Source organism: Lathamus discolor, chromosome 3, assembly GCF_037157495.1.
Source record: "Lathamus discolor isolate bLatDis1 chromosome 3, bLatDis1.hap1, whole genome shotgun sequence".
Lineage (NCBI taxonomy): Eukaryota > Metazoa > Chordata > Aves > Psittaciformes > Psittacidae > Lathamus > Lathamus discolor.
The window spans coordinates 128,972,956-129,086,695 of NC_088886.1; the positions used below are offsets into that span (position 1 = coordinate 128,972,956).

Below are 113,740 nucleotides of genomic sequence, written 5' to 3' on the forward strand. Positions count from 1 at the left end.
GGGAAAGCACATGCTGGCAGCAACCCTGCCTGCACTTACAACTGCCGGCTTTCCCTCTTTATCAAAAGCCCTGATTTCCCTGAACTTGGCTAGAAAAGCCAAAGCTGCTCACACCCTCTGGAGGGGCTCGGCACTGTCTTAGGCTGTCACCCGAGGCACTGGGTGCATGCAAAGCCCTCCATCTCCCTGCCCGTTCCTCCTTAAGCAGAGCAGCTTCTCTCGCCTTAGCTTGCAGCCGGAACTGTGTCCTGCTCTGCGGCTGGCAGAGCTGCTCCTGCGGGACAGGCAGCGAGGCACCGCTGGCCCCTGCCCAACGAAAGCCCAGTGTCGAAAGGGCACTGCACTTCCCCCGGCTCTGCGGCCCTCTCCTGGCACGGCCCTGCTTCCTTCATCCTCCCAGAGGTCAGCTACGGAGGTGATTAACATTGCCAGGGCTTGAGCAACTCTGCCGCAGGGTTTAGTGCAGCCAGAAGTGACCCAAGGAGGGCTAGAGAAGCAGGTTTTGCCTTCCTCACTCGCACTGCTGCATTTGCAGAGAGGCACCTGCATGACTGCGCACAGGAACAAACTTGAGAGGTGGGGCATTACAGCACAGCAGCAGCTTGGGTTTTCCCCAGTTTAAGACTTTTTGCTTGACATGGTGCAGGAAGAAGAGGGGTGCAGGCATCCGCTGAGCTCCAGCACGCCCAGCCTGCCCTCTTGTACTTCAGGGTGCTTGCTCTGAGCTGGACCTTCACACCCTCTTCCAAAAAACCCACAGGTTGTATGGCAGTATTGGTCAGACCCGACCAAGGATTGCAGAACATCCCTGTCTGCTCAGCCACCCACATTAGTCCCCTATCTCTTTTAACACTGTCCTGGTCCAGTGCCCTGCCTGTGCCTGCCAAACCTGCGCAAGCAGGAGGAGGGCACAGCATGATTGTGCCCATGTCCCCATCATCACAGGTCTCTGCCATTGCCCAGTGAGCCCCTATGCTTCACCCAGGCACAGGAAGGTTGTTCTGAGCCCTAGCCAAGCAGGTCAGCCTGCTCCTACCACCAAACCTCTTCACAAAGATTTTCACATCCTTCCCCTGGGTTTTGGCATGTTTTGGAATTGCAGATAACCTGGCAAACACCAAAGCGGCTTCAAACCCTGCCAGCTTCTTTTGAAAGGCAGCAATAACGGTGCTGCAAGTGCCACAAGCACTGTCATTTGCTCCTGTGTACGTTGGAGGAGGGGATGTTAAGTATGCAAATGCTCTAACTCAGCCTGGGCAAACAGCAACGACGAGGCAAAAGCAACTCCATCTAGACCATCTTGCAACAATTAAATACAATTCTGGGTTTCTTTCTGCAGCCAACTTGATTTGAAGCTGTTTTATTATCATTTGGATACTCTTCTAACGTCTAATCACATCCAACTCCTAGGCCTGCTTCTCAGAAGAGAAATGTATCTGCAATCCACCTGCATCCACCTCGCTCCCTCTGTCCCAGATTCGCATTTAAAGGGAATTAAGGATGCATTTGGGGGAGATCAAAAATAGAAACACTTGGAGCAAGGTAACGGTTATCGCCTGAAATATAATAAAATTATATTTAAGCATACACGCTCCTACTCCGTGGACATGAAGACTGGAGCAGGAATCTATGAATGAGATGTCTTCAGGGAAGGCATGCCCCACAGCCCAGGGGCTTTCCATGAATTTCACCGAGCACTAACAGCCTTGCTAACTAACAGCAAGTAGGTTCAGTTAATCTTCTTGGGGACGTCTCTTTGATACGTGTATTTCTCAAACAAGCAAAACGTGACAACCAAAGGGCTGGAAGGAAGAGCATGCAGAGCCATGAAAATCATGCCTGGAGCAGGCAGCATGGGCAGGGACATACTCCCCATCCTTGCAATGCAAATAGTAGTGGTAGGTGGTGAAACAGTGTGGGCAGGACCATGGTGCTCTGCCTGACCCAAAACTGGAAACCACAAGATGCTGAGAAGCCCTGAGATCCAAAACTGGTGAAGCTGACGCACAAAGGTCAGGTCCAACCCTAACAATTCAACATAGTGCTCAGATGTGGTTTCTAGTTCAAGAGTTTCCTTCATAGCTGAACTCAAATGCTTGAGGGCAGAGCTCACTCTATTTGGGCACCCAACCCCAATGGAGGATGCCTGCTCTGATATGGGCCAGGCATCCCCATCACTCACACGCAACCCCCAAAGGCTGTTATGGTGACAGCACATATGGGAGGACACACAACTGCCTTAGCCCTTCACTGCGGCACTTTTCCACCTGCAGCTGGGGCTGAGGAGGGCTGGAAACCTGGTCAGTGGGACCATGAATTTATGGCACCAGAAAGACACTGCACTGCCAAGAGCTCAGCACATGGGCACTGGGGCTTCCCATGGCAAAGGGCTCAGCATCCTGCTGCAGTGACTGGTAGCAGGTAGTGACAGCCTCAGGGACTTTGGGCATCAGAGGAGGTGCAGGATTCCTGCTGCGAGCTCCTAGGGGTTCAAGCTGTCTGGTTGACCTAGTGCCTGCCAACCTGTACATAAGCAGAAGGGCTTCCCCTGGCCTCACTAAGGAAAGGCAGTTATGTCCCATCTCAGGCAGAGAATGCTGCAAGTGGGTTGTGGAAAGCAGCATCCCTGCACAAAAGTGGTCTGGCCAGCTGCAGCCGCATTTTGTACAAGCAGTCAGCACCAAACACCACACAGCAGGACACCCAGAAGAGCTGTAGGGAAGAATCAGCTGGACCAAATCGTTAATCTCTCTGTTTTATTAGTGTAAATGCATCCCTCCCCCCTTCTCTCCCCACTATTAAATACAAACCAGGAGGAGACAGTGGCTCCTCAGTCGCTTTCTCCTTAGGAGATGCGCAGCCAAGCCCTCTGCTGTGCCCACGAGCGCCGGGCACTGTGTTCCCCGACCCAACAGGCAGCCCCACGGTGGGGAGGGCTCCCACCTCTGTCGGGAAGCTCTTGTCCAAGGGCTGCGACCTCCGACGTCCTATTGATACTGCGAAGGCCGAGACGGCCTGGGTCATGGTTCCCATGGGGAGCAGCTCACAGTATGTGAATACAGCAGGATCCCCTCCGGCATCCCCTGCACCCACTGGCCCTGGGGGCCAAGTACTCCCCACCCTCACCAGCTGGGAGTGCTCCGGCTTGTTGCCAAGTGGCAAAACCCCAAGACCAATCTCCTTATTGCTCTTTTGGGGTGCGGTGTGCCCCATCCCACTGTCCAAGCCTGTGGCAGGTGCAAGGACATGTCCCTCCCTGCACTATGAGGCTGATGCTCTGAGGGAGCAAAGGGCACAGCCCTGTCCAACGACGCTGGGAAAACCATGAGGGATCACCCCATCCCTATAGCAGTCATGGTCCTGCAGCAGGGGGGCCTTAGGCTCTGTGTGACCCTGTCAACAGGGGACAGCAAGGGACAGGGCAGCCCATCACCACCCCGCTGAGCAGCAGGAGCAAGACAGAGGGATGGGGCTGGTGGACAGCAGCTCTGGGGTGAGAAGCCAGGCATGACAACTCACAGCTCAGCAATGCTGACCCCACCTCGCCCCGGGGTCTGCACAGCCATGGCCACTCCAGAAGGACCCCAGACTGGCAGACCCCGGCCTGGGCAGCACCAGGGGGGCTAGTCATGAGCTCGGGCACCAACAATCCCTGCAGCCACTGGGAAGAGGAAGACAGATTTGAGCAGCAGAAGAGGTTGGTGGGCACTGCAGGACAGGGCCAGTTCCTCTGCACCATGGGGTTCAGGTGCTGTTCCCCTGCTCCTGCTCGAAGAGCACCATGGCCAGCTGGGAGCGAGAGCCTATGCCCTCCAGGCTGCTCTGCACACAGCGGTGGTAGATCTCCTCGCTGAGCCGGGGGTTGCAGGCCTGGTGTCGGTAGTGCTGCAGCAGGGCAGGCTCCACAGCCCGGAAGACGTGGAGGTTGGAGTACTTGATGAACATGTCATAAATGTCCAGGGTCTCCAGGATGTCCTCGTTCTCTTGCACATCACCCGCCATGCGGGTGCGTGCTGCCATGTAGTCAGCGTTGTAGAAGCAGGCTTCATGGAAGACATCACGGTCAAAGCGCCCTGTCTCCCGCTGCAGGTCCAGCGTGGCAGGCGGTACCTGGTTGTGGTAAGCGATGGCAGGGTTGTAGCCCTGGAAGTGGATGGGGAAGAAGACCTGCCAGTTGTTGATGGTGTTCATCCGGCAGCGGTTCAGGAAGTCAACAGTGACCTCTGTCCCCACGCCAGCCACAAAGAAAAGCGTGTCCACAGGATGCTTCTTGGAGATGATATCCATGACCTTGATTTGGGAGGGTGCATCTGTCTTAACACTGATCCATGGGATCTTCACCTCTGCATACTTGCGCTCATACTCTGTGATCTGTGCTTTCACAGGTGCAAAGATGTCATTCTGGGTGACCTGCTGGGCCTCGAAGGGGTCATAGATAAAGAGGAAGGTGAGCACCGCATTCTCACTGCTCTCAAAGGCAGCCGCTGCATATGTCTCCAGAAAGCGGGCAGCATAGTCCCGGTCGTGGGCTGTCAGCGGCAGGATGACATTGATGCGGCTGGCCTCCGTCACATAGGGCATGGGGATGATCTCCACTTCGCTTAGGGGCCGCACCAGGTGCACACGCTTGGTGACAGAGCGGCTGTGCCCCTTCTGAGTGACGACCTCCACCTGGAGGTCCAGCGTGTACTCCATGCCGCGCGTGGGGTCAAAGCGCCGGTACCCGTTCACCAGCTGCTGCTTGCGGACATGGAGCACCGGCTGGTACTTGCGGTTCAGCTCATCCATGGCCGTGGCCACCACATCAGCCACGTCTGCCAGATCTACACCGTGCAGCTCGCACTTGGGGGAGCCGTCCACGCAGGCGAACACCTGCTCCTCTGTGAAGTAGTCCCAGCGCAGCACCTCAAAGCGGGTTTTGGGCTGGAAAGGGGGTGGGATGCCAACAGGCCACGTGGCAATGTGGTCCCCATCAGCAGACAGGCTGCTGGCATTCTGGATCTCCAGCTGCAAGAGGAGAGAAGGAGGAGTGAGAGCCAAGGTGGGTGCAAGTAGTCTCCCAGCTCTGGCTGCAGGCAAGGTGACTTCTGATACTCAAATCAGCCACTCCTGGCCCAAAAAGCAGTGCCAGAACTACTCTGCCTTCAGCCTGACTCCTGTCCAGCACCTCAGGTTTGCTCTGAACAGCACCCTAAATATGGCACACCACCTCCACTGGTAGGATCTGTGCCCTCTCTCACCCTGCCTGGCTTTTGCTAGCAGACCTCAGCACCCTGCTGGCTCCGTTGACCCTGAACCATCACTGTAGCTCCAGGACCCATCCCGGTCCAAGGCTTCCCTCCAGTCAGCACCACTGCGCCTGCAACCACACAGGCTCACAGCTGATCCCATCCTACAGCAGGTCCAGGTGAGAAAAACCTCAGAGGAGAGAGGTGACACAGAGCAACCATAAAGCCCACAGGGATGACCAGAAATGCCCAGACCCTCCCAGCCAAGCCAGGTCTCACCTGGAGCTGCTGGATCTCCTGGTATGTCCTCTCAAGCTCCACCTGAGCAAAATACTTGTGCAGCCGGTACATCTGGAGGGGATCCAGCACAGGGTGGACAGTGAAGGCGCTCTGGAAACGGAGGTCGGTCTCCCGCTCGGGGTCTGCATTCTTCCCCAGCTCAAAATAGTGGTAACGCAGGCCCTGCAGCCGGGAGAGATGGGTCATGGCCAGCTGCCAGTACAGCAAGCTCAAAGGACAAAAGGGTGCAAAGGCTGGTACCCCCAGGACCTCGGAGCCCACAGAGAGGCAGGTAAACACACTGGGCCAGAACCAGGCTCTCAAAGGCCATCTCCACTGCAGGACCTACCTCGTGCTCATCGGCACAGTTGATGGCTGTGTAGTCGATGATGCAGCGGCCAAGCCACTCATCTGGCCGAGCGCTTAGGATGTCATTGCGGCAGCTCTCCAGATGCTGCTGCAAGAGCAGGAGGAGGCTGCGGGACAGCAGGTAGCCAAAGCCCCCATAGCAGTAGCGTCCCTCAGTGTCCCCACCAATGAACTCCTCGGGGCGGCCCAGGTAGAGGTGGGTGTCGATGCTGAGGTGGGCGACCAAGTGGCTGATGCGATGTGCCTCCGTGTAGGTGTCATCCTGCACCAGGAAGAACCAGTCGAAGTCATTCACGTAGTGGTCCAGAAGGTACCTGATGGTCTGGTACATGTTCCAGATGGGCCGCTCGTCACTGTGCGTCACCACTGTCATGCCGTGGGGCACCTTGCGGCCTCGTGTGCCAGTGAAGTACACTAGGCGCTCCAGGCGGTGGGCCAGCGTGCGATTGACAGCCACCCCGAGTGTGTTCAGCGTGCTCTTGGAGGTCAGCACACCCACGAAGAGCCGCTGCCGCATCCCCAGCTCTGTGCTGATATACCTGGTCCTGCAGGAGGGAGAGCATATCTGGCCCCATAGTACTGCACCCCACCTCAGCCTGCACCTCCCCATCCTCCCCAGCAGTACTGACCTTGGCTACCCTGCAGGAACCCTCTAGGCTTCAGCCACACTCACAAGACATCACCTCAACAGTGCTGGCTGCAACTATGCCTGGGCCAGGGGCACAGCAGAGCGCTCTGCTGAGGTTCCCCCCAACCTGAGGCCATGGGGGACCCTCCCTTCCTGCGAGCTGGCCAGCCCAGCTCAAACCAGAGGCTTGCAAAAGGCTGATCACAGCTAAAAAGGGAAACAGGGCTGCACACCCCAGCTCTAACAGCGATAGCGCTGATGTCTGCATGGGGCCAGCTGTGCCCCTCCGCACCACGGCCCCCAGCTGCCCCACTCACAATGACTTTCAGGTTCAATTCTCCCAGCTCGGCACAGCGGCAGGAAGCGACCCCCCCACCCCGGGCCCCAGCCTCCGCCTGGCACACACTGGCCCCATTCAGCCCCCCGCATCCGTCCACCCACCGCCTCGCCGGGACAACGAGGCCCTTTCACTGCCTGCTCCCTGCCATCCCGGGAGTGCCAGGGCAGGCTGCAGCCGGCCCCAGAGAACGCTGGGGTTTGCAGTGCTGGCTGGGGATATGCCACCGCGGTTGGGGACCCTGCTAGGGCTGGGCATGATTGGGGCACGAACTCTGCACAGCAGAGGCAACCTCTCCACAACAGACAGCAGTGGAGGCATGAAGCTCTTCCAGACAGGGATGGAAGGGATAAGAAGGGGGAAGTGGAGGGGAGAAAGAGAAGCAGCAAGGAAAAGTGCTTGCAAGGGGGAAAATCAACCCGCAGCCCTGGGTGGCTGCAGGGTGTGGGGAAGCACACCCCCGGGTCATAGTCAAAGCTCCCCAGCAGGCAGGCGGACAAGCCCCCCAGCACCGGCCCGGCCAGCACACGCCCGCACCTTGGCAGCCCGGGCTCGGCCGCAGCTACTCCCACCTAAACCCGACAGGCGCCGGCGGCCCAGCTCCCCCAGCCCGGCCCGGCTCCCCGCACCTGACGGCCTTCTTGGCGGCCCTGCCGGGGCTGGGCGGGCGGTAGGGCACGACGCGGGGCTCCCAGCTGTCGGCGCCCAGCCCGGCGGGCACGGCGTTGGGCCTGCGCGCCGCGTTGCCGTTGGTGTTGCCGGGGCCGGGAGGCGGCGCGGGGCCGCCGTCGGGGCGCGGGTAGTCGGCGGTGCGTGGCGGCGGCCCGCAGGGCTCCTCCACCCAGGTGACGCTGAGGAGGCTGAGGGTGAAGCCCAGCGAGACGCCGATGGCCACGGGCCCGGCGGGCCGCAGCACCGACAGCACGAGCGACAGCCGCATGGCAGGGACACGACGGGACCGGGGGCGGCTCCGGCTGCCGCTCCCGCTGGCGGCGCCGCCGTCCGACGTGTCACCCCCTGGCCACACCCCGCCGCGCGTCACCGCGGGCGGCACAGCCCCGACCAATGGTCCGCGCTCTCACCGCCACGTCACGGGGCGGGGAGCGGGGGGCGGTGTGAGGGTTGCTAGGAGACCGCGCGGCCCTCCTACCCCCCCCCCGCCCCCCCGGCACCCTTCGCCGCCCTCCCCTACGGGCCCGGGCGGGGGTGCGGGACCCTCGGGCAGGGGCTGCCCTGCAAGGCCCAGGAGGCTTCGCGACGGGGCTGCTGTGTGCCCGGCACCGGCCTGGCTGCCCGCTCAAAGAGCAGCCTCCCGCTCGGGAGGCACAAGGCACGTCCGCCGGCCGAGACATGGCGCCTGAGCCGGCTTAAAGGCGGATTTACGCGGGCGGGTGCTGTCGGGCAGGAGCATTCGTGGTGGTCTTGAAGCGCCCCGTTCCCCTTCTCAAATCGCTGCCCCGGGGGTCTTCCAAAAAGCGCAGACGGGAGCTGGGTGTCCCCAGGAGACCACCGGTGGTCGTTGGTGGGGGGGGGTAGGTGGCTGTCTCTGACGCTCCGAGTGGCAAAGCGCAGCCACGGGCTGCTGAAGGTAGCGGGGCACGCCGGGTGCCCGGGAAGCGGGCGTGCAGGGGGGCGAGGGGTGGCTGGGAAACCTCTGGGTGCAGAGCGGTGCACTGTGGCAGAGCAGCAGGAGATCCCTTAACCTGCAACCCAAAACAGGGCTAATGAGGTGGGCTCAGACAGATGGGGCCGGGTCACTGTCCCACTGTGAGCTGTCTGCAGCACGCAGCCACTGTCCCGCCAGCCGCCTAAGAGCCCCAGGCAGACATAGCTGGAGAAACCGGCTCCGTGCGGAGTTTTCCACGCACAAAGAGCACTGGAATGATCCAGTCCAGAAGCTGCAAGGCCAGCAGCCTTACATGGCTGCCCGGCGCCAGGCATTACTGAATAAGGACAAGGAAGAGGACCCGGCCTTTCTGCCCATTCGCAGCTCGTGGCTCCATTTCTAGCAGCCTCGCAGCCGTTGGGGGCTCTCAAGTGCTCTGGATATTCTCTGGCTTCTGGGGAGCCCATCCCACCCTCTCCATGAAACACAGCCTGCCTTCCCCAGCAGCGGCGGCTACAGAGCAGGGCCGGGCACTGAGGGCAGGCGGAAGCCCGCTTGGCTCCAGGGTCTCTTTCATTTTCTGGAACAACACAGCCTGTTTTCATCAGGAAGTGGTTGGCAGCATCCCACCCCCCAGAGATACAGGACCATCATCCAAGCTCGGCTTGTTTTCATAGGCCTTTTTCTCCTGAATAGACCAAGACAAGCAATAGGCAAAGGCAGTCACGTGGATGGCAGCTTAATGAAGGACATATAAAAACTAGAAACAGAGGGAACACAGTGGGATGAGTTGATGCCAGAAGGGAAAGGATGCAGAAGAAATAAATGAGCAGAGATTTTCTGTGAACAAAAGCAAGCACAATCATAAACAACCAAAGTTGCCTGTTTTCTGTGTGCAGACAAACGTGTTAGAAATACTTATTTTTTTTTTTTTACGGGTTGGAACACTGAATATTAGTCACCTTATACAAACCCACATGATTTTACACTAGTGATAAGAGAGGTTTCATTCGGCAACAGCTCTCTTGATCTGAGCTTGTATTTAGGTAGAGGTGCAGGTCAAAGAAAGTACTTAGGTCTTCAGAAATAAGCCTCTGCGCCCAAGGGAACTGCATGGAGATGGAGCTGAATGCAAAGCCAACACCTCCCCCACGGCCCCCGTGGCGTCCTCAGGAGATCCCGCGGGGAAGCAGCAGTGCCGTTCCTCCGGCAGCTCCTTCTCAGTCCCCCGCCAGCTGCAGCTCCTGCCTTTGTCTCCCCGGCAGCACTGGCGTGGGGCTGGGAAGGGGCTGCCAGGGGAACGGTCGCTGCTGCCAAGAGACTTCTCCCTGCCAGGATTTCCGGGGGGTCCGGGAGGTGCCAGCTCTAGGCAGCCCTGCAGAGGAAGAGCCCCACACCGCCCCACCTACCCGCCGTGCCTGCACCTCCAGCCCTCTCGCAGAGGAGGGGCAGCCCCTTTATGTGCCCCGGCCACACTGCACGGCCGCTGCGCCCCGGCACCGCCACCGGCTCCTGCGCCCCGCACGGCACGTGCGCCGCACAACCCGCCTCACGCCCCGCCCCCGGCAAAGCCCCGCCCCCCGGGCCTGCGTGGTGACGCTACGCGGTGACGTGAGACGGAGCTGTCCGCTCAGCACCGCGCGGCGGGCCGCGCCGCCAGCATGCCCGGGGACCGGGACCGGGGCCGGGAGCGCCGGGTGCAGCGGGGCCGCCGCCGCTGCGGGGCCGCGAGTGCAGGTGGGAGCGGGCGGGGCGGGGCCGCAGGCGGTGGAGCAGCACGGGGGGGTGCGGCAGGCGGGGGGCGCGCCGGGCCCCCTCTGCGGAGAGGCTCGAGCCCCGGGCTCCCGGCTTCCCCCCGGCCCCGCGGCTTGGGGAGAGGGCGCGGGGCCCGGGGTGGGCGTGCGGGGCCCGGCGGAGCGCCCCCGGGACCCCCGCCCCGAACAAAGAGAGGGGCGGAGCGGCCCCGCGCCCCGGCGGCCCTTGCGGCCGTCGCTTAGCAACGCCGCGCCCGCCCCGCCGGCCCGGGGCCCGGCATCCCGGCGGGGAACGGCGGGGCTGGCCGGGGGGCGGTGGCGCCGGGGAGGGGAGAAGAGTGGAAGGGAGAGGAGGGGAGGGGAGCGGAGGGAAGGGAAGCATCGCTGCGGTGCCGTGCCCCGGGCGCAGCTTCCGGGTCCCCGCCGCGCTGGGCCCTTCGGAGTACGGAGGGGAAAGGAGGGAAGGGCGGGGTACCCGGGCGGGCCGCGGCTGGAGCCCGGGGCTGCGGGGAGAGCGGCAGCAGGTGGGCAAGTCCCGGCGCCAATGAGCAGGCGCTGGGCTCCCCTAGCAACAGTGCCCGCGCCAATGGGCGCCGCGAGCTGCCGCCAGCGCTGCCCGCAGCCCTGCCCGAGACGGGTCTTCCCAGGCGACCCTTCCCTGCTGCCGTGGCCCCGGCCTGGCGGGGGTTGAGGGGCAGGGACCAGCACTCGCTGCCCTCTCGCTGCCCTGCTGGTGTGCCGAGCTGAGCCGTTCCATGCTGTGCCGAGCCATTCCGTGCCCGCACTGGCCAACCAGCCGTATGATGCCCCGTCCTGGCCTGCTGGGCACAGCTGGCCAGCAGAACCCCGCCTTCACCCCACAGCATCACCCCTCCCCAAGGCAGCTGGGGCTGGTGCGGCGCTCCTGGGCTCCGTGGTTAAAGTCCAATCCTGCTTAGCGTCCCTCTGGGGGCTCAGGCGGGGGCCCAGAGCTCAGCTGCCCGCTCCCTGCCCGCCTGCTTCCCTGGGATTAGGCACTGCTCTTCAGGGGGATTTGCCCTGGCTGGTGTGTCCTTCCCAGCCAGAGGGAGGGAGGAGGCCAGTGGTGGGAATAGAGGTGGCGGTGGAGCCTGGCCTGCGTGGCATTGAGGTGCTGGGCAATAGGGAGTCATGACTGATGCCTCAGCCCTCTTCCCTGATTTTGTGAGCCGTCCTGAGCCAGCTGTTTTAATGTGGCACTCGCAAGGACTGCCGCTAGCTCCAAGACAACCAGTGACAATAAATCCATCCTAAGTCAGCTGAACCTGGAGAGGGATCGCGGGAGCAAAGAGATGCCGGAACTGGCTCCAGGTGGGAGCAGGCAGACAGTCACTGTAATTAGGTTTGAACTGGAGCTGGATCAGTCTTTGCAGAGGATTATGACCCCTCCGTCTGCATAGGCACTGTGGGGGACGCGGTGACCGCCTGCTCAGAGTTCTGGTACAGCCAGGGTGGTATGGGTGAGCCTGTGGGTTAGGGGCAGCGACAGCCAGGGCTGGTACCCCTCTTTCCCTGTGGTTTGGCATGGCAGTGCTGGATCCAGTGTGGGGGCCTGCTTTGTTTTTACAAGGACGCTAGGAGGCTGGCGTGGGGATGAAAAATAGCCAGAAATATGATTAGAGGATTGGAGAAAATGCCTTGGAGTACAAGCTTTAAGAGCTCAATCTGTTTAGCCTATAAAAATAGAAGACTGAGGGGTGACTTAATTACCAAGCATAATTACTTCACAGGCAGAAAATACTAGGTAGTGTAAGTCTCCTTTTAATCGAGCAGCGAAAGGGCACTGGGGAGCCAGGGGCAGGAAATTGAAGCCGCACACAAATTATAAATTGCTGCGTCCTGGCAGCGAAGCTCCCCGAGGGTGTGGGCTCCCTGGGGACGGAGCATCCCTGCAGCCACCCATTGGGTGACATCTGTATCACCACAGCCCATACAGATCAGGCTGTTCCCCCATTACCTTCCTTCCCAGCCTGATAGCAAGGGGCCGGAGCAGGTTTTCTGGTGGCTAGGTGCTGAATGGTGGGTATCACTGTTGTGCACTTGCCAGCAGTGCCTCTAATTCCCTTCTCCCTCTCTCTCATCAGCTGGGGCAGGTGCTGGGGTGCAGTTTTGCTGGCGAGCCATGGGGCAGGAGTGGAGACTTTGATGCCTCTCCCAGGAGTCCCCAGAGCCATGACTGCAACTGTGCAGACGCTGCGGTTCAAGCTGCTGCCACATGAGCCGGGCCAGGAGTGGGGGCACAGCTGCCAGCAGGAAATCGAGCGTCGCTACCAGGTGGTGCCCTCTGTGGTGTGTGCCATGTGCTGCCTCTTCGGCATCATCTACTGCTTCTTCGGTGAGCTGGGCTAGCCTGGCGGTTAGTGGGTCAAATGGGGAGAAGGGCAGGAGGGAGTTGGGGGGGTGCTGGATGTCCACCCCCTGACTATAATGGTCTCTCCACAGGCTACCGCTGCTTCAAGGCTGTCATGTTCCTGACGGGGCTGATGTTTGGCTCCATCATCATCTTCATGCTGTGCTACAAGGAGCGGGTGCTGGACACACAACTGAGTGTGGAGGCCTCAGTGGGCATTGGGCTGGGCATTGGGGTCCTGTGCGGGCTGGTCACCATGCTGGTGCGCAGTGTTGGCCTCTTCATGGTGGGGCTGCTCCTGGGGCTGCTGCTGGCAGTGGCCACACTGGTAGTAATGGAGCAGTTCTACCACCCACCAACAGTGTGGATCCCCATCGCACTGCTCCTGGGTGTGGGGATGCTCTTTGCCGTCCTCACTCTGCAGTGGCAACGCTTCTTCACCACCCTCTCCACCGCCGTCTTCGGCAGTGCCATCATGACTGTCACTGTTGACTACTTCATCGAGCTCTTCCTCCTGGTGCAATACATCTACGAACGCATCAAGGTGGCTCCTGCTCGCCCTGTGTGCTGGTACAGCTGGGTCATCCTGGGCATCTGGCCGCTCCTCACCACGCTGGGCGTCCTGGTCCAGTGGAAGGTCACAGCTGAGGGCTATTCCCACACAGAAGGTGTGTGGGGGCTGGGGGAGATGGATGTAGCATGGGGAGGGTGCAGGAGCTGGGGGCCTGGGGACCAAGGTGGAGGTTTCCAGTACCTGGTTTGCATGCACAGGTAAGAGGTTTGGGACTCTACAGAAGCCTAGCACTCAATGGAATTGAAAAGCTGGGGCTGGTTTGGGCGTGAGGCTGGCTGGGGTGCACTCCCCAGTGCTCATAGGCCCCTCTGCCCTCAGTGATCATCAGCCGGCAGCAGCGCCGCGTGCAGCTGATGCGCATCAAGCAACGAGAGGACCGAAAGGAAAAGAAGAAGAAGCGGAGACCTCACCACCCACCGCCGCACCAGCACAAAGCCCACCCGCCTGAGCCTGCCTACCGCCGCAAGCCCAACCCTGTGCGCCGCTTCGATGGGGACGTGCTCTCCCCCGTGAGTCCCGCATCCAGGGTAGAGATCTCCCCCGGCCTCTGCGGCCCTTCCTTCTCCCTGTGGGTGGGCTGGGGCATGGAGAGGGGAGAAGTGTCCTGGCATCAGCTGGCATCTGAGCTCCTTGAGGGACAAGACCATCCCTGGAGTGTCCCAGGGACTGGGCAGCTCTGGAGGGGCTGAGCTGGGATGTGCCTGCCACAGAGCAATTCACCCTTTGCAAGCAAATGTAAACTGATGGCCAAAAGCCCTGCAGCACAGTAGAAACAGGCAGTGGGTGAGCTGCAAAGTGTGCACCCAGGGAAGGGATGGGTCTGTGTACTCTGCTGTGGCCCGTTCCTGGAGGGCCTTAGTGCTGGGTGGGATCACACAGGGCTGGTTTGGGGGGGTGCAGAACTTAGGGGGCGTGGATGGAGTGGGGCAGGAGCAGAGCCCCCTTCACTATCTGTCTCCTATCTCAAGCAGAGCTACATCCAGAGTTTCCGAGAGCGACAGACGGGGCCATCCCTGAACAGCCTCATCACCAGCTCCCACGCCGTGGTGGACCTGGACTATGACTGCAGTTCCACCGTGCCCCTCACCACAGGCTCTGGCCCAGCTGTGAGGGTATAAGCCAACCCAGTGACCTCGAGCAACACCAGCACCCCAGCCTGCTCCGACAGACCACTGGGACAGGTGGGGCTGTGCCCTCGGCCCCAGGCGGCCACATGCAGCTTGGGGCTGCAGATGGAGACCCTTCCTGGGGACACGTGGGACTTGGCTGGGCAAACTCTGGCTGCCTGCAGGGCCTGGAGGTGCTGGGGGAGCCCGCCGGCAGGAAATCAGCCCAAGGACTGGGGACACGAGCATCTATGGATGAGCGGTGTGAGTGGCTCTACAGGGGCAGGGAGTCCTTGAGCCCCTGCTGCTTTGTGTTTCCTCACAGCCTGGGCCCAATCATCCAGCATCCCAACATTGCCCTCCCCATATTTGAGCCCCCCCTCTCCTAGAGCAGCTCCCCATGCCTGCCCCTACCCCATTGCACCCCCCAGCAACTCCCCAAGTGCCTGTGCCCCACGTCCCTTCTTCAAAGAGCAGGTCCCTCAGCCCTTTCCTGCAGAGACTCCCCTGAGCATGTGCGCCTATCCCACCTTGTCCCTGAGTGCAGCTCCCAGGCAGTGCTTCCTAAAACCTGCCTCCTCAGAAAGTCTCCCTGCCCTAACCATGCTCCCTGCCCAACAGAGCAGCTTGCCTACCCCACTTTTCCCGAGCTGGACCGGGGTGGTCCTGGGCAGAGCCTGCATCCTAGGGTGATGCTGGCAAGTGATGCCTGTTCAACAGGAGCTGTGCTGGCGGGGTACACAGCGTGCATCCCCCCCGGAAATATTTTGATGGGAGGACAAGAGACTGGATCCAGCCTTTGGCAGAGGCTGGGCTGCCTCAGGGATGTGGGGACCCCTGCAGCATCAGAGGCCGTCGCTGTTTTGCTGGCGACTGGATTTTATAGTGGTCGGGGGGCCCTGGGGTTGGGCCAAGCCTCAGGCCGGGGCAGAGCAGGGTAGGAGCCCATGCCCAGACCATCGCTGCGGGCAGAGGCTCCCTCCTTGTATATATTTCTCTTGCTGTGATTTGTATTAATTTATTACGGAGTGAGCCAGGACTTCCCCAAGGCCAGGCAGGCAGGATGGGGGCGAGACTGGACTGGGGTGCCCCTCTGCTTTGGGAGCCCCCGCAGCCCAGCCCAGCCAGTCCCGCTGCCCTGGGAACTGCATGTTTCTGCCAGGCACCCCTGTTCCTGCAGCACTGTGCTGCTGTCCCCCTTTTCAGTCTCTTTTGTAAATGTGCCAAACGCTGCTGAGGCCATGGCCGCACAGTAAAGAGCCTTTCAGAGCCTGGTGTGCTGGGCTGGGGACAGGAGCAAGGGGACCCCAAAGGCTGGGCTACCCAGGGATTCTGGGTGGGATGCAATGCCATCACCCCTTATCCTAACAGAACCCAAGCTTGATGGGGTGGAAGAAGCCATGTCAGAAAAAAAAAATGCTGTTTAATGCAGAGCCCTGAGGCCAGAGTGGGCTGGGGATGGTGTCCGTTTGTCTGTACGTCCTGGGGGAAGCATGACCCCATCTCCCAGCAGTGGCATCTGTCTGTCTGTGTGCAGCATCCTGGCTCCTAGCTCCCTGTTGGGACAGTGGGAGTCAGAGCTGCAGCATGCCCGGAGCTGGTAGGGCACGCAAAAGGGGTGTCTCATACAAGGGGAGCACAGACTCCCGTTCCCATATCCAGCTTGCTCCCCCCACCCCAGTGCTCAGACCGTTGGAAGCAGTGGGCTGTGGGGACATGACCCCTGGTGCCCCCTCACCCTCCACAAGGAGCTGGGCGGTGGAGCGGTCATCAAAGGCGTCACAGGTGTAGGAGTCCTCGTCCTCAGGGCCCACGTGGTGGATGATAAGCGTGCGGTAGCAGTCCAGATTGCAGATCTCGTACTTGTCACCGGCAAAGATCTCGGTGTCCCCGCGGAGCCAGCGCACTCGGCCCCGGGCATGGGACACAGTGCACTCCAGTGTCGCCTTGTGCCGCGCCAGCACCGTCTTGTCCCGCAGCGGCTTCACGATCCGGATGGGCAGTGCTGGCAGGTGGGGGGAAGCCACTGGCATTTAGGTAGGCTCCCGTGGGAACCCCATGAGCTGAGCCTTGTGCACCCCAGCCTTGATGGTGGAGCCCAGCAAGCCCTTGCACCGCACACTGGTACCTTCCACCCACAGGTTGGCCTCTGAGACAGCTGTCCCAGCCACGAAGCGGATGAGTCCCTTGTCCTCAGGGCGTACACTGCAGAACAGCAGGAAATGACGGGCCCCTGGGGAGGGAGAGGCAGGCTCAAGGTGATGAAGATGGGTGCCCATAACAGGCAGGGGGCAGAAAACCCCACTCCACACAAACTCTCCTTGCTTGAGCCTCAAACCAGGTGTGGTGCCACCTGCACCCCCACCTTCTTGCCGTATCTTCACCGTGCTGGAGACCTTGATTTTCTCCCCGTCCCGGAACCACTCGCCCTTCACGTCCCCATGAGATGCCTCGCAGTTGAAGACAGCATTGTCACCCTCCTGCACCTGCGTGTCCTGCAGGTCCTGCACGATGCGGACCTGGCGCTCTGCAGGCAAAGAGCAGGGTGCCAAGGCAGCCAAGGGCAAGAGGGGGTGGGTGACGCAGGGCTGGGGGTGCGCATGCCCCTGGGAGCTGGGTGGCTGTACCCTGGACGTGCAGTGTGGCAGAGGCACGGCAGTCACCCACATCACAGGTGTAGGTGCCGGCATCGGCCAGCTCGCAGTGGCTCAGCTGCAGGATGCGGCGCCGACCCGCGGAGTAGATGCGGCAGTTGGGCCCTGGCCGCAGCTCTTGCCCATCCTGCTCAGGGACAGCACATTCAGGATTGCAGGCAGGGAGCATCCCACTGCTTTGCTCTCCTCCCCTGCCCACAGGCCCCACAGGGAGTGGGGTGAAGCAGGGAGGACACGGCCACGCACTGCTGGAGACGATTAGGGTGAGCCCTCACCTTGAACCACTTCACCTCCGCGCTGGGGCGAGATAGCTCACACTCAAAGCTGGCAACCCCTGTCTCCGGGACTCCCAGGTCCCGTGGGACCCTCACCATAGTGACTGGAGGCTCTAAGAGGGGAAAACACAGGACAGAAAGGTTTGGTAAGGCAAAGGAATGGGCAGGGATGGGGAGCTGTGCCTGGGGCACCCCAGCATAGGACAAGGGTGGCACTTCCTGTGGCACCACCATGAGCCAGCACTCCTCACTGGTGTCCCAGCTGGCTCTGGACCCAGGCCCTGCTCAGGTCACATCTCCTCCCTGGGGACAGGGCGACACCTGCCAGGATGTGCCTGAAGTGGCCAGCTCAGCCCTGGCATCTCTCCCAGGACAGAATGGCTGCAGGACAGGCAGTGCTGGTGCCACACGCCCCCCCCAAGCCTGCCGAGGTGCCATACCCCGCACAAGCAGGCGAGCACTGCAGCGCAGGGCATCAGCAGTGAAGGTGACGGTGCCCGAGTCCTCCAGCGACAGCCTCTCCAACGTCAGGCTGTGCTCACAGCCTGTGGTGCTGATCCGGCATGTGCTGCTGGGCTTCACCCGGATGCCATCCCTTGTCCAGACCCCGGGCACGCCGGGGTGGGACAGCTCCAGGTGGAAGGTGGCTGCCTCCTTCTCAAAGGTCTCCACGTCTGCCAGCGGTGTCTGGATTGACACCTTCCGAGCTGCAAAGGACCCATGTCTGCGAGCCGAGGATGCACGCTCCACCTCAGAGCCTCCAGCTCCCCAGTCTGTGCTTGGTGTAGTGATCCTCTAAATCCAGCCCTTTTTACCAGGCTCCCACCCTTGCCCATCCCTAACGCCCACACTCACCTCTTTGTTCAATCAAAATACTGTCTGATACTTGCTTCCAGCCAAGTACCAGATCTGCCCCTCCAGCCTGCAGTGAAGTTGCAGTGGGCGGGTGCCCTCCCCATTACCATCCTTATCCCCATCCCCATCGAGTACTGTCCCCAGCATGGTACTCACGCTCCACGCAGAGCTTGGCCTGCGTGCGGTCATGCAGGGTCTCGCAGCGGTAGGTGCCGCGGTCAGCAAGGCCAAGGCAGCGGATGGTGAGGGTGCGCTGGCACCCCACCTCCTGCAGCTGGTACTTGCTGCCCGGCTGGAGGAGGACACCGTGCTTCAGCCACTGCACTTCGGCAGCCTCATGGCTCACTTCCACCTCCAGGCACACGTCCCCCTGCTCCTCCGCCACCACGTCCTGCAGCTTCCGCACAAACAGCACCTGCGCCTCTGCACGGCCCATGCACCGGGTCAGCAGCGGGTCCCGGGGCTGTGCCCTGGGCTGTGCTGCAGCCGGCTCCTTCCCCCTCACCTTGCACACTTAGCCGGGCTGTGCTCACCAGCCCCTCGGCGTTGGCAGTCACAGTGCCTGCGTCACCCAGCTGGCACTGCCGGAGGTGGAGGCTGTGGCACAGCCCACTCCTTGTCACCAGCAGCCGCTCACCAGGGACCACAGGCTGGCCATTCAGCTGCCAGACCACAGACACATCCTCGGGGGACACCAGGCACTTGAAGGTGGCGTCCTCCCCTTCCAGCACCATCAGGCTCTGCAGCTCTGTGATTATCTCCACCACCCTGGGGACTACAGCCAGGGCATTGCAGCACAGCAGTGGGGACCCTTCATCCTGCAGAACTGCTGAGCATCCCCGCACCCTCCCTGCCATCACTGTGCTTCCCCATCACCCCCATAGCACAGGGGTGCCCCGGGTGGTAGCCAAGCCTCACGCACAGCTCACCCTGCACCGTCAGTGTTGCCAGTGTCTGGTCATCGTTGGACTCGCAGCAGTACTCGCCAGCATCCGCAGGCTCCACGTGGCTCAGCACCAGTGAGCGCTCTCGTCCCTCTGCCAGTACCTGCCGGCGGGGGCTGGGTGCCAGCACCTGCCCATCCTTCCTCCACACCACATCTCCCCGTGCCTTGCAGAGCTCACACCACAGCACAGCGCGCTCGCCCTGCCGCACCCGCACGTCCGACAGCCCGCGCAGGAACTTCACCAGCAGCTCTGCACAGCCAACCCCCCCGTGTCAGCTCCCGCTGTCACCTGGGGGGCCGTGCCGGGGTACCCCCACTGCCCCGCCACCGCTCACCTCGGACGCTCACATCAAACTGCATCTGGTCATGGGAGGAGAGGCAGGTGTAGACGCCAGCGTCCTCCTTGGCCATGTTGTGGAGGATGAGGCTGTGCACTCGGCCGTCCCGCCGCAGCTCACAGCGCTCACCGGCCACTGCTGCCCGGTGCGGGCCCAGCCAGGTGACATCGGCTCGCTCCATGGAGGTGACAGCGGAGAGCACGGCGCTGCCGCCCTCCAGCACCAGTAGCTTCTCCCGCTCCTCCCGCTTGTTCACAAATAGCACGGGTGCCTCTGTGCCAGGGAAGCAACAGGCTCGGCTGTGACCCCGCTGGCAGCACCAATGTGGGATGGTTGCACAAAGCATCCTGGTGTGGGGCAGGGACTGTTCCTGCCCCCCGGCATGGGTGAGGAACACCTCCAGTCTAACCTTTCACGCGCAGCATGAAATGCACCTCGTCATCACCGGCATCGCAGAGGAAGATGCCGCCATCGCCCAGTTCCGCTTGCTTGATGGTGAGGCTGCGTGCAGGGCCCTCACTGCACACCAGCAGCCGCCCGCCTGATAGCAGTGTCTGTCCGTCCTTCTGCCACCGCACTGCTGCCGTCTCCGGGGACAGCCGGGCCACCAGTGTCACACTGTCCCCCTCCAGCACCTCCAGTGGGCTCTGTGCCTCCTCCTTGTTGACAATACGCACGGGCTGGGCTGGGGGGCACAGGGGCAAGGCAGGGCTCAGGGGTGTCCCTGTGGTGCAGGGCAGTGCAGGGATGGGACTGCTGCAAGCGGAGAGGTGGCAATGTCCACAGTGAGTCATTATGGGGCAGGAGGGCTGTGGGGCTGATGGGGGTCATGGTGGGGCAGGTGTGCAGGCTGTTGGGGGCTGTCAACTCAGGGGCTCCAGGCAGGGATATGGCAGAGCCCATCACTCCTACATCCCTCCCTGCAGAGGCAGCTCAGCTGCCAAGCTGGGTCCATTAATTTTGGTATGTTCCCCATCCTGAGCGCCTTGCTGGGGAGCTGGGACACCCGCCTGTGCCAGGCTCTCTCCCACTATCCCAGCCCTCCATCTCCAGCTGATAAGAGTCCGGGCTGAGCTCAGCCGCTGGCAGTCGAAGCAGGAGAAGCGGCGCCTGGGAACTGGCCAAGGTTAATTTTAACCAGTCCCTGGCTGGGGGAGGAGGGAGAGATGTGTCTCGCCATGACCCTGACATGTCCCTTCCTGATCAGCGGCTCCTGCGGGGTTGCGGACAGGACTCTCACCCTCCCCTGCCACACTGCTGCCCTGGCCTCTGCCATCAGTGGGGTCACAGAGGTGTCTCTTCCCTTGCTGTGGCACAATCCCACCATGCTAAATGTCCCCAAGGAGCTGAGCTTCCGCTGGCTCACCTGACACCTCCACGTTCATCACCATGCGGTCGCTGGCAGCATCGCAGATGTAGCACCCCGAGTCACAAGGCTGTGCCCCACAGATGGTGAGCTGCCGCAGCACCCCACGGGCCTTGACCTGCACCCGCTCACCCGTCTGCACCTCCTGGCCATCCCGAAGCCAGCGCACAGTGGCATCAGGCTGGGAGAGCTTACAAGACAGCACCAGGTCCTCCCCGGCCACCAGGCAGTGATGCTCCACAGCACCTGTGCTGCCCACAATGGTCACCGGTGGCTCTGGGACTGGAAAGACAGGCTGTCACCACAGGAGCAACAGCCTGTGCTGGGTGCTGCTATCTCTGGATCCTGTCCGGGTGTCCTCTGGCTGCAGCTGGGCAGCACAAAGGTTTCTAGAGCCCCCGCTCCCTGTGTTCCCCCCACCAGCCTCCCTGTGCTCACTGCCACCCAGCCCAGCCCCACACCAGCCTGGTAGCAGCCAGGAACTCACCTTGGGTCCCTGCCACACTGGCCACCCCCATGGGACCTCCTGCTCACCTTCCACAGTGACATAGAAGATGATACTGTCATCGCCGGTGTCGCAGAGATACTCCCCTGCATCCCTGCCCGTGGCGCCCAGGACAATGAGGGAACGCCGTGCCCCGTCCTCCTCCAGCCGCACACGTCCTGTGTCCTGCAGCTTCTCCCCATCCTTGTACCACTTCACCTCCCCATGGGCGTGTGAGAGGCGCACCTCCAGCACCAGGTCCTCCATGGCCCGGCAATGCCGCTGGGTTGGTAGTGCATCCCTCTCCAGGATCCTCACCAGCGGGTCTGCAGTGCCCAACATCAACAAAGCAGAGGGCTCCAGAGTCTGTGCACCCAGCACCCTCCACCAGGCTCTCCCCCAGCCTCTTGCTCACCTAACACTTGGACAGTGAAGGTCACTGTGTCATCAGTGGCATCACAGATGTATTTTCCAGAGTGCTCAGCCTGAGCCACAGGAATGAGCAGGCGGCGATGGGCACCTTCCTCCTCCAGGACCAGGCTGCCTCCAGCCTCCAGCCTGACGCCCTCCTTGGCCCAGTGCACATGTGCATCCGCGCGGGACAGCTCACAGCCCAGTGTCACTGTCTCTCCCTGGGACACCGTCATGACCGGAATGGGTCTCTGGGGCTGCAGGATTCTCACTGGTGGCTCTGCAAAGATGGCGTGGCTGTGATGCAAAGCAGGGTGGGGACAACGTGGCCCTAGGGACACTTCTGCTGCCACCCCCAGGCAAGCATTCATGCTGGGTGGCCTAGGGGGTGGGCACCCACTAGCTTCATCACCATAGAGGAGCCAGTCCTCCTCTGCCAGGCTGGGAAAGACCCTGCGGCCAGAGTCTTATCAGTGCCTCCCTGCTCCCAGGTCCCCACTGACCTGACACTTTGACATCAAAGGAGATGGCCTCATCCTTGCTCTCACAGATGTACTCTCCCATGTCCTCCACGCTGCTCCTGGGGATGAAGAGGCAGCGCCAGGCCCCCTCCACCACCAGCAGCAGGTTATCAGTCTCGTCCACCTCCAGCCCATCCTTGAACCATCGCACTGGAGCATCTGGCACAGAAAGCTCACACCGCAGCTCCACACACTCCGGTGGCTGAACCAGCAGCTCCTGTGAGCGCTGCAGGGGGTGCAGGATCCTCACTGGTGGCTCTGCCGGGGATGTGGAGGGAGGGTGTGAGACCTGCTCACTGGCTCTGTTGTCCCTACTTACCGTCACTCGTGTCTCTGTAGGGCTGAGGGTGTGCTACAGCCTCCCACCCCGGTGCAAAGGGGCAGGAGCTCTCTGAGGACACAGTGGGCCCACAGTGTGTCCATCACAGCTGAAGGGGGGCACCCACCAGTCCCTGGGTAGAGCAACCGCACCCCATTCTCTGCGATGCTGAGGGCAGGGAGCAGGGCTGCGACCCCACAGCACAGAGCCAGGGCAGTGCTGCCCTCCCCAGGACATCCCCGCTGTGCCACCAACCTGCCACTGAGACGTGGTAGGAAACAGACGCATCCCCAGCATCGCAGACGAATTCCCCCGTGTCCTGTGGCCGGGCACTGGGCAGCACAAGCCGGCACAGCGGCCCCTGCTGCTCCAGCACCAGGTTCTCGCCTGCCTCCACCTCCTCCCCGTCCTTGTACCAGTGCACCGGGGCCGCCGGGCGGGAGAGCTGGCACCACAGCTCCACACGCTGCCCGGCCATGCAGGCATGGGGGGCACCCCTGTTGGAGTCAACGATCCTCACTGGTGCTTCTGCTGGGAGACACATGGAGGGGCTCAGCCCCAGTGCTGGGTGAGCCCCACATGAGGACAGGCACTCCCCAGGCAGCTCACCTCTCACAGTCACCCTGAAGCTGGCGGCATCATCCCCAGCATTGCAGGTGTACATCCCTGAGTCGGATGGCACGGCTGTGGAGATGCGCAGCCTCTGTGAGCATCCCTCTGAGTGGATGGCCAGGACGTCGGTTGGGAGCACAGCCTTGCCATCCTTCAGCCAGTGGACAGGGGCATCTGGGGGGGACACCTGGCATTCCAGCAGCACAGGCAGCCCTGCCAGCACCTCCTGCAGCTGCTGTGCCTCAGGCACCGGGGCAATGCAAACCTGCGGGGCTAAGAGGACCAAGACCCTGTGCCACATGGCCTCCATCCTACCTGCCCCAGGGCCAGCAGCTGGTGTGATCCCAGCCCAGCAGCACTGGTAGCTGAAAGGTGAGGGAGCAGCAGGGCTGGGGTGTGAAGTGGCATAACCCATGGGCAGGCAGTGTGGCTGTGCCCTGGCATGGGGATAGGCAGGGTTCCAGCAGACAGAGCAGCTGACCAGCCCCTTGACCATATCCCACTCCAGCCCAAGGGCACCGGCAAGGAGCTGCTCAAAGAGGTGAGGGACAGATAAGATGCTGCAGCCACTGGAGGGACAGTAGTGTGAGCAGAGGGAGCTGGGGCAGAAGGAGAAGGGGGAAAAGGCCATAGCTGTGCATGACACCCACCTGCTACAGTGATGGTGTAGAAGACAGAGTCCCCGCCGGCATCACAGACGAACTCCCCCGTGTCCTGTGGCCGGGCACTGGGCAGCACAAGCCGGCACAGCGGCCCCTCCTGCTCCAGCACCAGGTTCTCGCCTGCATCCACCTCCTCCCCGTCCTTGTACCAGTGCACCGGGGCTGTCGGGCGGGAGAGCTGGCACCACAGCTCCACACGCTGCCCGGCCATGTAGGCATGGGGGGCCTCCTCGTTGGAGCTGATGATCTTCACTGGTGCTTCTGCCAGGGAGAGACGCGGGGCTCAGCCAGGATGTAAAGGCCAGAGCCAGTAGTGCTGGCAGTCCCAGCCCTGTGTGGTGATGCCTTTACCAGCTCATTGCCTTTAAAGCCAGAAGGCACCCCCTCATTCATGTCCCGTATAGCACAAGCAGATGGGCTGCCCTGACTGGGGCTCCCGCTTCACCCATCACGGCCAAGAGGAGCACAGAGCTTTCAGCTGGCTGTAAATCTTTGCCATGCCTTCACTGTCATGGTACCTGAACTGCTCTGCCCTGGGACAGAGCTGAGGGATGTGAAGAGAGGATACAGGTAGGGAAACACCTTGTTAGCAAGCCCCAACACTGCTACTTGCAATCTGTGGTGCTAGCACCAGCCCCTGTGGTACCATACCGGGGGGGCCATCCCTCTGCCTGTTTCCCTGTTTTGGAGGCTAACAGATTCCGGCTTCTGTCTCAGCTCAGCCTTGGCATTTGCTGACACTGCGGCACCGACATGTGGCTTGCTTGCAGCCAGCAGCCCCATCCCTCCACCTCACTGGGACACAGGCCCCCATGCCAGATCACAGTGCTCACTAAATGCCACCATTATTGGGTTACACACAAAATGTGTGTCACTGCTCACATCTCCAAGCAGATTTGAGCTGGATCTCTAAAGGCAGAGGGGTTCCCAGCACAAGTTCTAGGTGACCAGCCCTCTTCTTTCCTGGGAGATGGCGAGGATGTGGCCCCTGCCTGCAGCAGCCAACACGTGTTTTGCGGGCTGTAGCTGTCCTGGACTCTGCTGTGGGCGCTCAGCCAGCCTGTGACCCAGGGCTGGCACAGGGCAGACTCGGCGCACAGCAGACAAATTGGTTGAGCACCACAAATTGGTTGAGCATCAATTGGTTGAGCACCAATTTGCCCTTCTCAAGGCCCACAGCTGCCCCCCGTGCTGGGTGTCCAGGCTGCAAACTTCCCAGCCAGCTTCCAGCAGCGATGCCCAGGCTCAGCAGAGCACTGCAGCCCTGCAGCTCACAACCGGCACAGCGCCAGTGTGCAGCATTCAACCTGCACCACGCTGAGCCTGCATCCGCCCGGCTCCCTGATCAAACACTCGGCAGTTGCTTGTCCCCCTGGGCCTGCTAAAAGCAATCACACCACTGAAGTGCTGCTGGAGATGTTGGACGGCACCAAAGCAAGGAAGGGGCAACATGCTAGCCCTCAGCGGGCAGTGCCGCTCCAGTCCCACCGCCGGCTCTGAGGCAGCCCCAGTGCTTCGGCAGCTGCTGGAAAACCCGGAGGCACACAGGGATAGCCAGGCTGGAGGCAGCAGCCGTCGGAGAATAGCTGGGATGCCTCGGGGAAACCCAAGCGTGCCACAGCAGCGCTGACTGCAGCAGCCAACCCAGCGCACGTGCCAGAGAGTTGCCAGCCTGAGCCTCCTGGCCCCCCAGCCCTGCCAGTGACACTGATGGGCAAATCCTGATCGAACCAAGCCAGCCTCTCTAAGACCCTTCTGCCCAAGTAATACAAGGCTGCTCAGCCAAAAGGCTGAGCTTCAGCAGATGGTGCTCCCTCCTCTCAGATGAGGGAAGCTAAGCTCTCCATGACACGCACCACCACAGGGCAGACGATGCCTCCTGCCTCTGCGCAAAGCCCACACTGCCTGTCTGGCAGCAGTGATTTTGCCTTTATCACAATAAATGACATCCCTTCTTCACCCTCCCACCAGTCACCACTTCACTGACTCTTCCAGAATCTCTTATCGGTCATCCTATCTTCATGCCATCCTCTGATATCAGCTTTGGCCCTTTGCCACATATTAGCACCGTGGAGAGGCTTTACCACCATGGTCACGGAAGCTTTTAACTGGGCTTGAAGTCCGCCCTGGTTGCCTTCCTGTGGTTGTGGGACTGTGGGTTTCGGGGCCAGAGACGGGAAGTCTTTCACTCACTTTCAGCTTTCATTATCCTCTGCCTCCCTGCTGCTCTGTGGCCGGGGCAGCCACTGCTGGAACCATCCCCTGTTTGCACCCAGCAACCACCACCCAACGTTCAGTATCCAGGCAACCGCTGATTTTCAGGTCAGCAATTAACACTGTCCGTCAGAGAGATTTCAGACCACAAGTCACCCCATGCCAAGTGCCAATCCCATGATATTTAGGACCTCAAAGGAGGACTTGGTTACTGGCTGTGGCAGAAGTCCAGCAAACACACTGGCATGGGGGTGCCAGTGCCCTTGGGTGCTTGAGAACTTCTGACTGTCAGAGTGAGCTGTCCCCTTTGACAGTCAGTCTGTGTGGCTTTATGCATCAGAGCTGCTGCAAAGACCCTGACTGACCTGGAGCTGAGAACCTGGCAAGAGCATCCCTGATGAGACTCCCCAGAGCAGCAAATGACAGGAGCACTAAGAGGAACACATGCTGTGGCACCCTGCAACGCCAAAGAAAGCACCCCAAGATGTGACCCTGCCAGCCTTCCTGCATCACACCCACCTGCCACGGTGACGGTGTAGAAGACGGAGTCCCCGCCGGCATCACAGACGAACTCCCCCGTGTCCTGTGGCCGGGCACTGGGCAGCACAAGCCGGCACAGCGGCCCCTGCTGCTCCAGCACCAGGTTCTCGCCTGCCTCCACCTCCTCCCCGTCCTTGTACCAGTGCACCGGGGCCGCCGGGCGGGACAGCTGGCACCACAGCTCCACACGCTGCCCGGCCATGTAGGCATGGGGGGCCTCCTCGTTGGAGCTGACAATCCTCACTGGTGCTTCTGCCAGGGATAATGCAGAGCTCAGCGTGGGCACCTGACAGCAGCTTTCAGCTCCATCATGGGGGCAAGATGAGGGGCAGGAGCGCTGTCAGGAGGTGGAGTCCAGGCTCCCGCACACAGCCCCCAGCTCACCGGTCACGGTCACCACAAAGCTCATGGCATCGTCCCCAGCATCACAGGTGTACACGCCGGTGTCGGAGGGACCGGCTGAGCGGAGCAGCAGCCTCCGCACACAGCCCTCTGCCTGTACTGCAATAATGTCATCCAGGGGCACGGCCTCACCGTCCTTCAGCCAGCCAACGGGAGCATCAGGGGGGGACACCTGGCACTCCAGCAGCACTGGCAGCCCCGTCAGCACCTCCCGGAGCCGCTCAGCCTCGGGCACCGGCGCGATGCGGACCTGCGGGGCTGAGAGACAAGGCAAACGGGTAAGAAGCATCCTCACATCCTCCAGCATGAGAGCTGCTGGTGCTCTTCTCCCAGCAGGACCCCAGGGTGAGCGCCCTGCTCACCTTGCACATGCAATGTGGCCGAGTCCCGCACACTGCCGGACACAAAGGTGACCTGAGCCCCGCTGTCAGCCTGCTGCACTCCCCGGATCAGCAGCGAGTGCTCCATCCCGTGGCACTGCACTGTGCACCGGCCGCCTGCCTCCTCCTTCTCCTCACCCAGCCTGGCACCGTTGAGGAACCAGGTGCCATGTACTGCAGCTGACAGCTCCAGGGAGAACCACGCATCCTCACCGTCCCTCACCCGTGCATCCTGCAGACCCCTCTCCAGGAGAGCTGCTGGGGCTGAGCACAGCCAGACTCAGCACTGGCCAGCAGTATGCCATGGCACAACATCCTGGCTGGCCTTTAGGGAAAGCTAGCTCCCAGGTGGGAGTCCTTGGCTTGGCATCCTCACCGAGATGCACGGAGCCAGGGAACTCCACAGGGCTGCTCCTGCCATGCTCGTTGGCAGCGCAGATGCGGAAGCAGTAGTCGGCCTCGCGGGGTACGCTGTCGCCCAGCACCCGCACGCGGCTGGGCAGGTCGGTGGAGAGGCACTGCACCCACTCGCCTCCCGACGCCTCCCGACGCTCCAGCAGGTAGCGGCTGGGGGCACGGAGGTGGGCATCGGGTGCGGGGCACCAAGACAGCAGGGCCGCATTGCTCTCCACCACGCTCATCTCAGCTGCCACTGGCGCGCTCGGGGGGTCACGCTTCACACCTGCAAGTCACAGTCCTCGTTGCCCGCTTGGGGACAGCAGTAAGGCTCGGGGGGGGTGTCAGAAGGGCTGAGTGGGGCTATACAGCATGTTTCTCTGGAGATCCTCTCTCTGATGGAGAGAATGGTCTTGCTCCCATGTGGCATAGTGCCGGTTACAGGGGTTCGTGAGTGCCCTGAAGGGTTGGGGCCTTGCAGCCCTGCTAAAAGACCATTTCCCCAAAATCCATCACTGTGTCACATCCCCACCATACTGGGTGCCCATACCCGCCTCTCCTCCACATCAACCCCTTCCATGAATGGGCAGGATGGTGCATGTAGGACCCCTCCAAGCCTGGCGCTTACACTTGACCCGGAGCTGGGAGGACGTCTGTGACTCCCCGACAGAGAAGGAGATGATGCCCGCATCCTGGCGGGTGACGTGCACCAGCACCAGGAGGTGCGTCCTGCCGAAGCTCTTCAGCACAGTGCAGGGGGACTCCCGCAGCTGCAGCCCATCCCGGCTCCAGCAGGTCCCCTCCACTGCCTCCCGTGTCTCCACGCAGAAAACTGCATTCTCCCCCTCCATCACGTCCAGCTTCCGTGGCAGCCGCTTCACAATCACCCCTACGGGAAGAGATGCATAAGGGCTTCGGGAGGGATGCTGGAGCATCCCTGGGGAGGAAGGGCTCCACAGGGTGGGAGAGAGGTGGAGGTTGAGGGGCGGCAGCAGCAGCAGGCACCATGGCCAAATGGAGGGAAGGCAGAAGCAAGGGGCAGCAGGGACCCTGGCAAGGAGACAGGAAAACAAAGCCATGCCAGAGGCAAGCTGACCCCCACCTCGGACAGAGACCTCAGCAATGCTGCGCCCCTTGTCCTTCATCTGGCAGAGGTAGATGCCATCGTCATCGGTGCGGGCATCACGGATGGTCAGACGCCGCACCACGCCTTGCTCCTCCATCACATACTTGTGGCTGGGCTGCAGCTCCCTGTCCTCCAGGTACCAGGCGGTGGGGATGGTCTCCAGCGGCACCTGGCACTCCAGCACAGCGTCCTCCCGCTCTGCCACCTCTACATCCGCCAGCTGCACCTGGAACCGCAGCCGGTGCTCTGCCACCAGGAGAGATGGGTGCTGAGGGTGCGCAGGGTACAGCACCCACCAGCAGCCCTGGGCTCAGTGTTTTCCAGCTCACACAGAGCACCAAGCCCTTGGCCCTTCTCTGCTCTCCTCCTTTTTGGCCTGTATGGGATGGACACTGGCCCAAGAAGCACATCCCCCAGAGAGAGGGGAATGAGGGTATGGACTGGGGAAACCCAGTGGTGCCACCAGCATCTCAGCAGGGACTTTCTGGGGACACAGGAGCATGTATGCCAGCATACTGTGGCAGGCGTCTCAGTGGAGGGCAGCAGTGGGGATGGCAGGGGATGCACCAGGAGCCGGGTCACCCCAGCCATGGGCTGTCCCCAGCTGCTAGGGCAGCTCCAGGGGCTGGGGCTGCCGCCAGCTCAGACACTTGGAGCTGTGCCCTGCAGGGCTGCCCGCCAAAACCACTCAGCACTTCCAGGGGAATTTGTCACCAAGGCACTGTCCCCACCTCCCCGCTTGTGGCTGCACAGCCACAGCCCTCCAGAGATGCCACCTCTCTGCTTGCAAGGAGATAGGCACAAAGGGAACACATCCCATGGGAGACCGGCATCCACTGCTTCCAGCCTACAGCTCCCTTGGGAGGAGCCTGGGGTGACCCCGGCTGCACGGGGCAGGAGGGAGCCCAGGGTTGTTGGGCCCACACTCAGGTGCATCCCTGCCAGGTGAAAAGCCCCGGACCACCCCAGAACTCAGCAGCTCTTGGGTGATGTCCTACCTTTCACCTGGAGCTGCACTGCGCTGAGGGTCTGGCCGGCAGTGTTGGATGCGGTGCAAACATACAGCCCCTGGTCCTGGGGTTTGCAGTACAGCACCTTGAGGATGAAGTAGCCCTCCCGGTCCTCATAGATGAGGTGCCTTCGGCCAGGGGTGAGGGGCTCACCATCCTTCTGCCAGATGATCTCCGGCTTGGGCTTGCCAGTAACGTAGCAGCGAAACTTTGCATGCTTCCCTGCGCTCACAGTGAATGCCTTAGCCCCCGGCACCCTGGCTGGGACCGTGCCATTGGGCACCCATGTCTCTGGTCTCATGCGCTGTCCTGCTGCGTGCCGCCGCCACTGCTGCCGCTCTCCCAGCGGCTCAGGGCCATCATCAGGAGAGCCACTGGGGAGCCTGTCTGGCAGTGCCTGGGCCTCCACCAGGAGCACAGCAGCTGCCAGGGCCTCCCGGGATCCGCTGCGTGCCCGGCACACGTACACCCCCCCATCTGGGGGCCGCGCACCAAACAGCTTCAAGAAGTGCCAGTCCTGGGGCTCCTGCCCCACTGCAAAGTGGCTGCTCTCAAAGAGGTCAGACAGCTTGCGACCGTCCTTCTCCCACTGCACCACTGGGCATGGCTGCCCAGACACCCTGCAGGCGAACATCACGTCCTCTCCCCGGCACACACGTATGGATGAGGGGGCAACAAGGAAGGCAGGTGCTTCGCTGTCCAAGCATCCCTTCTCCTCTCGGGGCTCTCCCACCTCCACCTTGAGTGTGGCAGCAGCATAGGTCTCGCCAACGCTGTTCTTGGCCTTGCACACATAAAGCCCACTGTCCTGGGGGGTGGCACGGGACACCAGCAGACTGTACAGGTCCCCCTTGGCCTCCACATGGAAGCGGCCTGAGGGCTCAATTGGGATCTTGTCCTTCTCCCAGAGAATGCTCGGCCGGGGGTCACCCGTGATCTGGCAGCTCAGGACTGCATCGGTGCCGCTTTGCACCATGAAGGCACGTGGGTAAGCCAAGAACCTGGGGGCTCCCTTGAACCCCTCCATCACCACCTCCCCAGTGTCACTGCAGGCAGCTGGTTGGAGCAGCAGTGTGGATCGTTAGCCTGGGGGGATGCACAGACCGACCATGGTGAGGGGTGAGGGGTTCAGGCTTCAGAATCAGAGCACTGCAGAGCACCAGCAGGAAGGACCCGTGTCTGGCTGCATGAGCATGACGCTCTCGCTGAGCACCCCAGCCCCACTGGATATCCTCTTGTCTCAGCCCAAATCGCCCATCCCCCAGCCCGGTCCAATGGAAGAGGTGGCAAAAGGCAGATCCTAGCACCCTGGGGGGCCAGGGCACCCCCAGCCTGTCCTAGGGTGGCGGAAGAGACCCCAGCTCCGGACGCAGGCAGCTGCTTGCGGGTGCTGGGGAGGGGGAACGGCGGAGGCAGGACGGCTCCAGCCCGCCCCTTCCCCACCCGCGGGGCATTCCTGCAGTATCGGGTGGTGGCAGAGCCGCATTCCTGCAGCATCTGGGCTGGCTCCGCAGCCAGGTGCTGATACGGGGCTGCCGCGGGCGGGCGGGGGGCACCCGGCCGGACCTGGACTCGGAGGGGTCACCCCGCAGGGCCCTGCCGGCGGGGCAAAGTGAAGCTCCTCCTGGAGCAGGTCCCCCTCCAGATCCTGTAGGATCCTGCTCTTGGGTATGGAAGGGCACGGCTGGAGATCATCAGCCCCAGGGTGACAGGGAAGGCTGGGGAGCACCACCCCAGCACTGCGGGTAACCGCTCAGCGTCGCGGGCAGGGGCAGGCAGGGTGCTCCGTGCCTCCCTTGGGCGAGTGCACCCGGCCTCTGCCCGCAGCAGGGCCCGGGCTGGGGCAGGGGCGTCTCTGCCTCCCTCAGGCAGGGTGAAGAGAGACTAAAATACTCCCCGAATGAGCCAGAGGGGACGGTGGCACGGGACTGATTCCTAAGGAGTGGCAAGGACCAGGGCCATCCCCTGGCACACGGTCCCTGACCCCACGGCAGCTCATGCAGACACAGCCCTGATGGCTCAGCCACCCCACTTTACTTGGTCCCTTCCCTGATTACCCTGTCCCACACAGCCCCACAGCCCAGTCCCCTGCCCCACACACGCACCTCACTTTGCTGCTTTTCCCAGTGTCTCCCAGTGCCAGCACCGAGCTCCTGCTGCTTCCTCCAGCTCTGCTCCCGGGTGTCAGCACACAGGGACCAAACGTTACAAATGCCTGCAGCTGCTGTCCCCAAAAATACTCTCTGATGACATGCTGGGTTGATAAGACTGAGCCTGCTCCATTCAGAGCCTCGCTGGGGCAGGGCTGGCCTACCTATGTATAGCAGCCCAGCAGGAGCACCCGGCCTCCAGAGATCAGGGGTGCCATAAACACAGCAGTGCCTCGGTGCTGGCTCAGTCTGAGGCAGGAGGCAATGTTCTGTGTGGGTGCGTGGCATGGTGTGGGGCGCATGGCATAGGACACCAGGCTGCAGTGGGATGGAAGATGCCATGCAGGACACGCTGCATGGGGTGGGTGGGGCGTACCACACTGGATGCTGCCCGAGATGCCAGGCTGCAGGGGAGGAATGTGCCTTACAAGCCGCGCTGTGCGGGATGCAGGGTTGCAGGAGGAGTGGAGGGGGTGCAGAGGATGCCCACCACCTCACAGGGCAGGAAGGGATGCTGGATGTGGGATGCACCACAGGCAGCAGCGGGAGGAAGGGCAGGACTTGCTGGGTCCTCTTACATCCTGTGCCCCTCCTGCAGCTCCCACCCCAGGAGCATGGCCAGCCAGCCCAAACAGCACTCCAGGGTCCTTCTCTTGGCGCTGCTGTGGGGTCTCCAGCAGGCCTGGCTCTGCCTCATCTCCTCCTCCTCCCCATGAAGCTGTTGCGCCCTTCTCCAGGCAGTGTGGGGACCTCTTGCCATCCCTCCTGCTTCATGCCCCCAGGAACTTGCCTGCCTTCAGGCTGCCCTGTAGATGCCACAGCCCCTCCCCCACACCCTCCTTAGCGCCCTATCCTCACGTCCCCACTGCCCTGTGAGCCTGGGGTGTCCCAGCCGTCCCCAGCAGGGGTTGCCCAGCCTGCCACCCCTAACATGCCCTCCCTGGCCAGGGCCTCGCAGGGCTCTGTACCCCACCAAGCCCTTGCCCAGATATCCTTGCTGGGTACAAACACTGCTACCTCCCACTCTTGCCTAAGAAGCTCCAAATCTGCAGCTCCTCCACCATGGGCAGCACCCAGCACCAGCAATGCTTGCCCAGGGTGCCCCCTCCACCCATACCAGTACAGGAAAGCCTTCCCTGCAGCACCCAGCCCACAACCTGGACTCCCCAGCCCCACACACCCGCCACCCCCCGGCAGCATCCACCCCCATCCCAGGCGCCGTCCTCCCCCAGACCACACTGTCCTTGCAGTCCTCGCATTCCAGACATCTCAGCACTTTCGCTGCCCAGAGATAATACTGGGAGCAGACGTTTGCGTCAGTGTCAGATAGGTCTCAATGCCACCCTGCCCCGGGGGGAGCACAGCGAGCAGACGGGCTGGGCAGGCAGGCAGGAGCCCGCAGCAGAGCCCCCGAGCCACCGGCCTGCCGTGCACCCCACGGTCATGCTGCTCCTCCTGCACCTGCTGCCTGCCATGCTGCCCACCGCCGCCCTGGCCAGCTGCACTGGGGCTGGTGCCGACCGGCAGCTCATCCTGGCCAAGGTGCGGGCTCGGGTGCTGGAGCATCTGAGCCCCCCGATTCTCCAGGAGGAGCCCCAGAAGGAAGCAAGGAGAGTGCACCGGAGAGATATCCTTGAAAACACCGAAGTTGAGCCAGAGGAGCTGGAGGACACCTCCCAGGTTATCCTGTTCCCTTCCACAGGTGAGAACATCTGGGTGGGATGCAGAGGGAAGAGGGGTAAAGCAGGGTGGGGGCTTGGGGCAACACAGATGCAGCAGGATGGAAGGGGTGCTGTGGTGGTCTGTGGGAGAAGAGGGCATGCCAGGCTGGGGCACCGGCATGGGTGAGGTTTGGTAAAGAGCCAGGGGGGGGCATGGAATGGCAGGTGGGACAGGCAGAGCAGCCCAGGACACTGGCAGAGAGGGGCAGGCAGCACGAGAGGGTGCTGAAAAGCTGGCGGATGGCTGGTCCAGGCAGCATGTGGAGATATGGGGAGGGATGAGAAGCAGGCAGGGTGGGGTGCTAGGAAATGGGGCAAGATGCTGTGAAATGGGATTTAATACTAAGGGACAGGGCAGAATGCTGTGGGACAGGGCAGGATGCTGGGGGATGGGGGCAGCAGCAATAGACTAGCCCAGGTCACAGCAGGGCTCAGCTTGCAGGGCTCAGTGCAGTGGCTGCTGCATAGCCCTAGGCATCAGCCCCCCTGCACCCTGCCACAGCCCATGCCAACAGCTGGATGCCTTGCCAGCACCCCAGCGAAGCTCTGCAACATCCCACCTCCCACCCAACATCAGGGACCCACCCCAGGTTTGGGTGCACATCCTGAGCATCTTTCTTCTCTCCCCCTCCCTTTTCCCCCCCAACTAGATGTGCCCTGCGAGCCCTCACAGCCAGACAAGCTGCTGGAGGAAGAAGGCATTTTCACCTACCTCTTCCAGCCCTCGGCACACACCCTGAGCCGTGCAATGACCTCGGCCCAGCTCTGGTTTTACACTGGCCCCTCGGCGGCTCCCAACCACTCAGCCCCCGATGTGCTGACCCTGTCACCGCACGGCCGTGTGCCACTGGCGGCCATGGTGGTGCAGACACCCGAGCACTGGACCGTGTTCCACTTCGCCCCAGCGCTGCTGCCCCAGCTCTCGCAGCCACTTTTTGTGCTCCTGGTGCGCTGCCCCGGCTGCCCCTGCCTGGCCGAGGAGGACAAGATGCCCTTCTTGGTGGCCACCACCCGTGCCAAGGGAAGTAAGAGGGTTCGTCGCTCCACCGTGCCCTGGTCCCCAGCTGCCCTGAGCCTGCTGCAGCGCCCATCCGAGGACCTGGCCGCCCATACCAACTGCCGCCGGGCTTCCCTCAACATCTCCTTCGAGGAGCTGGGCTGGGACAATTGGATCGTGCACCCCAGCAGCTTTGTTTTCCACTACTGCCATGGGAGCTGCGCTGCGGGCCATGGGCTGAGCCACCGCCTGGGTGTGCAGCTCTGCTGCGCCGCCCTGCCCGGCACCATGCGCTCCCTGCGTGTCCGCACCACCTCCGACGGTGGGTACTCCTTCAAGTACGAGACAGTGCCCAACATCCTGGCCCAGGACTGCACCTGTGTCTAGGGCATCCCGCAGCCCAGCCCCAGACTGACATACTGCCTGGGAGGAGACAAGTGCTCAGGGGACCCCTGCCTCATGCCACAGGGACCAGAGGGACAGTGGGGCTTGGGCTGTGCCACCCTCCCCTGCACAAGCCACAGCAGTTTTGGGCTGCTCTGGGTATACTCGTGCTGCCAGACCGCCCCAGGGCTGGTCCCGACCTGGAGCAAGCTAGGGCACGGTGGGGCAGGGACAGGGACAGGCACAGCCTCTGCCAGAAGCCACCATGCTGTCTGCAATCAGCTCAGACTCTTTCTCCCCACCTTTTTCTCCTCACCCAACTGCCCCCCCACTCTCCAGGCTGTGGTCCCACTCCTCCTGCAGAGTGCCTCCCTGTGCTCCCAGGCAGGGCCAGGCTGCTGCAGCATGGTTTGGGATGTGTCTGGGTGAGCCCGTGCCACAGCCTTGAACTCGCAGCAGGGCTGGTGGCACATGTGGCATTACAAGCAAGCCTTCTTCCTGGCAGCAGAGCCTGTTGGAAAGCTTAACAGAACGAATTAAATAAACCTGTTCCCTTTATCAAAACAGCCTGGAAATGCCAGCTTCCATCACAGGCAAACACAGAGGCAATGCATGTACAGTGGGATGTGAGCTCCCTGAGGGCTTTTGGCTGGAGGAGGGAGGGGATGGGCAAGCACTGCAAGAGGTGTCCAGCTCCTTCCAGGAGGCCCCAAGAGGGAACTGGGATGTGCTGGCCAAAACTGGCATAGGATGGCATGGCTGGGATTGATCTAGCCCCAGGGCAGGGCAACATCCCTTCTGCTCCTGGCTGCAGCAGGATGGGAAGGAATGGGGAATCCCATCACCAGGCGTCTTGCTGGGGACAGGATGACGCAGGACCCCAGCCGGAGCAATCCCGCTCAGCCAGGCCAATGGAGGCTGCCCCGGCTGTGGCTGCCTCTGCATGCATGGCAGGAACGACTGAGTCACCCCGGGCGAGCGGGGAGGTCCCAGCCCAGCTGTGCAGGATTCCCTTCCCACCCCTTCCTCCTGAAGGACCGGATGCAGCAGTTCAGTACAAAACGTCTCCAGCCTTTACTAATATAGATATAAAAAGAAAAGAAGAAAAAACAGAGTGACAATCATTGCTTAGTAAAAAACAACGCTACAAAAATCCTTGTGTGACCCAGGCTGAGATGATGAGAAATGCCCGCTGGCTCCCAGCCGAGCCCAGCTCCGGACATGGCAACCGCCCACAATGGGACCAGGGTCTGGCCCCACACAGAGGGTCCTGGCCCAACAGTCAGAGCAGGAGGGCATGGGCTTTGGTCCAAGAGCAGCCGGCCGAGTGGGGAGCGAGGCGGAGGCAGCAGGAAGGACAGCCCCTGCCCTCTGCACACACATTTCTGAACTGGCCAGCCCCGCAGCTCGCAGCCCTGTGCAGGATGCTGTGCAGCACGGCCCCCCTGGCTGCACCAGTGCTTTCCAGCAGCGGTGCCACCAGGACCCTTCTGTCTCCTATGCTTCAAGCAGAATGCCAGCCCAGTGTCCTGTCCCATGGCTCGGCCCAGCCAGCCGGACCCACAGGCTTGGTCCCCCAAGTCCCCATGCTGCCAGCATGGCCTGACAGGCACAGCCCCGGCCCGCAGCAGGCAAGGCAGGGCACAGGGTGTGAGGGGAACATGCTGCAGGAAATGGGGTTGGGAGCAGGAAAAGGGGGTGAAACAGGAGACAGGGAGGGGGGCACAGGCCCAGAGAGAGACCATGGGCAGAGTATAAAAATGCCAGGGTGCACACGCTGACAAGCTTATAAAAATGTACAAAAATAAGATATTCCCTTTTTGAAAATGGAGTAGGAATGTCCCCCAAGGCCCCATCCCTTCCACTGCCCACCGGCACAGGGCTGCCCGGCCAGCCCCGCCGGGCAGGCACACAGCATCCTCCACCCCGTGCTCCTGGCAGGCCGTCTGTCCTGTGCTGGCAGCAGCAGCCACTCCAGCAGATACCGCCGCCATCCCTGGTGGCACTCACAGCCCTGTGGGGAGCAAGAGGCAAGTTAGCACCCGCCCCGGGGGAAATGGCATCCTCTCCCCAGGGACCCTGGTGGCAGCCCCTATGCCCCTCACCCCAGTCGGCCGCATGGATCCCCATCCCTGGCTCACCCGTGGTCCTGTCGCAGGCGCCGGTCCCCTTCTCATGGGCGAGGTTGAGGCGGTTCTGCTCGGCGGCGATGCCATTGGCCTCAGGGCTGCTGCTGCGGGCAGGGCTGGGGGGCCGCGGTGGTGGCTGGAGGTGGAAGGCAACCTCCAAGTGCTCCTGTGCCAGGCGCAGGTGCTCACGCAGCCGGTCCAGCTCGTGCGCCGGCGGAGCCCCGGCCAGGGCGAAGCGCCCGGTCCCCAGGCTCTCCCGGTAGTCCAGCTTGCCGTCAGGCAGCGGTGCTCGCGGCGGCTCCTTCTTCAGCGAGTGATAGGTGGGGGGGGCGCCGGGGGCCTTCTTGGAGTACTGCGGAGCAGGGCTGTCGCCAGCCGGGAGCGGGGGGCCATTAGGCTGGCTCAGGGCATCACGGATGCGCCCCACACCCAGGTGCACGAGCTCGCAGAGGTTGAGGAAGAGGCAGAGCCCGCTGACGGCGTACATGATGAGGAGGAAGATGGTCTTCTCCGTGGGGCGGGAGACAAAGCAGTCAACGGTGTGCGGGCAGGGGCTGCGGCTGCAGATGTAGGAGGGGCTCACCTCGAAGCGGTACAGCAGATACTGGCCAAAGAGGAAAGCCATCTCCAGCAGCGAGCGGCACAGCAAGTGCAAGACGTAAGCACGCATCAGCCCATCCTGCTTGATGCGGCGCCGGCCATCATGCTTCTCTCCACCTTCTGGGGTCTTCTCCTTCTCCACCTCAATCTCCTCAAAGATCATAGGGTCTTCTTCGTTATCATCCTCTGCCTCCTCATAGTCCCGCCCGGCTCCCCGGCGCACCACCGGCATGCGTGCCCGCCGGGCGGCCGGTGCCCGGCGCCGTGAGGACTCAGGCATGCGGGCGATGCGGTGCATAGCAAAGCCCAGGTAGAGCACCGATGGCGTGGCCACCATGATGATCTGGAAGACCCAGAAGCGGACATGGGAGAGGGGAGCAAAGGCATCGTAGCAGACGTTCTCGCAGCCCGGCTGCTGCGTGTTGCACACAAACTTGCTCTGCTCATCATAGTAGATTGACTCGCCCCCCACGGCCGTCAGCACAATGCGGAAGACGATGAGGACGGTCAGCCAGATCTTGCCCACGAAGGTCGAGTGATTGTTGATCTCCTCCAAGAGCCGCGTCAGGAAACTCCAGCTCATCCTGGCCAGGCAGTTGTCTCAAACCCTGCGGGTAAGGCAGGCAAACAGGCGCTGAGCAAATATGTGTGCATTGCACCAGGCTCCCCCGAAACACCAGCCACCACCCCTGCTCTGTCCCTCTCCCACCACTGGTGTCCCCTCCCTCACCCACACATCCACGAACACAGCCTTGCATAAGCAGCCGTAGAATCACAGAATGGTTTGGGTCGGAAGGGACTTTAAGATCATCTAGTCCCAACCCCTGATATGGGCAGGGACACCTCACCCTATAATATGTCACCCAAGGTTCTGTCTCCCCAAAATCATACCGCCTGCTCAGCACTGCCTCCCTGTGCTCCCACCTACATCCTGCTCCTGCCCTGCCGCCAGCCGGGTGGGTGGAGATGCGGGGAGCAGAGGAAAGGCTGGGACACTCTGTCCCTGCAGGGCACACCTGTGGGAAGAGTCAGCGCAGCCACAGCCAGGGTAAACACGCAGCACGGGGCAGCGCCAGCTGGGCACTGAGAGGGGACAGCCAGGGGACGGAACCACCTCCTCCACCCTGGGTCTGCAGCGCCCGTTTGCCACCTGGTCCTGGGCAGGTCCCCAGCCAGTACCGCACCCCGTGCCAGCACCCACATGCTCCCTTGGGGGTCCTCCTGGTCCCCAGAGGAAAGCAGCAAGTGGCAGCCCCTCTGAGCAGCATCCCTTACCACGTCAGGTCTTCAGCCTGCGGCGCTCTCCCTCAAGGACTGGCATCAGTCTGGCCCACCAAACCTCCATGCTGTGCCCTCCCTCATGCCAGACCTGCAGCGCAAATCCTTACAAGCCCCCAAAGCCCGTGGTGGAGCACCCTGCAGCCTGATGGCAAGGGCTGCTGGTGAGGAGTAGCAGACAGGAGAGCAAATGGCAAGGGCAGTGTGGGGCAACTGAGGAATTGCACAAAGTCCCAGCAAAGGAGCTGACACCAGAGGCTGGGGAGGAAATTACGAGGACCGCATCACAGTTCCCGGAGAAAGGAGAAGACACAAGAGGAGACACCCCACTGTCACGCCAGGTTTTGGCAGCCTGTGTATGAGCTAGTGCAAGGGCAGCAGGTGGCAGGGCTGCCCAGGGCGAGCAGAGGGGACATGTCCCCACAGAGCCACCAGCTCCCCCATGCCTTGCCTGCCCTCTGGCCTGCCCTGACCCGTTACCTCTGAGGCACACCCCCGAGGACGATGGTTCCTGCTGCACTCACGCCACTATTGTCCAGAACAAGAAGATCTTTCTGGCTTAGGTCAGTCGCCTCCCAAGCAACCTTGCCCAAACGGAAAAGCCTTTCCAGCAAAAGCACCCATGCAAGTGACATGCTCTCGTTGATAGTCTGGCACTCAGCAGAACCTGAGCTGGCACCAGGGCCACCATCCTCGTGTGGTCAAGCACAATGCAAGGTCTCCCCGGTGTGAGGCCCTCTCCCCTACCACCTCGCTGAATCGGGGATGCTTTGTGTCTGCCTTTAGCTCTTACCTGGCAGCACCACACCGCCCTGGCCCCATGGTGATGGCTGGGACAGGGGACAAGGCAAGGGGATCAGGCAGGAGGGCAACCCCTGGAGCTGGTAAGTCCAGGGGAAGTGAAAGCACACACGTGGTCACTGCGTGGTAGCCAAGGAAGAGTGACACAGGAACAGACCGCAGCATGGGTCAGGAGCTGCAGTGGGCACGGTCGGGCACAAGGGAGCTCCTTGGGGCTGGCAGCCAGAGCCCAGCTCCCTGCCAAGGGGCCCAAACACGAACCGCCTCCGGGCCGCGCTGTGAGTCAGGACCAGCTCCACGTGCCGCGGCTGGGCCTTCACATACACCCCAGGTCCCCCTGCCTGGGGCCCCCAACCCCTCCGCCCCAGCCTGCCCTGCCCAGGGACCCCAATCTCCTCCACCCAAATCAGGGCCCCTGTGCCACAGCACCGGGCAGCCCACCCGGGGCTCATCAGTCCCTGCGCGCCCAGGTACCTCCGTCCCACCGACCACGGCCAGCCCACGCTGGGGCCCGCAGACCCCAGCCCACCCTTCCCGGGGTCCCCAGCCCCACTGAGTCCAGCCCACCGAGGGCCTCCAGCCCTGCCCGGGATCTCAGCCCTCCCGACCCACCCCGCTTGCGCCCCAGCCCCGCCGGGCGCAGCCCACGCCCGGGGCTCCCGCCCCCCGTCCTGGGGCACCGCCGCCCACCTGCCTGCCCCTGCCCCTGCCCCTGCCCCTGTCCCTGCCCCACCGACCCGCGCCCTCCCGCAGCCCCCGCTCCCCGGCCCCACTCACGGCGCGCCGGGACAAGCGGCTCCCGCCGACAGCGGCGGACAAAGCGGAGAGGCGGCGCGCCGCCGCCTCCCGCCGAACAAAGGGGCCCGGGGCCGCCCCGCCCCGCGCCCGCCCGCCGGTGCGCACCGACCGCCCCGCACCGACCGGCCCCGGCCCCGGCCCCGCGGGTGACTTGGCCGCCGGGCGGGACGTTGCCGCCCCCAGTGCCGTCCCCGCCCGTGGCTCGGGCCGTGGAGGAGCCGGCCCCGGCCGAAGCTCGCACGGCGTCTGCCGGCGACATCAACCGCAACAAACGGCGCTTTCCAGGCAGCCGCCGAAATGCCTCCGCCCCCGAGGTGCCGGGCCCCCAGCCCCGGCGGTGCGGGCCGGTCCGTGCCCGGCGGGCCGGCGTTCCCCCGCCGCCTTTTGCTCCCGGGGAGCTCGCTGGCTCCCTGAACGCCGGTCCCGACGAGTGCGGAGCTGAGGCTTCCAGCTCGCTGGAGCGAAACGCTCTAAACCGTTAGTGCGGACGGAGGCTCGGGGCCCTGGCTCAGCCCGCGGGGTGTTCAGGCATGAGCAATACCTTCCGAAGGAGCACCGGTGAGCCTGGGCCCGGGGGAACGCAGGGATCCTGCGCTCCTGCCCACTAACCCCCTGTTCTCCTAACACCAAATCCTCTCCCAGTGAAGAGAGACGGTGGAAGAGGGAGAGACCTGGTGACACCATAGGAGAAGCGGCCCCTGCCAGAGCACGAACATGGAAGAAAATGTGCCTGCGTGGTGGGAATGTGCTTCAAATCTTTCAAAGCCTGTGCTGCACCTCGCGTCCCCTGGCCACGGCCCTGCGCTGGGAGCAGGGAGCACCCGGCACCTCCACACGTGCCCTTACAGTTACCGCTGCCCATCCTGTGAAGCAGCACCGCTCGCCCGGGCACTGGGGGCTTTGAGTCACCGCCCTGAAGCCGCGGGCTCTCCGTCCCGCTGCCAGGCAGCCCGGCCACTCACTTTCTGCACTGCTAAAACTGGCTCTGGGGTGTTTTGTCAGGGCTGCTTCCCTAGTGCCAACCACAGCCATGACGTGCTGGGCAGAGCACCCTGTGCTCGTACCACGGTATGGTGACAGGGGAGGGACACTGGGCTGCCTTGTGCTGGTTTCTGCATAGGCTTCTCCCCACAGACACATGCTCCCTCCTGCAGAAGGGTTTCCACCAGCAGGCACTGGTGGATGCAGCACCTCCACCCTAGCACTGGGGGGCTGGCTGCAAGAGGGATGAGGCAGGGTGGCTCGGGCAAGGAGAGGGGTGGGAAGTGCAGCAGCCACATCCACTGTGGGGTTTGGTTATTCTGGGCCCACTGCGTATCAGCAGCCCTGCTGCTTCCCCAGGTCAGCAAGAGCCACCATGGTACTGCCACAGTGCTTGCACAGCTGGGGCACAGGCTTGGACAGTACAGCACAGTGCACCCTTGAGCACAGTCTCCCTCCCCGGCCAGGAGCAAAAGGTGGAGGTGGATGCAGGGAGACAGCAAGCTGAGCACAGAAACTCAAGCTTTTGGAAGGATGCAGCGAAGTGTTCAGGGCCAGGGAGGGAACCTGAGGCCGCAGCCAGGTGGCACCTGTAGCATAGCATGGAGAGCTGGGAGCAGAGCAGGGAGCTGCCAGCACGAGGGCTAAGTCCCGGTGGGACGGAGCAGGCAAGCCCCACACATCCTGTGTTGAATCTCCTGGTCTTGCCAGGCATTAAAGCAGCTTTGGGTTTTCTGTCCCCACAGTCACCATTAGTTTTTGAGGAATCCCAGGTCTTACCTCCAGCCCGGCTGAGCAGTTGGGTAGGGACCTACATGAAGCTTTGACTCTGGTGCTCAGCATGTGAAGAACAAGCCCCCGTAGCATTGGCCTCACGTTAAACAGTGGAGTGTGACCCGCGGAGGCACTGCAAACCGAGGCCGTTGCACCCAGAACAAAGCTGCTTCTTGGGCGGGGGCCAAGTACCGCTGCTGCAGCCGCAGCAGTTTTATGCCTGTGCTGTGGGACAGAGCGTGGCTGGGGAGGCCAGGCCCAGAGGCTGGTGTTGGACACCCTGTGGACAGCCATTACTGTACTTGCCAGCATCCAGCCATTCACACCAGAGTCCTCCCACTTCCCCTGCAGTGGTGCCCTGTGTGTTCCCAGGCTCTATCCTCATCTTGAGCTTGGAACACCCAAGCACCTGCAGAGGCATTAATCTTCCAGCCTGTGGCAGAGGGCAAACCCACAGCACCCAGGAAAGAAAGGCGGTAGGTGAAGGGTGTTGCCCACCCTCATGCCTTCCCACATCAGCTGTCACTGACAGAGCCTGGGCCCACCCTGGCAGGAAGAATGTGCAAGACCAGCAGCATTGTGGGGTCCAGCTCAGAGAGCAGCACTACAGAGGAAACGGGATCATCACCAACCACAAAACCCAGGATCGGCCCCAAGCCACAAAGTCTGTGAGGGAAAGCCCAGAGTGAAGCAAGTGTGTGGAGAATGACAGGGTGGCTGCACAGCCTGGCAAGAGTAAAGGGAGCCGGTAAACAAGGAGACAGTGGCTGAGGGGGAGCGTAAGTGCAGGGATAAAGAGAACATCCACTTCTGGGGCAAGTGCTACAGCTCAGCCTTGACACTGCAGGAGCTCCCGCAAGCAGTCTTTCCTCATTGCTCAGCCACAATGCTGCGATGGAGACACCCTTTGAGACTCCACCACCAGATCCTGCCTCTGCTGCCAGACACAGCATGACAGGGAGGGCACGGGGCCCAGTCTGGCTGTTGATAGCAGCCTCAGTTCCTGGTCTGATCGATTGGGCAGGACGGGCTGGGCCTGGCTATGACTACCTCTGCTTCTGGGGACAGTGGCAGATGGCAGAGCCAGGCACCCCAAGCATGTTTGCTGTGGGGTGGCATGGAAAAGGGGTGAGAAAGCCACCTCCACCCTCCCCAAGCAGGGCCACAGGCGGGCAGCGCTGTGGGCAGCACACTTTCTCAGCAGCAAACATGGTCTTTCTAGATTAAACTCATCTGGTACTGGGACAGGGAGCAGACAGCTCTATTAGGGACTGTTTGTCCTGATACAAAGCTCTATAACTAGCTTAATAACCTCCTGATAGCAGGCAGAGGCATGTTCCATGGTAGGAGCACAAAGGGCAATGATCATCCCCTATACCACAGGCTGAGATGGCTTCCAAAAAAAGTCCCTTTCTCTATTCCCCTCTTCCCCCCTGCTTGGTTATGCAGCACAGTGAGGGGTACCTGGCACTCTCCTGCGCAGGTGGGTCTCCTTCCCAGTGCCTGGGTGCTGACCTGCCACCACCTCAGCACCTAGTGTGGCGCTTGAGCCCAGTCTCCACTGTCTGTTCTTCCCCTGCCAGCCGAGTCGGAGGGCAGCCCACAGGGAAGGGGCTTGCACGGCCCTGGGCCATTGCTCTGTAAGCTGGCTAAGGAGCATTGGCACCCACGGGAGGGAGGAAGCGGGCCAGGCAGGCCCATGAGCTGCAGGAAACATGTGCCCTTTGCTGCTGCTTCTTGAGTCCCCTGGAGATGAGGCCAGCAGGGATATCCTGCTACAGTAAATGACCAGTCCCTCCAGTCACACAGTTTGATTAGAAATAAGGCTTTGTTTGTTAGATATAGTGCAAGGGGGCAGACAGCTAACCCACAAGCTATGTATGCTCAAGGCAGTACTGCTTTAGAGGTCAGGGGAAGAGAGTAGGAAGCACTGAAATAGCCAAACCCATGACTGAGGCATCATTTTCGTTGATGAGTTCAAAAGCAAAGTAAGGCAAGGCTAGAATGTGCCTGTCAAAAAGTGGTGGTAACTTCCATGGCTGGGCTTAAGCTTGTGGCCCGTCTCCATACCCCTATGACCACCCCAGGCCTGGGCATCCCTCCAGCTACACACACTTCAACAGGAGCCTGCTTCAGGCAGATGCAGGCAGGGAAGCACTGACATTCAGACCAGCCTTGCTCTGAAATAGCAGTAAAGCTCTGGAGCCAAGAAAATGAGAAGAGGAGGAAAATCCAGACTGTCTTAAAGAGCAGAGCTGCAGAACTGCATACATAAACTGTGACAAGCAAAAGACATTTGTAGCTGGTTCAACAGATGTCACAGCTTTCTGCAAACCCCAGCGCTCCTACACAGCCCCTGTTCTTGCACAGCCATGGGTTGGGGCTGCCTGGAGTGTGTTGGAGAAGCCCTTGAACACACCCAGCTGATGCAATGAAGCCAGATATGAGGTCATCTACTACAAGGAGCCCCACAGCAGTGTCCACGACCATAGAGCAACCACAAAGGGGTTAAACTGGTAACAACCAGGAAAAAAAAAAAAACTAAGGAAAAACAAAGCAAATGTTTCATGAAGAGGCAGGAGAGGGGTTGTGGCAGCACTGTGTGAGCTTTCTTGTCAGGGAAGTAGCTAGAGGAATGCAGAAAAGCAGGGAGCTGTTAACAGGACCAAGAGACTAGCACTGACCTGAGAGCACAGACCTGCAGAGACATGGCAAGGAGCAGAAGCAAATGAGTAATCCCTTCTGCAGTAAAACCAGTGAAGAGCTATGGACAGGCACACAGCTTAAAGCCTTGGTTCTGGCAGTCCACACTTTGTCAGGCTCCTGAACACACAACCAGGCACTGGTGTGGCAGAATAAAGGTGCAGCTCTGCTAAGATGGGAAAAGTAAGGTACAGGGATGGGCTTTCTCAGAAGAGTCATCAACAAGCTGGTCCAATAACTCCAATTTTGACTCTTGCCTTTGTGAAAAATGCAGTTACAGCTGAAGGCAGAACTTAGACAAGCTCCTTAAATGGCAAGATGAAGACAAAAACCTTGCTGGTCTTTACAGGCTCAGCTCTCTCAAGCTCCTTTCCCTAGCCAAAATGCTAGGTGCTGGCCATGCATCCACTGAGCTCACTCCCACTTGTGATCTGAGATCGCTCCAAAGGAATGGAGAGCAGCAGCCATATGCCCATTTAGGAAGAGGGGAGAAAGTGGAATGCGTTATGACATCTGCCTCGAGACAGTACAGTTCGTGTCAATCAAGTCTATAGAAGGCTAGATAAAAATATCAGCCAGTGCAGGCCTTCAGCAACTCAACTGCTTCTAGAAATGACAGGAGAAAGTCTAATAGTACAGCAATTCCAAAAAAGCACCCAACAGTGTATACTTCAGACCACTGCAAACTGAACTTGCCACTCTTCTAAGGCTATGAGGATGGCATAGCTGGGTTTGAGAAGGGAGGGAAACTTTATCTCATCTGTCCAGCAGAGACTGGAGCAGCAGGATGCTGCGGGAACCAGTCACTGCTGTTTTCTAGATGACAGAAGCTGAAGCCACAAACACCAGCTGTGGGTAGGTAGAAAGTTTGGATATTGTAGAGACTGTTGCAAAGAGCTGCAGCATCCAAAGAAAACAGGCATGAGGTCACTGATGATGAATACGTCTGTAAAGAAATCAAGTTCACTTCAACATAAAATAGAAGTTTTGTCGCTAAGAATTCAGTGGTCAGAAAACTTGCCCTGAAACTGTGGATTGAACATTCTTAACAACACAGAAGTCGCCACCAGGAAAGGTGCCTGCTTGGTGTATCATATCCCACCTGGCAGCACCTTAATGCACATTCACCCCCACAGACAGCTTTAACTGTATCAAAACCCCACAGACAGTATCTCCAGTATTTCTCACTGGGGAGGCTGCAGAAGAGCCTGCAACAAGCACATCCAGGCAAGGCAGCATTTTCTGAGCTGCACTTAACTCTCTGCAGGAGAGGTTGAGACAAGGCAAAGCCTGGTACAGGGAAGAACCATAGGGCAGTTACTCCCACTTCTACAGCCACAACAGCTCCTGTGAGAGGCATGCCTCTGAGGGCCAGCAAGCAACTTGCTGCAGCTGGAAGCCCACCAGATGCTTACCTGAGGCCAGCTGTCACAAGAGAGCACAACTAGTGCCTGCTGTCAGCCTAATTCTGTTTGGGCTTTGTTCCTTGGTTTGTTGCTTGTTTGGGAGCCAGGCAGGTAGAAGAGATTAGTCTAGCAGCCCATCAGCACTCACCTGGAACAGGAGAGACAGGATGGCTTGAACCCTGCAAGATGTTGGGGAACCCTCGAGGCTGCTGCAAAGCAGCGAGACCTTACAAAGACATTACAGCAGTGCAAGAGGATGAAACAAGGAAAATGTGACAATTCAATAAATATAAGTTTTATTAAGATAGAAAATAGTAAAACTCATGTTAAAATAGACTCCTGCTTTTGGACTGCTCAGAAAAGCCTAAGCCTCACTTTTACCTGCCAGTGCTCACCCAGGGTCCTGACCCCTAAGCAACGAGCAACACATTTCTGTGCTAACAGCCTCATAGCTCCCTCCTCCCCAGTGACAGTGAAAAACTACAGTAGCAGATGGAGCTGTGCCCTGGCAGGCAGGCAGGTAAGGACTCTGTGGAGTTATTAGGACAACATGGCTCATGCCCTTGTGCAATCAAGGATCCTGTTTGAAGCCAGCAGTTTTAGGGAAGCAGTGGACAAGGGGGGTGAGGGTAGGCAGGAGGAAAAAAAATACCAGCAGCAGATAATGGCAGCTGTTCCAAGACAGCTAGGAAGGCAGCAAGTAAACCTGCTAAAAAGGCCACAGGCCCCAACTGCCTCTGACCTACTCTTTGCCAAACACCACTTCATGTCCCACTGAACATGCTCTGGCCTTGCTCCCCTCTTCCTTCAGTGACACACCATATGATCCTGAAGGAGACTAGCAGACACTGCCAAGTTACAACTCTGTGTATGCAGTATTATAGGCAACACCCTCCACCTCTTCCTTCCATGGCCAGCCCAGTGCGAGTGAGTGACTGTGCAGTCTGGACCATCATGTGCTCCCCTTCTCCTCACCAGAAAGGGCCAGGGGCAAGATTAAAGTAGAAAGCAGAGGCCACAGGACAGCAAAGTCAGATGGGAGACACGTGTGCACCATTGCTAGCACAGCAGCACTCTGGACTCCCAAGTCTTGCCTGCCTATAGCAAGCAAGCTCACTCCAGTCCCTCATACACAGCCTTCCGTAGCTCAATCGAGAACATCTCCTCCCAGGGCCTGCGGATCCACTCCACCAGGTCTGCCAGCAGCTCAGGGCACTCTGTGCGGATGTGCCAAGTGCTCTCCACCTTCAGCACCTAGGAGAGATGAAAGAGAGGGAGGAGAATGAGCAAGGCCTAGCCTGAAAGGCACTCATCAGCCCTGAGCTGCTATTCCCCAGTGCAGCTGCCAGCTCCTCCAAAGTGACATTCTCCATCTCTGCCACCAGCCATGGAAATGTCCCTGCATGACTTTTGTACACAGCAGTTCGCTGTGCTCCCTTGCCTCTGTGGTGCAAGGCCCTAGGTTAGGATGGAAGATTAACAGCCCCAAGTTACTTTTGGCAGGAACAGGACTGGAGCACAATCCAGCCCCCAGCATCTTGTGTGCCCCATGATCCCCTCCCAGTTACCTCATCGTAAAGCATCAGCTTGATGTCGCAAGGACAGAGACGATAGGTTATGACATTGCTAATACTGCTGATAGGCTGCTTCTCCTTCAACTGAATGTTGCTCCTAGGAGATGTTTCTGCCCTGTGGTCTTCATCCAAGCAGGGCTGCACCTGCCACTGGTGATTCTCCTCCAGCAGAAAAAGCATGCTTCGGGTGCTCAGCAGAGTCACAGGGAAAGCAGATGCCCCTAAAAGGTTATGAGGGAATAGGAGATACTTTGCTGAGAGCCTGAGTCACCACAAAACCAGCTTTGCTTTCCATTCCTCCCCTAGGGAAATCCTTTTCAGCAACAGTAATTGGGTGAACAGCCTTATCCAGCTTCCTGACTGAAGAGGGGGAGAAGGGCAGCTAAACGTGGCTGGGTTTGACCAGCTTACCCAAGGAGCTGCTTGGGCTTATCCAAGCTCATTGCAGGAGCATGCATGTGAAAGACCATCACCCAGCAAGCCTTGTCCAGCCTATGTCCTCATGTTAAGGCAGGAAAAGACACTGGAGTCTTTTGACCTCTTAAATGATACTTTATTACTCCTTAGAAGTCAGCAGTTCTAGGCAGCTAAAAGGCTGCCTTTTTTTTTGTCCTGAATTTGTCTGGCTGCAGATATGTGAGGGCTGGAACAGAGAGCACACACATGAAGTGTAACACCAAGCTGGGATGCGCCATAAGCAGGACAGGAAGCAACGCGGGTTTGTTGGGAGTATAAATATTGAGTTGATTTCAGTGGATGCAAATGAAGGCACTAGAACTGGGGAATAAGTCAGATGCACACAAATAGGGAACCACTAGCAGAACTGGCTGAGGTCACAGAGGATCACAACCTGCTACAGCAACACATAGCTTTTCTCATCACATCTCACTTTTGGGAATTAGTAGGAATACTGCAGGAGTGCTGCATCCCAACTAGAAGGAAGTGCGGCAGGAGGGCCAGGAGACCTCCTTGGATGGATAAGGAGCTGCTGAGGAAAACTCAAAGGAAAAAAGAGGCTTATAAAAAGTGGAAGCAAGGACAGGCGGCCTGGGAAGAGTACAGGGATGTTGTCCAGGAAGCTAGGGACCAGGTTAGGAAGGCTAAGGCCCAGTTAGAATTAAACCTGGCCAGGGATGTTAAGGATAACAGGAAGAGATTCTACAGGTATGTAGCAAACAAAAAACAGACTAGGGACAACATAGGCCCCCTGAGGAAGCTTTCAGCAGAACTGGCTACACAGGATTTGGAGAAGGCTGAGTTCTGAATGACTTCTTCGCCTCGGTCTTCACTGGCAAAGGCTCTGACCGCACCACCCAAGTCTTAGAAGGTAGACGCAGGGACTGTGAGAATGAAGACCTTGGGCCCACTGTAGGGGAGGATCTGGTTCGAGACCATCTTCAAAATCTGAACGCGCACAAGTCCGTGGGACCTGATGGAATCCATCCGCGGGTCCTGAAGGAGCTGGCGAATGAAGTTGCTAAGCCACTGGCCACCGTATTTGAAAAATCATGGCAGTCAGGGGAAGTTCCCGACGACTGGAAAATGGGAAATATAACCCCCATTTTCAAGAAGGGGAAAATGGATGACGCGGGGAATTACAGAGCAGTCAGTCTCACCTCTGTGCCTGACAAAATCTTGGAGCACATTCTCCTGGAAGGCATGCTAAGGCACATGAAAAACAAGGTGCTTGGTGACAGCCAGCATGGCTTCACTAAGGGGAAATCCTGCCTGACCAATTTGGTGGCCTTCTATGATGGGGCTATGGAATTGATGGACAAGGGTAAAGCAGTTGATGTCATCTACCTGGACTTGTGTAAAGCGTTTGACACTGTCCCACACAACATCCTTGTCTCTAAATTGGAGAGACATCAATTTGATGGATGGACCACTCGGTGGATAAAGAACTGGCTGGATGGCCGCACGCAAGGAGTTGTGGTCAATGGCTCGATGTCCGGCTGGAGACCGGTAACGAGCGGTGTCCCTCAGGGATCGGTGTTGGGACCGGTCTTGTTTAACATCTTTGTCGCTGACATGGACAGTGGGATTGAGTGCGCCCTCAGCAAGTTTGCCGATGACACCAAGCTGTGTGGTCCAGTTGATATGCTGGAGGGAAGGGATGCCATCCAGAGGGACCTTGACACGCTTGTAAGGTGGGCTGATGCCAACCTTATGAAGTTCAACCATGACAAGTGCAAGGTCCTACACCTGGGTCGGAGCAATCCCAGGCACAGCTACAGACTGGGCAAAGAAGAGACTCAGAGCGGCCCTGCAGAGAAGGACTTGGGGGTGCTGGTCGATGAGAAAATGAACATGAGCCGGCAGTGTGCGCTCGCAGCCCAGAAAGCCAACCGTATCCTGGGCTGCATCAAAAGGAGCGTGGCCAGCAGGTCGAAAGAGGTGATCCTGCCCCTCTGCTCTGCTCTTGTGAGACCTCACCTGGAGTATTGTGTGCAGTTCTGGTGTCCTCAACATAAAAAGGACATGGAACTGCTGGAACAAGTCCAGAGGAGGGCCACGAGGATGATCAGGGGACTGGAGCAGCTCCCATATGAAGACAGGCTGAGGAAGTTGGGGCTGTTCAGCCTGGAGAAGAGAAGGCTGCATGGAGATCTCATAGGAGCCTTCCAGTATCTGAAGGGGGCCTGTAGGGATGCTGGGGAGGGTCTCTTCGTCAGGGACTGTAGTGACAGGACAAGGGGTAAGGGGTTAAAACTTAAACAGGGGAAGTTTAGATTGGATATAAGGAGGAAATTCTTTCCTGTTAGGGTGGTGAGGCACTGGAATGGGTTGCCCAGGGAGGTTGTGAGTGCTCCATCCCTGGCAGTGTTCAAGGCCAGGTTGGATGAAGCCTTGTGTGGGATGGTTTAGTGTGAGGTGTCCCTGCCCATGGCAGGGGGGTTGGAACTAGATGATCTTGAGGTCCTTTCCAACCCTAACTATTCTATGATTCTATGATTCTATGAATATCAGAAATCAAATGTTTAACTAGTTCTGTCTGCTTGGCAATGAGGCATCAGCTGGAACTGTATGTGGTGTTGGGCACCATACTCAAAAAAAGAAGAAAACTGTAGAGGAATTAAAACACACTAAGCTCTTCCAAAGGCTCTTTGTTCAGCTTCAGAAGAGAAATAAACATACTTCCCACACATTCCCTCTGGTTCTCATTCTCTGGTTCTCATTCTCTGGTACCTCCCCAATAGCCAATGGCAAACAAGGGTGCAAGAGCAATAACAAACTGGTCAGAATGTGATTAACAGCTAGTTTTTTTTTCAGTCTCCCAGGCTAAGAGGACACTGGAATTGTTCACTGAATACTCAATCCCAGGTTTAACACATCTGGCCCTCAGCAAGCCCTGGAACAGAACTTGATGGGTTCCAGCAGGCTGCTGCTGTCCTACTTCCTTGGGTTCTGGACACCTGCTTCTCTTTTTCCAAACAGAGAAGCCTTTCAGCTCCCCACACAAGCCAGCTGTGTGTATGACTCTTCAAGCTTTCCCTCAGCTGAGGGCAACGATCCAGCCCTAAGATAATCTTGAGCTTCTCAGAAGCTGTTCTGAGCTGTCACCAAACCTGGTGTGCAAAACCAGCTGCTCCCTAGAGCCAGGACTTCCATGCAGAAAAGGGCTGGGAGACTCACCAGATATGCAGGAAGAAGCATGCTGCTACCCTAACACATCACAGCACTATAAAGAGCCCTCACCCATACCCATGCCCCTGCCCCATCTCGCTGCTGGACCAATGTCCCAGCTCTTTTCCAACAGACTGTACACTAAAAAAGCAAGCATGTAAGCAGACAGCACAAAGTGTGGGACACCTGAACACTGAGATCTCCTGTACCTTGGATCAGGTAGGCCAGCAGGTAGAAGAAACAAGTGTCATCTGCAGCTGCAGAATTTGTGGTCTTGGAGTCCAGCAGAGGCCTGGAGGAAATACAACAGTGGGCCAGTCAAGGGAGCACTCTGTTTCCAGTCTAGGTTTGCTGTAAGCTAGCTACTGTTCCTTGTCCCCTTAGGGAAGAGAGGGACCCATCTCTTCCAGATGTTGTACAACTCCTTTCTCCTACTCTTCCTACCACCTTGACAGCTAGGAACCAAATGCTTCCTGCAAGGCAAGAAAGAAAAGCTTCCCCCTTTCCCTCCCTCCATTATATTACGCTCAGGCTCCTCCAGGAGAGCTGAAGTTGCCCTGCTTGGCTCAGTCCATGACACCCCTTTGTTTGCTCACCCCCTGAGCTGCAGGCACCTGAGCCAGCTGCCTTAAATCTGTACTGTAGGCTTGCTGCCTCCTCCTGTGCTGCCCTGTTTTGAATACTATGCTTCCCAGGCACTGCTGGACAAGCAGACGTTCTCTTCTGTCCAAAACCACAACCTCTCAAAGGCTGTTCTTACCATAGCAAATGATGTGGATTCATTTCCACAGTGGGGATTTCCTTCACCTTACTCCTGCACTTAGCAGGCATCTCTTGCAGGAGATCTAAAGAGGGGGAGAAGGTAGACATCTTTTATTGCAAGCCCAAGGGCAGTACATTATAGCTCAGGCTGGTTCTCTAGTTTATGGGGAGGCACTGGAAGTTATGATGCCAGTGGGGTTCTCCCCCAACATTTTTCTGAGCTGGCAAGAAGTAAATTTACAACACAAACTACAGCTCTCCTAGCAGCTCTCCCATGAGCAAATCTTCCAAATTCCATTACCACTCTGTGCCCCCGCTATAGCTTTGCTCTTACATGTCAGGGTCTGCAGGAACTGGTCACAGCAGCTTTGGCTCCGTATCAGCAGATTGTAGGAGGCTTTTGGGTTCTCAAACTCCATTCGCAAGCTCTGGTGGCAGAGTCCCACTTCCAGATGGGAAATATCAGACAGGTAGTGAGAATCATTCTTCTTCAGCCAGTCTGCAGGTTGTCCCCTAATCACAGAGCACAGTCCTCAGCTGCAGCAGGCTATCCTATCTCCTCTCCCACATCAGCTTGCAGCAGGTTTGCCAGAAGAGCCTTTGCATGTCCCCACACCTCCAAGGTAAGGCTAGCACAGGCTGGCACTACCCAACACTCACAGCCTTGCTGCAGGGTCTCACTTGCCACCATTTGTCTCACCTGATAGCCCCAGTGACTTCCAGCACATAAATCTTGATATCAGAGGCAACCAGGATTGAGAGGAACTCTTCTTGTCGGCCAAACTTCACCATGACCACCTAGAGTACGGAGAGGGTGGGTCACAGCACTGGCCTGCCCCTTGCCAGCCCACCCTTGGAAAGGACTGACTCAAACACACTTCATCTCCGTTCACACCCCACAGTCTCTGGGATGCCACCCCAGTACAGAACTTGCAGGGTGGCATAAAGGACAGACAAGGAGCTGTAGGAGCCGTGCTCCAGGAGCTCACCTTAAGGAAGCACTGGAACTCCTCGGAGTTCTCCTCAAAAATCTCCATATCCAAGTACAACTTCAGGCGATGATCCACTGAACGGAAGTCCCTCATGTTCAGGATGCCATTTACAGCTGAGGAGGGCAAAGGGTAGGACTGACACTCCACCCACTGACCAGATGCTGCCCCAGCACGCAGACCAGCACCAGGGCAGCAGTGTCACCCCCTCTGCACACCTATTTCCATTAATCTCTCCTCTATAAAAAGGCCCAAAGCCAGGGCTTTCCAGACACCAGATCTAAATGTGGGGACATGAGGGGACCCTATCACTCCAAAACCTGCTTTTACAGATATACAAAGCTTTGTTCTAACCCCTGTTCAACCTTCGCTCAACTGTTCAGTCATAAGAGGACATCACTGCTGTCAGATTTGGCAGGCAGGCAATTCTTAATCACAAAGCCAAAAAAACATTTCTAAGTTCAACTGGTGTCAGCTCAGGTCAGCATTTTAAACTCTGACTTTGACTGGGGTAAAGATGAAGGAGACTAAGGAAGAGAGCAATAAAAGTGATTAAGAACACAATTAAGTTTGTCATGCAATTGTATGATCAAATAATTTATGCAATAGCCACAATCCTGCCTGAGAGCACGTACTTCCCAGGGGAGCCTGTTCCCCACCAACTACACTCATCCAACTTCTCAGCAGGAACCTTTACATGGACTCAGTTTTTAACTGGAATCTTGTAATTTGTCCTGAAACAAGAGACTGCTTTATTTCTCACACTTCAAGTGTATGAGACTGAACATGGCAGACCTAACCACTGATCCTATACCAACTCCTCTTCAGAGGCACAGCAGTCTTGAAAGGCTGGGGGAGATCTCTACAGATCAAGAAGCTGATGGGTTTGCAAATCAGGACTAGAGTGCAGTTGCAGTAGAGTCAGTTGGTGAGCTAGACCAGATAAATTGGAAAGGAGCTACGGAGATTAAGTATTCTATAAAGCCCAAGTTGATGCCCAAGCAAAGGCAGTCTGACACATCAGAAATCCGAGGTCCTTCACAAAATGCATTTGCGGACCCCCTACTAACTGCTATCTTGCACAACAGTCTCACACAGCCAGCACACAATCTCTGCTTTGGAAAGGCTTTACCATCTGAAGCTCACAAAGACCACTGAGGAAAGTACAAGTAACCACAGATCCACTAACCATCCCCCCCTATAAAAACACCAGCCTCACAATGTGCTTAGGCCAGAGAATAAATGCAGAGGAATTCTGCGTATTATTCTCCAAAGGTAATGCTCCAGTTGGCAGCTCACTGGTGCCACAGGACGCCAGTGTATTTATAAGTGAGCAGTGCAGCTCCTGGAACAAGACCTTATTACTCAGAGTCTGAGCAATACTAGGAATTTGGAGCTGAGTCAGTTTTCTCTACCTTCAGGCATGAAGAAGGAACAGAATTGGGAATAAAAAGCTCTGCTCACAAGACCCATGGTCAGTGCTGCTCATGCTTGATGACCACCACCCTCCCCCCTTCCCATTAAACTGGAGGCAGTGCACCCTGCAAGCACCAGTTGTAAAGCCTAACACCAAACTGTGCACACCCCTAAACCCGGCACAGTTACATACTCACAGGGACTGAGATTCCATGTTTCCTCAGACTCAGACTTCAAAGAGAGCTGGGAAGGAGTAGGCCCACGAGAAAAACCGTAACGGTAGCTCCCCATCAAGCTGCCCCCATTGGTGTCTGTGTGGCTGAAGGACAAGTACTGGCTCTTCATGCCCAGCTCCTTCTTCCCACAGGCACCATCTGAAGTGCGGGAGCTGGAATGGACAGCGCCGTCATGCTCGCTTCTCAGCTCTGCGGTTCTGGTGCTGTTGTCGGTGTCAATCTCTGAGCTGTCCTCCCCGCCGATGTAGAACTTCCCACTCTCACTGGCCAGGGCAGGTGCTTCCTCTGGGCCATCCTGCTGGCTGCCTCCCTCCAGGACAGAGTCTGACAGGTCCTCACTCATGCTGTCGGGACCAGGTGGCAAAGGTGTGCTGGAGCATACCTCTGAAGGCAGGATGACCACGTGGTCACTGGAACAACTGGGACAGACTATGGACGCACCAGCTGCTGCAGCATCTGTGGGAGGTGGTCAGGGACAAACTAAAACTAGAACAAGTCTCCCAGCAAGATTTTACTTTTTAATATATATATATATTTAATCTGCCAACCAGAAACCATCCCTTTGAAAGCAGACAATAGTTACAGTCCAGCTTGAGCAGCTGGTTGAGCAACAATGTTTAGAATCATATCCTACCCACATTCCCTCACAGATCAATGAGAAATTCTGGCTCAGTACCAACATCCACCTGAAACAGCTTTGGTCAGTTTTAGGGTAACCGGCATTTGCTGTACTTGCAATCAAAACTACATCAGGGCTTTGGCTCATGACTTTCCTCCACTTCATGTGCACAAGTGCTCACATAGCCCTTGAAGCCCAAGCTCATGACCAGCCTTCCTCAGCCACCTTACACCAGCTTATTTTATCCTTCAGCCAGCCAAACCACAAGCTTGTCATGCCCCTTCTCCAGATGTTCTCATTTTCCTGACCCCAATTTCTTTAACTACATCACAGCAGACTCCCAGCTAGATTTTGGGACTCCCACTACGCTGGTGCAGGGGGAGAAAGTGTCCCAGGTTGGAAGAAAGTGCTGCAGCAAGGACAACACTTCTGCTCTAACTGCAGTACTTTAATCCCAGGATACTTTGTCAAACGAGCAGCATGTTCTGAGCTAAGACTGGGCACTCTCCACTCCAAATATAAACTGAACTTTGAAAAAATTCAGCAATCAGGTGATGTCTATTCAGCACTAACCACGTCTCAGCTAAAATAACCACATTTAGTTTCAGAAAAATGGAAAGAGTACAAAGGAGACCAGCAATAAAAGCTGGACTGTATGAGATACTGACAAGCAAATAATCTAGGGAGTTGAATTTATTTAGTCTGGAGGACAGAAGACAGGACTAGTCGTGGGGGGAGAACAATGGCCCCCAAGTACAAAGAAAAACAACCAACACACCACCAAAAAAAAAAAAAAAGAAAAAAGAGGAGTAAATCATTCCCTATAAAGAAAGCAAGAGTGGGCTTAAGATTACAGCCAGGGAGACTTAGGTTAGGGTTCCAGTTGCTTTTCTGATGTCCAACAGCTAAAGTTTTACTTGAAATACTGGAGCTGATTTCCCTAGAAGGCTCTGTTAGCAAAAGCCCTTTAGAACAAATTAGTCTCTTTGGCAGAACTGGCCACAGTTTCAACAGGACAAGAGACAACATGATGCTTAAAGCTTCTCCCAGACTTCAGGTTTCTGTGGACCACCTTGCATTTTCCAGTACCCCTATGTTCTCCCAGACCGCAAGACACGTGCAACAGACAAGCTGTTTGCTTAACGTTAAAACAGTGGCTTATTCCTGCAAGTGAACAAGGGAGGCTCTTCCGTGTTCAAGTGGGCCAAGTGAGAGTACATCTATAACAAGTTTTAATTCCAGTACAGCCAAGTTATCACCCTGTTCTATAAATTCTGTGCTCTACACCACAGCTGCCATCCTCACAGTCTGCCTGGACATCAGCAAGCATTCTTTTTCTGGGCACTACATCCTACCTTGATGTGAGGCAGCTAGGGTCTCCAGGATTTTAGCATCTTCAACATCTGAAGGACAGGAACCTTGATGCCAGGAAACCAGGGACTGCAAAAACTCCTGCTTGCATTTTAGGCACTGGAGCTTCGTGGATCCCTTCTCCTGGTCTTGATTTCGCTGGTTCTCTTCAACAGCTGGGGACAACACTTCAAGGACACACTAAAAGTAAATGCACAGAGATAAGAGTGCTAGCAGGCAGCTATAACCATCCTAATAAAAGCAAGCCTTTGACATCAGCAAGTCTCCTCACATGCCTCATTACAGCATTTTAGAGTGCAAAGGGCACAGGGCAATTTCCCAGCTAACAGAGTACAACAGCCAGTCTGTGCAAGACTTGCCAAGGGTACAGAGCTTCACTGCAGAAGACCAAGATAAACTGTTTTTGCAGGTCTATGCCTTGTAGCTACATAGTGATGGGCTCTCCCTGGAACTCTGGTTTCAAAGGTCCCATCTATTTGTGCTTTCTCTCTAACAACTTGTTTAAATATACTTAAACAACAGTGCCTTGAGAAGGCACACAGGCTAGTGTATCACCCAGCACTCAGGAAACATGCACATGCACAACAAGCAACGATCACTAAATTCACTACTAATTTTTCTCCCCAAGAGCATCATTTATGCTCCAGGAGCTCCACGGCTCATGGACTTACTCACAGGGCCTTCTTCAGGTTATACATGCAACAGAAGAAATCCTGAGCTAACAAGCCAGACATGAGCTGCCACAGGGCAGTGGATGCACACATTCTCAGAACAGGGGCCCTGCGCTGGCTGGAAGAATTCAGTGTCTTCTAGTAACACTGCTGCCCTCCCCAGGCTTCCCCCTCTACCTTCCCTACCTGCAGGCATTGCTCTGGGCAGTCCTCAAGCACCACATACTTGCGCTTCTGCCGGTCCTTGCGAATGTAGCTGAAATGCAATGTGAGGATAGGGAAAACTCGCTCCAGGTCCTGCAGGAGACAGCAAACACCAGCTCTAGAAAGAGGTTGTAGTTCCGGTATACAGACATTTGTTTACAACTGGCTGAAACATAGCCAGACCTGCACCTAATTTAGTAAGCCCTGAGTAGCCCACCATAGCTTATAGCATTTGGGAGATTGGTAAAATGGACACAAACAAACCAACAAATAAATAAATAAGCAATAAAGTTTACTAGTGCTGAGAATAAAGCATTTCAATCAAAGCCCCCTTTTCACAGAGGTATTTCAGAAGATCATCAAGCCACAAACATTCAAGACATACGAAGGCAGGAAGAAAAAAAATGAACTGGAAGCTTTTGAGGAAAACAGTATTAAAGAGGCATGTGAACATGTCCATGCGCACATTGAATATTACAATCCTACCACAAGGAAGAAGAGATTTCTCCTTTCATAGGAACCACAAAAGCTAAATAAATGCTAAAGAATGCACCTAGAGCAAATGGAAAACTGTCCAGTGAGCTACCAGTAGCTTTCTAAACATTACACTAGGCTCAGTGCTGTATTGTCTAAGAAAAAGGGCAATCCACAGTCCTCCAGGACTAGTGTGATATCCCAATGATGAATAAATGGTAAGGAGGTCTACATTTCATTTAGACTCTTGATAAGCTTCTCAATCCTGCACACTGGAACAAGTCCAGACACTGTCTTTTTTTAATCCACCTTTGGAACAGAATTGATGCTGGCTTATGCTGCATGATCACAGGTACTTTAAACAATACAGATGCATTGGGTAGAAGAGACAATCAATCAGGCTTTGCACAAGCCCGGAAAAGACTTGCAGGGTACTCTGACAGAAGCCCCAGTCCATAATGCTGGCCTGCACAGGGAGTAAAATGCCAAAGGCTCACACAGAGACAGAACTCACCATCCTCTTCCAGCTTATCTCAGAGGTCTCTACCTTCTGCAGGCATTTCAGCTCCAGCTTGTGGAGGACTCTGGCAGCCTTCAGTTCCACCTCAATCACATGCTTAGCTGTAACTCGCAGGAAGATCCACTCTGGCTCTGGGTCCCCTTCACCTTCTATCTGGCTCACCAGCACTGGCTGGCAAAGGCCCACTGTCAAACAAGACACAGTACAGGTTAGTACATACAGCAGGCTTCACGACTGCTTGGCCCAAGCCCTTAGAGTTCCCACTGTGCACCATGATAAAGCTTCAGGGATGTCACATTTGATCCATCTATTCTGTCATCACCCAAGCCCTCAAACATAGCAGTGAAAGGACCTGTTTACCTTCTGGCTTATCCTCTTCTTCCTCCCCAAGCATTAGGTCATCTGCCTCCTCTTCTCTCTGTTCTCCTTCCACAGGCTCATCTAGCTGTTCTTCAGGCTCTTCTTCCTTCTCAGTACCACCCAAAGAGGGAGAAGATTCTTTCTGGGATACTTGGGATTTTCCTTGCTCTGGGTCAGAGCTCTCATTCTGCAAGTCCATTTCAGGAGGTCTGCCTGTGATCTCATCTGCAGAACGACTACGGCAGATGACAGGAACTTGGTCATGCTCCTCCAGATGTCTCTTGTACTGCAGCCAGTCAACACCAAAGCGATCTCTGAAGCTGTCCAAACGCTTCATCTCCTTCTGATGCTGCAGAACCAGGCCTGCAGAGAAAAAAATTGGGAAGTATGAAAACAGCCACCACACCAGAGCACTCCTCTATGGGCAGCTCAACTGCTGTGTTACTGAGGAAGAAGCCAAGCCTCACCAGCAGAGAGAGATAAAGCCTGAGGCTCATGTTCTGTGTCACTGGGCTCCGAAATGCTTGCTCTGCGCACTTTGACTTTTCCCTGGAACAAACGGGATAAGAATAGTTGGAGGCTCCAGAACAACCAAAATGGCATCTGATGAGGGGCTCTGCCAAGGGTTCATAGCTGTTACAGTGCAGAAGTACACCATGAAACATTTATCACAGTACAACAGGACTGACATTAAGCCCAGCCCAATCCTAACACACAACACTACTGGAGTCAGAACAAGACCACAGCTCACTGCACTGGGCTCCCACATCAAGGCAGCCCCTTCACCCAACATGCCAACTGCATGGTTAAGAAGCTGTCTCAGTCCCAGACCTTGCTTTTCTTCCGAGGGAGCCTCACAGCCACATTCTCTGCTGGGGACTGACTGTCACTGAAGTCTGCAGCACAGGAACTGTCCAGAGCACTGCGGTCCAGTGTGGTCTTCTCTGAGGTAGAAGTGTGGATGGACTGTGACACACTTCGCACAAGTCTTGGAAGGTGCTAAAGCCAAAAGAAGAGAATGCTGCCTGCTGAGTGCAAATGGAAGACACGGTAACCAAGCCACAACTCAGGCTGACAGCATTCCTGCCCCTCACCCCAAACTTTCCTCATTAACTGGATTGTTTATCATGACCACTCTAATTTAACTCAATCTCAGCGTTTCTTAAAAACAGCAGATGGAAAACTAATAACAGTTTGTTTTGCTGACATGTAATTCAAGTGTCAAGTACCAGATAGTACCTAAAGAGGAAACAGGCAAGGCTCCAAGTTCTGCAAGGCTACATAGGAAAAATAAGTTACCATGGCCAGTCCTAACAATTATAAGCAATCAGCATGGACTGAGCCAAAATGGACTACGTCAAAGAGTCAAGGCAACCCATACAAATTTAATGGGGCACATAACAGTGCAAAAACCTGTCAGAGTTCCCACTCCCAAAGCCAGTAAGATCAGTTTACAGCAATTGTACTTACCATTAGGTCCGAGGAAGAGAGTGGCTCCCCATCCAAGAGGAACTGTAATTAGAGACGCACTTGCAGTCAGATTCCTTTGGTTGGCACATACTCAGGACAACATCTGCTGACTCATATTCCCCTTCAGGCCACCCTAGGGTTGAGATCCCTGGCACAAAACTGCAAAGACTACCAGAAACAATCCTGTTCCCTCCTATCAGTCACTTCTTTAGTTGTAGCTACTTGATCTAATAGCATATGAGGTCAGAAGGGACAATTGTGTTTCATGTTTACACACTTTACGACTCACAGAAACATATCCAAGTTTGCAGAAGCAATACAATATATTATTCCGCAACAACTCACAAATCGTTTTGAGTGGTACTCACTTTCATCTCAAAGCTTGTTCCCTACTTCTAGCCCGAGTCTACCTAGCTTCCAAGTAACTTAAAGGCTTGTGAAATCTTGTTCCAAGATGAAGACTGAAGACAATGAATCCAGCCATTTGACACTAATACGAAGAGAGATCAGCTCTGGAACACCTCTGACCTTTAGCAAGCAAGTTTACTTTGTTAAACTGCCAGAACACTGTCTTTGCTGGCTTCTTCACTTAAAATAAGATTACCACGAATTGACCTAAGCACCAGAGTGCAAGGTAAACAGTGATGACACCTAGCTGAAAGCAGAGTGACAGGGAGAAAGAAAAAGACGGTCACAGCTGCCAACAGAGTATGTAATTACGTAAAGTGGGCCAGGACAGTGAGTGCGCTTCTTTGCAAAGTCCAGCTATCTGACAGGAGCAGAGTGCAGTTCTGGGACCATCAGCAAGAAAAACTGATGAAGTAAAAAGATGCATTAAGATCTGAGGTCTTGCAAACCTGAGATCAGCGTTCAACTTTGTCTTCCCTGGCCAGCATACCACATAAAAAAATTCTAGGATAAACTACCTGAAAAAAACCAACAAAACAATCCCATTCCAAACAAAAAACCCCCCGAAAAACCAAAACCGAAAAAACAAAACAATCACTACTGTTACACCACTGGAATAAATTTTCATGTTTATGAAACTCTTTCCCTTCATTTTCCCTCAAGTGTTAGAACACCCTGCGCATTCAACAGCAGGGACAGAAGGCACGTGGCTAATACTCACATTGGAGGAAGCTGCCCGGGGGGACAGATGTACAAGGGTTGCAGATCGGTGGTTCTGATGGAACCATAATGGGTTTCCCTCTAAATGCAGCTGGATAGAGGGAAAAAGAGAAATTGTCATGAGAAGCAATATTCTATACCCCGACCTAATCTGCCTGCAGTCTCCAGGCTTTCTCTTCGCCTCAGGAAATATTCTTGCAGCGGAATAGTTATCAAGCCAGGGGAGGACTAAGCTTTTACAATGCTTCCTGAAATTTGTTTAACAAACACAGAAGGAAATTAAAGTACTTCCTACTCATGCCCCTAAATCATTAGGAGCTTTTTCAGTACTGAGAAGTGTTGAGAGAACAGTCCTCTGCAGGCTGTCTTCCCTCACAAGCACTATACTGACAGCAGTTATGCTCCTTCAGACTTCTCTGAACACAAAAATCCACAGAGGATTAGGGGAGGATCTTTACTGTAAAACTAAAGGGGAAGCAAGAAGGTAGGGATCAATATATGGAAAAAGTTTAGCTTGAGCAGGGGTCACTCAAAATGAAGACTGAAGTGGGTCTCTCAAGGCTCCCCCATAAGCTTCCCACATTAAAATTAAATGCTCAAGAGTTGAACTGATCTTTCAAAACTCTCTTCTTACCACACAGTCACCGCCTTGCACCCCCTGCCCATGACATCTCTAACCTACCAACCCATCAGGCTTTGTGCTCACTTTTTTTACACAATGCAGGGTAGACAATGGCGCTAGCTGGGCATGTTCCAGCAGCAGGTTATAGGCCACATCCAGGTGCTGCAGATTCACTAGCTGTTCAACCCCTGCAAACAAAGCAGGAAGCCATCAGCATGCTAGAAGATATACCTTAAGAACCTCCCACCTACCCTATTTCCCCAACATTGAACTCTAGTAAAAATAGCTGTCCCCAAGTTCTCAAGTTTGGTTCCAAGGTTTCAAATTCAGAAATGCTCCTCCTTTGTGGGCTCACCATTAATGCTGTCAAGCTCATTGTTCCGCAGGATCAGAGTCACCAGCTTGGATCTGCTGAAGATGCCAAGGTTTGGCACCTTGGACAGGAAGTTATAAGCCAGATTGAGGTATTCTAGTTCTGTAAGGGTCTGTTCAGAGAGAAGAGCAGCAGTGGATCAATTGGGACCTTGGTTCAAAGCTTGACCCTGAACTCAAGAGAGGGCACTAACCCCTACCATTTTTTCCATCCCACCAAAGTCACCCAACAAGTGACTATTTCTGCAGCAAGACTCTGATGTTCACATTTGGAATGGTTTGTCTAGGTGTGCTCATCAGGTTCCAGCTGCTTTACAAAATTTGCTAGGAGCAGCTTTCTCCCTCCTCATCAACTTCAATGGAGTACAGGAAGGGACTGAACCCCCTGCCTCACCAAAAGGACTAAGCTACTAAAGAAGCCCTTTCTTACTTTTGCAAGAATGATAGTGAATGATACATTGTGAGCCTCTCCAACTCCATGAAAAGCTGTTTCAGAGCTTCTCTTAAAAGAAGCAGATCTAGCCCACCAGAGCAGGGATTTCACTGCCATTCCCCAGAGACACAGATGCGACCATGATGGACTACCACCTTTCTAAAATAACTGACAGGAGATTTCTGAGAGCAAGAAGGAAATGCTACTGGCAGTCTGAACAAACTGAACAGCAGTCTCTACAGCCCCATGCCAGCTACATGATTCTCACCTGCTGCACAGATTACAGTGAAGTCTTGGCCACAGGGGAGTGCACACTGCAATGGTGACTGTATGTACAGTGTATGCTGTATGTATTGTATTTATCACTCTGGCACACTGGAGTGCCAAGTGATACATACAACTAAGTCTTCTGTCTTAGAACAGGTGAGGAACACTGCCTTCTCTGCCTCAATAGCACAGAGGCTGTTTCAAGGCACAATAGCACAGGACCACAGTTTCAAGGCTGCAAGCACCAGCTCTAAATCACATGCCTGCTGGTCCACATCTTTAATTACTTTTGTTATACTTCACCTAGCAGAAACATAGTCAATGAGTACAGCGCTTTAGCAGTGTCCTCTCCATCCAAGGAAGCACTGGTGCTCAGCCCAAGATACTCACCGTTAAATAATGCTCACAATCCTGGATCTTGTTGTGACTCAAATCCAAGACTCTCAGAGCATTCAGCAATTGCTGAAGGATGAAAAGATACTAGATCAGATCTTACAGATGTCTCCACTGAAGCATGGAAACAATGTCCTGATGGGAGTGGCCAGCAAAATTAACACTTCCCACTGCCTCCCACCCAGACCTAGCAGGATCAGTAAAGGAGTGCCCAGTTCTTGGCTGCGATTATCTCCTCTCTTCTCCTCAGTCACTCAGGAAGGGTGCCCCACTCACCAGTGAGTCATCCAGGGCAGTGATGGAGTTATAGCTGAAGTTCACAGTCTGCAATTCCAACCATGGGAGAGCACAGCTCAGATCACCACCACATGCTGAAATGATTTCCTGGGAAGAAAGGAAGAGCCATTCCTTGATGAGTACTAGCTGTTACGGTAACAGCAGATGAACACAGGAAAACAGCTAGTCTGGAACAAGGCTGACATATTGTGCTTTACAGACCCTGCCTTGCCTAGAGCGTCAATTACTTTAATGTCACTAGTTCAAGTATTTGGAGGTGGTGGGAATTCCACGGCTAGATATTTAGAAAGAAGGGGAGATGCTTTTGCTTCCTACGTTCAAGTGGCAACAGTTAACCTAACATGTTACAATTCATAGGCTCTGAACACTTACGCACAAAAATTCATGCCAGCAAAACCTTTTCCAGACTTGCATAAAAGCAGAAGATACACAAACCCTGACCAAATAACTTGTGCTCTGGCAGACAAAAGCTCTCAAAGCACTCCCTACCAGCAGCTCCTGTTTCCCAGCAGGCAGCCACTTCTGTGCCACAGACAGAAGCCCAAGTTTCACAGCTAGCACAGCCCACGCCACTCAGTTCTCCGTGCCTGGAGCTTGCCTCCATGTCTCAGAAACCTGCTGGGCACCAGCGCATACAAGATACTGGGGCACAGCATTCTCTCTGACAATTAGCTCTAATTTTATGTTGCTTTGGTACGATGAAACAAACCTTGATCGGCTGCTGGCCTCTTGGCTGCAGTGACCGTGAGATGGTGGAGTTTAGGATCCTGTGTGGGAGGAATAGAATACCTAGCAAAGCCACAGTTCTGGATTTCCGAAGGGCCAACTTTGGCCTCTTCAGTCAACTGCTAAGGGAAGTCTCATGGGAAAGTGTACTAGGCGGTAAAGGGGCTCAAGATAGTTGGTTAGCATTCAAGGACCGCTTCTTCCAAGCTCAGGATCGGAGCGTCCCAATGAGTAGGAAGTCAAGTAAGGGATCTAGGAGACCGGCGTGGTTAAACAAGGAGCTGCTGGGCAAACTCAAGTGGAAAAGGAGAATCTATGGATTATGGAAGGAGGGGCTGGCCGCTTGGGACAGTTGTTAGAGGATGTAGGGAGGCAATTAGGACAGCTAAGGCCTCCTTGGAACTCAATCTTGCAAGTCGGGTTAAAGACAATAGAAAGGGCTTCTTCAAATACATAGCAAATAAAACTAACACAAGAGGCAATATAGGCCCACTGCTGAACGAAGTGGGTACCCTGGAGACAGAGGATATAAAGAAGGCAGAGGTGCTGAATGCCTTCTTTGCCTCTGTCTTTACTCCTGCAGACTCTCGCCGAGGGCCCCGGATTTCTATAGCCCCAGAAGGAGTCAGGACAAAGGAGGAGTTTGCTTTGGTAGATGAGGATTGGGTTAGGGATCAGCTATGCAATCTGGACATCTGTAAATCGATGGGTCCGGATGGAATGCACCCACGGGTGCTGAGGGAGCTGGCGGAGGTCATTGCTAGGCCACTTCCCATCATCTTTGGTAAGTCGTGGGAAACGGGCGAGGTGCCTGAGGATTGGCGGATGGCAAAGGTCACACCAATCTATAAGAAGGGCAAGAAGGAGGACCCGGGTAATTATAGACCGGTCAGCCTTACCTCCATCCCTGGAAAGATGATGGAACAACTTATTCTTGACTCCATCACTAGGCATATCAAGGATGAGGGGGTCATTAAGAACAGCCAACATGGTTTTATGAGGGGGAAGTCATGTATGACCAACCTTATAGCCTTCTATGAGGAAGTGACTAGGTGGAGGGATGATGGTAGAGCGGTAGATGTAGTTTTTCTTGATTTCAGTAAGGCATTTGATACTGTCTCCCACAGCATCCTCATAGATAAGCTAAAGAAGTGTGGGCTTGACGATCAAGTAGTGAGGTGGATCGAGAACTGGTTGAAAGGAAGAAGGCAGAGAGTTGTGGTCAATGGCGCAGAATCTAGCTGGAGGTCTGTGACTAGTGGAGTTCCTCAGGGGTCGGTGCTGGGACCGGTGCTGTTTAATATTTTCATCAATGACCTGGATGAGGGAACTGAGTGCACCCTCAGCAAGTTTGCTGATGACACAAAACTGGGAGGAGTGGCTGACACACCAGAGGACTGTGCTGCCATTCAGCGAGACCTGGACAGGCTGGAGAGTTGGGCGGGGAGAAACTTGATGAAATTTAACAAGGGCAAGTGTAGAGTCTTGCATCTGGGGAAGAACAACCCCATGTACCAGTACAGGTTGGGGGTTGACCTGCTGGAAAGTAGTGAAGGGGAAAGGGACCTAGGGGTCCTGGTGGATAGGAGGATGACCATGAGCCAGCAATGTGCTCTTGTGGCCAAGAAGGCAAATGGCATCTTAGGGTGCATTAGAAAGGGAGTGGTTAGTAGGTCAAGAGAGGTTCTCCTCCCCCTCTACTCAGCCTTGGTGAGGCCGCATCTGGAATATTGCGTCCAGTTCTGGGCCCCTCTGTTCAAGAAGGACAGGGAATTGCTTGAAGGAGTCCAGCGCAGAGCCACAAAGATGATTAAGGGAGTGGAACATCTCCCTTATGAGGAGAGGCTGAGGGAGCTGGGTCTCTTTAGCTTGGAGAAGAGGAGACTGAGGGGTGACCTCATCAATGTTTACAAATATGTGAAGGGTAGGTGTCAGGATGATGGAGCTAGGTTTTTTTCAGTGATATCCAGTGATAGGACAAGGGGCAATGGGTGTAAACTAGAGCATAGGAAGTTCCACGTTAACATCAGGAAGAACTTCTTTACTGTAAGAGTGACAGAGCACTGGAACAGGTTGCCCAGGGGGGTTGTGGAGTCTCCTACACTGGAGATATTCAAGGCCCGCCTGGACAAGTTCCTGTGTGATGTACTGTAGGTTACCCTGCTCTTGCAGGGGGGTTGGACTAGATGATCTTTTTAGGTCCCTTCCAACCCTTGGGATTCTGTGATTCTGTGATTCTGTGAATGTGGAAACAGCCAGACATGCAGAATGGTCAGGCCTAGCTGATAAAAAAATTGGCCAGAGCTAGGAATTCTTAAGCACATAAAAAGGAGACTACAGGGTACACATGTATCCAGTCAGGGAGTATTTCAACATTGTTTGAGTCAGGAGTAGAACCCCACAACAGGGAAGAGAGAAAAAGCCATATACAACATGGACTGGTAAGATGGTTAACATTGTCTCTTACATCTCCCCTGTGGAAAGGGCTGTAGGATCAAGACAGCCTTTCTCCTGCAATTTTCCTCACAATTTGTGTAGATACACTCACCTCCAGTGTACTGATACATTTGCAACAGGTTAGAGATTCCAGCTGAGAATAGACAAATCGCAGTCCTCGGAGACAGTGCGGAGGGACAGACCTCAACTGCAGCAGTCATGAGAAAGTAAGGACAACATACATCAAAATATTACAGTGTAAGAGCAGCAGTCCACCTCTGCAAGGGATCGCCCATTTCCCTGCTGGAGCCCTCCCTCCCTAGCACTCCAGCCTTTGCTCATACCCAAGCTTCACCCTGAGCAAGTGTTGCCAGAGTTTAGGCTTAGCCTTCTAGGGAGGCCAGAAAAGCCAACCCAGTTTACAGGAGTAGATATTCTGCAAGCACAAAACTAAGTTGGTAAGACTCAAAGCCAGTTCTACCTCCAGTACTTACTTCCAAATGCCGGAGGGACTTAAAAGGGAAGATCTTCACAGCAGATTGCAAAATACAGTTTGGAACATGAATAAGCTAGAGAAATCAGAAAATAAGTCTCACCTCGAGCTCAATTTGTGCTGCAATACCCCCCCCGCCCCGATGCACTGACTGCAGCACCTTAAACCCAAGCACCCCCCTCCAGCTCGGGTGTTCACTAACAAGCTCACTCCCGGTGCTGGTATCAGGACTGTTTCTTGGCCCCATAGTGCAAAAGAGCTAAATGAGAAAAGCATGTTAGGTAGCATAAGACCACCATAGAACTCCTTTTCTTCTCCCCTACCCATGTGGCTTCACCACTTTCAGAACCAAAGGGATTCCTCACCAGCCACTGCTAATAAATCTAATACATGAAGACAACTCTAACTGCTGGAGCTATGTTTATCGAGCAACTGAGCTTAACTAGAACACTGGTGGGAGGTGTGCACGTGCATTTCATTAGAACAGGCCAAATAAGGCAAATCACAAGCAGATACAATGGAAAACAGAGCTGGTCTCCAAGACACTGTTAGCATTAGACTGAGGTACCTGCAAACCTCCTCTTTGCATAATGTGGTGAAGAATTGCTCCACAGGGTAGTTAGGCTGTGTTTATGTTCAAAGCAGCTTATTAAATTCAGCTTCTTATGCTTTCTATAGAGAGTGCATAAACAGTATTTAAGACAAAGCAAGTAATGTAGTAGTTAACACTTCCACTGCAGACAGCAGAGTACAAATGGAGAGACCATCTCTGCCAGCTACATCCACATTCACACAGAAGTGACTCATCAGAGGCAGAACAGACATCCCAAGGCCTCATCACTGCAGCCACTTCCACAGTTACAGCTCTGGTGGCGATGAATCACTGCCCACCGCCTGCTAGCCCTAATGCAGCATGTTGAACAGGACCATTTGTAGGGGAAGCTCTCACTGGGAAGCTCTAATGATCAGTTTAATGAAGTTTCTTTCAGATGCCATCCTTGCTCTGTATCCTGTCTTGGCCATTTGTCACTCCATTGTCCTAAGAATCTGATCAGGCTGATATAATTACCACCTTCCCCAAGCAAATCAGCTACCACACCACAATGGGCAACTTCCCCTTCTTTACAAGTCTGTTACAGAAAGAACCTATTTTTTTTTGTTAACACCAGCACTCACCACGACATCTTCCTGCCTGCAGCAGCCTTCTCACCTCCTCCTGCCAGGAGACACGTGTTTCTCCACAGGCTCTGGGGCACCCTCCAATCTGTACAATCCCCAGCACATTGCTATAAAACATTCCCAGCAACTTTCAGGTAATCTTTTCAATCTGTCTCATAAGAAAAGCACCTTTAAAGGCATCACATGATGTAGCACTCAGCCACAACACCTCCTGAAAAACAGCTGCTAATTCCCCTTCCCTTTTTAGGCCCATTTCATCTCTGCTACCCTCCTAGCAGTGCCCCAGTGACAAGTACAGCCTCATAACACACACCACCTTTCAAAACGCTCTCTGAAGAATTCCTAGCACTGTACCTTTATCTTTATTACAGACTTCTTAAAATTAACGAGGACATGTCCCATGCTGCGAAACAGATCAACCAGAACTGCTGCCCAGGCAGGAGCACGTAACACTCAGAAGTAAGCAGCAGAAGTTATGGGTGTCTACAACACCCAACCGCACTGCTAGAATAACCTGGCTCTGCTGCCTCGTGCAGATCAATCATCACCCAGGGAGCACTCAGCTGCCAGATACTGCCTGAATTGCTCAAGCATTTCAGGAAACAATCATTTTCCCAACAATGTCAACACATTACCAAGGTCAGAACATAATTAACTCCTGCTGCCCCTGTTTTCAACTCTGAAAAGCTTCCCGTTGAGTTGCATGGCTGATCCTAGGTGAAGCAGCTACACACTGAACTACAACTCCGTGCAATAGCCCTGCGAGAGCTACCCGACCCACGGAAGGTGGGGTCAATGGGAACCAAAGGAGGCCACTCTGAAGCAGACAAGTTGTGCCAGCCACCTCTGCTGCTAGGCCCTGCAATACCCCAGCTCCTCACGTCCCTGGCCACGATACGTACGGACCTTCAGGGAGTGAGTCTTCTGCAGGACGTCAAAGAGGAACTGGGCCTGGAGGATGGCGGTGGTCTCGGCCGGGTGCGAGGGCAGGGCCACGAAGCCCCGGTTCTGGTTGCGGGAGCCCAGGTGCTGCTCGAAGACCTGCGTGAGGTGCTGCAGGGTGGGGGTGAGGAGCGTCAGCGTGCTGGAGCCATCCAGGACGAGGTCCCCTGCAGGGAAGGGGAAGGACGAGCCGAGCCGTGAGTGCTGCTGCCCCGGCATCGGGGCCTTCACACCGGCCCGGCCCGACCCGCGGCTGCCGCCGCTCACCCGCTTCCTGCAGCAGTCGCGCCAGGCCGCACACCAGCGTCTCCGTCTCCGCCATCTGCAGCGGGGGGAGAGGCCGAGGCGGCGGAGCCGAGGTGACCTCGGACCGGCACAACCCGGACCGGACCAACCCGGCCCGCGCCGCCGCCGGCCTCTCGCACTTCCGCGTTACCACCGAGACGCGCTCTTCCGCCGCACTAGCGAGGTGGCCTCCGCAGCTAGAGCGCCGCCGCTTACATCCGGTTGCCATGGAGCCCGCCCCAGCGTCCCCCTCCCGCCCAGCGGGGCCCGCGCCCCTCGGCCCCCGCCCCGCCGCCGCCGCCCCGCGCTGCCGCGGAAGCGCCCCGCCCCGGTAAGCGGGGGCGGCCCGGGACGGGCGGCCCGAAGCGGAGCCGCGGACTCTCGCCGCGCCCTGCGCAAGGCCGGCGGGAGGCCGGGGCCGCAGCGCCGCCCGCCGCCGGCACGGAACGGCACGTGTCGGGTGGAGCGAGGTGGCGGAGCCGAGGCGTGGCGCGGCGGCGGGCGGCTCTTCTTCTCCGGCGGTGCGAGGTACGGGCCGGGCGGGGGCTAGCGCGGGCGCTTGCCTCGCCGCCGCCCCGGCTGCAGCAGCCCACGGGCCCCGAGGACACGCGTGGGGCGCGCCGCTGTCCCGCTGAGCCCGCGGGTGCGGTGGGCGCAGGGCGCTCGGGCGCTGCACGGTGCATGGTGTGGTGCGGGCGCTGCGTGGTGCATGGCATGGTGCAGCGTGGTCTGTGGCATGGGGCATGGTGCATGGCGTGGCACGCAGCACAGTCCCGGGCACGGCGCGGTATCCAGTGTTGGATGGTGCACGGCATGGTGCCTGGTGTGCTGTGGTCCTGTACACCGCACCGTACCGGTTGCGTGACATGGCTTGGCACAGCACTGTACATTGTGCAGTGCATCCCCAATGCCTGCCGACATCTCTTTGCTCCCCCACCTGTACGTGTGTCTGTCTTTCGGAGCTGTCCATACATCCAGTGTAGGGGTGTCTCTTTGTCACTGTCTGGTGCTCCGTTTTGGAGTGGGTTTTGCTCTCGTGTGTTTGTGTGGCTGTGCGAGGTTGTCCCATCTGGTACACCTGTGAAGGGCCTGTGAAGTCAGGGAACAGAGCAGGTGCTTCAGAAGTGGATGGCTATGGTGGATTAGCCAGGCTAGTTCAGCAAGGTATAGCATTCACTGAAATATTTAAGCTTTATAAAATATTTTTGTATTATCAGTTTCAGCATAGGATTGTGGCAGAGACCCACAGGTTAAATCCTTCATGCCTGAAAACTTTGTGTGTTTACTGTCTTGTGTGTCATCTTTTCATCCTGTGTGAGTCCCCCCCCCCTTCCTGCTGTGGCAGGGGCGAAGTAGAGGCTGTGCAGCTCACTCCTGTTAGTCAGCTTTTGAGGCTGTGACTGTCACAGCAGCATTCGAATGCTTCATTGTACGCAGCAGCACCCCTCCTGCTCCTCTCCTCCGTGGACAGACTCATCAGTATGTCTTCCCAGGGAAATCTTCCCAGGCCTCTAATCCTTCTCCTTTTTGAGCTCTTTCCATCTGTGTCTGTTAGCCTGTCTCTTCTGCTCCTCTATCCCCAGACCAGCTTTGCCCCTGTGGCTTTATCCCTATCTTAACATCCATTCCTTGTCTAGACGCTCCACAGTTAAATTATTCTCTGCCCGATGGTCAGGGGATTAGGGAAGAGCTGAGGAGATGAGTGTGGGACCTGATGATGTCCCCGTGCAGCCCCTTGCCCCCGAGCTGGGGCAGCCTGTTGTAGCCCTCCCGGCTCATCCTTACAGCAAAGGGGCAGCATGAACTGCTCGCCTCTGCCCCTCAAAAGACACACCAGACGAGTTTTTCTCAGCAGAGCAGGAAAGCTTCTGCACTAGCGCTGTGAAGCAGCCTTTGGGGGTTGGAGGAAGCAACATGTGGGAGACGCTGTAGCTGCCAGTGTGGCAGGGGCATGCTTGCTCGCTTTCCTTCAATATTCATTTAGCCCAGATGGTCTATGAGGTATGGTGATTTAGGTGAACCAGTTGTGTTTACTGATATGCTTGCAGAGAGAGCAGTGTGAGTGCGCACAGGTTGGCAGGCTGTGGATTTTTCTGGCCTCCATCTGAATCTGGCCTGCCGGCGTGATGCTTCTATTACTGAAAATTACTTGTAGTGGGAATGCTGAATCATGTACTCCCAATAACCAGGAGGTACAGTGGGATGAAGGTATAATTCATTCAGTTTTCTTTACTGTTTTTTTTCTTCTTTTTTTTTCTTCTTTTGCCTTTTGTCTTGTGTGCTTCTCGTGGCAGCCCAGGCAGTGCTGCCAGCAGGCTGGGCGCTCCAGCATGATGCTCATTAACAGAATTCTCCCTGGTCCTCATTTTAAGTTTCTCTTAAATTTTATCCTGTTTCTAAGTGTTATTGTGCAGGACTGCCTGAAAAAAAATAAATAAATCTTTAGTTGCATTTAACACCCTTGAGATCTTTCCAGACTACTGGCTTGTCCCCTCCCCATCTTAGTCATCCCATATTGCGCTAGACGAATTTAGCTCCTAACCTTTCCTTATAAATCAATCCCTCTGGCCTACTGGCAATTTTTTGTTGTTTTTCTCTGAACTCCGTCTGTTGAAAGTACTAGAAAAGCCAGGCCAAATCCGAATACGGATACATCCAGCCTTTCTCCCGGAGGTTGCGCGGAGTAATGGGCAAGTGGCCTCTAGTGGCCAGTCATCGACTAACGCACGGAAAGGGAGCACCAGTGCTCCCCGGCCACTGGCTCTCCCATCTCGAGAAGGCAGCAGGGCGATAGGGTTAGCATCGGAGAATGTGGCTCCCACCCTTGCCCCCCTCTCAGCCCAAAGCACAGCCCCCTTCAGCAGCTCTGCCCCAAGCCCTGCCGGCTCGAGGTGCCCATGCTTGGTGTTCCGCTTTCACATGGTGATGAGCAGGGGATTGATGGAAACCCTGTGGGCGCGTCACATTCCCTCTGAAATTTCAAAGCAAGTCCCAAGAGCTCTCTTACTTTACTGCTTGTACAACTGTCTTGCTTTTAGCTGTTCAGCAGTGTCATTAGTGACGTATCTTCAGCATAATTCAGAATTCATAGCTTCAGTGGGTAAAGAAAGTAAGTGCTGGATTTTCCCTTCCTTTTAACTTTGTCTAAGCAGTCAGGGTGTAGTTTTAAACTCAGTGTAACATCTTGAAAAGCTGGAATCAGCAGAGTTCATTGCTTCCAGCAGATCTTTCAGTCGTGGGTTTCCTCCTGCCTGGAGCATGAATGTCTCTGTGAACTTCTGCCTAGCTCCAGACAAACCTGAGCTTGACCTGAAACAAAGCACATTGTTTCACTAGTTTGCTGATAGCTTTCAATTTCCTTTGGAGGCCCCACAAGGCACATTAGTGGCACAGAGGTGGAATTGAGCATTAGCACTTTTTTTGTTAAATAACCTTTACCGTTTTGCTAGTTTTTTGTGATTCTGCCACTACAGGAGCTGCTGTCCAAAGCCCTGTTGTCATTTTGTTCCCTGAAGTAGTAGTGCTTGCAACATGTTTTTGCAGGCAGTCTGTAGCTGTGGATGTTAAGTTCCTTACAACAGTCGATCCCTTCTTGACCAGTCATGATGCCTTGGCTCTGCATCTATTTTAGTTTTTCAGTGGCCTGTCTTGAGCAGTGGCCCACACTAGCTACTTCAGATGAGGTAGTAAGAAAGTCCTCAGCAGGTTACCGGGATATAACCTATAATAACTTCTTCCAAAGCTTTCATAGCTGGAGAATGGCTTGTTCTGAAGGATGGGTTTAACTTATCCTAATTTTTTTTTTGTCATAAATATGACAGCTTGTTACCCAGAGAGATGGCCAAGCTATCCTCTGACTTTGCAGTTTTTCCTCCTCGATGACATCATTGAAAAAATGTTTTCTCTTGCCAGTTTTGAATTAATTTGTATTCTACCCTTGTATTTTTAACAAATGTCCCTTTTCTTGTGCTGTGAGATGACTGCTTATCCCTGTGTCCACAATGTTGTGCATGTGCTTACATGTAAACTCCGAGTTTAGATGAGTTTTTGGAGGTCTGTTTCTTCCCAGTGCCAGTCTCTGTGCCGTCTCCAGTTCTTCCTGGGGTGCAGCCCATGCTGAGCTCAGCCTGCACCACTGCTGTAGGTGATACGACTACAAATGTTTCTGTGTTAGTCTCCATCCCACTCCTTGTCAACTGTGGCACCTCACTGCCTTCCTCACTTGCAGTTTCATATTGAGCAGAGTGCTCCCTTGGGCTGCCCGTGGGGTCTTCTGTGTCCCTCAGCCACGCTGGTGCAGACAGGGCACAGATCTGCCATCTGAAGGTTTGCCTCTTTCCCTGTAATGTCTTGTTTTGTGTTTGGTGTTTGGATGATGATCTGTTTGTTCTTGTGCAGTCTCTCTGGCCTGCACGGATCAATCTGAGATTCCGTCTGGGTGTTTTGGGATCTGCCCAATTAAAGCTAGGTGGCACAGGACCACTCTGCTGCCTGCTCCCAGCATGCCCTCCCAGCACCTGATCTTGCCAACTTTATCCTTCCCCAGTGGCCAGTCACACCCTGGCTTTGCACAGATGTGCTGGTGGAGAGATGGCTGAGCAGGAAGCCTTTCCTCTTGCTCAGCCACGCAGGAGCTATGTGTAGCCACTGTCTCAGTTGGGCCTTGCACCATCCACGCAGCAGGTCACTCAGGGCAGGACATGGTTCCACCTGCCCTTGAACTGTTAGAGCTGGTGCACAAAACAGCTTGGGCTCGGCCCTTCTCGCTCCCTCACTGCATTGTACCATGGGACAGACCTGTCCTAGTGATGCTGGGGAGGTTCCCCAAGGGCTGGTGTGGTGACCTCTCTGGGTTAGGAGCCAGGGGGGTTGAGGGCAGTGGCCAGCCGTCTCCCACGACATTCCCTTGTCCTGCCCTCTCTCCACAGGTTATGCCACTCTCCAGGTTTGCTGGGTGCCTGCCGGTGAAAGAGAAGGGTTGATATTTTGCCCAGGCTTTTAGGTCCTGAACCAAAATGGCAGCTGGAGAGTCCCCTCCTGTAGGAGAAGTCTTCATCGACCTGCAGCAGGTGAGGTGGGAATCAAGCAGCAGAGTGGCCATCTCTTCCCTGGGGACCGTGCTCCTGCCAGGCTGAGTGCGGGACCCATGTCCTGGTGGCCTGCTGCAGTAGGAGAGACAGCTTCTGTTCACAGGCGGCAGGTCTGCACAAAGGTACCCTAAGGCTGCCCATAAGCCCACATCCACTTTGCATACAGACAGCAAGCTGTGGTCCAGAAAGGGCCAGAGGTTGCTCTGTTGGCTCCCACATGTCATTGGGTGGGGTAGGCAAGCAGCAGGAAGATATGGACAGCTTGCAATCAGACTCTTCCCATGTAGGCTGCGCTTGGGACATGCATGCTAAGGTGAGAGGAGAAGCAATCTCACCCACAGATACAAAGCCACTCGTGGGGCACAGCTGGGGGATGCAAGGAGAGTCACAACTTGGCTAAAGCTGCCTTGCTCCCTCTTTCCGCCCAGCACAGATTTGTCACAGTTGGGCCTCCTCCTGTTTCCATGGAAACACGGGAGTCCACAACAGCTCCACAGTGGCATTTCAGCTATATTGATGGAAAATTTTACCAGCTGCAGCTGCTTGTGAGATCGAAAAGACAGGGGTCACTTGGCAATGTTCTCCTTGGAGCATCTCCACCAGCAAAAGGCAGAGAAGTGCCCGTAGCCTGAAACAAGAGGAAAACAGGCAGGAAAGCCTGAAGAGAGCATGCCAAGGGGAACAGGGGAGGTCCTAGGAATGCAGAGGAATAGTGGGAAGGCACATGGTGGTCACTGACCCAAGGGCCACCAGAGCAGGGATGCTTTTTTCCAGGGGGAAATATGGAAGAGGTCTAAGACAGGAAGGGATGGCAGACTGGGCAAAGGGAAGGCCAGAGGGCAGTAGTTAGATGTGAGGAAAGAAAACCCCCAGCTAAACAACAGCTATGCATCTCCTTCAGTAGGAAAGACAGGCACTGACATTGTCCTTTGATACCTGCCACTCAAGGGAGGTGTGGAGGACCACTAAGGTATCTCTGCAGAGTGGCTTAGAGGGCTGCTGATCTGTTCTGGCGCTTGGTTTTAAGCAGAGCTGTGCCTCTAAGGGAGAAACTTTGCCCCAGCCCTGTTGTGTGAAGCCTGTTCCTCCTCAGCAAGCCCAGCACCGTTTGCAGGGCAGGAGGATCCAGAGGGCTGTAGGGGTCTGCAGTGTTTGATTCTTGTCTGGCGATTTCTGTGCAGGGCAGAGATCGTGCAGAGAAGGCCTCTCCTGGTGCCGAGGACGATGAGGACTTGGATAAAACTTTGTCAATCGAGAGATTTGGGGACCTGATAAGCAAGTCAGCATCAAGCAATCTGGAGAAGCAGAGACGCAGCTACAGTGAGAGAGATTTTGAATGTATGTAGGTTTGAACCGTTGTGCTTCTACCCTCGCCACCAACCCTTGCTCAGCCCCACGTGCTCTGCAGCCTCGTGCTGGCATCCTGCAGATTGTGTTAGCCTGCTATTCATTTCCGCCCCTCAGAGCGTTCACAAAGTTCTACATACACCTAGTTTAGCACTGGTGTCTGTGGCCTCTTCCCAGTCTGTTCCCTGTTCACCTGTCCTTACAGGTGTAGCTACCGCCCAGGCCATGCAGCAGCATAGCTTAGCCTGGGGTATTCACTGACCTGGCATTGGGGATCTTTGCAGCCACTTCCCACACGTTGAAATTTCCAGTTTGAAACTGTTTTTCTTCCATATGGCTTCAAAGAAACATCCAAATATGGCCAGGAGCCAGGCTGTCCTCCCCATTCTGAAAGCAGATGGCTCCAGTCAGACATGCCTGTGTATTTCTAAATAGCAACCATGAAGCCATCAGGTTTATCTGCTCAAAGGACTGCAAAATAAAAATGGGGTGTGAATTTGAAATGCTGTAGCTACCTCACCTGAACTCCTCTGTTCAACATGTTTATTCCTCTAACTTCCCTTCCGTGATGAAGGCAACCAGTCTGCCCAAACTCATTTTGGCTGTAAAATGAAAGTGTACCCACAAGAGTGGCTATAAGCTATTGCCTGATGTAGGTGGGTCACATTAGTTTGTAGTAACAGCAGTGAAGGGCAGGAAGAGGAGGCCCCAGTGCAGCAGCCTGCTTGTGTTGCAGACAAGTAGCGCTGGTTGGGAGAGTTTCCCACTCTCGCCCTCCCCAGAGTTATACTGCTTATTTTCCAGATTATCTTTGATGGGGTATAGTATCAGGAATATTGTGTTCCAAGCACATCACCAGACTGTTTTCTGCTTGGCCCTTCATTTTCAATGGCTGTTGTAAAAGTTTGCTGGTAAAAGTTACTGTAGTGCACCCCAGCTGCTACCTCCTGCTTGTGTCATTTCTCTACAGAGGGTCCATTCAGATAGCATTTTCCACCTGAGCACACAGTCACTCATGCACATGGCTGCAAGGTGCTAATAGCTTTGCTGTGGAATGAATACCCGTCCTGTGCCTGTAGGATGTACCTGCTCAGAAGCTCTGCCTGTATGCACAGGTGTGTGGGTTGGCTTGAGCATGCATGGCAGAAGCTTCTTTGAAAATTTTGCTAGAGGTTTGTACTGTTTGGGATTTTTTTTCTTCTAAATGGAAGAGTCTTCTTCCTTTGTCAGAGCCAAGCTTGTTTTCCTCTGAGCTCCTGTTGTACCCCTGTTATGTTATTATGTTAATCTGGTTATCAGAAGTTTTATGCAGTTCTTATTCATAAAGCTGGAAGATCTGGTTGGGTTATTAGAGTCTGAAAGATAACATACAAGCCCATGGAGGTGAATGCTCTCTGGGTTTAGAAATACTTCCTGCCCTATTCAAAGCTAGGAATTCCTAATATACAGGATCTTTCTTCTGAGCTCACTATCCAAATTACTTTTTCATATCTCTTGTATCAAGTTCACTGAGAAGTGTAATCAAACATCTGGGACACTGATTTGGCCATAACTTTCCTTACAGGCAGGCAATGCAAGGAAGGAAGCAGGGAAGGAGGGCAGGGGCTGGACACACAGGAGTTGAAGGAGGACAGGGAGGAAGAAGAGGGAGGCATGAAGCCTTTTGTGTTTGGGAGGGATATATTTTTCCCACCTTGAGGTCAACTCTGTGGAGACGTGATCAGTTGACACAAGGAAGCCTGAGTGCAGGGTGGAAGACCAGTGTCCTCTTCTTCTGCACCAGATCAGGCACTTACTCTCACTGCCTTTCCCTGCAGCCCAGTGCTTTGGTTTCCTTCTGATCCAATAATTAAATGTTTCTGTCTCAGGCTGATGTGAACAAGCCAGAAAAGAAAGATGGGCTGTCCTCACCAGCAGCTTTGTGCTGTAGAAGGAGCAACGCATTTACAGCTGGGGCCTTCCTTGCTGCTTCTTGCATTAGAAATTCATGCCTGACCTATCTGTGGCATGCAGAGCAGTGCTACAGGAGTGCGGTAGTGGGACACAAAGGTCCTTCTGCCAAAACTTGAGAGTGAATAGGGCACATCTAGTTAAGTCAAATTAAAGAACACTTCGGAAGAAAAAGTGTTTACAAAGAGTTCAACCTCTTTCCAATTTGCAGATGTCTATAACCATTCCCAATACCCTTTATTCTTGCAATAAGCCTCTCCTGCTGAACCAGGGATGTGTGTGAAATATCCCTGTTGTTCCCAAGGGGGGAAGCAAGGGAGAAAAAATTTGAGAAACCAAAGGAAAGGAAACATGACAGCAGAACAATGAACCTGCCTGGCTCTCCCAGGGAGAAGGTTACTGCTTCCATTGAAAATGCCCTTTGAAGGTAGTTTGCACTATAAACAGATTCTGCTGCCATGTCACAGGAAAGCGGGGAAGGAACCAAGTCAAAACAGACTGGAAACAATTCCTCAGGAAGAGCTGCTGAGCAACACCCCTTTGCCAAGTGGCTGGTGCCCCCCGTGTTTTCAGCTGCTCTGGGTTCAGCCCCAGAATCTGTGCATCCTGCAGAGCCTGGGAGCCTTTGTGCCTGCAGGTAGAGCTGGCAGAAATGGCTTTCCTCTCTCTCACAGGGAGATGCTGAGCTTACGCTGTTCTCTGCCTGGTGCCTTATCGTTGGTTTTGCGTGAAGGCTCAGAGATGCCATTAATTTCTTCTCACTCTGTAATTCCCATGACACTCAGGTCAAGTCTGTATGAATTTCTCTTTGTAGATTAAAGAAAAATCTTTCTGCCCTGTTTTTTACCCTGGTTCTTAAAAGACAGCCTCTTAATTGAACCTGCATTTCAGAGGCTGGTAGACAGAAGCCCTCATGGTACCTGAGAGTGGACTTAGGTTGCATCTGCACTAAAACGTTTGGTCTGTGGTTCCTGTGGGTATGCAGGAGGGACATGCTGTCGAAGCCTGAGGGATAAATGAAGTGCATCTATTTAACTCAAAAAACACTATGCAGGAAAGAAATTATAGAATCATTTAGGTTGGAAAAGATGTTTAAGATTATTGAGTCCAACCATAAATCTAACACAAAGACCAACTCTAAGCTATGTCTCTAGAATGTCTGTAAAGGGCCTAAATCATGCTTGTTAGAGAATGTAAGAAACATGTTTGGGAAGGGCATGGTGCCTCTGGCAGGTCACTGTAGCTCTGCATAGCCATGCAAATGGCTTTTGGCAACACTGGGAGAGGGGTCCTGCCTTCCCCAGGGCAGTAGAGCTGCGCTGGGGTGTTTTGGCACTGCACAAGAGCTGCCTCCCCAGCCACCCCAGGCTGGCCATAGCCTGCTGCATCACTGGAAGAGCTTTGCTATGTCCCTACGGGCTGGTGGCTCTCCTTGCCCTTCCTGGCCCTTGATCTCCAGACCATGCTGTTTCCTGGAGGGGCGCCTGGCAGGTTCCTCCCAGCCTCTTCCTGCCCCTGACTCTCTTTTTCTCTCTCAGTCCACCGCCAAACCTCGCACCACATCCATCATCCCCTTTCCACTCACCTCCCTTCTGCCCTCAAGTTCCAAAAGAGGCCCCCCCACACCAGCAGGAGGAAAAAAAGGAGGAGAAAAAAGAAGAAAACCTCAGTACCCCCCTCAGAAGTCACCCCCACCATCCAGGAAGAGGACGAGGAGGGGGGAGAAGAGGAGGAAGAAGAGGAAGAAGAAGAGGAAGAAGGAGAATCTGAGGTAGAAGAGGCCCAGGAGAAAGAGATCTCTGCAGAGTCTGAGGGTGAAGCTCGTGGGAAGGACACATCCCCTAAGCTGGAGCCCTCAAGCAAACCAAAGGCAAGGATAGGGCATCCCTATCTGGATGGGGCTCAGAGGTGGGGGAGGTGGAGAGAGGGTTGATGTCTAGAAACTGCCAGGGCACATGGTCGGAGGAGTGTGCTGCTCAGGGGGAAGAGGCTCTAGCTGTGCAATATTGTGAGAAGAGTGGTTTTGTCCCTGCCTAGCAGAGATGAGCCCTGGAGGACAGTGGTAGATGAGCCATTGCTTGGGATGGATGCTGGGGAGGTTGTGCCTCACCATTTTGGGGGTATAAGATAGATGGGAAAAGGTCAGTGTGTGTTCTGAGGGTGTGTAGGATATGGGAGGGCTCAACATGGCTAGTCCCATGGTATGGGGCAAGTGGGAGAAGTCAGTGTGTCCCATTCTAGAAGGTGGGGACATGGGGAGGATCTGTGTGCCAGGGACTGGGGTGAAGGCTGCCTGCCCAGGCTCTTGCTGTCAGGACCATTGTCTCTGCAGTTCACCATTGGCAGTGATGAGGAGGAGTCTGTCAGCACTGTGGCCCCCGCGCAGTTCCACGTAGAGGAGGAGTGTGGCATCCTGTCCCCTGTGCCGTGCTTCACTGACCTGCTGCAGGACAAAGGCCCTGCCTCCCTCCGCAGGTAGGTGAGCGCTGCCGAGCCCCCTGCCACTCTCCTTGGGTCAGGGTCGCTCCACAGACCTTGTCCCTGAGGGTAGTGGCTGTGCCCAGCCTGAAGCTGCCTGCTGAGCCAAAGGGGACACTGGGCCCTGAGGGAGAGCAGCTGTGAACAGCACGGTTGCTCTTCAGTGGTCAGTCACTCCCTGTGACTCCTCCTATCTCCTTGGGTCTGTGGGATTCTCATGGTGTTGATTTGGAGGCTCTGGGCTGCACACCCAGAGTACTCTTCCTTTCAGCTAACTTGAGCTATTGTGCTGAACTGCAGGCTGGGAAGCCTCAGAGCTTGGCCAGGCTGGGAGACCGTTAAGCATTGGCTCAGAGATGGGTCCCCAGTACTGACCACAAGCTGATCCCACTCTGTGTTGGAGGAGAGTTGGAGCAGAAGGGGCAGCCTTTAGGTTTTGGGATAGGCGACTTCTGGTTCCTCAGTGACTTGCTAGCCAGAGCTGAGCAGAGACTTTAGCCCCTGAGGGACTATTGCCCATCCTCATTCACCCTGTGTGCTACCTTCAGTCTCTTTGGTTCCTACAGCCTCCCTGGGCCTCGGGAACGTTTGTCTCGTGGGTGGGAGAAGCGCAAGCCCTGGGGCCAGGTGGCGAGTGGACAACGGGTTACCTATGACTTGAAGGAGAGGATGTGCATTGGCAGCATGACCACGCTGGAGAGCGCGGCATACCAGCGCGTCCCCACAGATGAGGCTGAGGCCCAGATGCTGGCATCTGCTGACTTGGATGGCATGAAAAGTGAGGATTTGCAACACTACTTACGTTACAAGTGCATGTGCCCTTTGTGTCTCCCTACTTTGCCCTCTTCCCTAGTAGTTCCAGGCATGGTCTTCAACCTGCCGTAGGAGCTGTTCCTCAATTCCCTGTCCCCCAGCCTCTGTTTCTGCAGCCCTGGCTCCTGTCTGTCAGCGCTGTAACAGCCGCAGTGCCCCATGCACCTCTGCTCACACCCATCCCAGAAATGCCTGTTCCTCCACACCCCCCCCCCCCCCGCCCTCTCTGGTTCAGGGCTCCCTGCATTTCCCCAAGACCCAGCTCTCCTGTCCTGACACACTTTCCCTGTGATCAGCCCTCTGTGTGACACGCTAGCTCTGGCATCGCAGAAAACCTGAGGTGAGGAGCCTCCCCTCTGCTCTGCTCTCCTGGAGGAGAGGCAGCTGCCCCCTCTGGAACGCCTCAGAGGGGGACTGCCCCTGTGCACGGCGTGAGAGCAGACAGAAGAGACGTCATGGAAATGCACGCTCCGGGCCCCAGGACATGGAGAATTCAATAGGTTGCTCTGCAGGCTGGAGAGGGAGGGAGACACCAGAGGGGAGAGAGGGAGAGAAGCGGTGCTGCACACACAGCCTAGCTGTCCCTGGACCACAGGGACAGTGTCCCTGGGCATCTGGCAAGAGACCGTTCGGCACAGCAAGGACCCTGCTCCTGAGGAACTGGTGGGGCAGACCCCACAGAGGCACCCCTGGGTGGAGCCAGCTTTCCTGGGACCTCCTCAGTCCCCAGGGGCTGCTGCAGCCGGTACCTTCATGCCCTGCGAGGAAGGCAGCAAGGCACCGGGGCTGGCCCCAGGGCTGCGGTGAAGTCCGCCGGCGGGCAGTTTTTGCTTTCCGCACATCAGCCTGGCTACCCCAGCCCCTCCTCTGAAGGCAAGTGGCTCATGGCGCCTGACCCCTGACCTTCACAAGGACAAAATGACAACCCTTCGAGAGAGAGAGGAGGCAGGGAAGGAATCGGAAGGGGGCAGCAGCCCGGAGGTAGCAGGAAGCACCCATATTCGGAACTCGTTTGGCTATGAAGACTTGGATGAATTTGCCTTCAATTTTGAAGACTATGATTTATGGGAGGCCATCAGAAATCATCTGGGCTACCCAGGCGGGGAGCCCACCTGTAAGTACTGGAGCAGTGACCCCACAGTTGCAGCTGTAGATCAGATCCCCCAGCTAAAGTGTATATTCCCCACCCTGTTTTGCTGTATGCACCTTCCCCATGTCAGGTTGGTCTCCTGGTTTAGAGGAGGTATGGTCTCCCCCACTGTGCAACTGGGACACCAGAGGGTCTGCTTGTGGTCTGTGTGTCTGTCTGAGGTCTTTGTACAGATCTGTGTTGGAGTGCTGAGTTGCTTCCCTGCGTTTCGCTCAAGCAGCTCCAGAGACAGCTGCATCTTGCTGTTTGTGCTTATCAGGATGTGGCCTGCTCTGTGGCTAGGGAAAAAGCAGCTGCTCTGGGTTGTGTATAAGGACAGAGACGTTTCCCCTTCTATCTGTGGCACAAGGTGACAGTGCTCTGTTTGCTGGAATTTGAGCTGAGCTGTGGATCCAACAGCAGAGTTGGGTATCGGGTTCTCACCTCTGCACCTTAGCCTAATGCCTCGAGGGAAAAATTATTTAATCCCTGTGTCTGGAGGCTTAAGCTTGGCTGTGAAACCAGCTAATGGCAGGCTGGCTGGGGTGCCTGGAAGCAGGAAAAGAGGAAGGAAGCAAGAGGGGGAAAAGCAGGGAAAGAGAGAATAGGAATCCTGAGAACGAAGAATATTTCTGTTCTCTGCATCTGTTTCATACCTGTGCATCCCTTGTGGAGAGCTGCGTCTCAGCTGTTGCGGGGACTGTGCAAAATCCAGAGCCTTGCTCCCACCCCACGCAGGCGGTCCTTCCTTGGCAGATGGTGGTAGCTCACAGTTTGAAGGTGGCTTCATCTGTCACCTTGAGAGTGACACGGTTCATAGCCATAGCTTTGTGGTGGTTGCCCAAATGTCCTTTTCATGGTCTGGATCATGTGTTAATTTTTAGGAGTGCACATGAGAGGGTGATGCAGTCCCAGAACTAGTTTGCTTACTGGCTTTGCACACAGGAGTGGGGAGGCACAGTGCTTGCAACAGGGAGTCAGGATGCCTTGGTTGAGCTTCTGGCTCTGACACAGCCTCTCTGTGTGAAGTCAGGCAAAACATGTAACTTCCCCTGCCTCCCAGTCCCAGCATAGTGCTCTGTTTCTCGGCTAGCCCATCTTTACAACCCTTTGGGGAAGAAATGTCTGCGTATGTGCTTCTGCAGGGAGCAGCAAGTGGGGATCTGCTTCTGGCTGGGTCTGCTACTTGTTACTGTAAATTGATAGATGTTGTAGTAGCAGCAAAATTCAGAATAGAAACACGAAGCAAATTGCCTCCATCAGCTGTCCTGAGCTGAGCAAACTGTATGTTAGAAGTGTGAGAAATTGCCCCAGTCTCACATGGGAAAGGATAGCTATTCTTGGGAAGGTAGAAGGGGAGATAGCTTCTGCAAGGTGTGATGTGCATCACTTATAAAGAGGGGAAATTTGGCTTGCTAGCAGTTAACACATTCATTGATTGCTACAGCTAATACTGCAGGTGCCTGAAATAGGATGTGCTGTACAGTCAACTCCTTAATTGTTTCTGCAGAATGAATCCACACTGTGGATGAATCCTGCAGAGAGATATGATGGAGACAGAGGTGGCAGAGACACCAGAGTCAGTTCCGTACAGAGCCTGCTATGTCCAGCAATGCCATTTGCCCACCTACTTACTGCGTGGCAGTACCTCTTCCAGGACCAGCCCAGATCCAGGAGGAATTTAATAGCTTTTGAGAAGAGTGAGTCCTTGTTGGACCTGAGCTGCTTTTCTTGCACTCCTTTTAGTGCTCAGAGCATGGGGTGAGCTGGGCAGGGACACCTGGATGGCAGCGGGGATGAGCTGGGGTCCAGCTGTCCCTATCACATTGAACTCAGCATTAGCCAGGAGAGACCTGGGCTTTGTGCAGGGCAGGGATTCTTCCAGAAGCTGGCACAGTGTTGTGATTTACTGTATGTTGATTAGCATTTTGTTTAGTCTAATTTGAAATATTCAAAGGAAGTGAGTTTTAATATTTTTTTTTCTTGGTATAACTTGAGCATTGAGGTACATGGGAAGTGTGCACCATCTTTGTGATGCGAGGATAGCAAGTTGCTCTCTAGTACTGATACAAATACTCTGATGACTCTTTCTGGACTTCCTGCTTCTGAATAGAAGGCAATGAAAGGAGGGAAGCATGAGCTTACACACAAATTGAAAGAAATTGCCTGCCAAGTTGGACTGACTATCACAGGCACTCTGGGAGAGACTCTAACAAATGCAAAGTTGTATTTGTCATCTTCAGATTTAAGTTGGTGGAAAAGGAACTTGGTCATCCCAAGAAATCTGACTGTGGAAGCCAAGGTAGCAAGAAGATCTTCTGGAGGAGACTGTAGGAGATGCTGTGTGGGAGGGTGGCATACCAGTTCGTTGTAGTTACCATAGGACTCACTCTGTGTCCTCAGATATTGTCACTGTCTCATTCTCTGCTCCTGGGGAGCACTGGAGAGGACATGAAGGAAGAGCTGTTCTTGGCTCCTTCAACTCATCCTGGGGAGTTTGGCTCCAAGCAAGAACGGCGGAGCTCCTATGCCCTGGGCACAACACCCTTTTGTCTCAGTCCAAGATCCTGTCCTGAGTAGTGAAGCTTGACTTTAATTTGGGGGAAGCACCAATCTGATGTGACACAGAAAGGCTGCTCTGCCTGGAGCAGCCTTTTTTGACTTTCAAAGCCAGGGCCCTCTTCATAAATTAAGCCCATGTGTCCACCCTGCTCCTATGAGTTGTTTCCCCCCAGCTGTCTCAGTAGCCACAAGTGGATCACTCCTTAGTCTTATGCAGAGCTCTGAAGGTGTGCCTTCACCGGTTTGTTCTGAGCCTGCAACATTCTGGCTCCTGTCCTTGTCAGAGTGTGGGAGTCTCTGGAGATGCTGGCAGGAAACTTGGCTTCTTTTATTTTATCTCTCCTCCAGCCATTTGGTGGCTGAGACTGAACGCCTGTGTATGCATTCTAGGGCTGTTGCTGAAGAGTACTGCGTGGCAGGTTGTCATCACCATGGGGGAGGCTTACTGTGCTTTGCATGAGTCCTCTGTTTTGCTGGGCAGAGCGTCCTCTGGCCCTGGTCTTCCAGGAACATGGTAAGAATGAGTCTTAGGGTGCATGGGAGAATTAGAAGCTGCAGGGATTGGAGCAAAGGTGCCAGATACCAAGATCATCTGCCTGGTGGACTTTGTTTTATGCATGAAACTACACCGAGTGTGATGAAGTGGCTGCCATGCACACAGGAGCTGAGAAATCTGTGCAAAAGTCCAAGAAGCCCCGCATGTGCCCAGCTCCCAGAAGTGCTCATAGTGATGGGCAGTTACTGGCTCCTATTGACACTGCAGTGCAGTAAGTGGAGCAGGGAGGAGTCCAGCTGTCAGCAGGACATGCATCAGCAGGGCAGCCAATGGGGGAAAATGCCTTGAGGCTCAGTATTGACTCTTTTTATGTTTAGTTTGGCAACCCAGATTTCCAAGGAGCGTGGCCATGGTATGCCTGGCCTGATGATGGGTGCATCTTTCCACACCAGAGATGCATAAAAAAGAGAACACGTGGCCTTCAAACCCAGCGCTTTTTGCTGCTTCTTGTGGCCTGAGAGCTTCCAGTCTTGAAGCTAAGTGCAGAAAAGTACATGGAGACCTAGCATTCATCCCAGCCAATGGAGAGCTGCCCTTGGTCCCCCAGGGAGAAGACCTTGTCTGCCTTACAAGCATGGCCAACAAGCCTCGATGGACTGAAGCTGAGCAAAACCCCTGACTCCATGACCTGCCTTGGGGAGCCTGTCCATCCTGGAGCCAGGCTCCAAGGCTTTCCCCATCCCCATGGTCTGTCTGTGCTGAGGAAGATACACTGGATAGTTCAGGGAAACTACTCTCCATGGCAGGTTGTTGTCAAAGTGCTCTTTCTCTGGCATTGCAAAAGGCTGGCATGGTTGTGCCCAAGTTTTGGTGGGCGCTAGCTAGGCAACAGCAGTGGTAGCTTGGTGGGGGGCTGTAATGCAGCCCCAACACCCACTCTTGGAGGCTTCAGGAGGCTTTGATTCAGCCATTTGAACTCTGTAACACAGACCTTTCAGAGGGGATTACAGTGGCACTGAGCATCATCTAGAGACAGCGATAGCTGGAGCCCAGCCTCCATGCAGCCCTGGTCTGCACTGTGATTCTACAGTCTCATTGCACAATTAAATAAAACAGTCATTGATATTTCTATGTGTCTCCCAGACCAGCAGCTAAATATCCTTCCCCTTCACTGCCCTTTATGCTTGCTGAGCACCGGGCCTTCCTCCAGTGGGAGAAATGAGCCCCAGCCAGGTGCCTGCCTGTCCTATCTGAGTGCAGAGCTATGCAGACAAAGCTTCAAGTTGTTCTTTGTTGGTGGAGTATGAGGTGAGTTCATGCACGTCTTACTTGGGTACCATGAATTAAAGCTTTTCCAATGATGCTCCAGTGTATGCACAGTGTGGGAGGAAGCCTTATTCTTGAAGGAATTAGCTCCCAGACGTCTGGAAGAGCTGAAAGCAGACACGAGGCAGGAAGGATCTTCGAAGGGCTGGAGGATGATGGTGAGTGCTCCAGCTGCCAGGGCTTTGCTAGCATAAGCTAATAAGAGAAGGGTGGGTTTGGATGTATTTCCATGCCAGGCAGTGTCTTTCCACTAGACAAACTGGTGGTCTTTTTTCCTTTCCCTTGTCTTCAGGCCACCGTTTTGAAGATAACCCTGGTGTGAGGAGGCATCTGATGAAAAAGCCATCTCGGAGTCAGATCACCAGGACAAGCAAAAAATTAGCATCAACTCCATCTGTCAAAAAGAAGAAGAAGAAGAAGAAGTTGGATAGAAAGCCCCATGAGGTATCCATGTGCTGTCCTCCCACAATTGCCTGGGATTTATGGCCTGAAGCCATAAATCAGGACTAGAAACAGGCATTTAAAGATATGATAAAGGTTGTTTCAATATAATTAATTATTTACATTACCTTGGGGGTGACATTTCAAGCTCTTATCCATTATCATGAAAATACACTGTTTTCAATAAAAGCAGAGATTTCTCTGAAATCACAAAGCTTTGACCTTAGGAAAGATATTTAAAAGTCGCAGAAATGGTAGTGCTGCTGCAGAAGTTGGCAGCACAGTAATGTCGCCATCTCTGGTAAGTGTTGGGAATTTTGGGGGAAACCAAGTAACCGGCAGAGAACAGAACTGTCATGGTTTGGTAGAAAGGGATGCAGCATGGCATTATTTTCTTTCCTCTACCCATGGCATCTGACTTAGGAGCTTTCTGGTGTTCCATATGCTAATGAGAGCTCCTGCTACACTGCCAAGAATATTTGTCCTGGCTGCTTCTGTTCGCTAAGCCTCTGGTTAACTAAGGCAGGCTTGCTCAGGCAGCACTTTAGACTAAGTGGTACTTGAGAACAAACCTGAGGCTCCCCTATCACTGATAGAGCTGCCTGCATCAGAGGAAGTCTCATGTCCTCACTGTAAATCATACAGGTGTTTGTGGAGCTGAATGAGCTGGTGGTGGATAAGAACCAGGAGATGCACTGGAGGGAGACAGCCCGTTGGATCAAGTTTGAGGAGGATGTGGAGGAGGACACAGCAAGATGGGGGAAACCCCACGTGGCTTCACTGTCCTTCCGCAGCCTGTTGGAGCTCAGGAAGACAATTGCCCATGGTGAGTCAGCAATGGCAGGCTAGAGTATGTCTCTTGATCTGGACAGGTTTTGCTGGACAGCTTCTGTCACTAACTGGAGACATGCCAACGGTGTCTGTATCCAGGCTCTGTGTAGAGTCTGTGGAGACGGACCACCCTGCACCCTTGTTGCCAGGGTTTACATTAGCCCAAGGGTGCTCTGTTGGTTCCTTGCTCTGCTTTGCTGCTCTCAGGCACGTGGCAGCTGTAACACCCAGCTGTGCCTGGGCCAGCATGTCTCGGACCTATCTTTGTCATGAAAAGGCAAGTTTGGTCAGAGTGGGAGACCAAAATGAGAGGGGCATACCAGAGCTATCAGTGCGTCTTGGAGCTTTTGAGTTCTCTTGGGACAAGAGTTTACACAGAGGACATGGGACACCTGGACTTGGGGCATTTCTCAGCTGAGAGAATCTGTACCCCAACGAAAGTGTGGCTCCTGGTGGGACAGCTGTGTTCCAGAGTGTGCGTGTGTCAGGGAGCATTGCATGCTATGAGCAGGGCTCTTCCCCTCCTGCTGGCAGGTGCTGTCCTCCTTGACCTGGAGCAGACCACTCTGCCTGGCATTGCCCACCTCATGGTGGAGACCATGATCATCTCTGACCAGATCAGAGCAGAAGACAGAGCCAATGTGCTGCGTGCCCTGCTGCTGAAGCACAGGTGGGTGCCAGGGCTTGGGGACTACCTGCAAGCCCCAGGTGGCAAGGGCGGCGGGTCCCCTCATGGCCACCACTCTCTCCCTCAGCCACCCCAATGATGAGAAAGAGGGATTCTTCCCGAGGAACCACTCCAGCTCCAGCATGAACTCCATCGTGGGGAACCACCACCACAACCACACTGACACTTGCGTGCCCCTCATGGGGGAAGAGCGCATTGAGATGGCTGATCCCAAGGCCAGTGAGACGGAGTGCAAGGAGGTGAGGTGACATCAGGGGTTAGTGCTTCTTTTTCCACACCCTGGAAACAGCTGGTGGCTGGTGGCAGCCCTTGGCGCCCATATCTGGACCCCCTTATGGGGGACCTTGTACTTGCAAGGGCTGTGCTCCTCTGGAGCACTGGAGCACTGGAAATCAGGTCGTTGCGTGATGATTTTGGGACCTAATTTTAGCCTCACGCTGTATGCAAATGTCTGTTTGAGCATGCAATGGCAGCAACAGCCCTGGTGCTCGGAGAGTGGCCTTTGCTGTGAGGGTGCCTTGCCTGTGAAGCAGGGTGTTTGGCGTGCAGCCAAGGCAAGCCCAGCTGCAGATATGCCAGTGCGGCTGTGTAGGGGAGACCATGGCATGGGATGTCATCCTTACTTGTCCGTATTCTTCCCTGGCAGAAAAACCCACATCTCCATAACTCTGAGGGCCACCGTAAATACCTGAAGTTGATGGAAAAGATCCCTGAAGATGCAGAGGCCACAGTGGTCCTCGTGGGTAAGAGGTGGCATGTAGAGTCTCCCAGCACCAAAAGAGTGCACCACTAGTGCAGATCTGGTCTGGCCCTAGCTGTCTGTGCCCTTCTTCCTGAGGGGTATTTGGTCATCTTGTTGTACATGTTCTCAAAGTTCAGCTGGGGAGAGAGCCTTTTATGCTCTCTCCTTTGGTGATGGTGCACATTCTGTTTCTCTGTGGTAAATGCCTGGGGTGCCTGGGTAGTTCTTTTCCTAAATTAAGAGGTCGATAGACACTGCTGCTGGGAGCTGGGGCACAACTTAGAGGAGAAAGTTCTACAAAGCTCACCATAAGATCTCATTTTGCAGCTTTGAAGTGGCTAAGTGATGCCTGAGGGACTATTGGCCAGGCAGTGACTGCTGTCAGGCGTCCTGCTGTTCTCTGGCCATCGCTGCCCTGTGTCTGGCCTTTTCACACCTAACCAGCAGCAGGGCCTTACCCTGCCAGGGGCAGTGTTGGTTGCTGACTGTGTGTACCAGGGAACTTTGAGTTTTTGGGAGCAGGGCCTGGCTGGTGGCAAGGTCTTGGGTATCAGCCATAGTGCTGCCCGGGGATACTTCTCTGTACAAAAGGGCTGTGAGTGGGCAGGCTCAAGCATCAGTGGGCTTGGTGCCTTCAACCACAAGAATAGTCCTTCTCGGCACTTCTCTGGCATTAACATCTCATCAAATGCAGATACACTACAAGCAAAGTAAATGCCATTGCCTATCCAGTAGATTAAAAGCTCAGGCAAAGAGGCTTGGCAGCTCAATCAAGCTGATGCTTAACCACAACGAGGCCAAATCAGCTTCATAAATGCACTTTGAATACTCAGATAACTAAACACTGGTCATTTCTGAGGTAAGGCTGTGTCTTGGGATTTGCTTGGCCACTCGGATGGCCCAGATTTGCCAGTCTAACACAGAACATGGCTCTTTGCTGCATGCAGATGGCAGAAAGATCAGTAATAATGCCAGAGAAATACAAGTATTCAAAAAACATTTGTGTTCGGCATGGGAAGGAAGCGGCTGGTGTGCCAGAGGATGCGAGAGTGCTTCCCAATCTGTTAGGAACTGAGGAGACTGCCAAGCATTGATGAAATGTGGACATTGTAAAACAAACTGCAGTTTGCCCTATGAGTCTAGAGAACTGGCTCATTTCCATCTGAGGAAAAAAAAAATAAATCTAGGAATATAGGGAACATACAGGAAAAACAGCAGTAAGCTTATAGCATCAGTGCTCAAGAAAGGAAGGACTGCGATCCAGTGCCTGTAGGTTGTTTAACCCGATGTCCTTCCCAGGCAATATAATGGCAGAGCTAATATGGGATTCAATTAATAAAGAGCTAAAGGATAAGAGTGTAATTATTGCCAAGCAGTGAGGTTTATGGGAAATAGGTCATGTCAAGGAAACCTGATTTCATTCTTTGATGAGATTAGAAGTTTGTTTGATAAAAGTAACATCTAAGAGACTTCCTTCTATAAGGCAGTGGCCTTCTGATTTAAAATTAGACCCTTATAGTATAAGTAGAGCCTATTTGTAAGAGATTAAGAATGGGCTAACTGGGAAGCTAAAGATGATAGCACTGCTTGGGAATGATCAATTAATAGGGGACTTGGAGCAGTCCGTGGAATGTGGTTATGGGGAAAACTGCTGTGTCAGTGGTCTGGAGAAAACAGGACTGCAGGGTTCATGGGAACCCCCAGAATCCCTGTTTCCACTGTTAAAGGCAGCCCACTGCAGCTTACTCTAGTTACTGACTCTGCTCAAAACATTGCCTCCTGGTAGGTTGTGTGCAGTTCCTGGAGCAGCCAACTATGGCCTTTGTTCGACTAAATGAGGCCGTCTTCCTGGAATCTGTCTTGGAGGTCCCAATTCCTGTCAGATTCATCTTTGTGCTGCTGGGACCGAGCCAGGCCAACATGGACTACCATGAAATTGGCCGCTCAATCTCCACTCTTATGTCCGACAAGGTGAGGTGCTGATGGATAGTGATGTTGGCACAGGTGAGGGAGCTCCTCCAAAGTCAGTCCTGGGATGAGAGCTCTAAGAGATGCTATGCAAAGGCCCAGGTTGGACAGGCAGAAGTGAGCACCTGGGATTTTTAACAGCAGCTGGTCTTGACCAAGGTAGGATGTGGCAGTATGAAGGGAAGAGTAGGACAGGCACTTGGCTGGGACAGAGAGTATTAGGCTGGGTGAAGAAAGGGGCTGTATGTAAAACCAAGAGCAAAGGACTGCCCAAGGTTAGAGGAATTGTGTTCAGTTGATGTTTCACAAACATAGGAGAGGAGGCTGTGACCATGATGCCTGGCCCAGACCACTCTGACAAAAAGACCCAGCAATGCCTGGGGACTGTTGTCCGGTGTTTGGATGAAGGTTTCTAGCCACCCTGTAGCTAGGGCGTCCGTGCAGAGGAGCGCATTCATGCAGGAGGAGAGATGAGGAGACAGAAAGGCTTTTCTGTGAAGTGTGTGCACTGCTAGAAGTCCGCTATCTAGCTAGATGGCAGGAAAGTGAAATTCATTATCCTGGTAAGGAATTAAAGGCAAAGAAAAGACAATCAGCATCTGCTGTATTCATCCAGGACAGGAAAATCAGAGATTCACAGGGTCCTCCTGGCTTAGTGCCATGTAACTATAACTAAGTAAAATGCTTGCCTGTTCTGCCTCCAGTGCCCAGCTCTTCCTGAAGTGGCGACAAAAAAGTCCACTCAGAGCAGGTGGGTTGCAGGCAACAGGGGCTCTTGGCTGAAAGATCCTTTCCCAGGAGTTACACAGGGCTCAGCTCAGACTATGGTTATAGCCAGAAGACGTGAGGTGCCATATTCCAGCTTCAGCACTGTGTCTGTGGGCTGATCTCACTCATCTGAGCCTCTGTTCCTCTGTTGCTGGAAGAGGGGAGCCAGCTGCCGCAGCCGGGGCTGGCCGTAGCAAGGTTACGCCGTGGCTGGCGCCATGAAGAGAGTATGATATCATTTACAATTTGAAGCTGTGGCTCCAGGGAGTCTGTGCTGCATGGACCTTAGCTGTCCCCTACCTGCTTTACAGGCTGTTCACTTGTTCATCTTCCTTCAGCCCCTTCTCTGCAGGCACGTTCCAGAGGCAATGCAGCACTTCTGCCCATTTGCCAGCACCTCCCTGCCAATCTGCTGTCTCCTCATGGTCTCCTTGGAGTACTTCCTTTGTCATCTTGGCCTTGCTGTTAGGATATCTCCCCTTTTATGCTTGGTTTCCCTTGCATGGCTTCCCTCATGCTGTAGACTTCTATTTTCCCTCCCTCTCCCATGTGGAGACTCCCAAGAGTCTCTTATGCTCCCTGCTCAGGTCCTGGTTCTTGTGCATTATTTTGTGGTGCTTTAGGGCTCCACTAGCTTCTCCCTCAAAACAAACCCAGCACCAGACTGGGGGGATATCGTTCTATTGCAAAGTTCTAATTTTGAGCTGCAGGGGCAGGGAACAACTTGCATTTCTGTTGTGCCTGGCTTCTGGTACATCTCTGAGTTGGGCTCTGAACGAGAGCCCTGCAGGACTGAGCAAGGGCATGCAGAACATGTAAGGATCTTGGCCTGATGCAGCCAAAGTGATTTGGTGTGAACGGAGGCACGGGCTGGCCAGCTGTAGTATCTAGCCTAAGGAATAAATGGCACCAGGCTATACCCGGGAAGCACAGATCGGATTTTGATTGATGGAGAGGTCCAATGAGAGATGCCCTGTGGTCTGGCAGAGCGTGCAGCTGGCAGAGATGCTGCAGAAGCATGCAAGAGCAGTGGAGCATTGGGGAGAAAAACAGGAGCAAGGAGGTTCTCTGGAAAAGATGGTTAGGGAAGGGAGGAAAGACATGGGATTCTGTGAGTGGCACTGGGTAGAAAGACATGGAGAAGGGATTCAGGAATGTGGGTCACAGAGTGGCAGTAGTGAGTCAAATGTTGGGTTGAGGGAGCAGAATGTTACTATATGGTCACAGCAAGCATTTCCAGGCTGCAGGTAGATGGGTGCAGTCTTGGCCTGAGTCTTCTCCCTCTCTCTTTTTCCCTGCTCCTCCCAGCACTTCCATGAGGCTGCATACATGGCAGATGACCGTCAAGACCTCCTCAACGCAATCAATGAGTTTTTGGACTGCAGCATTGTCATCCCCCCGTCTGAGGTGGAGGGGAAAGACTTGCTCAAATCCATTGCCACCTTCCAGAAGTTGCTGCTGATGAAGAGGAAGGAGAGGGAGCAGAAGTCCATGAAGGAGGGGGCTGTCCAGGAAGCCAAAGGTCTCTCCACTCACATTTGGGCAAAAGAGTTTGTGCCTAGTGCCCTGCGTGCCCCAGTGGGCCCTCCCCTCACAGAGCCTGGCAGAGGGGTGAGCGGGTCTGGCTCCTCCAGTGGGCAGCGGGGAGGGAGGCAAGGGGATGTAGGACAGTGGCTGTGGGCAGCTCTGGCAGCTGGGGACATCTGGAGACAGTGGGATGTGCAGCTGCAGGGAGTCAGCACTGCTGGAGGAAGGTCTCCAGGGGGCGTGGGGCAGAGGGACAGCCGAAACACAGACCTGCATTCTCCTCCTCAAGCCCTACCCTCCATGTACCTCCAGAGCTGTGTGAAGTGAAAGCTGAGGAAGAAGAGGAGGAAGCTGAGGACGACCCTTTGAAGCGGACTGGGATATTTTTTGGAGGTCTGGTTCGGGACATAAAGCGCAGGTACCCCAAATACCTCAGTGACATCAGAGACGCCTTGCACAGCCAGTGTCTCGCAGCCGTTCTCTTCATCTACTTTGCTGCTCTCTCTCCTGCCATCACCTTCGGGGGACTCCTAGGTAATGGGCCTGCTTTCTGGTCTGCTCTTTGCACGCTGGGACACTGGCTGTGTCTGTGTGATGCTGTGCTGGGGTGGGCTTCAGTGCTGCTTGCTCTGGGAGAGCAGCAGTGCTGTGCCTCAGCTGCTGCCTTGTCCCCTCACTGCCGCTTGGCCTCTCCAGCCTCGGCTCCCCAGGCTCCCTCTGTGCTCCCTGCCCAACACAGGGGATCTCCGGCTGATGGGACGGAGACCTGCCTCCTCTGTCTGGAGCTGTGTCTGCAGCCTGCCTGCCTGTGGTGACAGTGGTTTTGTCCAGGCTTTAACACTCACATGTTGTTTTCTTTCCCAGGGGAGAAAACTGAAGGTCTCATGGGGGTTTCAGAGCTGATAATCTCCACCTCGGTTTTAGGGATACTCTTCTCCCTGCTTGGAGCTCAGCCGCTCCTGGTCATTGGCTTCTCAGGGCCTCTGCTGGTGTTTGAAGAAGCTTTTTACAAGGTACATGTGAGGCAGTGTCTGTGCTTGGCACTTGCTTGCTCTGCCCTTGTGCTGGATAGGGCAGCAGGCATTTCTCAGCTCTTTAAAGGGTCTTTGGTGCTGTGGACTCCTTTGGTCCTTTCAGGCTGCCCTCACCTCAGCCAGGGCTGGTTCTGGCTCTGCTAACCCTTTGCATGTCACAGGAACTTGTTGCTGTATTCTGTTCTCTGACCCTCTTGAGGTGTGACAGTGGTAACAACACTCCTCTACTGCTGTGAGAGGAGTATCAGCCCCCAGCCCTGTGCTGCAGCCTATCCTGGCACAATGACCACTTGTAGCTGCATCCTAAAATACTAGTCCATAATACAGTATTATTGTTGGTGCTTCCTTTATTGAAGACCATTTGACAACCTCTACCCATGTGCAGAGATAACAGGGCCAGCCAGGATGGACATGTTTCTTGTTCAAGTAGCATAACCTCTTCACGGTTAAAAGCATCCCTGTGTCACCATACTACCAAGCAGTGGGTCTAATCCTTCTTTTTTTCTGATGGTGATGCTTGATGCCCAAGCATGCTAGGGCATGCTTGGTCTTTTAAAGCATGTTTTTTCCTACAGCTGTATTTTCACCTTGATGTGTCAAGAGTTTGGAGCTGGTAATGCCATTGCAGTGGGAATTTTTCTGCTGTCCTGTGACCGCGCTTCTCACTGACTGCTTTTGCTTTGCCCAGTCCTTGTGTACAATGGTGTACCTCTGCCCTGTGCGAGGGCACTGTCTGTAGTGGTACTAGGAGGGCTGCAAAGGGAGGGATGTGATTTGTGCTGGAAGTAGTGGAAGTAGTTGGTGTTGCTATGTGTGGATGAGCAGAGGCAGTGGAGACATTCTGTTCTGTGGTGACAGCTTTTCTTCTGTATGTATAAAAAGGGCACCATCTGGGATCATGCACCAGCTAACATGGCCTTTATGCAGTGGGACCAGCAGGCTGCTAGAGTTCTCCTTTGTGGGGAACAGTCTTGTGCTTTTGAGTGCATAGCCGTGGAGAACTGTGTTTGAGTAATGGCATCTCCATATAAGTGACATGGGGAGCATCATGCATGGGATGGCTTCAGCAGAGAGTGAAGGAGGTACTGTTACAAAGACTGGAGCAGTAAAGACCTGCTTGGTGTGATCTGGCTGGTGTAATACAAAGTCTGCAGCTTTACATGTGACTGCAGCCCCGAGTTCACTGTCTCAGTGCTGAATGTCCAAGCAGGTGTAGATGTTTTTATCAGGAGAATCTTCAGTCTTAATGGGGAGCAGATGTGGGAGGCAGCCTAAGGAGCCATGAGTAACTCCTTCCCCTTTCCATTTCAGTTCTGCCAGACACAAGGCATTGAGTATCTGACAGGCAGAGTGTGGATTGGTTTGTGGCTCATCGTCTTCATCTTCATTATTGTGGCAGCTGAGGGAAGCTTCTTGGTGCGCTACATCTCGCCCTTCACCCAGGAGATCTTTGCTTTCCTCATCTCCCTCATCTTTATCTACGAGACCTTCTACAAACTGTACAAGGTGAACCTTCCCCAGAGAGATGAGCTGCTGCATCTCTTGATCCCCCAGGAACCTGCTGCTTTAGCATACAGGAGGTAGGGGAAAAAGGCCGGCTCAGCCACAGCTTTCCTAGACATTCTGCAGAGCAGATCTTTGTTGGCCTCTCATGCCCCAGCCCAGCTGGCCCCTGTGCAACCACAGAGACTGGCAGGGTGAGCCCTAATGTCTGTCTCCCCTTCTTTTCCTGCAGGAGGCATTAAAGAGGGGCCACTTTTCTCTCCCCAGCCCTCTCCAGCTGGGTAGGTTGCGAGACAAGGTGACAGATGCTGGGATTATTCCCACCCACCATCTATTGCCCTCACCTCTCCACAGAGCAGGACATCTCCGCTTCCCCTTGCCCCCAGTAGTGACAGTGCCAACTGCCCCTCCATGTGGTGACAGCACCTGCTGCTTCTCTCACCTGCCCAGGTGTTTGCAGAACATCCTCTGCTGAAGTTCTACCCACCGAATGTGCAGAGTGGCCTGAATGCCAGCATGCTCTCTGCGGATGCGATGTCACTAGGAATCAGGATGCAGCCCAACACTGCTCTCCTCTCCCTCATCCTCATGCTAGGCACCTTCTTCATTGCCTTCTTTATGCGCAAGTTCAAGAACAGCCGTTTCTTAGGAGGAAAGGTGAGAAATTTGTGGGACCCAGATGTTAAGGACAAGGGATGTGCCCAACAAATGCTTCTTGCTACAGACCTTTGTTCTCCAGAGCACTTGAACCATCCCCTAGATAAATACTAGCAATCCTTTAAATACCCTGCAGAAGGGATGGTAGCCTGCTGCAGGCTCCAGACCAGAGCTGGCACTTGGTGATGGTATCTGCATTGTCCTGCTCCAGTGAGCTTTGCCAAGTGAGGTTTGCTGCAAAGTCCTCTGGACCTTGGGAAAGCTTTAGCTTAATAGAAGTCTGTTAAACTCGAATATAGGAGGAAGAGCTTACAGCTTGTTCCCTTTGGACATGCAGGGCTTGTGTAACACCTGGAGCACCATCCAAATAGGCTCATAGGAGCAATTAGTCATTTACAAGTGGCTGGAGAACCATGTTATATGGGCAGTGGGATGTGCAGCCGTATGGGTCAAGGCTGAGGTCACTTGCCCTAGTCAGCAGCAGTGCTCAGGTTTGCAGTGGTGCTTGGCCTCATCTGGGGCTTCGCTTTGCTGCACACTCCCTGTAGCAGGGTGGGTGGACAGAGCTGGCCCATTCCCTTTGCCACCAAGGGTGTTTGTTCTGCAGGCTCGGCGGATCATCGGAGACTTTGGGATCCCCATCTCCATCCTGGTCATGGTGCTGGTGGATTACACCATCACTGACACATACACACAGGTATGGTACATGCAGGGGGCATCAGCGCTGCCCTCAGAACCCTTCCTGCGTCCCAGCAGTGATCCCTGTGGCACCATGGCCTGCTCTTGTGCAACAGGAGCTTTGTATTTCCTTCCTCTTTAGTCATAACATGTTCTAGCACATTTGTGCTCTTCTTGCCTATAGGCTACTAAATATTTTGATCACTTTGCCTCAAATACAATGATCTTTTTTCCCAGTTTATGCACAAACTTAAATGTTATCAAACAGACCCACATTACAGGTTTTCTTTCCCCCTCCTTTTTTAGTAGATGTGTAATTATATATTCTGGTTTTGTTATTTTTTTCAGCTGACATTGGGCAGAGGGTGAAAGGTAGTTCCTATTCAGCATGCAAGCTTTTTTTCCAGACAGCCCAAGGCTTAACTGCATCCAAATGCATTTCTATTCATTTAAATTTCAATGAAAAATCTGGCTTTATCAGATGTTAGTAAAATCATGCACTTTGTTACATTCTTTTCATACCCTTCTAGACTTCTACAGTTAATATCAAAAGCATTATCATTTCAGTGTTAACTCAGCATATGTACAAAGCTTTCTGAGAAAACGGCACATAGTTACACAGCTTAGCTCAAGTACAAGCATTCCAGAAATATTATTCATACTTATGCTGATTAACATAAATGCAAATCATAAACTCTCCCTGCAGTGCTCACGCAGGCAGATAGCAAGAACTGCCGTAGAGCATTGCAGAGCTGAGAGTTCAAATGCTGGTGAACGCAGGGTCGGGGTGATGTACAGCTAGGGGTCTGCCTGGTCTCTGATAGGAGCACAAGCATGTTAGTCCCTCTGAATGTGATCAGAGTAGGGTCATTTCCAGAGAATGTGGCCACTCCTGGGGCTCGTGCTGCAAAGACAATACTGAAAAATGTCTCTGAAAAAGCTTGGAAAGTCTGAAAAGCCACCTCAGAGAAGGGTAGGCAAGTTCAGGACACTCGATTTGTGCAAGCAGAGGTCAAGGAGCGTTTTACTCTGTTCTGCAACCACTGACATGGGAGTGCTGTTCCTGAGGGAAGATACTTCCTTGGTCTCTTGGACAAAACCGAAGGGGATTCCAGTAGCTGAAAGGAAATGAGACAGGCCTATATTAGGGCACATGGGATTTTTTCACTGAAGGGGATTATCCATGAGAAAGTTCTGCTCGGGTCAGGGTGGTTGTCCCCTCATCTGAGGCATCCAGACTGGGAAGACCAGGAGTATCAAGGCTGTCCTGTGTGAGGCTGTGGGCTTGTGTCTGTTGATGACTAACTGCTGGGTTTTGTGGCTACACCTCCAGAAGTTGAATGTCCCCTCTGGCCTGTCAGTCACATCTCCTCACAAGCGTGGCTGGTTCATTCACCCCATGGGCAGCAGCGGGACCTTTCCGATGTGGATGATGTTTGCTTCTGCCATCCCGGCCCTCCTGGTCTTCATTCTTATCTTCATGGAGACACAGATCACCACGTGAGTACCTCCCCTACCAGTGCCAATCATCATTAACCCAAGGGTAGGTTAGGCTGGGACGGGTGCTGATGCTGTTGCATCCCAGTGCAACAGCAGGGGCAGGATTCTGGCCACTACATAGAATCATAGACTGGTTATGGTTGGAAAGGATCATCTGGTTAGGGTTGGATAAGATTATCCAGCTCCAACTCCCCTGATGTGGTCAGGGACACCTCACACTAGACCATGTCGTCCAAAGGCCCTGTCCAGCCTGGCCTTGAACACTGCCAGGGATGGAGCATTTACCACTTCTTTGGGCAACCTGTTCCAGTGTCTCACCACTCTCACAGTAAAGAGGTTCGTCCTTATATCTAACCTGAACTTCCCCTGTTTAAGTTTAAACTCATTATCCCTTGTCCTGTCGCTACAGTCCCTGATGAATAGTCCTTCTCTGGCATCCTTGTAGGCCCCCTTCAGATACTGGAAGGCTGCTATGAGGTCTCCACGCAGCCTTCTCTTCTCCAGGCTGAGCAGTCCAAACTTTCTTAGCCTGTCTTCATATGGGAGGTGCTCCAGTCCCCTGATCATGCTTGTGGCCTCCTCTGGACTTGCTCCAACAGGTCTGTCCTTCTTATATTGAGGACACCAGAACTGTACCTTCTTGGCTTCTGCCGTCATCTCTTGGCTCCCCTCCTGTCATAGTGTGGTGGGGATGCACCTTAGCCAAGTGCAGGAGGAAACCTTTAACCTGAGGTTGACAGCCACCATCTCTCTCCTAAGCTATCTACTTGTTGCTGCCATGTGGTGTGGTCTCTCCAGGCACTGAATGTTGTCCCCTGCCGCAGGGCTGTTTCTGGGCACTGGGCTGAGCCTGGTACTGACCTGAGCTCTTCTTCCTTCCAGGCTAATTGTTAGCAAGAAGGAGAGGAAGCTGCTGAAAGGCTCTGGCTTCCACCTAGACCTGCTGCTTATTGGCACTATGGGGGGGCTTTGCGCGCTCTTTGGGCTGCCTTGGCTGACTGCGGCAACGGTGCGCTCCGTCACCCACGTCAATGCCCTGACGGTCATGAGCAAGGCCATTGCACCAGGAGAGAAACCCAAGATTGAGGAGGTGAAGGAGCAGCGTGTGACCGGAGTGCTTATTGCTGCTCTTGTCGGTGAGCTTCTGCTCGGGTGAAGGAGGGGGGAGGTCAGGGGTGACCACTCCTGACAGTATCCCTGCCCCACAGGCCAGACTGCGCTCTGCCTGCTTGCTGTAGGACAGCCCCCACCTTCACGGAGCTCTCCTCTGGCAGCCTTCGATACCCTGCCAGGATCAGTCCAACTCTGCAACCCTTCCTGCTAGACCCCTCTTGAACTTCCTTTCCCTTGCACCCTAGGACAGAGATGAGGCGGGAGAGGGACAGAAGCCGAGGTGCCTTGCAGAGCAGCTGGCGTGGGACACACCATGTCCTGATCTCTGTCTGTGCAGGTCTGTCCATTGTGATGGGGAACATGCTGCGGCAGATCCCACTGGCCGTGCTCTTTGGCATCTTCCTGTACATGGGGGTTACATCGCTCACTGGCATCCAGCTCTATGAGCGGCTGCTCCTGATCTTCATGCCATCCAAGCACCACCCTGACCACATCTATGTTGTCAAGGTGAGCAAAGGCAGGTTGTGGGGAACCAGGTAACAAGGAGCTGAGGAAGAAGAGGCAGGTGAGGAGAAGATGGTGCTTTGCTAGATTGATGCTTGGCTTGGTGACCCCCCCTTGGCTGCAAGCTTGTGCCGAGAAGTAAGTCCAAGCCATGCGTAGAGGTGGTACATCTCTAGGATAGTGTGCTGATAGGCTGCACAGGAGTATCTTGCCAGGATATTGTAAGGATGGACTATCTATGGGAGTGATGTATTGCTTGAGTGAGTATAGGGACACTGCACTGCTAGGTTGCACAGAGGCTGATGTGTTAAAAGAGTTCTGCCTTGTTGTAGAGTACAGGCAGGTAGTGTGCAGCAGTGTTACATTACTGTACTATGCTATGCAGAAGGGTTATGTCTTGCTGGTTGGCTCTTCATTAATCTGTGTGGAAGGATAATGTGTTCTTAGTCTGGATTTACCTCCCTAGGTCAAGACCTGGAGAATGAATCTCTTCACCTGCATTCAACTGGCCTGCATTGTGCTGCTCTGGGTGGTGAAATCTACAGTGGCATCCCTGGCCTTCCCCTTTGTCCTTATCATGACAGTGCCATTGCGACGCTTCGTGCTGCCCCGCTTCTTCCACGACAGGGAGCTCAAAGCGGTAAGCAGATAACTGTCTTAACAGTCTAGCTTGCAAGTCTGAAGTGAGGTTGAGGAGATTTGGCAGACTGAAAGGCTAGGAGATCCTGGGCCAGCAAAGCCTTGGCTTTTCCTGCTGTTGTCTGGGGGTCTTTGTTCAACAGCAGTAGGTGGGCGGATGGCTTCCTTAGGGCTTGTATCCCTGGGAGTGCAGTGCGGGATGGATGAGCAACCTACAGCAATGAGGCAGAATATCCTACCACACAGAGGCCTGGAATAAGGGTTTCCCCTTCCATCTTCCTCCCCATTTGTGGCTTATTCATCAAGAGACAACCCATTTCCCCACTGAGACAGCAGCAAGGACAGCCCAGCAGGACACCAGAGCCTGTGGCTGCTTGGTACAGGAGCATGTAACCACAGAGCCAGGGTGCTGGCAGCTCTCTGAGTGCTGCCAGTATCCTGAGCTCCTGTTGGAAAGCAGCCTGGAGCAGCACCCAGAAGTGGGTGCTGCCAGCAGAGGAGGAGCTGCTGGTCTGGACCAAAGCCCCAGTGACGGGACACTGTCAAACAAACACTTCAGGAAAGGGCATCAGGTTGGGGACACACGGATGGGCACAAAAAGGAGACTGCTGGGAGGGGAAGGAGTACGAGCTTTGCTCTTCCCAGCGTGCCTGGCTTGCTGCGTGCTGGCCCCTCCATGGCAGGCTTGACCCTGTGCTAGGGGCGGCTTCAGAGCCTAGTCTCTTCCTCTCCCCAGCTGGACTCGGAAGATGCAGAGCCAAACTTTGACGAGGATGGCCGGGATGAGTACAATGAGCTGCACATGCCTGTGTGAGCTGAGAGCTGCCCTCCCCACTCATGGGACAGGCTGCTCATGCCTGCTCATCCCTCCCAAGGACTAACTGGAGACTTGCCGTGAGTCATGCGATCTCTTGCTTGGACCAACAAATGGCTGTTCTATAGCCCCGCAGGAGGCAGCCCTGACTCCTGCTGCCCCATCGCTTGCTCAGCAGAGGCTGTGAGTCTCTCTCCTCTTGGACCCGGTGGGCTGAGAGATGCCTCTCACATCACAGAACTGTGTGGGTCCCGAGTGCCCATGGGTCAGGGCTCTGCCCCCTCCTTGCTGGAGGCAGCCTGTGCCTGGTCTCCTGGTGGTGAAGGGGAGCCATGCCAGCTGGTGCCACTGTGTCCCTCTCCACTACCATGAAGCTTGGGTGTCTCAGCACCATGTGCCACCGAGCAGTCACAGAGATGGACTGGATGCTACCTGCGGATGGCCAATGGGCTTCTCCCAGGCCAGCAGCCTCCTTGCTCTACTGGAGGATGCCTTGCTCCTGCTCTCTCTCCTTCTAGGAGGGCTCATGCTGGGCCTGTGCCACAGACCCTGGCCCATCAGTCTTCTGCAGCCTGGCAGATGGGCAGGAAGGGAGCAGTACCCTGGCCCTGTCCTCCAGACCAGCATCCATCCAGTCACCATCCCACAGGACTGTTTTCAGCTCTTGCTTGGTATGGGGGAGGCTGTTTGGTTCCTCCTGATTTTCCCAACCCTCTTTCCACAAGAAAACTGCACAGGAAGGGGAGACTGGTGACAAGCAGGTATCCTGAAGCCTCGAGTGCCTGTCCTCTTTGCAGGGATTAAGAGGAGTCCTGTGCCATTCTGCAGCTCCGTACAGGTGGCAGGGGTAAAAATTCATCACTGGGCTGCATCCCAGTTCCTGATTCCCACGTTCTTGTCCCTGAGAGCAAACCATATTTAAGACACTGTACAAGAGATGTAGTGCTGGAGTGCAAAACAGTCCTTTGGGTCCCCTCCCTTTCCCTGTACAGTGATCCACTGGGTCTGGCTCCCTGAAGCCCTATGAGGAAGTCACTGAAACCTCCAGCTCACATTCTGCTGCCATACCAGCATCCTGCGTGACCTTTCGTGCCCAGGGGTGCCTTCCAGGTAGGAAGGAGCAGCATTCAGCATGCCCAGCACACAGCCCCATTCACCTCTGGGCAGTTCCAAACACCTTTCCACCTGGCAGAGCTGTCCCCTGGGGTCTCCCCTCACTCAGAGCTGCCCCAGGAACTACTGATGGTTCTGTTGCTGTCCCCATTGGCTCTGAGGGTAGTGCCAGAGGAGAAGGGCACCCCAGCCTCTCCCTGATGGTTGGAGCCAGAGTGGCCTTTTGGAGGAGGCTGGGATGCTCACTTCACCATTGCGTTTGGGACAAGCTGCTGCTCCAGTTCCTATTTATCAGCCTGGCTCCTGCCAGAGATGGTGGGTGCTTCTGCACTGGGAGGGTTCAACGCCTTCCCAGGAGGCTCCAGAAATATCCCACCAGAGAGAGAAACCTCCCCGTGCAGCAGGTTCCTGCCTCACAACCTGGCCCCTCCACAGGGTCTGGGGTGGAGAGACAAGTGTCTCTGTGTGTCTGTGGCCATGTGTGTCCTGTCCTCACTGTGTAGTGTAGGAGGCCTGTTGTCGCTGTGCATTGTGACTCCTCTGACTGTAGTGGAAACAGCTACACCAATAAACTCTTCACAGGAATTGTGCCTGGCTCCACTTCTGTTTATTAATTTACAATAAATTAAATTGATTGAAACTTCATGACACAAAACAGCAGTCTTGCCCATGCCAACGAGGCCCAGCTGGAGAGGGGACTGTCCCTTGCAAGCTACTACCAGCACAGAGGTAGGGTCTCCACCACCATCATCAACCAGGCTAGTGATATGGGCTCAGCTGGAGGCCCCATGCTGGATGCTGGAAATGGGAGGCTGAGCCCTGTATTTAACCAGAAACATGTAACATGTGTGCTTGTATCCATTCACACATGCATGTACCTGTCTGCTGAGCAGCATTTGGTGCCCATCTCCTTACCTAGCCTGTAGCTACACGCCAAACAGGGCTATGGGCTGAGCATGGAGGAAACATCTCATTTAAACGTACGTTCCCTCTGTGTTTCCTTCCCAGGCAGGAGTCAAGCCAGGTTCTCAGGAGCTGCTGGCTGCCTGCAGCCCACGTGGTGATGAGTTGGATGTCCCTCAGTTGAGTTCTTCTGAGTGCTGCTGCTGGGAGCAGGTGGTGGTACCACCTCCTGTGGTCACGGTCACTGTCTGCTCCTGGGGCTGGCCACTGCCATGGGGCTGTTGTCAGAGGGCTGAGCCTGCCTGGGCACAAGGGTGGTGGCGACCTCATTTCTGAGCTGGGCCCGCTGTGGGATGGGCAGTACCTGGCTTCGCAGCATCCTCTCCAGATCCCAGCAGCGCTGCTGAACCTGTGGGAGAGGAGGCACTGCTATCCAGCCTTTTCCATGTAGCTCTCGTGCCCATGGCAGTGACCCCAACTCAGCTGGGGATGCAGGGCAGGAAGCACAAGTAGATCCATTGTGAACTCCTTACCTCATCAATCCTCCGGATGAGAATGGGCCTGACCTCCAGCTCCAGCAGCCAGTCGGCCTCCAGGATGCTGTGGTGGTACTCCTCCAGCTCCAGGTTCTTCTGCAGCTCCTCAGCCAGGGCAGCCTGGTGCCAGTGAGCTCTCATACGCTGGCTCTGCTGGGGCCGGGACCGCTCTGTTGCCTTGCCCTGCTGCTGCAGGCGCAGGACACCGATGCGCTGGGTGACATGGCGGACCTGGGCACGCAGGGCAGGTGCCCGGTCCTTCCGGTGCAGCAGGGCCAGCAGCTCCTCCTGGCTCTCCCGCAGCCGGGCTTGCAGCACCCCGGTGCTGTTGCCTGCCCCCAAGGACTGCAGCGGGACCAAGAGGTTGGGCAAGCCCCCCAGGTGCTGGGGGACCCTAATGCGCAGTGGGGGCTGCACACTGCTGGGAGCCAGCCCTGCTCTGCCCGGCACTGGTGGCTGCTGTGGCAGTGATAGTGATGGTGGCAGGGAGAGGCTGTACTTGCTGCGGTGGAGATGGACCCACTGCTGGGCAAGTTCTGCTGTCACCAAGCTCTGGTGAAAGACATCAGGGATCAGCCGCAAGACCTTCACAAAGGGCCCCACACCGTCAAAGCCGCGCAAGTCATGCAGGCTTCGGGGGCTGAAGACCTGCTCAGTGAGGGGCCCACCCTGCAGCAGCAGCCCCCAGTTACGCCGGTGGGTGAAGAGCTGTGTGGCCAGGCATGGGATGGATGCAGGGCAGGCAGCTGGATCCTCATGCATGTACAAGTTCTCACAGAGTGGGACCACCACTCTGGCATCAAACCTCTCCTTCAGCAAGCTCAGGTGGTGCAGGTAGGAGGCCAGCCAGCCCACGTAGCTGGCCACGTCAGAGCTGGCTGCGCCAGGCTGGCCCTGGGCAAGCTTCTGCAGGTGGTGCCAGCTCTCCACCTTCCCTGATGGGCTCTGCGGCAGCACCACCAGCAGCACATGGTACAGGCTATGCAGGTCGAAGCCCTGCTGGCACTGCTGTACATGCCTCATGAAGGTGCTGATCTCCTCTTCAAGGGCAGAGTAGAGGGCTTCCATGGGCCCTGGTGATGGAGAAGAAGCAGCCAGGATCACAGCTCATCCACACAGTCCTGGGCCCTGGATGGACTGGGAAACGCACTGCATCAGTATGCAATGCATGGGCTGGAGTAGGCAGGATTGCTGCAGAGGCTTTCATCTGGGTCACAGCATGGGCTCAGTCAGCAGCTGGTGCAACCAAAGGCTGGCAGGGTGCTTCAAAGGATGGCACACCTGGCCAGCTTGGATGAGTTGGTCCCTGTTGCTCTGCTGAAGAGGAGTCAGTGGGTGGGTGGGGAGGAGGGCAACAAGGACAGGCTGGGGCAGAAGGAGTGAGGGGGCTGCAAGGGGTGAGCTCAGTGCGGTACACCCACTTTTGTGGCACCAGATGAGGAGGGAGTCGCTGGTGGGTGATGCTACAACAGGGGCACACTGGACCACAGAATACTGGTGCAGTGTTTGGAGAGGAGTAGAGTCTGCCTGTAGCCCTAGGGGATGCTGCTGTGGGAGTGGGGAGAACACTCTAGATGCCCACAGCCCCCCAGCTGCCCTGAGGATGTTCTGGGATGCGATATACGTCCTCCTGCTTCCTGGAAGAGAACTAGTTGTGCCAGACCAGGACTGTGTGCTGACCGGCAGTTTCTCCCACCTCTCTGTTGTTTGAGAACAAGTTTATCTTTACAAAAGTAAGCAGACACCCTCGCCTGCCTGGAGAACTAAAAATAGGAGGTCTGTTCCCAAAACTGTCAACTCTATCATTTTAAACCATTGTGTGTTTAGGCAAACTATTTGGGTTTCTGTTTCTGCCACTGAGGTTCAAGTACACTCAAGCTATCTGCTCCAGTTATTTTCATTTTCCACAGCCAGGAGGGGCTGGCACATCTCTGTTGTAAGATACCACTGGCACCCCTTCACACAGCTGTGTGGCTGGGAAGTTAAGGAAATTGCTGGCTAAGACCATCTCCACGACAAAACTGGGAACCAATGCCGCTGGCAAAGTTTCCCCTCTCCCCTGTATATCTGTAAGTCCTTGCCTAGGCTTTGGTGTCTGCTTTTCAAGCACTCAAAATGCGTTAAGATAAATGTAAAAATCCTTTTTCCTTTTCCCCATGAGGAAGGGTTTGTGAGCCCTGCCCCGGGCAGGGGGGTGTTAGGTAAAATGGCAGAAGATGTCAGCACAACGTGCAATGCAGGCTGCCAGGGGTGAGAACAGCTTTGGTTGCATTCACCTTCTCCAACAAGTGTCTGCAAGTGAGTTTAAATGAGTTGCACCAGCCTGGGGAGAGCAGAGCTGATGCTGCACATGAAGCCCCAGAGACCAGCTAAACAGTCCATGGGTGTCAGGATCTAGCTCACTGCTGCAGATGCTGAGGGCTGAAGACTGCCAGCAAGTACTGCCAAGCACCGGTGACCTGCACATCCCTGCTGTGGCTCCAGCCCCACGCTCTCTGCCCCCTCTTGCCCTCCATCCACCTCCCCTCTGTGTCACTCAAAAGAAGGGACTTACCAGCCCCAGGTGAGGCACTGCGGAGAGGAGAAAGGGCTGAGCTGGGCACCGCTGCCTGACAGGGGAGGAATCTGCCCTCCTTGGGCACCGACACAAACATCCTCCCCATGGCAATGGCAGGTTTGGACATGTCCCTCATGCTGGAGCCAGCCTTTCCCAGATCCAGTTGCCAGCCCCACGGGCATTGCCTTGAAGCTACAGGGCAGAGATGCAGCTCTCTCCAGCCCCACTCCCTCACACAGGTCTTTGCAAAGGACTTTTCTCTTGCAGGGATGACTGAATCCTTGGCACAGGCTTGTATAGCGCATTCCTGTGATACAAGTGAGTACTCCTGTGCACAGCCCTGAATTTGTCCCAAAGGCTTGTCTGGCCTTGGCAAGAGAGAAGTTCCTTAGCCTTGGGCAGTCCGCTGCCTGCCTACTGCCTTGTGTCCCTGCCCTGTCCCTCTCAGTGCATCATCTTTGCAGGGCTCCTCAGCCCTCTGGCTGGCTGAGGTGCCTGTGCTGGGACTGCTCTGCAGTGGGACTCTAAGGAGATGTAAATGGTCTCTCGAGGGAGTGAGAAGGGGAAATGGGAGCAAATCGTCTATCAGACACAATTCTGACAGGCACTGAGGTCTGACCCCAACAGTTCCGCTTCCTCCTCTACGTGGCTGCCCATGGGAGCAGGAGCCTTGACCATGCTCACAGAGCTGGCCAGGGCTGTGCCCAGCCCTCCAGTCCAGGACCCCATGGGGAGGGAGACAGGGGCCCCTGGGAGTGATCCAATGAGGACAGTGCTGGCACACTTCTGTGCCTGTTCGAGGTTTCCCTGTCCACATGCATGCTTTTGGCTGAGGTGCACGTCCCACAAACGTCTGTGTCTTGCTGTGCAGAGGTGCCTCACATGAGCTCCCCTGCAGAGAGGGCAATGCAGCTGTAAGGTCAGAACACAGAAGCCTCAGCCAGAGGTCTCAAATGCAGCTGCCAAAGCTTCTTCCCTGCAAGGAGCAGCAGGGAGGTGAGCTGGCACCCATGAACATCTTACCTCACTCACAGGGGGCCACGCATGAGCCAGAGCAAGAAGTGCTGAGCACCAGCGCCGCACAGCTTCTCCCATTGCTCCTGCCAGATTGCTCTGTGATCTCCTGGGCCAGGAGCTGCCAGATGTGACTTTGCTGCTGAGCAGGACAGAAGGGTAATCCTCTTCTTGTGACCTCTGCTGCAGGATCCCAGCTGGGTGACTGCCTTCATCTCTCAGCTCAGTGCCCCTGGAGGATGCCCTCCCTTCCAGCACACAGGGTACTGCAGCATCACCAGGCATGGGAGACGATGGGGAGCACCTGGCTCCTGCTGTGACAGGCTCTCATCCTCAGAAGGGACAGATGGCCAAATGCTGGGGCTAGTTCCTAGTGCTCTGTACTGGGCCTGCAGTCATATTTCCATCCTTAAAAGAACTTTGAAACGGGGTGCTCTGGCAGACAGGAGGTGTTAGTGCTAACAGCCCTGCCTGCTCCTAGGGTTTGCTAACCCAGTAGCCCAGTGTTGAAGGTTGCCTCCTGGAGATTTATACAGGATGCATATACCAAAATAGGGCATGGATTGGCATCGTTTTGGCTGCAGGTGCACAGTGAGAACAGCTCTCTCCTTTAGCACAGAAACTATTTGCAGGCTGAAGCTGCACTGATCAGGAAGAGGAAATGTACTGAACCCTGGCTACCAGCATCCGCCAGCAGACCTTGGCCATGGCCAGGGGTAGTGATATGACACCATTTAACCTCCTCACTCGCTTGCCTGGGTTTATTACGCAGCCAGAGACAGAGAGCTGTGTCTGGTAGAACAGCCCAGTCTGGGAAACGCCTGCACCGCAGCTGGGTGACACACTTTCTAGGGCACGAATCGTGCAGCAATGGTATCTGTGAGCAAAACCCTGCTTACACATCTAGTTGAGCAGAATCCACAAGGCTGTTTGCAACAGAGCCATCTGTGACCTCCACAGCATCACGCCATTAATATCAAGGCTTGGTCTGGGTCAAACAAAAGCAGGGCAGGCTTAATAGGAGAGGAAATTAGGTGGATGCGCTTGGCTGGCCTCATCCCCACATGTTCCGACTGTAATTATAGCCTTGTGCAGCTCAGCTCTCTTATTCAGCAATCTCGCCGCCAGGAGTGCATTTCTCATGACCGAGGTGTAAAAGCCGCATGTAGCTATGTTTTGGCCCCAAGCAAACCTGTGGCAACACAGGGGAGCCGTGGCAGGAAACCTCAGCTTGTTACTGCCTGGAGGGGGGCATGTGGCCAGGGATGTGGCAGAGAAAGAGGAAGGGTTGGGCTGGGGGAACAAGACCGGGATTCCTATCGGCAAGAGAAAGCTGGAGGCACCTCATTATGGGTTTGGTCCATCCAGCACAGCCAAGTGCAGATGGGCTGGTAGAAAGTCACATCATTACAGCTAGTGCTGGCCCCAGTGACCCAGCTTGGAGGATGCTTCAGAAGCCAAAGGGTGGCATGCAGTGACAGTGGCGTGGATGCTGGGAGCATACACAATCCAGGCCCATCTGCTCCAGCTCTCTGCTCTTGTGCTCAGGCTGAAAATGAAGAAGACATCCTGTTTTCCTGACCTATAGAGAAAGGGCAGCCCTGGAGGTCATTCCTGCTCTCCGATGAGATAAAAAGCTTTTTCCACTGCTGTTAGACTAACCAGGGGTTCAGCTGCCCTTGGCCTGGGCTCTGCAGTGTGAAAAGGCAGTGCTGTGTTGCGGTGAGCTGGGCTCACTGCTGATGGTGGCTGAAGTGAGATGGGAGCCAGTGGGGTGTCCAAGACAGATAAACAACCCTATCCCATGTTGCCCCCCTTGCAAGGAGAGCTCACCCTCACCCTCCTGCTCTCTGGGGGAGCAGGTGGCGCAGCGCTTGGTGTGACCCTGTGAGAGCTTCTCCAGGCAGTCTTAATCACATTCCTCTGGAGCAGGGACACATCTGGCACAAACATGATCCTGTCCCCAGGGAGCCTGGGTTAATTCCTGCTTCAGAGCCGCAGAGCAGCCCGGAGCAGGGAGAGCTTCAGCACAGATTTGGTCACCACCATCCTTACCTTGGAGGGGACAGAGGTAGCTTGTGAGCAGTGGGGCAGGACGAGAGGCCCAGAGCTCCATGCTGAGTCTGAGCAGTCCGAGGCTGAGCTGTGGCAGGGCTCCCTGCAGGCTGGGAATGGGAGATGGGAGGAACTGCCCTTTTCAAGAGTTGATTTGTAAGCTGATTTCAAGCAATTGAGAAACTGGAGTGGGGAGGGGGCTAGAGCTGCAGGGTCAGTGTGTGCCCTGCTGTGTATCCCGATCTCCTCCCGTCAGTGCAGACTGCATCAGGAGAATGCCTCAGCATCTGGTGCTCTGCAGGGTCAGGCTACTGTTGGAAGAGGACACACTTGACTTTTGGCTGCTGCTTCTCAGTACTTCTCCCCCTTCAGAGAACCATCTCCCGGCTGCTCTGCGCAAGGGGGATTTTGGTGGCCCTGGCAAGCAGCAGGGCCTTGTGGAGGGGACTGCCATCGTGGCAATGCACGGCAGAGCATGGGTGCCCTTCTCCTGCATCCATTCTTCCCCATGCCTTCAGCTGGGTCCAAGGTATCCTGCCTCTGCAGCTGGCTCTCCTGAGTGAGATTATCTCAGGGATGACGTCGGAGGAGATCAGTCCCCCACCCTATGAACACTCCTCTGGTAAGCCACTGGGGAGGTGGCACTGTGAACAAGGTGTCACAGCTCATTACCTCACAGGCAATGGTAGACCAAGCCTGGTCGATGCTCATCGCCTGTAGCAGGGGTATGCTGGCCTGCCTGCCTCCCAGCCATGCACCAGACCCGTGGCAGAGAAGGAAATTAGGATATTGTCTGGTGTCCAGGAGGAATTCCTGCCTTGACTTGTTCCTGCCAGTCCTCCACCGACCTGCCCTCGGCATGGAAAGCCCAGCAGGAAGCTGACTCACTGTCTGCTGCCGCCACGGCTGAGTGCAGGGCCCTGCTGCCTGCAGCACTGGAGGGCTGCTCCTTTTGCAGATGCAGCAATGCCTCATTGCCCAGACCCCCGGCACCCACCCGCCCCAGCTCTCCTCTGCTAGAGCCTGTCTCCCTGCCAACGAGCAGAGAACAGCCATGGCACCCCAGATCCTACGCCATCAGCAGCTGGGCTGACAGGGGAGTTGGGAGCTCAACAGTTTGCTGGCGTTACTTGTTGTACATGCAAGCAGTGCCACTCCACCAGGCTCAGGGTAAGAGGCAGCCCTGAGGTGGGGAGAAGAGCTGATGAGCTGGAGAGGGGTCCTGGGCTTGTCCTGCAGGGGGGTGCCATGCCAGCCCTTGTTGACTGCTTCATGTTCACCATGTCGCTGATGTGGCAGCCAGCCCTGGAGCTGCTGGGGTGGCAGAGGTAAGAGTCCAGGCACATGGCGATAGCAGCATCTGGGTGGCAGCGATGGCAGATAAGAGCTCACTTGCTTGTCAAAGACCTGTGAAGAAGCAGATGGCTGTAGCTTTTCCTGGTGAGCAGCACCGAGAGTTAGGTGACAATTCAGACATTGCTCTTTCCAGCTGGGCTGTGTGAATGTAGGACTAGTGATTTAATCTGGTAACAGAAAGGAGCAAATATCAGGCATAAATTTCTTACGAAGGTTCTTGCCACCTTTTCTGCTAGGCTGATAGAGCACAGGGCTTACAGCATCAGCGACTGCTGCTGCATTTGAGGAATGTGACTTTTATTGCCTGGATTGTTTGGAAAGCTACTTTGTTCTGAGGACTCGGTCAAGCCACCTTCTTCTTTCCTCTTAGAAGGTGTCACTCAACTAAAAACTTTGTCTTTTGAAAGTTTGGTTCCTTACCCCGCCCTGGGCTTTCCAAGGTGTTAGCCCCCTGCCTCAGAGCTGCAGAGAGGTCTGTCAGGTTGGAACTGCAGCAGTGATGGGCTTAGAGTATTTTTCCGTGGTGTGTGTAGGAATTCAGCCATGCAGCACTCTGTGGAAGGTGATGAACAGGAAAGGGAAAAGGAGACCACAAGGACCCTGTCCAAGGAAAGAAGAGTAGGGCCCCAACGTTGTGATGGGTGCATTTAGATTGCTTGGTGAGTTTGCTGGGAATAGGTTTGCTGTTAGCTTGTCACTTCATTGTCAGGTCTCCCTGGACATACAGCTGTGGGGGTCATGCCTTGATGGATAGCTTTAGATGACAAGAACCACCACCAAAGTTTCTCCACTGGAGAGATCTGGGAGGGGTTATCTGGAGATGTGTGCTGGTGGAGACCCTTGGCAGGCAGGCAGAAGAAGTAAAGAAAAACTGTGCTCCACAACTTCCCCATGGCTTTGAGGAGCTTGACAGCCCCATGATGACCATCCAGTAGAAGAACAGCCAAAATGGTCTGCAGAAGCAGTAGTAGGAGAGGAGGAACTGCCCTTCTGTGGGAAGAAGGCTGGTGGTGGCAGAAACAGCCTGATGACAAATGTGTGGCTGCAGAGAGGACTGTCAAGGATACATCGCTGTTGATTTGATCTAATCACCTACACTCACAAGATAATTGGCCATGCAGACAGAAGTATTAGATGTGAGTTAAGGGCTGTAGTTAGGCTTCTGGCGCCGTCTTGCATGTTGTTCTCATGAAACAGGAAAAGTGGTGTAGATTAAGCTAAGCCAGCACGAGTACAAAAGAGGCTGGGCAGTTATGCCCA

The 113,740-nt window shown here is 55.3% G+C and overlaps 7 protein-coding genes across 19 annotated transcripts; 3 read left to right on the forward strand and 4 right to left on the reverse strand.

Moving 5' to 3' along the window:
- Nucleotides 1-2,742: 2,742 nt before the first annotated feature.
- CHPF (chondroitin polymerizing factor) lies at nucleotides 2,743-7,863 on the reverse strand. Its single transcript, XM_065671650.1, has 4 exons — nucleotides 7,471-7,863; nucleotides 5,857-6,421; nucleotides 5,508-5,690; nucleotides 2,743-5,007 (listed from the first exon to the last, which is right to left on the reverse strand). Exons 1-4 carry the CDS (start codon nucleotides 7,779-7,781, stop codon nucleotides 3,745-3,747), a joined length of 2,322 nt encoding a protein of 773 aa, XP_065527722.1. The 5' UTR covers nucleotides 7,782-7,863; the 3' UTR covers nucleotides 2,743-3,744.
- A 2,201-nt stretch (nucleotides 7,864-10,064) lies between these two features.
- On the forward strand, nucleotides 10,065-15,518 carry TMEM198 (transmembrane protein 198). 3 transcript variants are annotated; one of them, XM_065671654.1, is made up of 5 exons: nucleotides 10,065-10,184; nucleotides 12,304-12,554; nucleotides 12,662-13,237; nucleotides 13,462-13,670; nucleotides 14,115-15,518. In XM_065671654.1, exons 2-5 carry the CDS (start codon nucleotides 12,365-12,367, stop codon nucleotides 14,259-14,261), a joined length of 1,122 nt encoding a protein of 373 aa, XP_065527726.1. In that variant the 5' UTR covers nucleotides 10,065-10,184; nucleotides 12,304-12,364; the 3' UTR covers nucleotides 14,262-15,518. The 3 variants fall into 3 exon arrangements, with proteins under 3 accessions (XP_065527726.1, XP_065527725.1, XP_065527727.1); XM_065671653.1 differs by having other exon boundaries at nucleotides 10,102-10,184; nucleotides 13,462-13,652; XM_065671655.1 differs by lacking the exon at nucleotides 10,065-10,184 and adding an exon at nucleotides 11,478-11,530.
- Nucleotides 15,519-15,652: 134 nt separating this feature from the next.
- On the reverse strand, nucleotides 15,653-31,934 carry OBSL1 (obscurin like cytoskeletal adaptor 1). Of its 2 annotated transcripts, none has more exons than XM_065671652.1 (27): nucleotides 31,866-31,934; nucleotides 29,749-30,846; nucleotides 28,727-28,996; nucleotides 28,253-28,513; nucleotides 27,605-27,910; nucleotides 27,211-27,492; nucleotides 26,831-27,106; nucleotides 26,426-26,698; nucleotides 23,681-23,953; nucleotides 23,028-23,303; nucleotides 22,674-22,946; nucleotides 22,082-22,357; nucleotides 21,583-21,858; nucleotides 21,218-21,493; nucleotides 20,684-20,965; nucleotides 19,727-20,002; nucleotides 19,315-19,590; nucleotides 18,963-19,229; nucleotides 18,539-18,808; nucleotides 18,190-18,456; nucleotides 17,619-17,885; nucleotides 17,179-17,291; nucleotides 16,877-17,030; nucleotides 16,615-16,776; nucleotides 16,378-16,482; nucleotides 15,988-16,254; nucleotides 15,653-15,805 (listed from the first exon to the last, which is right to left on the reverse strand). In XM_065671652.1, exons 2-27 carry the CDS (start codon nucleotides 30,785-30,787, stop codon nucleotides 15,798-15,800), a joined length of 7,071 nt encoding a protein of 2,356 aa, XP_065527724.1. In that variant the 5' UTR covers nucleotides 30,788-30,846; nucleotides 31,866-31,934; the 3' UTR covers nucleotides 15,653-15,797. The 2 variants fall into 2 exon arrangements, with proteins under 2 accessions (XP_065527724.1, XP_065527723.1); XM_065671651.1 differs by having other exon boundaries at nucleotides 22,674-22,949.
- A 1,288-nt stretch (nucleotides 31,935-33,222) lies between these two features.
- INHA (inhibin subunit alpha) lies at nucleotides 33,223-35,576 on the forward strand. The gene is made up of 2 exons (XM_065671663.1): nucleotides 33,223-33,612; nucleotides 34,282-35,576. The coding sequence occupies exons 1-2, from the start codon at nucleotides 33,354-33,356 to the stop codon at nucleotides 35,013-35,015; spliced, it is 993 nt and encodes a 330-aa protein (XP_065527735.1). The 5' UTR covers nucleotides 33,223-33,353; the 3' UTR covers nucleotides 35,016-35,576.
- Nucleotides 35,577-36,062: 486 nt separating this feature from the next.
- LOC136010452 (gap junction gamma-1 protein-like) lies at nucleotides 36,063-40,723 on the reverse strand. 6 transcript variants are annotated; one of them, XM_065671661.1, is made up of 4 exons: nucleotides 40,598-40,723; nucleotides 38,666-38,757; nucleotides 37,154-38,349; nucleotides 36,063-37,026 (listed from the first exon to the last, which is right to left on the reverse strand). In XM_065671661.1, exons 3-4 carry the CDS (start codon nucleotides 38,322-38,324, stop codon nucleotides 37,019-37,021), a joined length of 1,179 nt encoding a protein of 392 aa, XP_065527733.1. In that variant the 5' UTR covers nucleotides 38,325-38,349; nucleotides 38,666-38,757; nucleotides 40,598-40,723; the 3' UTR covers nucleotides 36,063-37,018. The 6 variants fall into 6 exon arrangements, with proteins under 6 accessions (XP_065527733.1, XP_065527730.1, XP_065527732.1 ...); XM_065671658.1 differs by lacking the exon at nucleotides 40,598-40,723 and adding an exon at nucleotides 39,017-40,180; XM_065671660.1 differs by lacking the exon at nucleotides 38,666-38,757 and having other exon boundaries at nucleotides 40,598-40,722.
- A 6,038-nt stretch (nucleotides 40,724-46,761) lies between these two features.
- STK11IP (serine/threonine kinase 11 interacting protein) lies at nucleotides 46,762-70,577 on the reverse strand. 2 transcript variants are annotated; one of them, XM_065671668.1, is made up of 24 exons: nucleotides 70,331-70,577; nucleotides 70,028-70,230; nucleotides 67,944-68,018; nucleotides 67,562-67,657; nucleotides 64,267-64,374; nucleotides 63,988-64,059; nucleotides 62,881-63,010; nucleotides 62,610-62,713; nucleotides 61,905-61,994; nucleotides 60,776-60,817; nucleotides 60,137-60,304; nucleotides 59,773-59,854; nucleotides 59,306-59,668; nucleotides 58,940-59,130; nucleotides 57,934-58,044; nucleotides 57,061-57,256; nucleotides 55,048-55,542; nucleotides 53,435-53,550; nucleotides 53,146-53,243; nucleotides 52,780-52,958; nucleotides 52,444-52,528; nucleotides 51,893-51,975; nucleotides 48,051-48,277; nucleotides 46,762-47,736 (listed from the first exon to the last, which is right to left on the reverse strand). In XM_065671668.1, exons 1-24 carry the CDS (start codon nucleotides 70,575-70,577, stop codon nucleotides 47,596-47,598), a joined length of 3,702 nt encoding a protein of 1,233 aa, XP_065527740.1. In that variant the 3' UTR covers nucleotides 46,762-47,595. The 2 variants fall into 2 exon arrangements, with proteins under 2 accessions (XP_065527740.1, XP_065527741.1); XM_065671669.1 differs by lacking the exons at nucleotides 70,028-70,230; nucleotides 70,331-70,577 and adding an exon at nucleotides 68,511-68,614.
- Nucleotides 70,578-70,705: 128 nt separating this feature from the next.
- SLC4A3 (solute carrier family 4 member 3) lies at nucleotides 70,706-104,644 on the forward strand. 4 transcript variants are annotated; one of them, XM_065671664.1, is made up of 23 exons: nucleotides 70,706-70,876; nucleotides 75,277-75,417; nucleotides 76,620-76,776; nucleotides 80,274-80,605; nucleotides 81,068-81,210; nucleotides 81,780-81,991; nucleotides 87,832-87,983; nucleotides 88,626-88,806; nucleotides 89,346-89,481; nucleotides 89,567-89,738; nucleotides 90,146-90,242; nucleotides 92,028-92,212; nucleotides 94,286-94,499; nucleotides 94,817-95,038; nucleotides 95,369-95,517; nucleotides 96,850-97,044; nucleotides 97,492-97,698; nucleotides 98,306-98,395; nucleotides 99,710-99,876; nucleotides 100,759-101,012; nucleotides 101,327-101,496; nucleotides 101,960-102,133; nucleotides 102,869-104,644. In XM_065671664.1, the coding sequence occupies exons 2-23, from the start codon at nucleotides 75,364-75,366 to the stop codon at nucleotides 102,944-102,946; spliced, it is 3,741 nt and encodes a 1,246-aa protein (XP_065527736.1). In that variant the 5' UTR covers nucleotides 70,706-70,876; nucleotides 75,277-75,363; the 3' UTR covers nucleotides 102,947-104,644. The 4 variants fall into 4 exon arrangements, 3 of the variants coding, with proteins under 3 accessions (XP_065527736.1, XP_065527737.1, XP_065527739.1); XR_010610875.1 differs by lacking the exons at nucleotides 100,759-101,012; nucleotides 102,869-104,644 and having other exon boundaries at nucleotides 101,960-102,046; XM_065671665.1 differs by lacking the exons at nucleotides 100,759-101,012; nucleotides 101,327-101,496; nucleotides 102,869-104,644 and having other exon boundaries at nucleotides 101,960-102,060.
- Nucleotides 104,645-113,740: the final 9,096 nt, after the last annotated feature.

Bases quoted from the DNA above. Each gene is read 5' to 3' on its own strand.
- CHPF (XM_065671650.1), bottom strand. From the start codon at position 7,781: ATGCGGCTGTCGCTCGTGCTGTCGGTGCTGCGGCCCGCCGGGCCCGTG. The intron at 6,422-7,470 runs GTGCGGGGAGCC...TCCCTCCTGCAG, and splicing joins GCCGCCAAGAAGGCCGTCAG to GACCAGGTATATCAGCACAG. The intron at 5,691-5,856 runs GTAGGTCCTGCA...TCCCGGCTGCAG, and splicing joins ACTGTGCCGATGAGCACGAG to GGCCTGCGTTACCACTATTT.
- TMEM198 (XM_065671654.1), top strand. From the start codon at position 12,365: ATGCCTCTCCCAGGAGTCCCCAGAGCCATGACTGCAACTGTGCAGACG. The intron at 12,555-12,661 runs GTGAGCTGGGCT...GTCTCTCCACAG, and splicing joins CATCATCTACTGCTTCTTCG to GCTACCGCTGCTTCAAGGCT. The intron at 13,238-13,461 runs GTGTGTGGGGGC...CTCTGCCCTCAG, and splicing joins GGGCTATTCCCACACAGAAG to TGATCATCAGCCGGCAGCAG.
- OBSL1 (XM_065671651.1), bottom strand. From the start codon at position 30,787: ATGGAGGGGTTCAAGGGAGCCCCCAGGTTCTTGGCTTACCCACGTGCC. The intron at 21,494-21,582 runs GTGAGCAAGAGG...TGGGCACTGCAG, and splicing joins CTTCACTGTCCAAGTGTTAG to ACCCGCTGGTGAGGATCCTG. The intron at 17,886-18,189 runs GTGAGTACCATG...GGTCCTTTGCAG, and splicing joins GGCCAAGCTCTGCGTGGAGC to CTCGGAAGGTGTCAATCCAG.
- INHA (XM_065671663.1), top strand. From the start codon at position 33,354: ATGCTGCTCCTCCTGCACCTGCTGCCTGCCATGCTGCCCACCGCCGCC. The intron at 33,613-34,281 runs GTGAGAACATCT...CCCCCCAACTAG, and splicing joins TATCCTGTTCCCTTCCACAG to ATGTGCCCTGCGAGCCCTCA.
- LOC136010452 (XM_065671661.1), bottom strand. From the start codon at position 38,324: ATGAGCTGGAGTTTCCTGACGCGGCTCTTGGAGGAGATCAACAATCAC.
- STK11IP (XM_065671668.1), bottom strand. From the start codon at position 70,577: ATGGCAACCGGATGTAAGCGGCGGCGCTCTAGCTGCGGAGGCCACCTC. The intron at 70,231-70,330 runs GTGAGCGGCGGC...CCTTCCCTGCAG, and splicing joins GCGACTGCTGCAGGAAGCGG to GGGACCTCGTCCTGGATGGC. The intron at 68,019-70,027 runs GTCCGTACGTAT...TGATTTCTCTAG, and splicing joins AGAAGACTCACTCCCTGAAG to CTTATTCATGTTCCAAACTG.
- SLC4A3 (XM_065671664.1), top strand. From the start codon at position 75,364: ATGGCAGCTGGAGAGTCCCCTCCTGTAGGAGAAGTCTTCATCGACCTG. The intron at 80,606-81,067 runs GCAAGGATAGGG...TTGTCTCTGCAG, and splicing joins AGCCCTCAAGCAAACCAAAG to TTCACCATTGGCAGTGATGA. The intron at 94,500-94,816 runs GTCTCTCCACTC...ATGTACCTCCAG, and splicing joins GGCTGTCCAGGAAGCCAAAG to AGCTGTGTGAAGTGAAAGCT.